Consider the following 144,179-nt stretch of genomic DNA (forward strand, 5'->3'; position numbering starts at 1 on the left):
AGATGCCAATGATATTTCCCAAGTTTCTGGCTTGAGCAGCTGGAGGAGAGGTGGCATCATTCCCTGAGGTACAGAGGGTTGAACAGGGACCAGGTGTGAAGAGGAAAGATCATGGGTTTACCTGTGGACCTGTAGAGTTTGTGGTGGCTTGGAGACAGTCCAGCACACATATCAAGTAGGCAATGGATGGATATTCTGGGTCCCAGAGGAGAAGTCTCGATTGGTGGTATAATGCAGAAAGTACAATAAACTAGCTATGTATAGGGGCCATGGGGCTGGGATTTTGCTAGTAGAGGACATCATGCATACCCAGTATACAGAAGAAGGGATTTTTATCCTTCGTAATAATATTACCTTATAATAATATAATATTTTCCAATTTATCAGCTCTTTCAGGTTAGTTGTATAATTTGAACATCATGACACCTCACCAAGAAGGACTATGTATGTTTTACAGTTAAGAAAACTTAACTTGTGATCTTAAGTCTAAACAAAACTTAAAAACAGTATTGAACTTTTAAGAGAATTTGGGTGAATTGGATTTGGGTGAATTGGTGGTGGGTATTATAGAGGGCACGGATTGCATGGAGCACTGGGTGTGGTAAAAAAATAATACTGTTTTTCTGAAAATAAATAAATTAACTTAAAAAAAAAAGAAAACTGATGCTCAACCTCTCACGTTTGATAGAACAGGCCTGGATATAGTCTATTCTTTAGCTCCCATTTTCTTCTTTCGTCTCATTTCTCTGTCCTGCCCAAATGGCTGTAAAAATTAGAACTTTATCAGAATAAATATATTACAATGCTAATGCTAGCCAAAGAATGCCAGGTTATTAAAGAGTGTGTTTGCCTTTATGTGTGGGACTGATGAGCTCTCTGAATATTGGGATGGCTGCTCTGTGCTCTGAAGACCCCCCCCACCCCCACCCCAGGGACAGCATTATACCCCAAGGAGACAGTACTGGGCAGACATTACTTAGGTTTATTAGTCCCCAATTTTTCTAATAGTTTGCATTATTTTTCCCTACTGTCTGAGTTTCAGAAGCTCTGAAATTGCTTGTTCTCACCCTCTGCTATATTTTCTGGTCCAGCTAAACCCAGGAAATGGAGTATAATCATACCAAAAGCTTTGCATGAGTATAAGAATGTGGGGTGGGGTGTGTGCTTTATTTTGCCAGAAAATCTTTGCCAATCTCTAAGAAGCTGATAGCTCTTAAGTCATACTGACTTTTTTTTTTTTTTAAGATTTTATTTATTTAAGATTTTATTTTTTTATTTGACAGAGGGAGACACAGCAAGAGAGGGAACAGAAGCAGGGGGAGCGAGAAAGGGTGAAGCAGGCTTCCCGCCAAGCAGGGGGCCTGATGTGGGACTTGACCCCAGGACCCTGGGATCATGACCTGAGCAGAAGCCAGATGCTTAACAACTGAGCCAGCCAGGAGCCCTGACTTTTTTTTTTTTTTTTTTTTTTTTTAAAGTAGTTTCTATTTACAAAGTCTCACAGGAAGTATAGGAACCAACAAGAAGTTAGTCTCTTCTCCTTATTCAGAAGCAAAGGGATCAGGACCATGGCTGATGTGCTACATCCTCTTATCGATTATCTTCTCTATAACACCTTTATTGTGAAACTGTTTGTTACTGCTCACGCAGGTAAACTGACTTCCCTGGTTGCAGAAGTTGTTAATACCAGAGTTGAAACCACGTTTCCATGACTCGTGACTCAGCCCCCTTGCCACATGGATAGAACCAGAATGTTATGTGGCAACCTGGAGAGTTGTTTTACCATTTTACTCTTGTCTTCAGAGAAGGTCTCATTGTTATTGTTCCTTATGTGTTAGGTTCTATGTAGTGTTATTATAGTTTCTATTAAGATATTTAGAGGAGATTACGTAACATCCCTTAGAAACCTCTGTTTGTATTTAACCTTTCTTATGTCCAGGAAGTCCTTATATCCCTAAAAACTGGTAAAGTACATTGTTAATGTAAAACATCTAAGTCATATTTTCCCCAGTCAATGATCTATATTACCATTCATAATCTAGTCAGTTTTTTTCAAAACTCACTAGAATACAAGCTGCACACTTTTGTTATATATCTGTGTCTGTGTCTATTTTTAGGTCTGTGTCCATGTCCATATTTGTCTGTACAGTTATATAGACTGATTTTTTGGAGGATTTATCCAACATACTAACAGCTACTGTTGCTGGCTGGTGGAATTATGAATATTTTATTGTTTTCTATTTTTTATAATTTTTCCATAATGCAAAAGTAATAGCTAAAAAAGAAAAAAAATATTTTTAATCTGTTTTTTTTTCAATCTACTGATCTAGGATATTAAAATGAATTTTAGGCTCATCTAAGAGATTGTGGGAGCAATAGTAGTCATATTTGTAATAATCTTGCTTAGCTAGGGAACTGGTTAAAAACTAGCAAGTAAGAGAAAACAAGTACAAAATAATGTAGCAGTGACTTAGTAATCTATCTTCCGAAATAGTAAAACCAAGAGGAAGCTGTTGGGGAAGCTACTTAAAGGGGATCAGTTTTCAGATGTGGTTTGAAGTGTGTGGCTGGTGTGATGGTAAAAGTGGAAGTGACCAAGCAAAAGGTCCATAGTGAGACCCAATGCACTGTGGTTACAGGACCTCAAGCTGATCGGCTTTGTGGAATAGAAGCTGAGCTGAGAATATGCACTAAGCATACATGCATGTTTACTTTTTAGAGAGGGAGCCACATGGACATTCAGTCACAAACGTAAGTTTTATGTATCATATATTAGGGGCTATGATTCTTATGGTTGCAGATGGATGATAGAAGCAGTCCCAGGGGTGTGAATATTGCTTGCCTATAAAAAAGTGTATTTCTCTATATGGAAAACTCAGCAGTGAAAATGGCCCATGAAAATGGACTCTAGGTCTGAAGTTAGACCATACTGCTCTCCTAGGACCTGCAGCAAGGTTCATTTTACCAAGTGGCCAATGTAGGAGATGGAGGAAGCCAGCGATACTGCCAAAGATCTTGTGTTCTTATCACAGTTTCTATGTGCACATCAAAACATAAGATACCAGTGATATTGCCAATGTTCTTATGATGCTTAATTGAGGAGGAACTGAATTCTCCCACCCCTTTGAGACCAAGATTCCGCTGACCTTAACCAAACCAACATACAATGTTCCCACCTGCCTTTGGAAATGTATAAAAAAGTCTATTAATGAGCACTGGTTCCAAGCTTCCCACTGGAACCTACTGTTTCTCAGGACCCTTAAAAAGTACATTTTAGTATAGGAGTTCAATCCTTCCCACCCACCCCCCAAAAAAACAACCAACAAACAATAACAAAACCTAGGTATATACCAACAATGTGGTAAGGTAGTTGTGAGGTAGTTGCAAAATATTTATGGGAAACAGAATAAACCAGTTTATGTAGAGTTTGCTTGCCTTAGAGAAAGAAAACAAGAATTATGAAATCTACATGAGAATATTTATTAAATTGATCTGATGGTGATGAGCCACAAGGGTTAGAGCCCTTTGTACTACAGATGGTAAGCTGTGAGGGATTGGTTTATGTCAATACTTTCAATATTTTTAAAATACAAAAAAATTGCTAAATATATATTCACATATATTAAATATTAATATAAATTATATATATTTAACAGACACATGTTATACTTCAGAGGATATAATCAGGACAAACAGAACAAAAGTTACAAAAGCTGTATATGTTCACTGAAAATGTATATATAGGTGATTGATAGAAATGCTAGTATATTTGCAACTTCTTGTACTTCTGTAGCCATAATTAAAGAAAAAGTTATGAGTGACATAGTGATTCCCCAAATTAAAATGCCTCTGTGCTCACTTGAACAAGCACTGTCTATATTTTTATGAGCCTTCTATCGTACCTAACAATTACATGTTCTGAAAGTTTGCTTCTAGGATGGTAGAGTAAATTTCTAATCTAACAGCCTGATACCCTGAGAGATAACAACTGTAACTTCTGAAAACAACAAAAAAAGTCTCTTTGAGGGGTCTGGAGAGTGTAGAAAAGCCAAAAGGGAGTCAAATCTTGGAAGATGTAACTGCCAGTGACCAGCATCAGTTTTACCCTGAGGGTGATGATGGTGTGGGCAGGAGGGGTTAAAACTTCAGTTAGAAAGCCTGTGTCTCTCTGGCAAGAGGAGTTAGAGAAAGGATCCATGAGCAAGTTGGACTGCTGGAAGTGATAGAGGCAAACTCCAGAAATGAGAGAACCAGGGAAGGGAATGTCAGATTCTGTGTATAAACTGCCCAAGACTCTGACAGATTGTTGACCCACACATGCAGAGCCACCCCCAGAGCAGGAAAGTTTGCATTTTGCACGTTGAGTCTAACCAAGTTAATTGCTTTCTAAAGAGTAAAAAAAAGAGAGAGAGTGAGTGAAAGAGAGAGAGTGTGTGCAAATACTCTTTGGAGGGATGTAAGAGAATTGAGAGTCTTCACAACATAGTATTAACATGTCAAAGACCTAGTCGAAATGACCTGATGTTTGAATAACCAGGAAAATATGACCCATTCCTAAGGGAAATAATAGTCAACAGATGCTATCTCCAAGAAAATGTAAAGTTTTTCAAATTGTCAGAAAAGAACATTAAAGTAGCAATTATAACTATGCTTAATCAGGTAAAAGAAAAGATGCTTATAACAAATGAAAAAATAGACAATCTCAGAAGACAAGTAGAAACTCTTGATATGATTTTTTTAAAAGTGATAGAAAAAAAGGTGAAATTATAACAAATTTGCAAAAAGTTATACGTAAACCTGTATGTGCAATGATGGTACATCAGGCCTCTGACTGCCATCTGTTACGTATGTCCTAAGTGACAAGAAATGAGAACTGCTGTAATAAAGAATAAGGAACTACTGACCTTTGTCATTGTTGGTTGGTTGGTTGGTTTGATTTTAGGAGATTGTCACATTCAGAGCTGTGACTTGAAAAAAATCTTATTAAAAGGTGTTTAGATGATTGAAGAGGAAATAGACTATAGGTGGACTACCACACACACACACACACAAAAGGACGGCAAGAAATGTTTATAGCATAGCAAATATAACAAAATGTTATATAGTTATTGTATCAAGTGCCATTGTATAAAGTACCAAAATTGATAAGAAATATAGTAAGATACCCAAAAAAAAAGCTGAAAAAGACATAGACTTACAATTCCTAAATGAAAGAGCCATAATTTTAGTAAACAAACATAACAAAAAGTCTAGTTTTACTATCAGTCAAGGAATTCCAAACTGAAATAATGATATCACTTTTTGCAAATTAAATTAGCAAAATTTTGATGATAATATTCAGTTTCAATTGAGAGCATAGGAAAACTGTATATTCATATATGCAAAAGTGTATGTAAGACAGTTCAACTGGTTTGGAAAGTAATTGACAATGTGTCAAAACTGTAAGAGTATTCATATCATTAAACCCAGTAATACTAATTTTGCATATACAGGCAATAAACTCAAACATTAAAAAGCTACATAAATGAAGTTTTTCATCCATCACGAAGTAGCTTACAATAGCAAAAAAAGAAAAAAAAAACGGTAGTGCTGAGAACATGATCCAACAATAAAGAAATTGTTAAGTAGATTAGGATACTTTCATAGGATGGAAAGTTGTGCAATCATTAAAATCTTATGGCTATGAAGACTATTGCAAAATTGAAAGATATTATAATATGAGTAAAGGAAACAGTCAATAAGATATATAACATAATCATATTCTCTAAAAAGTGCATTTGAAAAATGAACAAAATTAAGATTGTAATTATGTGAGAGCTCTGGTGTTCTTGGGTTATGACTGATTTTTCCCCTCTAGTTTTAAACCATTTATTGTGCTTAAAATTATAACTTTTAAAACAGTCTAGCCGAAGTTTTCTGAATCTTAGGAATGGAGTGGGAATAATGAGAAAGGCATGGACTGAAAGGTGAAGAGAAGGTCAGATGGAGAACATCTGGACCTTGATTATGTGTGGGTGGTGGGAGAGGGCAGTGTCAAAGGTGTTTAGATTCCTAGATTTTAATCCTGGGTGATTAGGAGGAGCCAATTCCAGAATCAAATATAGGGAAAACAGGAGGTCAGCAAGCACAGAAGGGAAGAATATGGATCCTATCTTGGGCATGTTCAGCCCAAGGGACCAGTTGGACTTCTCAGTCCAGCAGACCATGGGAAATGGAAGAAGTCATGTTTATCCTATGGACGTGAACAGCTGAATTCCTGAAATGGAATGAGGTCACCAAAGAAGAATGGGGGAAAACGGTCTGACAGTAGAACTGAATTTAAGGGTGAGAATAATAACAATGAAGGCAGTGGGAAAAGAACAAGATTCACCAAAACTTAGAGTTAAAGAACTGGGTCCAAGTCCCGTTTCCTCATCCAGGCAAGTGCAGTGGTCGCTCACATTGGTAGTCTTTTTTGAGCCATGCTTCCCTTCCCCTTGAGCAAAGTCTGGGTCTGTGAGTTGCTCTAGCCAATGGAATATGACAGAAGTGATACTCCGCCTGTTCTGGTTTTAAGACTTAAGAAGGCTTTTGTTCTTTGGGGAGCTCTGAGCCTCCCGTGTAAGAAATCCAGTAATCTGCTGAAGAAACCATATATAGAGAGAGATGCCCTAAGACTGGGTGGGGAGGGAGAGAGACAGCCGTCTCAGCATCCCAACTGAGCCCAGCCTTTTAGCTGTCCCCAGCCAGGTGCCAGACGTGTCAGTGAGCCATCTAAGACCTTCGAGCCCCAGTCACCATCTGATACAACTTCATGACAAATCCCAAGTGAGGCCATAAAAGGAATAGTCCAGCTGAGCCTCAGTCTGTCCACACGGTCGTTTGAAATAATAAATTGGTCGTTGTTTTAAACTACTAATCTTAAAGTAATTTGTTAGGCAGCACTAGATAACTGAAACCACAAGTTAATCAAGGAACTTAACCTACGCACAGCTTTTGTTCATGCAGAAGTGATAACTGGTTTACCATCATGGTCAAATGAGATCATGTGCTCAATGATTCTGATTTTTTTTTTCCATAAAAGCACCCTTGGTGGCAGAGGGCAGTGAATGACCCACCTCTGGGTCTGGAGAGTGTGTCTATTTCTTGGGAGGCTGTGGTTTCATAGTAAACATAGCCAGTTTTGCATTCTTCATAAAGTAGCCCCATTATTATTTTTAAATGTATTTTCTCTGGTTCCACATACCCTGGTTTTCCTGTGTCTTCACATCCTTCTACTGTATCATGGTGAATTTGGGGGGGGGGGCATAAATACCAGTTGAAAATATAAGGACATATAATCTATAAGTGTGCAACAAAGGAGAATTACTGGTAAGGGATAGAGGGAGAGTACTCAAGAGAGGCAGGACAAGCAACAAATTCCCAGGTCTTAGAAAACTGAGAGGTTTGTTTAACCATCAAATACTGCAGAAAGGTCACTGGATTTGGTTGGATGGTAAGTCATCAAGATAATGGTTTCTTTGGTGAGAAAGCCCTAGCCAGGGACAGAATGAAAGTGGACAGAATAGGCTTTTTGAGGGCATTGGGAGAGAAAGAAAGGCAAATGATAGGAGAATGTACAGTCAGGAAGAAGTGGGGGTATGAGAGGGATTTTATTCTGGTAAGTTTTGTTTTAGAATAGAAGTCTGCACATGTATTTAATGGTGGGTAAAAAAAAGCAATGAAGAGGGAAAGAATTTGATGGATATAAGACAGAGGGATGATAAAATAAAAGACAAGATTCAACAAGAGTCAGGAGGCTTAGCATGGCTACTACAAATAGAATTGGCCTCAGAAAGAATGAGAGAATCATTTCTGTAATGAGAGGGAAGGACCAGAAAGCAGGAGAAACAGAGACACATAGAAGTGGAAGGGAGAGGGAGGAAGTTCACGTTGTGCATCTTCAGCCCTTTGGACACCAGGTCACCTGCACAGATGGGATGTATGGAGCCTTGAAAAATGGGAGATAAAATTTAATATATTGGAGGGATGGCAGAAGGAATCAGCTAGAGGTAAGTTGATATCCAAGCAGCAGTGAGGGTCTGGCCTAGGGTAGAGAACATGAATTTATGGTAGCATCAATCACTGACCTCATTGAATAACTTTATATCGAGAGAGAGAGAGACAGAGACAGAAAGAGATACACTGAGAGACATAACAAGAAAAATGGGGGTTTCCCAAGAGCAGGGATTGAAAATTCAGTTACATCAGGAGGATATGTCAGAGAAGGGATGCTTGAGCTGTCAGAGCATGTTTCATTAGGTGGAATGTGATGTAGGCTAAAAGTATGTTGGTGGATGAGGGACACATGGCAGGGTCCAGGGCTGGACAAGACAGACATGTTGGACATGTTGGATATGATGGACATGAAAGACACCATCAGCTGGTTTGAGAGAGAAGGAAATGTTAAATGCAGTCAAATGTATTTCATATTCACAGATCTTAGAGTTTGAATAATTGTCCATAATGATGTGATGCCAAGTGTAATTATGATTCTGAATGGCTGAAGTGGTGTAAAGAGTAGAGTGAATGGTTTGAGGAAGTCAAGACTAGTGGGTTTGAAGTATTGTCTTAGGAATGGTGTGAGGGTCAGTTTTATGTGTGAACTTGGCTTGGTTATAGTCCCCAGTTACTCCATCAAACACTAATTTGGTGGTGGTGGGATGGTATTCTGTAGTTGTGATTAAATTCCATAATCGGTTAACTTGAAATGAGTGAAATTATTGTAGATAATCTGAATGGGCTTGATTCAATCAGTTGAAAGGCCTTGAATTCTCGGGTACTGGCTGAAGCTGCTGTCCTCTGCTTCTTTAAAGATTTTAAAGCAGAGGACAGCAGCTTCAGCCAGTACCCGAGAATTCCAACCTGATGGCCTGCCATATGGACTTTTGGACTTCCCTATAGTAAGTCCCTTAATACATTATTTCCTGGTGGTTCCGTTTCTCTGATTGAATAGAGATGATGAGGGATGAGCTAGGGAGAAAGAATGTAAGCCTCTACCTTCTCCTGTTCATGTGGTTTTGGTACTTCTTTGCAATCTACAGGTAAAAAGGTGAATGTAATTCAGGTTTGAGCTGGAAGGAATAAAGTGTGGATGGATGGATGGATGGATGGATGGATGGACGGACAGATGGACGGGCGGACAAGTGAAAGAGTGAGTGCTTGGGTACATAACTAAATGGTCCCTTGTATCTTGCCTCTAAAACAGGAAGAAAAAAATGCTATTTACTAACCTCATGGAGGTGAGATAATGCTAGGGGTACTTTTAAAATCTAGACTTATTGGTAAATATAGAACATTTATTTTCCATCTTAATCATTTTCAGCCATGCTTTTTCAAGTCACCTGAAAAGCTCCTCTGTGCATTCCCCCTCCCAGTATTAAGCAGGATGTGAAGAACAGCTCCACTGGAAATGTTGGTCTTTTGTAGAGGAGATACGAGAATGTTAGATTTGATTTAGGACTTGAAGTGGGACAAAATGAACAAAATTTTTTCTTTCCCTTATCTCTTTTCTTCTTCCACAGTGGGGATGAAATAGAACTTCATTTTGTTAGGGATGACTGGATGGCTCAGCTGGTGAAGTGTCTGCCTTTGGCTCAGGTCAAGATCCCTGGGTCCTGGGATGGAGCCCAGGCATCGGCATCAGCATCGAGCTCTGCGTAGTGGGGAGGCTGCTTCTCCCTCTGCCTGCTGCTCCCTCTGCTTAAGCTTGTTCTCTCTGACAAGTAAATAAATAAAATCTTTTTTTTTTTTTAAAAGAACTTCATTTTGTTTAACAAATATTTCCTGAGTGGTTCCTGGGGACAGGTGAGCCTTAGGGACAACAGAGGACTTGAAATACCTCACAGAAGAGATGGAAATTTCTCTGAAGCATTCCACCAACCAAATCTCAGTTTGATCCTTGCTTTTAGGGAAGTTAAGGAAGCTTTTACATTTCTGATTCAAAGCCACGTACCACCTCCCTGGAATCGGAAATATATCACCTCCATTAGCGCTTCTCTGATGGTGATAGGTGTGGCGGGCCAGAAGAAGCAAATAAACATGAGAATGATGATCCTCCTTTGTGTGTTGGCTCCCTGCCCAGAGGCTTGTGCCCTTGTGGGCCGTCCTCTGTGACCCTGTGAGATAGCTTTCCTATATGGCGATCTGCTAGAGCGCTGCTCCAGCTTGATGTCTGCCCGCTGCTGCTCCTCTGATGTCTCTGGGCGTGACTGGCTACGTGCAGGATGACATGGCGGAAGCTTCTGTGCAGATGAGCTAAGTCGCCCCCGTGGGGGGGACATTATCCAGAGGCAAGAAGAAGCCAGCCATGCTGACCTGACTCAGCACCGAGCCTTAGTCATCAGAGGAGTGTAGTGACGATAAGGGCAGTACGTATGTTCTATGCCATGCTAGATTCTGATACCCCCTGGACCTAAGGAGAGAGAATGGTTGGTAAGGACTGGAAGAGCTGTTCTGCTAAAACTGTAATTACTGGGATAGCGGAAAGTGTGGCTTAAGTGACTGTCACTGAAATGACAGGAGAGAATTCCACCTTACTTTGCCATCCGCCACCAGACAGCCCAGGCATCGTGCCGGGCTGGGGGCTGGGGATGGTGCAGTGAATGGCAGCTGCAGAGCCCGCTGGGGTCCCCCCGGCTCTGAGCAGAGCATGTGCATGCAGTGCCAGCAGGAGGCGGCTTGGGGGGGGGTACCCCATAGCACAGGTTCCTGTGGACTCCCCCTGGGCACTCAGGGGCTCTTGGCAGGGGAGTAGAAAGGAGCCTCTGGGGCTTGAAACATCGCTGTTACCATGACTCTGGCTCTGTCCCTGGGCAGGTTAGGTCCAGGGAGCGTCGGGCCACATGAGGACCCAGGCGAGCCCCCACTTGCATCTGGCGAGGGATCCTCCTGCCAGATACAGTTAGAGGGCCAGCCAGGGCTCTGAAGTGCAGCACGGGCCCTCATAACTCTTTTGTTCAAACCAAAATGTGAAACTATTTTGTTCAGACATTTTGTTAACCATATCCTAGGTATTTGTCGGTATAGCTCCATTAAATGCCATTCTGCCCCGTATTTGGTTCTTAGTGTCAACTTGCCTTTTTGACCAAGGAAATTGAGTCGTGGCCACTTCTATTTTCTTCAGCTGTGGGTTGACTGTATTCTGATGACCTTTAGTGTCCCTGTAGGTATTGTGTTTTCTATTCCAAGCCACAGCCGCATTGCCTGCTGGTGTATGGGTGCCAGGGAACTCGGCTGGGTCAGAGTCAGGAGGTGGTGTGTGGCATTATCAGTTCATAATGGCTGCTGACGAAGTTGTAGAGATTTTTTAGAAGTTCTTGAAATTCTGTGTGCATAGCAGTGGAGTTCTTCCCTCTCGGATGGATCCCAAACTCCTTTATTTTTAACCATGGAAGGGGCTGTGTACCACCTGGGGGCTTCTCCCGATGCACCGTGAAAATGTAATGTTTTGTTCATACCTTCCTCAGAGGAGAGGGCCTGAACAGCTTATGGATACTAGAAAACATGCTTTTGATTTCTGCTTTCAATAATTTTTTAAGCGTTTACGTTCCTGGGTGTGTATCATTAGATAGAAGCAGTGGGGTCAATTACACTTGGAATTGTGTAATGAGGGAGGTCAGTTTCTTATTATATTTATAATAATGGAGCTCATTGGGTATCGCTATGCCCGGTGAAGGCTGGTAAATCAAGAGTGCTGGTAAATCAACCTGGATGATAATAAACTTCACATTAAATGAGCAATGCCAACATGTGAGTGGGGAGGGAGGAAAGAGGAGGTACCACCACCATGCTTGAGAAGGACTCAGGCCTCTCAGGTGACACCTGTGAAGAAGCATCAGTTCCTTTCCCTGTTCCAACATACTCTTCTCTCACTCATAGGAAATTATTCAAAGATGGCAACAAATTTTTCAAATGACCTTTATAGCTACTGGTTTGGAATTAAAAAAAAAAAAAGGTCTCAGAGATGAATTGTCAGGGCAGGACATGAGCTCCTTCTCCCATCAAGATCAGTCACATTCTGTACTTGATGTAGGTTGAGTGTGTACTACTGAAGAAATACAATGTGAACATGTAGTAAACACAAATGTGCTTTGTTGGTGGCCAAGCTCAAGGCTGCTCTCACTGGTCATAATGATTGGTGCCCCAGCTCCCCAACCCCACAGACTCTAAGAGGTCTCCCTGCAAAGAAAGCACCTGGCACAGATTTTTTTTTTCTGAGAATGTCTTTCCACAGTAAAGTATAACATGTTTCCCACGAAGCGCGGGGGTTGAAGAAGCAGTGCTAGCTGGAAGACATCCTGAAGGAGACTAGCAGCTGCCTTGGTTTCTCTCAGCTTGTGGGAGTTGGGGGGCTCTGGTGTGGAACTTGCTTTCCACCCATTTACTCAGGGACTATTGTGCTTTGGCTGTAGGAGAGCGGGGCAGCATGGGAAGAACCCAGACGATGCTCGTCGCAAGACAGGAGCTCTTTTGAGGTAAGAGCTTTCAGGTTATTGCAGGTGGTAGAGGCAGAGGATTAGGGGTGGTGCAGGTGTGGTGACCAGAAGCTGCTGAAATACCAAACTGCTCCATGAAGCCAAAACATTCTCTGGACTCTGACAAGCTTAAAATCTAAATAACATTGTGTTTTCTGCACCTGAAAGACTGTGATGACTTTTCTTTAGCTCACACAGGAAAAGGTCTGTCACTAGTGGATCTTTTATAAAAAAGAGAGAACTGGCCAGGTTTTGGTATTTAAAAAAAAAATCCAAAAACCCCAACCCTGATACTGATCCTGGTTTTCAGAGAAACAAGAAATTCTGGGTTCTTTCAGTGGGAACCAGAAGTTTAACCGCCTCCATGATTTTCTTTTACATGAAAATGTTAAAGTTGAGCAAATAAACCATGATTTCTTGTATTATTATTTATAGAGGAGAATATTGCCGCCAGGATGCATGTCTGCTAATGTGTTTTGGCCAAGTTCTCCTTAGAGACAGTGATTAATAGAAGGAATGGGTGGAAAATTAGTATACACAAATAACTATTCAGAAATGGGGGTGAAATGCTAATACAGTGACCTTTAAATCTTCATTTTTCTTTATTTCTCTGAATGCTAATTAATGGATGCGTTCAGCACCAGGAGGAATTTGTGTCCAAGTTCCATCTCCCGGCTAAGTGGTATTTTAAGAATTTCTGAGGCTGAATCTCAGAGAACTGACCTGAGCTTCCTGAGGCTCCCATCCCTGTTGCTGTCTTGTGGCTTTCCCCCAGAGAACAAAAAGTGCTATGGTCCGGCTGCTCATTAGCTCGGCTGCACAGCCTCTGTGGTTAGCAAGGTAATTAGTTTCAGAATAAGTGAAGGTAGGGGAGGTTTGGAGCCCAGCATGTTTACTGAGTGCTGTCCCCTGGACAACAGAATCTCTGCCTGCTTGTTAAGGAGACCTGAATTATTGCATGCCCAGAGCTCTAGGACCATAAGAAGAAGCAATGTGGTATTTGGGGCCTTCCCTGAAGCAAAGGGCAAAGGTAAATTTGTAATTCAGACAATAACCTTTAGAGATGCCAGGGATGCTTTCTGGAAAACACTGCCTTCGTCTAGGGAGGGCAGTAGACTGAAAGTGCTTGCTGAGTTTGGGGTGGGAATTCCTGTCATCTGGGAGGAAGAAGAAATAGCTCAGACTGAATGAAAATGAGCTGAAGTTGTTTGGGATGAACTCTTATCAGGGGAAATTTTTGCAGGCTTAGCTCTTTTGTAATGGAACTGAGAGACGGTGAAAGTTCAAGCAGAGTTGGATGGTCATTTATGCCTGTCTTCAGTTTTCTTCTGTGAAATGGGTTCACTACCTACCTCATAAGGTTATTATTAGGATGAAATAAATTGGTATTATAGGTCACATAACAAACTCCACGTAAGGGCTTGACATTACTGTTATCACTATTATTATTTATCTATAAAGAATGTGCTAGATTGTTTGGATATGGGTTGGAGTAACTGACCTCAAGATTCTACCCACTTTCCCCCACCAGCCCCACTGCTCTTGGGTACTATTACTCAGTGGAAGTATTTTTCATCCCCACAAACCCTCTTAGGGAAGTTTTTTTTTTTTTTTTTTTTTTTTTTTTAAGATTATTTATTTATTTATTTGACAGAGAGAGATCACAAGTAGGCAGAGAGACAGGCAGAGAGAGAGAGAGAGGAGGAAGCAGGCTCCCTGCTGAGCAGAGAGCCCGATGCAGGACTCGATCCCAGGACCCTGAGATCATGACCTGAGCCGAAGGCAGCGGCTTAACCCACTGAGCCACCCAGGCACCCAGGAAGTTTTTATTTAGGACACACTCATCTACCTATTCTTTTGAATCTCAGTATTTATCTTTAGAACAGTGATGATATTTCTGTCTGATTTTCTTGACCCACTTAGAGCAATATATGCTGTTTATTGATTGATTGATTGATTGATATAGCTCCTAATTTGTTCCTAATTAATTTTAGCTAAGACACTTAAAATTACTTTGAATATACTTTGGAAGATGTACTGACTTAAACTCTCTAGACTTATTTCTTATTGAAGTGTAGCTTTTAAGAAGGTTGTAAAATATTAACTATATTGGTAATTGTGGGATCTAAGTCTGGTATTTCCAAAAGCTATGGATATTGTAGGGGCAGACAGTGGTATATGAGGAGAGGGGACTGGAAAGAGGAAAAGGACACTGAAAATATGAGTTACAATGGCTTAAACTGTAGAAGAAAACAAAGGTCAAAGGCAGTAATTCTCCATTGGAACCATCAGATGCCACTAAATGGATGGCTTTCAAAAGATGGCAGAACTCATGATAGAGAGGTTGACAAAGAAAAGGCTTGCTGTGTGACAGATGCTTTAAAAACATCACCTATTTTAGCCTTCACTAGAATCCTGATGAGAAATTGATATTCATAAAGTAACTTAACCAAAATCTAGTTAGTAAGTGGTGGAGTTGGAACCCTATCCTAGGAGTGCCTAGTTCCAAAGCCCATGTTCTTTCTAACATTCTCTTCCTCTCTGATGTAAACCTATAAATAATCAACATTCAGTAGTACTGAAACTGAGCAAACAGAGGGGTCTTCTGTGTGTAATTTATGAAGTGCTGTGTCATCTAAGCTCTAAGCTCCCTCTCAACTTTCACATAACCTGGGACATTTAAGAAAATCTAATCTGTAACTTTCCATCTCTGGATCCAGAAACTTGTTGCCAAGGGTGATTTACATTTCAGAGGAAATTACTTTAGAAGATACTAACTTGCTACCAAAAATTGGGAAAGGGTCTCCTTTTTCTAAGGATGAGGCAACCCCTACATCTTCAAGTGAAAATTTCATCAGACTTATATCACTAATATAAACCATGTAGAAAAGAGTATTTTCTTCAAAAAGTCTAGGATGGAATCACTTTTTGAAATGAAGTTGCTAGCTAATATTAGTAATACTTTTTTCTACTCTTTGTATTACTAATCTCTAGTGTGACTTATGCCTCTTATTTGGGTTGTCTAACCCACAATTAAGGAAGTGAAAAACCTAAGACGCCAATATACTATTCCACATGCTCCACATTATAATTGTTATAACTGTTATAATTATCCTAGTATCAGGGCATTTTTCCTGAATTCTGCTTGATTCCAGAGGGAGATTTCCTACAACAGTGAGGTGGGGATAGAGAAGGATATAGAAAATTAACAAAAGACATGTTGCATTAGCCAAATAGAAACCAGGATAACATCTGAAAACACATGGTGTTATTGACAAACGCAAGCCTGCATTCCATAGGAATGCATAGGAGCTCCACTTACTAGTACTGAAGACTTAACCCTCTTGATAAGCCAGCTCTCTTCCCTGTGGATTGCCTTCTCCATGCATCCCATTTATTCACTTCCTGTTCATTCATTAGCTGATGCCACCAGCCCTAAAAAAACACTAGGGATGGGCCCAGAAAGGCTTATAGGATGGGAGCATTTTGACAGCTTTTTCCTACTCAGATACAGAAGGCAAAGAAAGGAGCAATACTTAGTACCATCTAGCTTTACCACATGGAGTCATCAGCCACTGTCTCTGCCAGTTCTTCCCAGAGATGAGGTTATAGATTCCATATAGACCCTACTTTGTTTTGTGTTTTACTCTGGTCTTTTCTTAATACCTGGACTTTTTTGTTCCAAAAGAAATGATCACTTTCTCAATCTCAGTTTATGAAAAAACCTACAAACTCATACTTAAGAGTGAAAGACTGAATGCTTTCCCTTCAGATCAGGAACAAGACAAGGATAACTACTTTGATCACTTCCATTCAATTTTGGAGGTTGTATTGGAGGTTTTAGTCAGTACAATAATAAAAAGAAACTAGTGACATATTGGAAGGGAAGAAGTAAAACTGTCTATTCACAAACATATAATCTTGTATATAGGAAATCCAAAAAAAAATTTACAAAACAACTACTAGAATTAATGTGAAAGTTTAGGAAGTTTGCAGGATATGAGATTAACACAAAAATATCACTTGTATTTTCATATACTCTGTATGAAAAATCTGAAAATGAAATTAAAGAAATAATTCTGTTTAAAATGATATCAAAAGTACTAGGAATAAATTTACCCAAAAGAATATAAAACCTCTACAGCAGAACATTTATAAGGCCCAGAATATTATACAAAGTGTGACCCAGTCTTAAGAAGAAAGGCAATCAATGGAAATGTACCCCAATGTACCCCCAAATGATCTAGATGTTGAATTCTTAGACAAGAAGCTATAAGAACTAAGAGGTAATGGAAAATATACTTCTAATAAATTAGAAAAACTGAACAAAGAAATACAAAGAGCAAAGAATTTTTTTTTAACTTAAATGGTTACCAGTTTTTTATAAAAGGCTATAACACAGAGACAGCTGAATGGAAGAGATACCTAGGGCAAGGAATAGAGAAAGGATGTGGAATTTCCATATTCTCTTCAGGTGTGCCACTCTCCCTAAATCCGAGCATGAACTGGGAACCTCTGAAACACATCCTCTGGGGTTTTGATGGAGGCGCTTCATGGCATAGGCACAACTGACTAAATCGTTGGTCTTTGGTCCAAAATATTTTTGAACCTCAAATGAAAATTTTAGAATTTAACAAAGTAGTTAGGAATAAAAAATTTACTCCATGGATTTAATATCAGGATATACATGATGTAGAAGGGTCAATAAACTTGAAGATAAAAGAGAGAGAAAAGAGATTGAAAGAATGAACAGATGCAGAGCAAAAGCAGAGGGTCTAACATATGTGTAATCGGAGTCCCCAGGAAGAGAACAGAGAGGAAAAATGAGGCAGAAAAAAATGTTGATGAACTAATAGCCAAAAACTTCTTAAAATTAGTGAAAAGTATAAATGTACAGATTCAAGAAACTCAGTGATCCCCAAGCAGGATATAGATGAAAAAAAAAAAAAAAAAAACATACTTAGACACATCTTGGTCAAACAGTTGAAATTCAAATATAAATAGAAAATCTTAGAAGCTGCCAGGAAAAGGTAATATATTACATAGAGGAGAACAGTTTCTTCCTTTTTTTTTTTAAGCTTTATTTATTTATTTGAGACAGACACAAAGATAGCAAGAGAGAGAGCATGAGCAAGGAGGGGAGGGAGAAGCAGACTCCCCGCCAAGCAGGGAGCCTAGTATAGGGCTCAATCCCAGGACTCTGAGATCAGGACATGAGTCTAAGAGAGACGCTTAAGGGCCTGGGCCACCCAGGAATCCTTAGGAAGAAAAAAATTCTTTAAATGTCTATACACCACAGAGAACATGGCATAGCATGCTTTTAAAAATTCTGTCAACACTGAATTTTACATGCAGCAAAAATATTCTTCTAGAATGAACATACACTCAAGATATTTTTGGATGGAGGATTAAGAAAATTTATCATCAGCCATCCTACACTACAAGAAATGCTAAAAGGAAGTTCTCCCCAAGATAAGAGGAAAACCCTGGAGGGAAATTTGGATCTTCAGGAAGGAACAGAATCGCTTAAGAGAGTAAATATATAGGTAAATACAAAAGACTAATGTACCTCTTAGTTTTTTAAAAATAAATCTATTTAAAGCAAAACTGACAGTGTTTACTATAGAGTTTACAACAAGTAGTTGGAATTCATATGACAACTCTACAATAAAGGAAAAGAGTTGGGGGTGAGTAGTTGAATAAATAGAACTACACAGTTGCAGGGCCCCTGTGTTTTATGTAAAGTGGTACAATAATAACTCTAACTAGAATGGAAAGTTAAAGATACATATTGTAATCACTACAGCAAACTAACAAATAATGCAGAAGAGTATAGCCCAAGTGCCAAGGAATAAATTAAAATGGAATTCTCAAACATGTTAAAATAATTCCAATGAAGTCAGGAAAGATAGAGCAGAGGAGCAAAAATAAACAGAGAGGGCAAACAGAAAGCAAAGAATTAAAGTGGTAAGCCTAAGTCAAAACATATGAATATCTATGTGAAGTATCAATGCATATTAATATTCAAGTTCAAAGGTAGAAGTTATCCATATAGATTTTGTTTTTTGTGGAGCATATAGATTTTGAAAAACAAGCCCGAATTACATGCTGTCTATAATAGTTGCACTTTAACAAATAAGAAGAGGATAGGTTAAGAGTAATGGCTGGAAAAAGATACACCATGATAGTAGACAATGTAAGTTTGGAGTGGCTATTTCATACCAGAAAAAAATAGGGGACATTCCAGATGACAAAAGGGTCAATTCACTAGGACATACTAACCATATCTGTATATGCCAAATAACAGAGCTTTGAAATATGGCATAGTCTCTATCTGCAATGAGCATACATACACTCCTACTGGGACATGAAATTTGTGTTTCTAATACAGTGGAAGAATAGGAAATTTTAGAAGACTTTGTTTTCCATTCCCTTAATATTCACATGTAGGACAAAGTAACCACCTTTGTGAAGGTGACAGCAATCACCAGCAGAACACAGGAAAGAAGAGTGTGGATAGGACTTGGATCCTAGACCAGAACTAAAAGCAGAGCATAATGGATCTTGTGAGTTGACTTCCTAGTTGCCACTTTCACTTCTAATAGAATTCCACATTTTTTTGTCAGATGGCGCTGACACCATACCTAGATTCCAGATGAGATTTGACCGGTCAGTGAGTTGAATCTCCTCACCATTGCCACAGCAGTGGGCTTGGGGTGATTACTGTTTGGTGGTAGCAGGGAGGAATGCTTCTGTTTCCTGCTGTCTGAGGTCAAGGAATTGTGGGCATCTGATTATTGCCAGTAGCCACTACACTCTAGAATAAAGCCTGGTAAACACAGTGTATGCACTTTAAGTAGTTCCTGGAGCAAAGTAAATGCTCAGTGAATTATTTATTGTTGTTTTTGTTGTTGCCGCTGGTGATGGTGGGGGTGGGATGTGTATGTGTGTGTGTGTTCCTTTCTTTGGAGGGCAGAACAAGTCACCAAGTTTTGGTGATATGGTTAAGCCTTTGGGTCAAACCAATATTGAAATCTTTCCAACTTCTGAAACAGAAGTTTAGGTTTCTTGATGTTTGTTTCACCTGGAGCATTCCTAACTGGTACTCAGAGTCAGTATGATTTAATTCTGTGTTAACATTTTTAAGGGATGATCCCCAGCATCTCCTGAGTGATTGAATGTATGCCTCATATAATTGTATATACAAAATGAAATTATAGACTCCCCCCAACTTCCACCATCTTTTATCTTTTGCTAATTGGTACTGCAGTAGGTACCTACCCAAACTCTGGCTCCAGGCTTGTCCTGCCCCTTCTAATCCATCCTTCATGCAGCTGCCCAAGTTATCTTTAAAACATAAATCTGATCATCTTCTACAGGAAAAGACACACACATCCATGCATTATCTTCTTAAAATTGTTCTGTGGTTCCTGATGGCCTATTGGATTTCATTCAGACTTCTTAGCATAGCTCACATGGTCCTTAGACCGGCCTCTGTGTCCCTTTCCAGTTTCATTTCCTAGGAGCTTCTCCCACAAACTTGATGGTCACTATTCTGAGCATAGCATGTTCTTAAATGTCTTCAAGCCTTTGCATGTGTGATTCTCCATGCCTGAAAGATCTTTCTCTTGCTTTCTGTATTGAGGAATTCTTCGTCTTTGAAGACCCTCAGCTCAAATATCACCTGGTTAAGGGACAGAACCATCAGGATATGACTTATTATTGGGATGTGACTTTACATAATTATGGGAGCTGGTTGGTAGGAGAAACAGACTTTGGGAAGTTGTCATATCTGCCCTCAGGGAAGGCAGTTGGAAAGGCACCATGGGCCACAAGGATGAAATGGAACCTGAATGGGACCTACAAGGATCAAGTGGAACCTAGGTGAGGCCTCCACCTCTAATGCCATAGGTGTATGCTACAGGAGAAGCTGTTCCATGTTGTATGATGCTCAATATGTACCTGGTCCAGGAGTTAAGGAGACTTAAGGAGGGCAGAGTATGAGCTAGAGTTGCTGTGAGTCTAGCTGTTGCCTGTCCCCAGCCTCAAACAGGTAAACCAGCAGATACTCAGCCACATATGTGAGATATCACAGAACCCCTTGCCCTGATCTAACCCTCTGAGTGTAGGAAGAATATGGTTTCTTCCAAATTTCCTGTGAAACAGCTCTTATGCTCCTTGCTAACACAGACCTATAAGGGAAGGGAATTCTGAGAAACTTGGATCCAGTGAAACTGAGCTGACACTACAAATCCATTATACCCCCATACCTTCTTTTGATAAGAATAATAGCTCTTTCAGCTATGTTTCCACCATCATGGTATAAATAATTTTGATCAAAGAACATGTCTCATGTATATTTGTACCTGAAACCTCTAACATGGGGTAGGTACTAACAGTGCTCAAAAGAACAACTAATAAAAAAAATTCTTACAGCAATTTGACTAAAATGCTTGTTTCATTAATATTATTTCTTATATGCCTTTCTTAATGGCTGAAAAACTAGTATTTGGCATTCGTTTGTGCAATCACCTGAATAGTATTCTGGAAGAGAGATTTCTTAACATACACATGAGTATTGAATTTCAGAGGCGAATAAGCCTACTTCAGTGGTGAATTTGGTGAGGTCTGCCTTTAAGGATGACAGAGTAAAGCAAAGGAATGTATTGCAGAGCTTTCCAAAGAGGTGGCAAAGGTTGATTATTTTAAGCATTTGGAACTTGGCAACAAGTAGGATGGAACAAACATACTGACTAGACATATGCTATAGAATATTCCATGAAGCTCTCTCTGTCTATAGTGGTTTACACAGAAAGCTGAACATATGGCTGGCTTTGTTTGGCTTTTTCTCTGGAATCATCTGTCAAGACATGAGCTGCCACCTAATTACTCACCCACATTCTACACTGCATTTTCCATTTTTGGTCTGATTTCTCAAAGCCTTCAAACACTCATTTTTTAAAATTTATTTTTTAAAAAATTTATTTTATCTGACTTCTCCAAGAGTTGTGGGTGTTCCTGGGAGACACTTTTAAAGGGCAAGGAATGTGGATTCTGTATCCGGCTCTTGGACCCTACGTCCTACCAAGATAATATGTGTTTTAGAGAGGTAATAATTTGTCACCCTACTAAAGAGAAAGGGGAATGTTGGGAACTATAGGATCAAAAGTTTATGTTTTCTTGAGTACCTATTTTTTTTTTTTGAGTGTTTGTTCTTAACGGTGAGGTGAGGTTCAAAAGTACAACCCTTTCCATTGGGTCAGATATACAAATGATTCATAATTTTATATTTTCATTTTTACTAACAGCTAGTGGTCACTATCTAGTAATCTAAAACATGAATTACTAAGGCTTCTTAAAATGTGATATTTATAAGTTAGCACATTAGGAGAGCTAACTTAAGCATAATAGTTATTCTACTAAAATGTCTTAATTATTTTGAAATGCTTGTATTGGGCATATGATACTGCAGGTAGTTGGAATTCTTTTTTTTTTTTTTTAATTTAATTTAATTTTTTTTAGTGTTCCAAAATTCATTGTTTATGCACCACACCCAGTGCTCCATTCAATACATGCACTCCATAATACCCACCACCAGGCTCATGCTACCCCCCAAGTCGCCACAAAACCCTCAGTTTGTTTCTCAGAGTCCACAGTCTCTCATGGTTTGTCTCTCCCTCTAACTTCCCCCAACTCCCTTCTCTCCATTTCCCAATGTCCTCCGTGTTATTTTTTATGCTCCACAAGTAAGTGAAGCCCTGTGATAATTGACTATCTCTGCTTGACTTATTTCCCTCAGCATAATCTCTTCCATGTTGATACAACATTTGGGTATTCATCCTTTCTGATGGAGGCATAATACTCCATTATATTTATGGACCATATCTTCTTTATCCATTTGTCCATTGAAGGGCATCTTGGTTCATTCCACAGTTTGGCAACTGTGGCCATTGCTGCTATGAACATTGGGGTAGAGATGGCCCTTCTTTCCACTACATCTGTATCTTTGGGGTAAATACCCAATAATGCCATTGCAGGGTCATAAGGTAGCTCTATTTTTAATTTCCTAAGGAATTTCCACAATGTTTTCCAAAGTGGCTGCACCAATTTGCATTCCTACCAACAGTGTAAGAGGGTTCCCATTTTTCCATATCCTCTCCAACACTTGCTTATTGTCTTGTTAATTTTGGCCATTCTAACTGGTGTAAGGTGGTATCTCAATGTGGTTTTTGTTTGATTCTCCATGATGGCTAATGATGAACATTTTTTCATGTGTCTGTTAGCCATTTGTATGTCTCCTTTGGAGAAGTGTCTGTTCATGTCTTCTGCCCATTTTTTGATATGATCATCTGTTTTATGAGTGTTGAGTTTAGAATTCTTGAAAGAGTACATCATTATCAGCACAGAATGAGTCTTGCTTTGGGGTGATTGTGGTTTTTCATTGCTGTTCTCCTAGTATTAACCACCTTGTATCTGTAGATTTTACTTCTTTTGAAACTTTATTTTTGTGTGTGGAATGCTGTATAGTTAGCTTCTTGGTTTCAGTTTAGCTTTTCTCCAACTCTTGCAGTCACCTGTTCTTTCTCCACCAAAAAGTAGGGAGTAGGTGGTGTCTATAGCTCCCATGATTTTTTACGTGGCTAAAAAGGCTCCATGCATGGTATGTATATACAATGGAATATTATTCAGCCATAAAAAGAACAAAATCTTGCCAGTTGCAATGACGTGGATGGAGCTATCAAGTATGCTAAGCAAAATAAGTCAGACAGAAAAAGACAGATACCAGATGATTGCACAGTTATGTGAAATTTAAGAAACAAAACACATGAGCAACGTTTTTTTAAAAAAAAGAGGGAGAAACCAAGAAACAGCCTATTAACTATAGAGAATAAACTGATGGTTATCAGAGGGAAAGTGAGTGGGGGAATGGGTGGAGGAGGGGGTAGGGATTAAAAAGTATACTGACCATGATTAAAAAAGCAATAAAAATGAAAAAGGGAAGGCCCCGCTCAAACAAGTTAGCTGTCCATTGGTATAGACAGATTACAGCATCACAGAATAATCAGAGGATAGACAGCCAGAAACTTGGCACTGTTGGGTGTCAGTTTATTTTCACGGTAATCATCTGTGTGATGTCTTTCATCTAGTAATTATTTTTAGACTCAACATTGGTAATAAAATCATTTTCCCCGTGACGCAGCATTCAGTGTCCACACTTATGCTCCGGGGGAAGCAGGGAACTGGCCTTCAGCATCTTGTCTCACACCAGAAGACAGAGCTGAATGAATGGTCCAGAGTAATAAATGCTCCGTCACGCCTTGCTGCTTAAATATTTTATAACTTTTAAGCTCTATTAAAGGAAGTGATGTCAAGAGTATTTAGGGGAGATAGCTCCTAGCGGTGGCTTTTTATTAAGAAAGATGACACTAATCATCCATTGATGATAGAGTGAGAGAAGATATTACCCTGCTCAACATGGCTTATTATCTCGGTCCCTGGAAAGGTTGGCTGTTGTTAGAAACAGATGGACAAAAGAGGGCAGGAGAATTGACAGACGTGACTCAACCAAAATGTTCCTGCCTGGGTTTTCTTTTTTTTCTTTTTTTTTTTTTTTTAAAGATTTTATTTATTTATTTATTTGACAGAGAGAAATCACAAGTAGGCAGAGAGGCAGGCAGAGAGAGAGAGGAGGAAGCAGGCTCCCCGCTGAGCAGAGAGCCCGATGCAGGACTCGATCCCAGGACCCTGAGATCATGACCTGAGCCGAAGGCAGTGGCTTAACCACTGAGCCACCCAGGCGCCCCTGCCTAGGTTTTCTTAGGGAGAGACGCTGATGCAGGGAATAAACTGTGACTAGTACAGTTTTTATTTTAGTAAATGCCAATCTTGCTATGTCTGAAGAAGACTGGCTACTCACAGAACAGAGGGTATTCTGTACCCACTTTCACTGTCTTATATGCAGATGGAGGGTGAGAATCCATCTTCCTACTCCTTGAGTCTTCAGGACCGCATTCCATGCCTTGCATCTGGCCAGTGTGGACTAACTTAGCCTCTAGAACATGGGAGGCACAGCACCCAGGGCCAATAAAACTTTCAAAGGTCCATGAAAATATCTCAATTTCTTTTAAAATCAGAAGAAGAATAATGAATTTTGGATCAAAGAGTATATTTTCCTATATGATATGAATATATTCATCTTTGTAACAATGTGGTTGTTAAATACAATTTTTAATAATTTTTTTATGGATGAGTGGACCCACAGAGGTAGAACTGCCGGGGTCCTTACAGAAGTCACACGCAGTCATAAGTGGGCACTCCATATATGCTTACCAAGTAATTGAAAAATAATGATTGAATGCTTCATTGTGTTACTCTGAGAGCTTGATCATGTTCACACTGTCCTTCAAGAAATTTCCTGTAGCAGCCAAGAGTACTGGTGGTGAGCCAGGAGGCCTGAGGGTGAGGTCAACCTCTGTCATGTCTACTTTTGTAACACTGGGAAAGTCACTTAGTCTCATAGACTCTGTTTTCTCACCTCTAGAAAGGAGACATTGAACTCAATTTTTAGGATCTTTCTGGTTTAGAAATTCTGTTATGTTAATCTAGAATAGACAGCAAGAGGTTGAAGTTCCACCTAAAAATGTTTAGGCAGATGATAGAAGTAATGTTTCTTATTTTGTGAGCTCAGAGTAGGTGATCAATAATCACTGGTTGAATAAAGGACTCTGATGATGCTAGATTCCTGCAAAAACATGTGCTCTCTCGGTCTCTCCCCACAGGGTGGATGTTCGGTCATCAAGGAAGAGAGGGGCAAACAGTCAGGCTATGGAGCCTCTGGTACTCCTTTCCTGACCTGTGATTCATTCTTGTTAAGAAAATTTGAACTCCTTCTTTAAAAAAGAAAAAAAAGGAAAAAAGAAAAAAAAGAAAGGGCACCTGGGAGGCTCAGTGGGTTAAGCCTCTGCCTTCGGCTCAGGTCATGATCTCAGGGTCCTGGGATCCAGTCCCGCATCAGGCTCTCTGCTCAACGGGGAGCCTACTTCCCCTCTCTCTCTGCCTGCCTCTCTGCCTACTTGTGATCTCTCTCTGTCAAATAAATAAATAAAATCTTAAAAAAATTTTTTTGAGCTCTTATTTCTTAGACAGGCTTAAAGATGTATGTAAACTGATAACCTATCATTGGGTTCTAAATTAATTTATAAGAGGATTGGCTGTCCAAGAGCCTGTGGATTCAGGTGACCTCCCACGGTGACAATATCCAAGGTAGAAGTGTTCACCTGCTCAGCTCACTCTTCCTTTGCCCACATAGTGCTTGAAGTCTGAGCCCCAGGGAGCTTTCTCCTACTGGAAGTTGTGGCCTAGATAGAACTGATCCTCCAGCTTCTTTTTTCAGAACCCTGGAAGGAAGACAGACCTAGTAAGTGAGAGGAGCTCCCCCCTCCCAAACGGTTCCCTAAACCACTTTCACCACCCACTGAGAATATAGAAGATGATTGCTAATAGAAACTCAGATATATCCTTTTGTCCAGATTCCTGAAAATTAATCATAACCCTAGCGACAGATGTGAGTTTTAAAATTATTACAGTGATAATAACTAGCATTGATAAGTGTGTGGAAGTGAGATGTACACTGACCATGCTAAGACCATAAAAATCCCCCCAAAAACCCACCAACCATGAAAGAGAGCTGATGAGCACCATTTCATTACAACATTGTTCTAAAGTTGCCTTAGAAGAAAGTAACAGGGTTAGACCTTCTTCAGAAAATGTACTGCAAAGAGTGATGACCCATGTGGGCTCAGTCCTAAAGCATGCTGGGAACTGTAAGGGGGGCAGTCAGAGGAGTAAACCTGGAATGGGGTGACCTGGGACCAAGGAAATGCTAGAGGTTCTTGTTTTTTTTTTATGTAGGGTTGCCGGATCATTTCAGCAATGCTGAAGTTATACTCTCTCATGCTATGAAAGCCATCGTTAGTGTGTGAGAGGAATTCTAGGACATGTACGAATTTACGTAATGCACACAATGGAGAAGAAACTGTATTCTGTTTTATACTGTGAGGGCAGAGCTGAGGCTCAGACTTCTGCATAGGACTTCTCTCCACTTACTTGTAAGAATGCCTATGATCTTGCCTTCTAGTTTGCTATTAGATCTGTTTGACAAGAGCAGATAAAGATGGAAGTTGGTCCACAGCATAGTTCCAAATTCTAAATATTCGTTGCTTAGGTAGAGGAGATTCAGAAAATGCTGGAAGTAACTTTCTTCTCAATCTCAAGGGTGTTGTACATGGAAAATGAATTATCTCCCTTTTCCAGAGCACACAGAGGGGCGACTCTTATATGATGTGTCTGTTTTTCTTTCATGGCTCTAATTCTTGTTTTTAGTTTGAGCTTTTTATTTTTTTTTTAACACCTCTTAATGTGGTATAATAGTGTAAAGTGTTTTTCTGCTATCATCTGTTACCAGATAATGTTTCTAATTATGTGATTGATCCTAAAAAGTATAAAGCCAAATTGGATATTAATGACAAGAAGCTAAACCCTTTTATCCTCAAATGTAAAAATTGTCAAAAATTACTCTTCATCTCTGAGTCTTTGCATCTCTAAACTTGTGATTTTAAACATTTTGCTGTTTCTTTTAAGTCCTGATTACATAGGGTGGCATTCTGACTTCTGTGGTTGTGTTCAGTCAGTATTTTTCATGTTTTCTACTTCATTACCTCCTGTTCTTTAAGATTTTTTACACAATGGGAGGTTCAGCTTTTTATCAGTGATATCTGTCTGACTCTGATCAAAGCAAAGACCCTTGTTTACTGTTTGTGAGTATTATACCGATTTGCAGAGGGAGCATAGTAATAGGAAGCTAGTCATACAATGTGATGGGACCTGAAAACAGATTATGGTTTGAAGCATTACAACATCAATAACAGCAGTTGGCATACTGGAAAGTTCTATTATAAATGAGAATACCAAATAGATATGATATCTGGGGGCACCTGGGTGGCTCAGTGGGTTAAATCCTCTGCCTTCGGCTTGGGTCATGATCCCAGGGTCCTGGGATCAAGCCCTGCATTGGGCTCTCTGCTCAGCAGGGAACCTGCTTCCTCTTTCTCTCCACCTGCCTCTCTGCCTACTTGTGATCTCTGTCTGTCAAAAAAAAAAAAAAAAAAAAAGATATGGTATCTGAAAAAAATTGAAATATAAAAATACTACCTTCTTACTATTGTCTGGTCTCCATTGCTCCTTGATCTCTAGTAAATGCCAAGAGTGGGACTGGGGAGGAGCCAGAATTTATTGATCAAGTGCCAGATTCTATACCAGGATTTAGTCTGTGTTCATGATTATGTCCAGTGCCAAGTTTGTTTTTGTTTTTGTTTTTTTTAATTACCATTTCCCATAGTGGGAAACTGAAGTTCAGAGATATTAAGTACTTCCTTAAAGTCACATGATTAAGAAGCTAAAGAACTATTTTTTCTAGTCTAATTTATTCAGAAACCTATGTTCTTTTCCCAGTCTCTTGTTGCTGCCTTCAAGAGAGAAACAGGCTGGCAAAATGAATACATTCATTTAATATTGAATGCATTGGCTCCCTGAATTATTATATTAATACTGCTGTAATTTTGTTACAATATATTATATATCACATACAGTATATTATAAAAATTATATAAATAATTACTTTTTACTGGGTACTAATTTGAGAGTCAGAAGTCAATCAGGCATGCATCCTATCACTAATGAAATGTCTGTAATTGTAGGAACAATGTGATACTTATATATATAACCACAATTCAAGGTAGAATGTGTGTGTGCTCTGAGGTCAGAGCATGGAAAGCCCCTACCTAGGAAGATCAGAAAAGGCTTCAGGAAGAAGGTGACCTTTGAAATAAGCTTTGCAATATGGTTTGGATCTGAACTTGCAGAAATGAAGGAGAGGACATTCCAAACAAAGGGAATGGTCTGAGAAATAAAAAATAAAACTACACTTTAGTGGGTAGCTCCAGTGGGTAGCTCCGGCTAGGGCTGTCCGGCTCGGCTCGGGGTGCTGTAACAATCATTATCTGGGTGGTTTAAGCAACAGACATTTATTGCTTACAATTCTGAGGGCTGGGAAGCTCAGGGTCATGGTAGTAGCAAATTCTGATCTTGGTGAGACTCTTCCTGGCTTGCCGTGTGCTCATGTAGCATTTCCTCAGTGCAAAGACGCCGAGGCAGAGAGAGAGAGAGAGTGAGAGAGAGGAAACTCAGGTATCTCTTCCTCTTCCTTTAAGGGCACTAATCCTGTCCTGAGAACAACACCCTCAGGACCCATTTAAACCTAATCACACCTCCTGAAGGTGTGATCACCTTCCTAAAGGCCCTGCCTCCAAATACCTTCACATTAACATGTGATTAACATAAATGCCATCATATTAGCCTATGATGATAACATACTAACAAATTTTCAGAGGACACAAATTTATAATTTGTAACAGTGGTATCCACTAGATAGAAGGAATGGTGCATATGTCATTTCATTTAATTATTTTAAGAACTCTGTTGGATGGTATTGCTGTTTGTTCCATAAGCACATGAGACACAAAATTTTCAGGCTGAACTCAATACTTTTCTCTCCTCCTATCCTGTTCTTTCTCCTCCTGTGTGTCTATCCAGGCAAGTGGTATCACTCATTATCCATTTCTGTTGCACAGGCTTGACTTTTCCTCATAAATCTTGACTCCTCCCCCTCTACTCTTCAGTCTCGTAGAGCCCTATTGATTCTACCGTGTAAACATCCCTGGAATCCACCCACTTTCCCGGGCCCTGGCTGCCCCTGTTTTGGTCCAGGCCACGACCATCTCTCATACAACCACTTTCTACTAGTAGATCTTGTGGCTTCCAGTCTTGTCCTCCTACCCATCCCCATTCAGTCCGTTCTTCACACAGCAACCAGAGAGACCACTGTAGCATGCAGATTTGGTCACATTCTTCCCCTAATTAAAATTCTGTGAATACTTTTCATTTCCCTTAGAATAAAGGATTCTTGAACAAAGCTTAAAGAGCCTTCATGATCTAGCCTGCTTCCTTCATCAGCCTCAACTTGGGTCATTCTCCTCTCCCACATCCATCCTCCAGTCACGCCAGATTCTTTCAGTTCCCTGCTTTGATAGCCCCTCCCCACTCACTTGACCAGCACCAAGGTTGAGTCTGCATCTCCTCTCCCTCCATTATAACCCAGAGGGTATCAGCTCTGGAACAGCAAAGACCATGTCTGTTTGTTCACCAGTAAATATATTTCAATGAATAAATTGACTTTTTAAAACTGTAGCTCCAAGGGCTTAGATTACTTTATCAATCAAATGGCTGGTTAATGATAGAGCTGGCAATCTGAAAAAAAAAAAAAAATCAGTCTGTCTCCAAATCTAATGCTTTTCTCATAGCATCATGGTGTCTCATAGATGGGTGAGTATGAGGCACAAAATGATTCATTCTTCTGGATCATAGCATGCACATAGAAGTAGGCTAGGAGACAAAATGGGATAAGAAGACTTTAATCATATTGAATATGGCCTGTGCCCTAAGTTAAGGAATTAGGATTTTATTCTGTAAGCAATGAGAAGTTAGAGATGGGCAAGAAGGGTCCAGAGCAGAATAATTAGGTTTCCTCATACCTTCCAAAGGTGAAAGAGCAGAGGAACATAAGAATTTGGGATCTTTTTATCAAGATTTTCATTTATAAAATAATACTGCCTATGTTATAAGACTTTTCTGAAAATGAAAATAGAGACTCTATGTAGAGATGCTGTGTAGCCATACACCTCTTTATAAGTTATTATGTGTCGTCCCCCGCCAGGTTGTTAAAGGGGTTGTTGAGCTTCGTAGCTACTTATAGAAGTCTCTGAGTGAGCCCTCTGAGGAGCCATTCCCTAAAGGTGGTGCTGAGACTACAAATGAGGTTTTCAACTACTAGGAAGTTAAAGACCTATTCCAGGAAGAAAGAGAAATCATGGCCTGGAGCAGCTGGAAATTGCCCACGTTGTCACTGGGGTGGGGGACAGGACAAATAGGAGGTTGACAGAAGATCCCCCACGAGGAGCAGCTGCCCAAAGATAACTGCCAGCACTCCCTGTGAGGAAGAGTCACCAAAAAGCAGCAACGGGAGCAGCGTGGAGCCTTGTGAAGATAGAGCCAGATTGCCTTGGCCTATGCTGTCTCCTCAGCTTTGTGTGAAGAAAGAGGAGAGCTGGATTAATTATCGGTTCCTTACCAAGAGGACAACTGGAAAAAAATGTTTTGAGGCAAATAATGATGACTATTTTAAGTATTATTATATTGACTAAGGAGAGTTAAAGACACAATTCAAGGCCCAGAAACAAGGTCTAAACAGAAAGTCTGTTTAGGAAAGGGTGCCCAGAACAAGAGCTGCCTGTGGGAGCAGCTCCTTGGCCCAGAGAGTTGAGTGTTTTGCAGGTGGTCATCTGAGGAAAGCCCCCTGAAGGGACTGTTTGCCTGTACTTCTCTTTGGACCCACTGTTTGGAAAAAGGAACAGTGGAATGTTCAGGGTGGAAGTTATTCTAGAAGCTCTGGTGGTCGGAGTCGAGCCTTGGACTTGAAAGAAATAGAGTTTCTGTCACCTTTACTTGTTTTTTATCGGCCTGAAGAACTGCGTGCAAACTTAGAGAAAGAAACTTTCAGGAACAGGAGAGCTGTTCTGTTTGCTGCTCTTGTGTTCCCTAGCCCAACAGTGTGTTCTGGCGAACTAGCCGGAACCCCCAAATGGCTTTCCCTGTGACCAGACTCTGGACTCTGGGTCTTCCTTGCCTAGTAGTAAGCAGTGAGATGGGAAGGACTGGAACACGAGTCGAATGTTCCGAGTTCTATTCCCAGCTCTGCTAAGAATAACCTGACGTGAATGATGTCTACAACCGACCGGCTTTCCAGATGGTACTCGGGATTTTTTCTAGCATCTTGGCAGTGAATATGACTCATCATCTAGTCTAACAGGTCCTCTCAAGTAAAAGCTGAACATGTAATTATGACCAAAACGCTTTCACACAGTTTTTCAAAGAATTAAGCTTAAACACATTGTCAAGGAGAAAATGTTGTCTACGGGGGTCACAGGCAAGCTTTCAGTCTGCTACCTATGAAAAAAAGATGCAAATGGAGCTGATTAAAGATTACCCCATTAGAGAGGATCCCAAACCAAGACAGGCCTAAAATGATAAAGTCCTTTAGCCAAATTGAACTTCTTTGCAATATGACAGAGAAAACTGCCCTTTAATTTGGATCTAGTTTAAATTATTTAATGAGTCCCCTCTCTCAGTTAATTGGACATTAGGTTTAAGAATGAATCAAAATGCTTCATGTGGCACATAATAGCTAAACAGCGTCTGTGGCAAGCAGCAAAACCAGCTGGCATTCTTGAAGGGACGGATCAGCGGTCTTGTCTCAACCTCAGGCCTGGGAAAACCATTAACCAAACAACTCGAGTTTTATTTTTAATTCGATACACTGTGTTTAATGCAAAATGTATGGGCATTGCGAGAGGTGGTGTGCTCAATTATGGGGAATGGCTGTAATCCCAGTGGGTTTATCTTGCGGGCTTGGGAGGCTGCTGTTATTTCCTGGTGGGTGTTTAAGGGAGTAGGCAGGAGAATGCAGAGAATCTGGGCAAATGGAGCCTCATGAAGCAGCCCTTTATTAGATTAGAACAGGCCTCTTTATCCCTCAGGCAGGCTGTGAGTGAAGTGCCAAATCAGTCCTTGCCTGCTTTGTGACTATTGGGTCACAGCAGGAATCCAGGAGACAGAATTTAAAAGACCGCCTTTTGGAGCTGGTAAAGTTATGGAAATGCCACCCTGAAGAAGAGGGAGAGCATAGGTGTTCTGCCGAAAATCCACCTTTCAATGTTCACAGAGCCATTCGCCACATTCTCTTGCCTCATCCAATAAAAAGTTCTTGAATGCCTACTATGTGCCAAGCAAATGGCTAAGAAAAAGTCCCTGATCTGGAAAAAAACACTTGTGGTAGGAGTAATTCTCATCCATATAATTAAGGGATAAAATAAAAATTATCATGTTTAAGGTGGGAAGAAATTTCAGTGGGAACATAAAGGACAATGCAACTAAATATTTGGGAACACTGACTTATTGTGGCAAACATACACTTCATGCCCGCAATGTGCCAGGTTCCCTGCTACGAAACTGTGATAGGCAAGACAAGAGAAGTGTGTGCGCTTCTAGAATTTTCAGTCCAGTAGGCCAGGAAGGATTTTGCAACGTGGGTTAAGCCCATCAGGTGAAGAAGGAAGACAGAGAAGGAAAGCGAATGGGCAAAGTCACAGAGACTTGGAAAAGCAAGGAATGCTAAGATAATAACAAGAAGGTGTGTGTGTGTGTGTGTGAGAGAGAGAGAGAGAGAGAGAGAGAGAGAGAAGGGGGAAGACTTGGTGGGAGAAGGAAAAACAGAGTGAACAGATAGAAAGTTACCTGAGAGGAAGTTTCAGGAAACAAGACAAGAAAAGTCAGGATGTTAGAGGCCAACTTTGAAGATATTTGTATGCCTTGCTGTTAGTTTGCTTTTTGTCCTGTAGGAACTAGAAGCCAATGTAAGGTGATTTAAATGGGGGTAACCTTGGAGCATCTTCGCATTCTAGAACAATTACTCCAGCAGTCAGAGAGAAAGGAGGAAGGGTCTTACCTAAGACTGTTGCAACCAGTGGATGGGAGCATCCAAGGAAGCAATGTTTAACCATTTGGATCGCCCCAGAAAGGTCAGGAAGCGCAGTGACTAAAAACAGGTCACTAGATTTGGCAGCAGAATGGTGCCCTGGGTGCAGCGGGGTGGATGGCCCTGGTTTAAAAAATAATTTACTGGCAGGAGAGTAGAGGCTCTAATTATCCAGAGTGCAGTTGATTTTCAAGGTTGTTCTGTCCAGGGAGAGTGGCTTGCTTGGACAGGAAGAAAACCCAAGCCTGACAGGAGTTCTGAGGCCTCCAGGAACTGTGTTGATCTCTGAGAGTTGTATTCGCAGATACAGTTGTTTGGGCATGAGGTGTGTCCTGTGACTGTGAGACCCAGGCAGACTCCGAGGCAGCCTTTGTTCAACTCAGGATTCTTTCCCCCAGTTTTCCAGCTCCCTTGAGCTTGCAGGGAGTGTCCTGGTTTTGGAGTTTCCAGCATGCCATTTACAAATCATTCTTGTGTCCTCAGTTAATTTCTCATCTTCTGAGGACAAGCCTAGGAACACCCTCCCTGAATTCTCAGGGGGGCGGCGAGGTGGGGGGAGGCGTTGTGAAGTGCTGTACTGGATCCCTGATAATCCACTGGAAAGTCTGCGGAGGTGGAGTTGGACCCCAGAACCCTATCCTGTGGTTGCCAGTTCCCTTTCCCCACCCTGCGATAGAGCCAGCCTGTTTTGCTGACATTTGCCACTGGGCCAGCTCTTTGTTATAATCAATGTTTCTATTCTTTTCCAAAATAAACATGTTGATGGTCATTTGCAAACAGGGAAGTGAAAGTTTTCCATCCCTAGGTGCAGCATGTGTGTTTTTGAAAACAAAGAATTTAGCAAAGGAATTTAATCTAATCTCTGGTTACTTTTTAATTTGTCTGGGAGCATTGGACTTTAGAAGGCAATTTTTTTCGCCCCCTCTTTTAGATTCAGTTCAATTTTCCCCCACCCCACCCCCATCCCCCTTCTGGCTCTGTTCAGAATTATCAAGCAGAATGGCTTGAAGAGAATAGGACCTTATTGTATCACATTTCGAGAATGAGCCACGAGAAAACAGAAGCCAAGCCTGGAAATGAAAACGTCCTTGTAAATGACCAACAGAAGATAGCTAAAATACACAACTGTTGTTGTGCCAGAAAATTGTCTGCCCTCCCTGAACGAACTGGGGAGTGCTGGTTTGCATTTATACCAGGTTTTAAGAATAATAAATGCCATGCTCCCTGCGCAAATGAAATGTAATTGCATAACCGCTTTGATGATAACCCCTACTTTCTGTATCCATAGAAATGAACAGCTTAATATCCCGGAAAGTCCTGGGTATCATACCTGTTTAATGTAAACAGCGTTTGTTTAGTCTGGGTGATTAATAATTTTATTTCAGAAAGAAATGACTGATGGAGAGCTGTGCAGATGTCATGATCAAAGCTCAGTTCTCATTCCCTGGGGGTGATAGAAGTGGCCAGGCTGTTTACGTATCCACTGGGCTACATTCGTACCATTAGCACTTGAGTAAAGCTTAGGTATTACTGTGCTCTCTGCTAAAGAAACCAATTATAATATCTGCCGACAGTATATTAAGTGATGCCATTTAATTAAAGCCTAATTTCTCTCTGAATGAACAATATTTTAAATTATTGTACGTTATTTCATTCAATTACTGAAAATCTCCATCCATTTTTAAATGCAGAAAAAAATTCGTTTGGCACCCTAACTGCCAGGAAGAATAATTGCCATTCTGTGTTGTGTTTGGTGCTCGGTGCCCAGTAACAGTCAATCCAGGACACACATCGGTTCGGGAGCTTTTTTAGTTTTCAAATATTTCAGTTTTGTTTCTCAAGCCTCTAGGCAGCAAAGAGCCCTATTCTGCGATTGCCAGTGGGTCCCTCTAAGGACTGCAGGATAATGGAGACCTCTAAAAAGAATATGTTTAGAGGAATAAAGCCATTAAAGAAATACAATTCCCATGCCAGGAGCGGAGCTATGTAACTGACACGATAGCAATTCATTTTGAATGAATATCTCATAGGGGAATGCAGGAATTAAAATGGACTCGACAATGAACTCCAGAGATAACCTCTAATAGAAAAATCCACTTGGTAGAAGGAGAGATGAGTTAAGAAGAGGTAACTATTTAAAAACAGGTAGTGCAGAGCCAAGAGTGAATGGGTTTTCATTCCTTGTTGTTATTTAGCTCTGGAGCAATGTTGGCACGCATTCAGGTGGCGGACAGCAGGAACCACCTGCCAGATATCAGTGATACGCTGCTGCTGCAGCTTTCTAACATCAAGGAATATGATGTGCGGGTATTAGGTGTTCATTGGCTTATTGGGCTATCATTTAAGTCCCAGGGAAGGAAAACAGCAGCAGTGTATCCTAGATATTGTAGGAGTATACTCCGGAACCCACGGGAAGGTTGGAACTCAACCCTAGGACTTAGCACCATGCCCTGATCACAATAAGGTATCTTTGCAGATCCTAGTGTGTTAATATTAAGGGTCGGAAGCCAAGCTGATCTATACACCTTTTGGTCAGTTCTTGGTAGTGTGGCCTATTTGAGTTCAAAGGGTTTTTTTTTTTTAAAGGTTTTATCTATTTCTTTGAAAGAGAGAGTGACAGGGTGAGCATGCATGAGCAGGGGGAGGCGCAGAGGGAGAGGGAGAAGCAGACTCCCTGCTGAGCAGGGAGCTGGACACTGGGCTTGATTCCAGGACCCAGAGATCACGACCTGAGCCAAAGGCAGTCGCTTAACCTACTGAGCCACCCAGGCGCTCCAAGTTCAGATTTTGACTTGAGGAATGGAGTTGGCTAACTGTTTATAATGATGGTTATAAAGATGAACAGAGCACAGTGTAGGTTTTTGCAACACACAAGTCACATAATCTTGGTCTGTTTGTTCAACTTAGTGGGTTTTGTCCCTCAGTGTTACTTTTTTAAAAGACTTTATTTAAAAAATTTTGTAATGGGTGGGGGGTATAAATTTATTTTTAAAAAATCTCGGGGCACCTGGGTGGCTCAGTGGGTTAAAGTCTCTGCCTTCAGCTCGGGTCATGATCCCAGGGTCCTGGGATCGAGCCCCACATCGGGCTCTCTGCTCGCCAGGGAGCCTGTTTCCTCCTCTCTCTCTCTCTCTCTGCCTGCTTCTCTGCCTACTTGTGATCTCTGTCTGTCAAATAAATAAATAAATAAATAATTTAAAAAAATCTGTGTTACAGATGTATGACATAATTTCATTAATGGGAGAGGGGGAAAATTTACCCAAATAATTTAGGAAATGAGTAGAGACTGTGAGAACTAAAGGAACTATACAGCAACACTGTACTATAGTGAATAAAGCTGTTTCCCATGGGAGCACAGGTCAACAATTCTGACATAACTATAAATGTTCACTGGGATTGAGCAAATAAACAAATAGATTGTGGATAGTGATGAAAAATAGAAGAGGTGAAATTTGAAAAAATAGAAGTAATTATAACTTGAGCCCTTCCTTTGTGCTGTGCCAAAGACAAAAGAGGAAACGTCTAGCTCTTTCCATATGGTCACATTCTGTTATACACTTTTTTTGCTTTTGTACTTGATCTTCCCTCCTAATCTACTGAATTAATTTGTACTCCTCCCAAGAGAAAAAAAAAATACAGGAAAGAAAAAGAAACCTACTATCACCCCAAAGCTTGGTTCTTTTAATGGAGATATATATATATATATATATATATATATATATATTTTAGCTGAAAATTTGTCAATTGAATTAGGTAGTAATGTATTTCTTGGTTTTTCAGCTATAATCACCCACCTCATTAAAAAAAAAAAAATTTTTTTTTTTTTAAGAGTAATTCTAAGTTCACAGCAAAATTGAGAGGAAGTATCTCCTATATACCTCCTGGCCCTACATAGTCATAGCCTTCCCCACTACCAGCATCCCTCACCAGACTGGTAGTTTGTTACAACTGATGAACATACATGGACATCATAATCATCCAAAGTATACTGTTTACTTGGGGTTCACTCTTGGTGTACATTCTGTGTGTTTGGACGCATAAATAATGACATGACTTTCTCATTATAGTAGTATACAGCATGTTTTCACTGCCCTAAAAATCTTCTGTGCTCTTCCTGTTTATCCCTTCCTCGTCCTCCACCCTCCCCCCCATCATAACCACTGATCTTTTTACCATTTTCACAGTTTGACCTTTACCAAAATGTCATATAGTTGGAATCATACAGTATATAGATTTTTCAGATTGGCTTCTTCCACTTAGTAATGTGCATTTAAGTGCCCTCCATGTCTTTTCATGGTTTGATAGCTCTTCTTTTAGAACTGAAAATTATTCCATTGTCTGGATAACCACAGTCTATTTATCTATTCTGTGCTGCATTTCTTTGAAGACAACTCTTGATTTTGTATAATTGTCAACTATTTACATGTAGGGAACATACACATTGTCCAAGGTATTGGGCTTATTATTGTGACTATAAAATGGTTCAGTATGACATCAAGTTTAAGGATGTGGGTTTTAAAATCCCTCACACATTCACTCATTTAGCAAACATTACTGATCCCTAATGAAAATCAGGATAGAAAGAGATCCTGCCTAAGAATACTCAAATTCAAATTCCTACCCTGCCTTTGCTAATTGATAGCATTGGGCATATTACTTAACTCTCCTCACCTATAATGTGAAGTTAATAATACATCCTCATAGAATTATTATGAAAATTAAAAGAGTAATTTCATTGCTGCTATGAACATTGGAGGGCAGGTGCCCCTTCTTTTCAATAGTGAACTGTATCTTTAGAGTAAATATCCAGTAATAAAACTGCTGTGTCATAGGGTAGTCATAGCAGCAATGTCCACAATAGCCAAACTGTGGAGGGAGCAGAGATGTCCTTCAACAGATGAATGGATAGAAAAAGATATAGTTTGTATGTGTAATGGAATATTACTCAGCCATCAGAAAGGATGAATACCTACCATTTGCATCAACATGGATGGAACTGGAGGGGATTATGCTAAGTGAAATAAGTCAGTCAGAGAAAGACCATTATCATATGGTTTCACTCATGTGTAGAATATAAGAAACAGTGCAGAGGGTCATAGGGGAAGGAGGGAAAATTGAATGGGAAGAAATCAGAGTTGGAGACATACCACAAGAGACTCTTGACTCTGGGAAACAATCTGAGGGTCATAGGAGGACAGGTGGGTGGGGGATGGGGTAACTGGGTAATGGACATTAAGCAGGGCATGGGATGTGATGAGGACTGGGTGTTCTATGCAACTGATAAAACATTGAACACTATATCTGCAAGTTATGATGTGCTATATGTGGGCTAATTGAATTAAGATTTTAAAAACTCTCAAAAAAAGAGTAATTTCAGCCATGTCCACAATGGCCAAACTGTGGAAGGAGCTGAGATGCCCTTCAAGAGATGAATGGATAAAGGAGATGTGGTGCATATACACAATGGACCATTACTCAGCCATCAGAAAGGATGAATACCCAACTTTTGCATCAACATGGATGGGGCTAGAGGAGATTATGCTGAGTGAAATAAGCCAAGCAGAGAAAGACAGTCATCATATGGCTTCACTTATACATGGAACATAAAGAATAGCACAGAGGACATTGGGAGAAAGAAGGGGAAAATGAAGGGTGGGGGGTCAGAGGGAGAGATGAACCATGAGAGACTATAGACTGCAGGAAACTACCTGAGGGTTTTAGAGGGGAGGGAGTGGGGGGATGGGTTAGCCCAGTGATGGGTATTAAGGAGGACTCAGATTGCATGGAGCCCTGGGTGTTAATGTGCCAATAATGACTCGTGGAACACTATGTTAAAAACTAATAATGTACTGTATGATGACTAACGTGATATATTTTTAAAAAGTAATTTCAATATCTGCTATATAATAATATAATACTCAGTGAATAGTAAGTACATAATGAAGTTACTGTTTTAAATTTTTTTAAAAATTCAGTTAGCCCACGTATAGTACATCAGTCTCAGATGTCGTGTTCAATAATTCATCAGTTGCGCTAACAGCCAGTGCTTGTATAATGATGTTACTTTAGAGAAGTAGGTGTCTCTCATCTTCTAAGAGGTATAGTTTGGCTCAGAGGCTGGACATATATCAATACAGTAATAATGACTTATTAAAAGCAGTACCTACGAACCAGCAAGAATTAATGCCAGCTTGCGTGGGACACTGTAGCACACCTGAACCTCAGCCTACACACATATACACAAGCATCATTTTAAAAATAAGAGTGTTCTTCCTGTCGAGGATACTTCATAATTGGAATGGTGGTAGGAGTGCTCTCTGCTCTGGCAGAGCACAGGACCAGACCTGGCATTAGTAGATGTCATATCAGGTTGAGTTACTTATACAAAGCCCGTTATTTGCCATCAGCCTTTTGGAGACGTGCCCTTAGGCCCTGCTTGGATACTAGCCCATTGCAATTCAGCGGGAAGTGTTTCTGTCTAAAAACTTATCTCTTGGTTTCAAATTCTAATGTGATAAAGGACAGTCAAATAGATACTCTGTCTTAATGATAAAGGGAACTATAGACATTCATTGTCCTTCTTATGGGTGGGAACAATAGATATGGCACGCTTGTTGAGGCTTTTAAGATAGAGAACTGAAGAATAAAATATTCAGAAAACTAAAATGTGGTTCAAAAATAAATTCAGTAGAAATTTGGCCAGGTGGGAGAATAAAGTCTTTTTCAAAGATTTTTACCCCAAGGTGGGGGCAGTAAGTAATGAGGACTGTATGGGGTGGAAAATTATCAAACAATGTTAGGATAATATGAGAAGCATGTTAGGTGTAAGTCATTTTTATTGTGATCTAACTGAATGAAAAATGGAGGTTCAGTACAGGCTGGGCATGCCCATGGAGATACTGAGGCACACTTGGGGACAGGTAGCTAATGGTACAAAATCATTTCCAGGCACTCGTGTAATGGAGAACAATTGATCAGAAAGCCACATCTTGTTATAGGATGTGCGAGAGAAGGGAGCCACCCGTGTGGACTGGATGCCCACCATCAGTGCTGCTTTTATCAGTAGCTCCAGAGTACGAATGAGGGGACTGAGGGCAAGGTCACTCACTAGCTGGGTTTTTTCTCCAAAACTCTATTGTTTTTATCAAAACCATAAATGGCATTGATCTCACCTGCTCCTACCCCTAGGAAGTTGACTCTACTCATTCCCTTCTGTTGAACTTTTCTTCCCTGACACAACGAAGTTTTCAGCTGCTCTTTGAAGATTTCCACCTGCATGTCTCTCCACCAGCACAAACAGGACATCTCAAACAGTTGATTTCCTGCCTCACTTCCCCATCCTGCCCCCAACCCCCCAGGCAGGGGTCCTTCTTCCAACCTTCTTACTTGTAATGGCACCATTCTCCAGTCTTCCAGACTAAATCTTCAGAATGACTGTCGACACTTTCTCCCTTAACTCATCCTTCTCTGCCTTCCCCAGCCAGTTCATTTCCAGGGGGCATTTTCTTTTCATGTCCATGGAGATCTCAAATCTAGACTTTATAAGCTCATACCGTAAAAACTGTTGCAACAGACTCCAGACGGGCCCCCACCTTCCCATCTTCTCCTGCTTTGACTCATCCATGTACGTGCAGAATTACTCTTCCTAAACCACTGCTTTGACCCTATCTCTTCCCTGCTTATAAATATTCCGTTGGTTAAGAACTTTTGGAGCATATTTTAGAAGAGTAAATGAAGGGCGCCTGGGTGGCTCAGTGGGTTAAGCCGCTGCCTTCGGCTCAGGTCATGATCTCAGGGTGCTGGGATCGAGTCCCGCATCAGGCACTCTGCTCAGCAGGGAGCCTGCTTCCTCCAGTCTCTCTCTCTGCCTGCCTCTCTGCATACTTGTGATCTCTCTCTGTCAAATAAATAAATAAAATCTTAAAAAAAAAAAAAAAAGAAGAGTAAATGAAAAGTCGTTGCCTTGTCCCATATCCCCCAGCCAGCTGGAGTCTCCCTGCAGCTGTGGGGGAAGACCAGCAGCTTTCCCCTTCCAGCATCTGTAGCATCTTTGCATGAGGGGTTTCTCCTCCTCACTCCCTACTGTCCACGAGTAGCCTGGAGTAAACTGCAAGTGCAGGGAGCTCATGCTGTGGGAGCAACCCTCCACCAGTGGGGGATGGGAGTTGGTAGACAATGCCCAGTCTCTCCATCCTCCAGGGGTGTGGTTCTGATGTGTGTTCCACATGATTTCTCAGATTTCCCAGGGGAATTATACCTCAGGTGCACAAGTTTTTAGCTTTCTCCCTTCTCCTATTTCACGTCCCCACTCCTTAAATCTACTCCCAAGATCACCACCCACATGAACTACTTGTACAGTACTCAGATCTTTGTCTCAGGACCTCTTTTGGGAGAAATCCAAACGAAGACACTAGTTTAGAGGGGACATACTGAGAACCTCCTCAGCCTTGAATGTTCCATTTAGAAAGGGAGCACCATTGGAATTCTGCCTTGACTCTCCTAGAGAGAAGAGGATAAAAACAGGAAAAAAAGATAATTAAAAAGATGACTTTCTTGCTGGCAAAAACTGTAAGTAAAAAAGAAGTCTTTACAATGCCCTTTGAAATACCTTGAGAGCAGCCCCTTTTGGCACTTAGACCTGTCTCCAGAGGTTTAAACCAGATGGGCACACCCTACAGCCCATGGAGAGAAGCCCATCCCTCTGGATGAAGGAAGGGGGAAGGGAAGTGCAAGAGGAGGGTTTCTTCTTTGTTCTGTGGTGTGATGGTGTGATTCAGCCTTTCCTTCATTTTGCGCATTTACCTTATCCAAAGATAAGCTGATGCTCCTTGTTTCACTCAATATTTCAAAAGGCTCTGCTTACAGAGGTAACACGAGCACCTTTTTGTATCCTCAGGGAGCTGACCGTTTGAAGCCTAATCCTTGAGTGTTGATTCTAGTAAGTTTTCTCCAGGGAATGAATTTAATCAGTTTTTATATTCACTGGCCAGATACACGATTTTGGTGATTTCCTAGATGTTTAAAGGCATTCCCTGACCATTTGAGGATGTAGGCATCCCATTTTATTTAGTTGGATTTTATCTAATACCTCTTGTAACTAAAAGTGATGGATGGCATACATTTGTTTCTTTAAAAACATTTTTTTAAAAATTGAGGCTTCTTTGCTTGGACATTTTTCAAGAGAATGTTTTCTGTCTCTTGGGATACCTTGAGATAATAGTGGACATACTTTTGTGTGTCCCAGTTAAGGTTGAGTGTAGATACTATCGAATCCAGAGAAAGACCCTTGTCTAATTATTTAGAGTTCCAGAGAAGGGACTGCTCTTAGAAGGGTCTTGATTAGCCTTCAACTAATCAGACTATGGGCTCTCCTCTGCCCAATTTCAATGTTAGTGGCATCGGATTCAGAAAACTATTGAGTGGATTGCCCAGTAGACTGCATGTAGATGACCCCCGACAAATACTTAGTAAAACTGGAAATAGATCATAAGATATATCATAAACATTTTACAACTAACATTAGGAACAATTTAAAAAGTTATGAGTGAAATAGAAGAAGGAGGACTGTCCCTCCAACTTGAATTTGCTCCTTGAGGGTATATGTGTGTGTGTGTGTGTGTGAGTGTGTGGTGGTGTGGTACTTGTGAACACAGGATCCAGGCCTGAGGGAATATATGTGAATCCCCTATCACCTTACTAGACTCTTATCTGCTTTGAACAGTACAACTACCTAGTCTCCAGTCAGGTTAACTCCTTCAACACTAGGCTTTCGAGTTTGCTGGAGCTGGGTTTAAATGCTGGTTCTCCCATAGAGTTTGCCTTATCTAGGGCAAGCCACTTCCCTGAAACCCAGTTTTTTTAGATGTGAAATAAGGACAACACTGTGTCTCAGCCCTAGACTTCCAGAAGGTAGAACCCAAGGCAGAGATGAAAGTGCCGAAGCTTTATTTAAGCACAAACCTAGAGCCACGCCGGTAAAAGGAAGAAGGCAAGTGAGGCAAGCAAGGCAAAGGCGAGAAAATGTGTTGCAGTGTGGAGCTCTGCTGGTCACGACCTGACAAGCTGTTCAACAGGGGTATTCGCCACAGAGTTTATGATCAGAAACCACATCTCAGAGCCGTTCGCGGGGAGGAGAGAGGAGGGGATCCTATTTGCTCAGTGCTTTCCTTTTTCATGTCTCCTGTTGGTCAAGGTTTACCTCATTGGCCACAGCTTCTCCCCAGCTTCAGGGCTGGATCATGCAGCCTCTTGGTGAGTACTCAGGAATCCAAATGCAGTGCTCTGCAGTGTTGCAGAAGTATAAGGGAATGACAGAAGACAAGGTTCAGCATACATGGTGTGGACTCTGGGCTACTGGGAGTGCTGAGCCGGGTACCAGGGGCACCAGCAAAGTAGCAGCAGAGGTACAGTCTGAGAGAGAGGCCTTTGGCAAGAAGCAGATGGTCGAGAGAATTGGGAAACTGCACAGTGTTTGTGCCCCATCCCTGCTGCTACTTACCTCAGCGGACTTTCATCAGAACTGAGTTGAAGGAAAGTACGGAGTGTCACGTCTGCCGTCACAGTAAGCACACGGACTCGGGAACAGATGACTTAGGTTGATTATCAGCTTTGCCACTTGTTAACCCATAAACATAGGCAGGTTACTTGCTTGAAGCCTCAGGAGCCTCCCTGTAGAGTGAAAGATAACAGTTGTGCTTATTTTATAGTTTTGGTAGGACTACATGCGACACATGGTACTTAAACACGGTTGCCTCGCGTGAGGTCAGTGGTCAGTAAGTGTCAGCTGGGATGATGAGGATAAGGGATGAAGAATCAACAGTGCTTTCATGTAGAGCAAAAATGTTCTTCCCTGGATTCCTGTGTTTGAAAGAAATTATTCTATCCTGCCAATTATCTCAATGGTCTAGGAGGAAATCATTGGTATCTGGGAGTCTTCTATTTTAATTCCTGTTACATTCTTGTTGTGGTTGAATTATACTAAACTTGATTTCAGTTTCTCTCAAAACTTTTGGTTGCTGGAAATGGACCCCGTGCCCAAATAGGACAGCAGCACCTGTCAGTAGAATAGCCCTACGCACCTGAGTGGCTCAGCTGGTTAAGCATCTGACTCTTGATTTCAGCTCAGGTCATGATCTCAGGGTCTTGAGAGCAGGTCCTGTGCTGGGCTCCATGCTCCGTGCTCCATGCTCCGTGCTCCGTGCTCTGTGGGGAGTTTGCTTCTCCCTCTCCTTATGCCCCTCCCCCCACACCCTCTCTCTCAAATAAGTAAATAATTTTAAGAAAAAAAAAAAAAAAGAATAGCCCTATAAAGACTATCAGGCAGCAAGATCTCTTAATAAATCTTAAGCCTGGTCTGAAGTTTAATGATTTTGAAGGCAGCCGGAGTTGGCCAGTCAACCAAAGACACATCAACTTTATTAATAAGATTTTCTGTAGTCCTTATCTATTTATGCATCATCAGACACCCTAGCAACAGAACCCATCTCAGTGCTGCCGTGCGCATTTTCGGTTTCTGGTTTCTGCAGTACTTTTCCAGCACAGATGTATTTGTGTCCTCAACTGTAGATGAAATAAGTGATTTTCATCACTCAGGTGAAATGTCTTTCCTTACCAAAAGATCACGTTAAATATAATTGACTTTAGACACCTTATGTGTTTTCTTGGGAGAAACTATGCAACAAGTCATTGAAAAACTTGAACATGTGTCCTAAGATCCCTGGAGCGATAGGACATATTCTAGCAACATAGATGGCAGTATGTGCTGCATATTGCCTGCATAGTGCGTACGTATATATCTGCATAGTGTGTAGTCTGCATAGTGAAAGCTACCTCGACTGAGAACAGGAGGCTTGGAGAAGATGCAGGAATCAGGTCTGTCTGAGAGGTTGTACACGAAGCCATCCCTTAGCCTGACACAGCCTGCCCCTCCCCCATGCACCTGTCAGCCTGGGAGCTATCTTCAGTCAGCTCAGGTATCCTAACCAGAGATGCAGCAATAGATAAATATAGACCTCTGAGTTGTTTCCAAGATCTTAGTAGTTTATCTGGACCAAGGAGAGTAATTCTGTATTGAGGAAAGTAAGTGCTGGAGACTGGTTAAAACTCCGGGTTTAGAGCCATTCAGATATAAGTTAAGATCCTATTATGACACTTAACTACTTTATGAGCCTGAGCAAGCTGCGGAGTCTCTGTGATCTTCAATTTCATTATTTCAAAAACAGGGTTGATGGAGAAAAAGATGCTAGTGGTAATTAACCTTTATTAAGCGCTTATGGTACCCTGAGAGCTGTACCAAGTGCTTATGTACATTCTTTCAAGCATCTTCTTAACTCCGAGGCATATGTCACGACAGATAGTGCTCTCTAAGTGGTATTACTGGGATGTCCACTCCAAATGCCACGTTGCTGTTTTTCCAGGAACAAAACTCATCCCCAGTCCTAGACACAGTTGCTAGGAAGTGATAGATGTTCTCACTTGCTTTCCTGAGGCACCAAAGCCTTTCCCTCTTTGTTCTAATGCTAGATGTATCTGAGATACAGTGATCTAAGGAAATTTGGTTCTATCTCCGTCCTTCTGAGAAGTGTGTAGTGCATGTAATTTTGTCTCACATTATTTAGGAATGTTGATCTGCTCTGTACGCTCCAGGTTTACTTAATGAAAAAAAATCTAGAGCAAGGCTTTTTGTATAGAATCAGACTGCCTTAAATCTGAACTAAAATTTTGAAGACATTAACAAAAATAACAGCAATAATACCAAAACCATCCTGGGAAAGTCCTTGACTATTAAGTATTGAATTTTCTTTGACATTGTCGGGCGATTCAAGCTGTTCAAGCTGTTCAAGCTGTTCTTTATGCAGCAATCGCTCTGTGACACAGGCTCTATTTTATCTAGTGATTTGTTATATTAATGCAGGTTCCTGAGGAGCAGCAATTGTGATCAAGACAAAGCAGTCAGCTTCCAGGAAGGTAAAATTTCTACCCCTGAAGACAGTATAATATCCATTACTGCCCTTAGCCATAATTTATTAGTAGTATTTGGGTATTAGTTTAATTTAACCCATAATGCATTGCTCTCCAAATTACAGCATGCTACCCATGTCCTAAGTTGTCTTACACAATTAGGCAGGTGGCAGCAACCCTGGGGTGCTAGTTACTGACATGGAGAGGTGTTTTATCACAGGTAGTGTCATGGATTGCATTACACCTAAACTCCCAAACCCATCCTGAGAAACCTCAGAGACACAGAATTACTCATCCTTTCCCAAAGTGGCATATGTATTTTAGGTAAAAATTGTAACTTTCTACAATCTAACTGTCCGGCTCTTACAATCTAAACTTTAAACTGTTGAGACTTTTTAAAAATCAACCATGGTTGCATGTAAGCATGTCTAATGCCTAACTATCTCAATTTGCATGGATGAGTAGATGAGTAAGTAACTTCGGAAACTCCGCGCTGCTTCCAGAATACAGACTGAATGGCACTATTACTTGTCTGCAGTAGGAGCTTTGGGGGAGGAGGAGCTCCTTTGCTCCCTGTGGGTAGATTTGACCTTGGGTTGCTGTTTGGAGGTATTCCCGATTGAGGACTCTGAGTGTGAAGCCTGTTCCAGAGCCCATTTCAAGGAGATTCTGGAATCTTCTCCTGCATGCAGTTAAGCTAGATAGAAACCAAGGAGCAGATTTGTAGCTAGAATTGCCCAGATGCAGGTGACTGGCTTGTGTGAACTTAAAAGATTTCCTCTAGTTTAGTGAAGTCTCTTTGGAGTGTGATATCACAACTCTCCAAAAGCCAAGGTTGATAGCTAGAGAGAGCTATGGCTGTGGTGTTTTCAGCCAGCCCAGTAAAATGGCAACCCAACAATTCACAAACTTAGAGCATATTGGAATCACCTGCTGGGCCTGTTGAACACACTGATTCCCTGCGCCCAGTTTGCAGAGAGTTTAAGTCAGGAGTTTTCACAGGACCTGAATCATTTATTTGTTGTCACTTTTATTGAAGTATAATTTATAGGCAATAAAATAGACTTATTTGAAGTACAAAGGCAATCAGTTTTGATGAAAGCATACATTTCTGTAGTCACCTGCACAATCAAGGTACAGAACATTTCCATCACCAAAACACATTTTCTCGTGTCCTTTGAACTCAGTACCCCTTCCCACAAACTCCTGGCTCTAGGCGTTCATTGATCTGCTATCTGTTACCATTATTAGTGCCTTTTCTAGAATTTTGTAAAAAATAGAATCATAAGTTACCATGAATAATACATTATTTTGTATCTGGCTTATGTTTTGAGATTCTCCCATTTTGTTGCATATATCGTTTATTCATTCCTTTTAATTGGGAATTAGTGTTCTTTTGTGTGGTATACCATGATTATTTATCCACTAGTTAGTGGTCATTGTGTTGTTATAGAGTTTTGGCTTATTAAGAATGAGCAGCTATAATCATCATGTAATAGTTTTTGTGCAGAATTTCTGAGTCATATGATAAATATATGTTTAAATTTATAAGAAACTGGTAGATTGTTCTCCAAAATGGTTGCACCATTTTAAGATTTCCACGAGCACTGTTTGAGAGCTCCCCAGCTCTTCCACATCCTCACCGATAATTGGGGTTTTGTCAGTATTTTTCATTTTAGCCACTCTGGTTGGTTACCTGGGACTTTTTAATGAGCTCCTAGATAATTCTGATGCACGCCCAAGTTTAAGAAGCCCACCTCTCATAAAATCAATAACCTCTGACAACCTAAAAACTGCCTGATCCCTGAGTCCCAACCTCACCTCTGAGCCCGCCACTGCTGTCTTAACCCTGTGGTCATCCCTAATAAGTAGGATCTCTGTGATTCAGCAGGCAGGTTTCCTGCCTCTCTGCCACTCTTGTCCACTACACACTGTTGCCATGCGCTGTCCTCACACCTGCCAGCTCCATGCCTAGTGACTCTGGAGCTGGACTGTAAGGAACGCGAAAACACTGTGGGGAGGGGGGTTCACATGGCAGGCAGTGGGACCAGCAGGATAAAGGTTTGGAGACCCAAAATAGCTTGGCCCATTTAGGAAACTAGGTAGTTAGGTGTCCTTGGAGGGTGGCCCTGAGAGGAGAACTTGGTGAGCAATGGCTATGGAAGGACCAGACCTCAGAGGGTCTTCAGGGCGCGGTCAAGGGCTTGGACTTTTTTTTATAGGAGAGGCTGAAATATAGGGCCTGAAGTGCTGTCTTCCATGTTTCAGAAAAATTACCCTCAGTTTGTCTGCAAAATGAATTGGAGGGGCGGGAACAGATACAGGAACACTCGTTAGGTGACCAGTGCTGTGCTTCAGACGTGTCCCCAGCACCTGTCCAGTTCTTACTCCTTGTAGGTGCCTTAGGATTATTTTTAAATAAAGGATTGAAAATAATGAGTCTTTCTGTGTCACTCACATCTTGCTTTCAGGGAGTCTTTCCCTCTTCTCCTGCCCCACCGAAGGTAGTAGAATATCTTGAGGGATATGGGGTTCTGGGACCTTCCCAGATACAAAGATCGTCCTGCCAAGATAAACACCAACTTAGCCACTCAGTGGGGCATAATAATGGCATCATTATAGTTTTATGACTGTTGCCTTCTGGTCCTCACTCATTTCTCCATCAGCAAGCTGAGGATTTAGTATGAGATAGACATGAGCTGGGCATTCAGAGATGAGATAACGCTATCCCTGCCCTCAAGGACCCTGTACTCTCTCCTCTCATCTTCAAGCCTTAGACTAGGGGTTCACAAAAGATTTCTATAAAAAGGCCAGATAGTAAATATTTTTGGCTTTGGAAGCCATTCGTTATGTTGCAACCATTAAATAGCCATAAACAATATTAAACAAATGAGCATGGCTGTGTTTTAATAAAATTTTAATTATGGACACAGAAATTAGAATTTCATGAAATTTTTATGTACCATGAAACAGTATTCTTCTTTTGATTTTTTTTCAATCATTTAAAGATATAAAAGTTATTCTTAGCTTAGGGCTACACAAAAAAAAAACCCAGGTAAGGGGCAGGATTTGGCCCACTGGCCACGGCTTGCCCACCCACACTTTAGGCTATCTTCTCATAATGAATGACCAAAAACCTCTTTATTTTAAAACCAGTGATAGTCACCACTATTTTGTCCTGCATACCTCCCCAATTTCCTGTCCTTGCTCTCACACACTTGCCTCAGTCCTCCATGCTTGCTATCAGAATAATCTTCCTACAAGGTAAACATGATGGACTGTGTTGTTCCCTGTTCAGAACTGCTCTCCAGCTGCTTCCCGAGCTGTGCTGTGGGTTAGACCTCAGCCTCCAGGGTCTGGATGCGTCTCTCCCCAAGGCACCTCTCCTTCCTCCTCACCAGCTCCTCCTTGCCTCTTTCCACCTCCAACAACACACACTCCGATCGCTACAGAGTCCCTGCTGCTCTCACCAGCTGTGTTCCTTGGTCTATTGTATCGGTCCAAGTTTGGATTCTTTTTTTTTTTTTTTTTTAAGATCTTATTTATTTGACAGAGAGAGATCAGAAGTAGGAAGAGCAGCAGGCAGAGAGAGAGGAAGGGAAGGGAAGCAGGCTCCCCACTGAGCACAGAGCCCAAGGTGGGGCTCCATCCCAGGACCTTGAGATGATGACCTGAGCCGAAGGCAGAAGCTTAACCCACTGAGCCACCCAGGTGCCCCCAAGTTTGGATTCTTAATCTCCTGTTTGGTTAACTCCTGCTTGCTTGTAAGGTTCAGTCTGATCACCTTCTTTGACCACACGCCCCTAGGCAGCGTTCGTCATGTTTTCTGGCACTCGGTGACCTCTGGCAAACTGGCAAACTTGGAGCCCCTGAGGGTCATTTTATGTCTTGTCCTTTCTCAAGCACGCACTACAGTGTGGAGGGTGTGGCAGACGCTGTGGAGACGTTTTAACGAATTCTCCAACATCAAGACCCGTTTTACATACTTCATACAACCACTGCGTGTTGTATGTACGCTCCTTTATGTGTGCTTCCTTTTCTTAACCTCAGGAGTGGTTGCAGCTAGAAAGGTTCAAGTCTATAAGCGCAGACACAGAGTCTGTGCTCTAAGTACAGATGTTCCCCATCCTTCTACATCAAATCGCACTCGGCGGCTCATGGATTCTCCCCCGGGCCTGTGGCTGATTGTGGTGGGCTTTCATTAGAGTGCCTCAAACCAGCTTGTCTCATAGGAACACAGGATGCCACTGAGGTCCTGGTAGGGTGCCTTTTCACAGGTGAGGAGACTTCTGAGACAGGAGGCTGCTTGCCCAAGGGTTCAACTGGTAAATGCCAAAACCCAAACAAGGGCTGAGAAATGGGCCTCGATATTACTAGCATTTGAATTTGATGCAGTGTGCAAGGGTAGCGTTCGGTTCTGAATGCGGATTTGCAATTTATGAGCCTGTAGGTGTGGGGCGGGTTGGGGTGTGGGGCGCACCCGGGAGGCTGGGCAGGGGTGACCTTTAGTGCCTCCCATCTTCTGAATAGGATTCCTTATTTGCTGGTCCTCCCGGCCCCTTTCTTGCTTTTTTAGCGTATCAGTCATTCCCTTAAAACAGTGACACTCATTATAGCTGGCAAACAAATGGTCGGGAACTAGGCAACTCCAATTATTGAGCTCAGCATGTGGGATCATTTAATCAGAGCTCACAGGACTGAGGGGCAGTATTAAAAAAGAAATAGGCACCCTGTCTGGTCCCCAGAATGAACTCTTTTCAGGAAAGAAGAGAGCTTATATTATTTATTGTGGCAGGAGGAAGATAGAGGGTAGTATTTCGATGCAGAGAGGGTGTAGATGCAAGAGCTTGGAAACGAGGATTCTACTTGAACACTTGTTCCTGATTTCTTTTTTTTTCAGTTTCATTTTGGAACAATTAAGTAATTACCGTGTAACTCGATTTCCCCACCATAAAACAGAAGCACTGTTTTTTTGTGTGTGTTTTTTTTTGTTTTTGTTTTTTTTATAGCGTTAAGATCTCTTATGATACTGCCCTGGAACCCCGGGGCAGTGCCGTCCGCATCATCTTTCATTCGTCCGAATTGTTGTAGTTCCCAAAAGACACAAAGGACCTCGTTTTAAGGTACTTTTCTGGGCAGTGTGTTTGCCATTGTGGCGGTTCCACGGGGTACACAGATACGTTTTTTAATGCTTAGAAGCCATAAGCACACATTTAAAAAGTAATTCTGTGTTCACCACTATTTGCCTTTTTTTTTTTTTTTTTTTAAATGGTGTAGGTGGCCTTTTGTTAAATGTGAGATTATGGAGGATGGAGCATTGTGCTGAGTAATAGTTGAAAAAGGCATCAAACACTAAGCTAGACAGATGCTGGTGGTGGCAGCAGCCCTTCCTTCATATCATTTCTGACTTCTTTTGGTCACCTGTGGAGGAGGAGTCTTGCAGAGCTAAGCGTGCCTGGGGCAGGAGGCGGCAAGGGGACAGCCAGCCTCCTCCAGCCACCAGCACCGGGGCCTGAGCTCACACGTGGGTGCCACACATTCCCTTTTAGTCTCTCCGGAGGTGTTGTTATTTGGAAAACACCCTATTTGTCTTTGCAACTCTTTCATATTCTTTCCTGAGGAAAGCCAAATGGACGTTCTTCTCCTGACTGACAGATTTAAAGAAAGAAAAGCATTGTCATGGCAAATAGGATGCCCCTTCCAAGTGACCACATAGAATATGCTTTCTTCAAAACATACAGAGGCATGGGCTGAAACCCAGTACCTCCATTTAATAAAGTTAATTTCCCTTAGCTGCTACCCAGAAAGCTATATTTCTATATTTCGTTTATTTGTTTGCAGTTTTCTCTTTCAGTGCTTATTGGCCTAACGAGTTGTGTTCTTGTGTCAGACAGCTTTGAGAGCCTAGGCACTAGAAGCCACACGTGACCCAGCCCGCCAAGGCAGGTGGTGTGCCGTGGGAAGAGTACAGGAATTATTGGGGATTCCACACACTTCTGTGGTTTATGCAGCCTTCGTGAAGCCTAGCCCCTGTATCAGGCCTTTTAGGTGGTGAGGATTTTAATATGCACCGTCTCTCCCATTTCATTTGAATTGAGCTCTCTGGGGTCCAATGTCAGTGGAAGAAACTGGAGTTTGCCCTGGGCAAAACCTTATATCCTGACTGCTGGGCTAGCGGGGCCTAGAGGGAGAAGAGGGGTAACAGGAGGCCAAGGGTAAGTGGTGAGCAGGCCCATGTTAATCAGGGTATGTTAGTCAAACAGAATCACAGAACCATTATGTCATTTTTTTAAAATTCCCATACAGCCTCATTTTTTTTCCTGATTTTTTTCTGTCATTCTGTCTCTTTAGTTTCTTAATCTCTCTTTCTTTTTTTTCCCTTTTTCTCTTTCTTTTGTTTCCCCCCCCCAGAAGCAAACAAACAAACAAACAAACGAATAAACATATTCAGAAGACGGGTTTAAGAACTCTAACCAAGAATAGAGAAACCATACTGAACCACAGCTTGGCTTTGGGCCTCACGGAGTCAAGAAACGATCTTTTTGAATATTCTGATCAGGGGCTTTGAAAACAAGATTTAAAACTTGGGCTCAGAAGAGTATGATTAACTTGGAGCGGATGTAGTTCTAGCCACGTAATTTTAGACCTTCTAATTGGCAGTTTAAAAATAGCAGAGTTGCTGCCTCCTCTCCTGCTTTTTCCCTTTGTTTGCCTCTCGCTTGTGTATTGCATTTAAGGAGTCTCGTGTTGCTGGCAGCCTGGGAGCCCTGAGTCCCTGAGGGGTCTGCCTGCCTCTGCCTTGAAATACCACAAGGGTCATAAAAACTTGTGTTTTCTTAGGAATGCTCTCAGCCTTGGACTCACAGACATAGTCCCCTTCCTTCTCTAATAACCAGGTGCATGAGGGGTATACTTCGAAGATTAAATCCATTTCTGGGCACCTGAAGCTTCCAGCTGAACTGCAACCTTTGCCTGTCTGGTAATAAGTACCTTTAGGATGTCACTGAGTAAAGGAAAACACTGGTTTCAAATAACCCAATTATTTACCAAATTCTTTCCGTATCCGTGTGAGACGGTGTCCAGAAGCTGAAACCCAGGTCTGAGCCACTTAGCTACTGTTTCAGTTGACAGCAAGATAACATATCAGCCTAAGGCAACCCATGATGCCGCGACCCCTTTCCCTGCGCATTTCCAGGGAGCCCTGAGTCCTGTCCCGTCAGGCACGAAGTTGCTCCTCTTTACCTCATTTCGGTGTCTGAGTTTCCCTTCCCGGAGACACTTGCTGTATCACTGAGGAGGGGGTGAGGGGGGGCGAGGGTGAAAAAGTGCCCAGACAACCCGAGGCTCTTTGTCCCCTCTGGATGGTTTGGTGGGCCCCGTGCTGGGGGATTCCCAGTGGCAACCACATTCCCTATGGGATGTGGTTTATCAGCCCTGCTTTGAATTTTATTAACACGGAATCTTGCAGTTTCCTAACCAACGAGGCCACAAAAGCATAAACTATATTAAGTCTATAAATCCCAGAGCGCCAAATCCCTGGAACATCCGGGGTCTGTTCTCTAACCCTTGGTAAGGAATCATCTCCCTGTCTGTCTGCGTGGCAGGCCTTCAGGGTCCAGACAGCACTACTCTTCTCAGGGCACCCTTTTCTGCCTGCTCCTTTCCCCAAGGGGTCTTGCAGCCACCTCTCTCTTTCATCTTAAACCCTCTTAGATTGTACCATTAAAAAAAAAAAAAAAAAAAAAAAAAAAAAAAAAAAAAACAGAAACACAGGGGGGAAAAACCCCACAAAGTTGTCGTTTCCTGCCTGGCTGCTTGCAGCAGGGGACACTTGCCGACATGAGGTTTGTCTTCCGTCCTAAGCTCTCAGAAGCCATTAGGAATAGTGACTGAGGTGCGTGTCCCTCTCCCCACCAGTCTTCTCCAGGCTTCCTCCCCTGGTGCCAGGGAGGGGAGTAACTAACTGTTTACCCGAAACTGGAGGTCAGTCCCTCATTCCCTTTTCCCAGAAGTCATGGTAAGTATGAGAACCTCAGTGCCCCAGGGAGGGGTGAAGAACAAGGCCACCCCCTCCTTCCACAGCCCAGCCCTTACGAATGTCAGCACCGAATGTCATCCAAGGGCCTTGACAAACACCTCTGGAGGAATGAGGTGACCTGTGCTATGGGAAGTGGGGATGCCTTTTCTGAACATGAAGGATGGTGAAAAACGCACTTAGATGTTTAATTCTGGTGGAGAAGAAGGAACCCTCATGCACCGTTGGTGGGAATGTAAATTAGTAATTCTAAAGTAGTAGTGCATTCTAACGACATTAGTAGTTCTAAAAATAGAACTACCATATGATCCAGTAATTCCACTACTGGGTATTTTCCCAAAGAAAATGAAAACGTTAATTCAAAAGGATAATATGCACCCCTATGTTTATTGCAGCGTTATTTATAGTGGCCAACATATGCAAGCAGCCCAAGGGTCCATTCACAGATGAATGGATAAAGAAGATGTGGTATAGCTGCACAATGAAATATTACTTGGCCATAAAAAAGGTTGAGATCTTGCCACTTGCACAATATGGATGGATCTCAAGGGTATAATGCTAAGTAAGAAAAACAAATACCACATGATTTCCCTCTTAAGTAGAACTTAGGAAACAAAACAAAATTAAAAAAAAAAAAAGAGAAACAAAATACCAGACTCTTAAATACAGAGACTAGAGAAGGAAATGAAATAAAGGGGACTGAGAGGACACGTATCGGGAAGAGCACTCAATAACGCGTAGAACTGTTGAATCACTACAGTGATACCTGAAACTGACAGGACACTACATGTTAACTATGCTTCAGTTTTTTTAAAAAAGAAAAAAATAAAGAACACATTCAAATGGCTCCTACCGGGGAGAGGCTAGGTGTCACATAGGTGTCACTCTGGGTCTAATAATAGTACTACCTCACAGCTGTTCACATTGGGATTACTAGTTATCTTATGTATTCATACATATTTGCATGTATGTGTACACACATATTACACACATATATATAATGCATATTATATATGCACAACATGTATGCATGTCTGAAGGTCTATAGGACTGGTGAAAAGGCTTAGGATAGGAGCAGTGTGTCCTGAGAATTATAAAAGTATTTGCTAAATAAATTAACAATGCTTTGAGGTAGGTGCTGCTTTTCTGTCCATCTAAAAGATGCCAAGAGTGGCACAGAGAGGTTGAACAACTCGCCCCCACTCATGCAGCTTGTCAGAGATGGGATTGGAGCCCAGACCCCCATACCCTGTAGATACTGTGCTGTGCTGTGCTGGTAAATACTGGAATGAATGAGTAAAAAGACAGGTGAATTGATGACAGCTCCACAAAGGGGCTTATACCGCTGGTTGGAAGAAGAGTTGGTCTAAAACTCTTAACTCCTAAAACTGAAGGTTTATGGGGATGGCGAGGAGCCCATAGATTATACGCCCCTTAATGAGAATCAGTCTGAGGAGCCTGTTATGTCCCTGACACTTCCTGACATGAGCTGTGCTGAGGGAGAGAACAAGAATACCAGAAAGGAGAGAAAAGGAGAATGTGGGTGTGCGAGGCTGTGTGTGATGAAGGCAGGCGGGGACTGAGAAGCAGAAGTAGGGAGGGTTTGGCCTGCCGGGACAGCTGGGGATAGGTTTGACTTCAGGGAAAACTTCAAAGTTGGAATTTTCTTTTGCTTCAAGTCAGACCTACTCGGAGAAGAGACAGCAGCAGTTGGCCATGACTGAGGGTGGTGATGTCCCGCCTAGCATGTTCTGAGCCTCCTGGAAGAGCACAGACTGCGGGAGAAGGGGAGAAGGGCCGTAGGAATCCCAGCCACTTAGAAGCACCCCACACTCCCTTTGCTGTCTTCACATGATAATTGGTTCTAAAGAAGCAGGGGTAGACAGAGGGACCCACAGACCCACCCAGGGTCTCCTGCACACAACCCACCAAGGGCCTGTACAAAGCTTTGGTGATGAGGATAGTCGCTCTTATCAGTGCTCACTGAACACTGGCTTTACGCTTCAAGTATTTGGGCCCTGTTGCTCTGATATAGTTAATCAAAGCAACACGTATTATGTTAAAAATCATGAATTAGAAAGGGAAAACAATCTGAGGGGTTTGAAGTGGCGGGGGGGTGGGAGGTTGGGCTACCAGGTGGTGGGTATTATAGAGGGCACGGATTACATGGAGCACTGGGTGTGATGAAAAAATAATGAATACCGTTATGCTGAAAAGAAATTAATTTAATTAAAAAAAAAAAAAAAAAGAAAGGGAAAACTCATTTGAGACCATGACTCCAAATGCAGTAGTCAATACAGTCATCTACAAAAAGAGTTTATCAGAGCCGTCTGTAAACAGTTCGCTTCAAGCATATGGTATTTGGGTCTCTTCTAGACACAGCTGAATCTGTCCCAGAGACCTACAGCCCCCAGCATATCCTCCCTCGCAGTCTCTCTGGTTCCAGCTCAGACGATTAAGAAGTCGAGGTCACTCTGCAAGGCATGGCCTGTCCGTTTCGAACTCCCAGCCCAACTACGAGCAAGGCGGTATGTGCATGTCTCCAGCCAGATTTCACTGCCACAGGAGGTGAGGGAATCAAAGGCAGGGGGATGGTTTTTAAAAAGCCTGGAGAAATTTATGACTCAATTTAAAACCACTTGTAGTTTATCAAAGCAAAGGAAATGGAATCGCAAGCTCCGGGGCAGGAACAGATTTTCTGTAAGCGAGAAAGAGGAGCCTGTCCTTCTACCCAGTCTTCCATGACAGCAAAATCTTTCCCAAATCCCACACATCTGCCAACAACAAAGCAGTCTCTTCTTGACATGACCAATGATTGTACAGAATTTATAAATGTCAAGTCTACCTTTAGAAACCTTGGCTAATTGGAGCGGCCGCAAGCTTCTTGCGATGGCTCTGTCTATTCTCAGACTTATTTCACTTAGCGTTATGTCTTCAAGTTCTATCGATGTGGTCACAAATGGCAAGATTTCCTTTTTAAAAAAAAAATTTTTTTATTTACTTATTTGAGGAGAGAGAAAGAGAGAGAGCATGAGAGGGGAGAGGTCAAAGGGAGAAGCAGACTCCCCGCTGAGTTGGGAGCCCAAGGCAGAACTCCATCCCAGGACTCTGGGATCAGTGGCTTAACCAGCTGAACACCTAGGCACATGCTTTCCTTCTTTTTTATGGCTAAATTATATTCCACTGATATGTATACCGCATCTACTCTGTCTACTCATCTACCAAAGGACACAGGACATTCAGGTTGTTTCTACATCTTGGCCTCTGTGAATAATACTGCAGTGAACATGGGTGCTCAGATGACACTTGCAGATGCTGATTTCGTTTCCTTCAGTGGGATTTCCTTCATTTCCTTCAGAGTGGGATTGCTGGATCATATCATCATTCGAATTTTAATTTTTTGAAGGTCTTCAATACTGTTTCCCATAATGGCTGTACCAGATAGGCCTTCTTTAACACTTCTGCAAGATATGTTATCCGTAGGATGATACATGAATAAAGGAATAAAACCTGAGATTCATAAGCATCCTTCCACACCCATCTTAAGTGTCTCTTACTCCATAAAATTTCTCCCTTACTCTTTTATCTAAAGAGAGATTACCCTGTCAGTTAGCAATAGCTAGTTCCAGGTACCATACAAAACCTGGTGATTCCTTATCCTGGCTCCAAATCACAGTCACCTGGGCAACTATATAAAAAACACAGATTCCCAAGGCTCTGTCTCAGAGCTTCTTCTTTTTTTTTTTTTTCCCCAAAGATTTTATTTATTCATTTGTCATAGAGAGAGAAGCAAGAGCAAGCATAGGCAGACAGAGTGGCAGGCAGAGGCAGAGGGAGAAGCAGGCTCCCTGCCAAGCAAGGAGCCTGATGTGGGACTCGACCCTAGGATGCTGGAATCATGACCTGAGCTGAAGGCAGCTTCTTAACCAACTGAGCCACCCAGGCGTCCCTGTCCCAGAGCTTCTAATTCAGTAAGTCTGGGATGGTGTTACTAAGCCCTCCAGATAAATCTCACATGCCACGAGAGGCAGAGTCCTCTTTTCTTTGTGCCTCTACGTGGCTCCTTGAAGAGCAGTTAAGGAAGCTCCTGGAGCTTGCTCACACACCTCGCCCTGCCAAACCCTGGAGGGTGGGAACTGCCTTTTCTCTTGGCATTTTGTCTGAGGGCCCAGAGCATAGTAGGTGTCGTTATTTATTTTCGACATTGTTGAAGTAAATAAAATGTCTAATGGACCTCTATGGAGTGCTTCTGAGAACTCTAGTACAAAGAAGTTTGTCTTCTCTATTAGGCAACCTGTCTTAAGTTCGAACTCAGGGACTGTGTGCTGTGAAGTGACCAATAAAGGATCTCTAATGAACTTGGTGGTGAGTCACCTTGATAGCCCTGAGATTCTTGAACAGGACCTTCTTTGTTTTTTTCTTTTTTAACAAAATAACATATATACATATAATTGTGATGCCAGTTATCAATGGTGATAATAGAGTTTATTTGGAATAATGCATGTTAAATGCTTAGTGCAGTGCCAGAACAAAATGACGTAACAAGAAATGTTAGGTGGTGCTGCTAATGATATGACAGTATAATTATAAGAGAAAATCCTCCTTATTAAAAGCAACTTAGAACATATAGAAAAATACACCCTTAGTCTTACCAGTAGAATCAATAACCTTACAGTATAATTTCTTCTGGTTTTTTTCCTAGCATCTATATAACATGTGCTTTTAAAATGTGTAAAGTATATATTGATTAAAGTATGTATTATATGTCTTTGAATGGCCAGTAAATACATGAATAGACGCTCAAAGTCACTAATCATTAAGGAAATGCAAATCAAAATCCCAATGAGATACCATTTCATACCCATTAGGATGGCTAGTCTCAAAAAACCAGGAAATCGCAAGTGTCGGTGAGGATGTGGAGAAATTGGGACCCAAGTACTGCTGGTGGGAATATAAAATGGTATAGCTCTATGGAAAAAAGTAGCCTAGTTTCTCAAAAACTTAAAATGCTCCGGCAATTCCATTTCTGGGTATATACCCAAAAGAATTGAAAGCGGGGTCTTGAAGAGATGTTTGTATACTGGTAAGGGCTGAATCGTGTCCCATCAAAGTTCGTATGTTGACACTCGAATCCCCAGTATTATGAGTGTTTGGAAATGGGCCCTTTGGGAGGTAATAAGATCTAGATGAGGTCAGGAAGGAAGTCTCATAGTGAGATTAGTGCCCTTATAAGGGACATTAGAGAGTTTGCCCTCTTCCACTCTCTTCCTCTCTTCTTCTCCCTCTCATTCTCCCTTTCTCTCTCTCCTGTCTCCTGTATGAGGACACAGTGAGAAGATGGCCATATGCAAGCCAGAAGGGCACTTTTATTAGAACCTGTGGGGCATCTGGGTAGCACAATTGGTTAAACGTCCAACTCTTGCTTTGGGCTCAGGTCATGATCTCAGGGTCATGAGATTGAGCCCTGCGTTGGGCTCCAGGTTCAGTGAGGGGTCTGCTTGAGATTCTCTCTCCCTCTGTCCTTATCCCTATCACACACTCTCACTCTCCCTCTCTCTCTCTCTCTAAATATATAAATAAAATCTTTAAGAACCTGACCAGGTTGGTACCCTGATCTGGGGCTTCCAACATCCAGAACTGTAAGAAAATAAATTTCTCTTGTGTAATCCACCTACTCTATCATGTTTTGTTAAGGCAACCCAAGCTAATTAAGACATAAATCCATGTTCTTAGCAGCATAAGCAACCCAAGTGCCCACAGATGAAAGTGATACATACATACAATGGAATATTATTAAGTCTTTAAAAGGAAAGAAATTCTGACATATGCTATGACATGGCTGAACTTTGAGAACCTTATGCTAAATGAAATAAGCCAGGCACAAAAAGACAAATACTATGTGATTTCATGTATGTGAGGTAATTAGAGTAGTCAAAATCATAGGACATAAAATAAAATGATAGCTGTCAGAGGCTGAGGGAGTAGGGAATGGACAGTTATTGTTTAATGGATACAAAACTGCTTTGGCTATTCAGCGTCTTTTGTGGTTCCATGTGAATTTTAGGATTGTTTGTTCCAGCTCTGTGAAAAATGCTGATGTTATTTTGATAGGAATTGCATTAAATGTGGAGAATGCCTTGGGTAGTATAGACATTTTAACGGTATTTGTTCTTCCAATCCATGAGCATGGAATGTTATTCCATTTCTTTGTGTGATCTTCAGTTTCTTTCATAAGTGTTCTGTAGTTTTCAGAATATAGATCTTTTAGTTCTTCGTTTATTCCTAAGTATCTTCTTTTTGGTGCAATTGCAAACGGGATCAATTCCTTGATTTCTTTTTTGAAGCTTCAACCCAAATAGCCAAAGCAATTCTGAAAAATAAAAACAAACTGAAGGCATAATGATGCCAAATTTCAAATTACATGAAAAAGCTATAGTCATTAAGATAGTATGATATTGGCACAAAAACAGACACATAGATCAACAGCACAGAATAGGGAGTCCAGAAATGGACTTGCAACTATACGGTCAACTAATCTTTGACAAAACAGGAGAGAATATCCAAGAGAAAAAAGACAGTCTCTTCAACAAATGTGTTGGGAAATTGGACAGCTACATGCAGAAGAATGAAACTGAACCACTTGTTTCACTATACTAAAACATAAATTTTAAGTGGATAAAAACCTTAATGTGAGTGAGACAGGAAACCTTCAAAATCATAGAGAACACAGGTAGCAATCTCTTTGACCTTGGCCATAGCAACTTCTTATTAGACACATCACCAAATGCAATGGAAACAAAAGCAAAAATGAACTATTGGGACATCATCAAGATAAAAATCTTCTACATAGCAAAGGAAACAATCAACAAAACTAAAAGGAAACCTATGGAATGGGAGAAAGTATATGCAAATGACATCTCAGATAAAGGTTTAGTATCCCAAAATCTACAAAGAAGTTATCACACTCAATACCTGCAAAACAAATAACCTAGTTAAGAAATAAGCAGATGATATGAATAGACACTTTTCCAAAAAAGACATTCAGATAGCTAACAGACACATGAAAAGATGTTCAACATCACTTATCATCAGGGAAAGACAAATCAAAACCATGATGAGATACCACCTCACACCTGTCAGGATGGTTAAAATTAATGACACAAGAAACAATAGGCGTTGGTGAGGAAGCAGAGAAAGGGGAACCCTCTTGCACTGTTGGTGGGAATGCAAGCTGGTGTAGTCACTCTGGAAAACAGTATGGAGGTTCCTGAAAAAGTTAAAGACAGAACTACCTTATGGTCAAGCAATTGCATTTCTAGGTATTTATGGAAAGTATACAAAAATGTAGATTCAAAGGGATACATGCACCCCGAGGTTGATAACAGCATTATCAATCATTACCATAGACTGACGAATGGACAAAGTAGATGTGGTGTATGTGCACGTGCATACACACACACACACAGGAATATTACTCGGCCATCAAAAGAATGAAATCTTGCCATTTGCAATGATGTGGATGGAGCTAGAGTGTATTATGCTAAGTGAAAAAGAGAAAGACAAATACCATATATGTGGAATTAAGAAAGAAAACAGATGAACATGTGGAAGGGGGAAAAGAAAAAAAAAAGGAGAAAAGGAAACAAGTCATAAGAGACCCTTAAGCACAGAGAACAAACTGAGAACTGATGGAGGGATGTGTGTTGGGGATGAGCTAGATGGTTGACAGGAAGTAAATAGGACACTTGTGATGAGCCCTGAGTGTTGTATATAGGGGATGAATCACCAAATTCTATTCCAGGTACCAATATTGCTCTGTATGTTAACTACCTAAAATTTAAATTAATAATAATAATAATAAAATGAAAAATATGAATACAGAAGCTTAGTTTTACAAGGTGAAAAGAGTTCTGGGACATGAGTGGTGGTGATGGCTATGAAGCAATTTAGATGCAGTTAATACCACTAAAAATACTCACTTAAAAATGCTTGGGACCACATGGTTGGCTCAATCATTTAAGCATCTACCTTCAGTTTAGTTCATGATCCTGGGGTCCTGCGATTGAGCCCTGGGTCGGGCTCCCTATCCAGTGCAAAGTCTGCTTCTCTTTCTCCCTCTTCCCCTGCTCATGCTCTCTGTCTCTTTCTCAAATAAATAAATAAAATCTTAAAAAGCTTGAGATGGTAAATATTATTTGTATTTTATCACCATCAAAAAATTTAAAAGGTATATATGTTTTTAAACATTTTAAGCTTCTAGTTTCAACACATTAAATATTTTAAACATATATAAATAATATCACATATTATTATATACAATCTTATGCATAATATAAATAAAAATATATATTTAGAAATAAGTGTATCTAGCTTTGTATCAAGCAGCCCTGTTCCCTGAGATGGTTCCTTATGCCTCATGCCATTTTACTAGCTTCACTGGTTTGGGGTCCATTGGCCACAGCTCCCCTCCCTCAGTGTAGAGAATCTACCCCCCACGCTGCAAGGCCAGCCTGAAATGGCAAGTCTGAACTGTTTTCACAGTGATGATAATTGATATGACCAGGAGCTCGAACGGTCTGGTCCTGTCGTGGGGCTCTGCTGAGCTGTGGGTCACTATATGGCCAACGAGAGGGACTTTTTTCCCCTCACGCTGTGACCGTGTTCATTACTGGGCCCTCCCTTCTGCTGCCATTTGGAAAAATGACATGTGGCCTTGGCTTTGTTGCCACACGTTAAGTCTCATCTCACAATGGGCACTTGGTCTGGCGCTATCCTGGGCATTTGAAAGTCACATTGCCATTTTGTATAAGCTGAGACCCATGAATCATGTTCAGCCAAAGGTAAAAATTTACATTTCAATGATCAGCAAGTTTTAGTACATATAAGAAAGCAGCTAGAGATGTTCAGCCCGCATACACAGGTTTTGTTAATGAATCTGGCAGAAGGGGCTGCATTCCTAAGCTAAGTATTAGAACAAAAGGGACCTGTTTTCCTATGTAATGAATTGCTGAGAAATTATTCAAAATGTGACTTAAAAAGCCACTTGCCAGAAAGCTCAATTCTCTGAGTCATGAATTAGATAATGGGCTTTTATAAACCCACAGAGGGAAACCCTCTGAGGATTTATGTGGGTGAGGAGAGAATGTCTGTCGAGAGCTGCCACCTTCTCCCAAATGCCCCTGCCCAAGACAGAAGCTCAGAGATCTTGCCCGCAAATGTCAAGGCCAACTGTACCAGCAGCAAGAGTGGGTGGGATCAGCCATGCTTGCCCTGAGCCCTTGCCTCGGCTTGCAGCCACAGCAGATCTCAGCAGACTGTAGCAGGCCCCCGGTGCTGGCCCCACCAGCAGGGCAGAACGAATGGTCCGGAGCACCGGGAAGGCTTCCTCCCCGGCACCATCCCCTTCCCACGTATGCGGTCCCTGCCCCCAACCCCAGCCCTAATTCAGATGATAAGACCTGAGCCTCCCATGAGACTAAGGCTCTAGCTCTTAAGTACATATGGAGGGGTGTTTGAAGATGAGCCCACAGAGCCACAGTCTGGTCACACAACAGGGACACAGTCCCCTTCAAAAGAAGAGCTCTGAGAGCGAAGGAGGCAGTGACCAGTGAAGAGGATCTCAGACCAACAGTAGAGCTCCACGATGTCTTCTCATCAAGTCTTCCCTAAAGTCGAGGACACTTGGGAGGACACAGCGCTATACAAAGCATTCTCTTCTTTTTTTTTCCCTTCACCTAAATGTTCTCTGATACAAGGGATACAAACTCTGTTTCTACCCACCCAGGAAACCTTGCCTTGCTTAACTTTGATTATGTCTTAGGAGAGCCTCCTGTTTTGACCTGAGTAGAGCAGATTTGACTCTGCCTTGTGCCCGCTACCCGCTCTGACTGTGTGTGCCCTTGGACCACCAGCTTGGAGGTCTGGCCTGGCTCCTGATAATCACTTGGGCATGAGAACAACCTGGGTGTGACATCTGTCAGCCCAATGATGGCCAAGATAATCTGGCAACACCTACCCTTTCTGATTCCCAGGAGGTTCCAAAACTGATTTTGCCGTCTCATATAAGATGAGTGGTCACAGAAACCACAAAGGGTTTCCTCTATAACCTAAGTTTACATGCCTTTTGAGAGGGAAATAAACACATAAGGGGCAAGAGGGTTTTCCTTAGATCAGAGCCAGAAAGATACAGTGGGTGAGAATGCCCTCAATTAGTACATCAGACCACCCACCACACAAATTTAAAAAAGAACAAAACCCCTTCTAGATAGTACTGGGCCTGGAAATGTCATTATTCTGGGGGTGAAAAGCCCCATGTTTCTAATTCCAAAAGCTCTCTTATCTCTCCAAGAACTCCAAAGTTCAATAAAATGTAGACCTCACATCACTCCTGGGAGCTAGAAAGGCAGATGACTATTAATAAGAGTTTTTGTGGCTCCTGGAGGTGTAGGCAGGAGCTGGCTGGCTGGTTTGGTTAGAACACTGCAGTGAGCCGACCAAGCTCACACAATCAGATGGCCCCAGCCTGCATTCTTCCCATTTGTAGCCGCACCTGTGGTATGGTACTTGTTTGGTGGATGGTCTCACTGAGAGATGAGTGTCTGTTTGTCATTCCTCTTTTTTTTTTTTTTTTAAGATTTATTTATTTACTTTAGAGAGAGAGAGCATAGTAGGGAGGAGCAGACGGAAGGGGAGTGAGAGTCTTAAGCAGAGTTCATGCTGAGTAAAGAGCCCGACTAAAGGCTTGATCCCAGGATCCTGAGATCACCACTTGAGCCAAAACCAAGAGTCAGACGCTTAATCCAATTGCACCAGCCAGGCGCCCCATGTTATTCCTCCTTTAATTCAGTAAGTCTGTACTGAATCCAATGCCTAGCACTATAGTAGGTGGTTCAAGATACAAAAGATTAAGAGCAAGTTTATAAACTAGTTGAGAATTGCCTCAAATTTATCTTTATCCTCCTCATTGGAAGGTTCTGGCAGCTAACTTTAACCAGTAAACTCAGCGCCAGGTTTCTCAACTATTGTAATTCAAGTCTCAAGGTAGATGCACTTCCACACCCTCCAGTCATTGTAATCTGAGGAGCAGCTGACAGTTGCATGTCCCAGATCAAAGCCATGTCCACCCCCCCACCCCCACAACCAGCTCTGTCTCCATAATTGTGCTATTATTGCATTTGTTTCTTGATGTATACCTGAGGTTCCCTGCTGGGGGTAAAAGGTTTTGTTATTGTTGTTGCTGCTGTTGTTGTTGTTGTAATGTTAAACCACTTGTCCAAGTCCGAGTCCACCTAGCTTTTGCCAGTACCTATTCTTGTGGGAAGAACACCCATCTCTCAGTAACCACTATTGCTCTGTGGAGCCCTGTCCCACACCTGAGACTTGGACATGGTCATCTGTTGACCTGCATACTGTTGGTTGTCTTATGCAGCTTACCACATCCGGAGCACATAGCTATTGATGCCATTTGGTCAAGGCTAAGGGCACCATTTCCATTTAGATGACTGGCCAATGATCCTTCTTGATCCATCCTTGCTTCTGCCATGTTCTGGCCTCTTTTGTCTGCCTGGCTCCCATTGAAGTCCCTGTTTGAACTGGAGCTGAAACTCCAGAGATAGGAAAACCTGCGATACACAAACTATTGGGTGGTAGAGTTTCTATGCTAGTTGTCAGTACCATTCCTTTCACATCGCGGTAGCATCCAGGCTCATGATCTCTCAAAGCACTTCCTAAATCCACGCAGTTTTACTCTCTACCTTGTTATCCCCAAATCATTTAAACCCAGCTCTTCTGTATTGGGTTTAAGCAAAGAATTATGAAGTCCCCATTGCTGCACAGCCTCAGTCCTCTCAATCATCCCTCTGTAGGTTGAAAAGCACAAAGTCTGGAAAAGACATTAGAAGGCGAGAAAAACCGTATAAAAAATAAGTATTAGGGGCAGCTGGGTGGCTCAGATGTTTAAGCGTCTGCCTTCAGCTCAGGTCATGATGCCAGGGTCCTGGGATCAAATCCCACATTGGGTTCCCTGCTCAACGGGGAGGCTGCTTCTGCCTCTCTCCCTGACCCTTCCCCCAATTGTGCTCTCTCTCTCAAATTAATAAATAAAACCTTTTAAAAAAAAGTAAGTATTTAGCTTTACCACAGGTTAGTGGTAGAATAGAATCAGCTGTAAAATATAGTACAATGAGAAGTCTGAGACCTGGACAGCATCCAAAGATGTTGAAAGTAACACATTATTTGTCCTTATTTTCAGGGTTGTTGTATTGCCATGTAGTAATATCTGATACATTTCCTTTCGAAGTATGCTCTTTTTTGGTGATAAAATCCATCCTTTTTCTTTCTCATTCTTCTCTTGTGCTCTGCTCATGCAGTACCCCTGGCTAAAAGACATTGCTAATCAGAACACTTTGTCCTCTAGCTATGGATTTATGCACAGGGGAGCACATGTCTTAAGCCAAAAAAATTAGAGGCAGCCCATTTTGGGATCATAATGCTAACATGAAAGACTGTGGGAACCTTTAACTGCCGGGAGCTGTTTTGTCCACCATACAGAGAAATCTTGCCACCGCAGAGGAGAGCAGGCCTTAAAATGTCAAGAAAGAGATTTCTGATGACCGCTTGACCCAAGCCATGTCGGAAGCCAGCAGACCTATGTCCCATGGACTATTTGGTGGCATGAACAAAGAAAGGATTCTTTTGTTAAGTTAGCTTGAATGAAATTTCTCTCATTTTAAATCAAAACATTCCTGACAAGTATCCACCTTATTTGTAGGATGATGAGGCTGGAATCTGGACACAGAGGACATTATGGGGACACAAGTGGTGGGTTCCATATATCCAGCAACCAGAGAACACATTTGCAGTAAGTAACACAGAAGGCGTTTCACAGCAACTAATGGGGTCTAGTTTTAAAAGTATTTCTTCTTTTTCACCGGGAATTTGATATTTGAAAATAAAAGATCTGTTATACTGTAGAGGTCCAGATAGTTATGACATATAAACCAGAGTTTTCAAACAGGCTGGCCAAAGTCATTGGAAACTGCTGCATGATCAAGCAAACTTGAGGGAAACCCAACAGCTTTTCAAGCATGGAACTAGAGTGGAATGAATCAAATGACAAATCTCTCTGCCCTTCCACTTTGTCATGAAAATACTAAGTGCTAAACCTTAATCATGAAAATGGGTGTGTCATGATGCGTAATTTATATTAGGGATGGACTACTTTTCAGGCACCATGAATTGATTCCCTAGAACAGAAAAAGCTAAAGTAACAATGGTTTGAACAGGACAGGAGCTCATGTCTATCTCAAGTGAAAGACGTCTGAAAGCAAAGAGGCCAGACCTTCTCTGGGGCTCTCCTAAGTCATCAGAGACCCAGGCACCTCCCAGCTCTCTGCTTGCCCTTCCTCAAGTTCTGAGATGGCCTCTCAATCTCCAGCCATCATATCCTTGCCACAGGCAGCTACATGGATATATGGACAAAGAACATACCCGTCCTTTAAAGAGACTGCTCAGAAGTCCCATGGACCTCCCAGGCCAAAACTCAGTCACATGGTCTCTCTTCTTTCAATTGGGTGGCAATATGCCTAGCTAAAGATCAGGGATTCTATTACTTAGGAAAGGGGGAGAGTGGATCTGGGGAGGGGGGTGGGCAACAGAGTGGGGTGGGAATTCAGGGAGCTTACATCTTTCAAGACTCACAGATGACCTGTGTTGCTTAAACTTGGTATGTCTGAAAGGAAGCTATTGAATTGTTCGTGATGAAGGATATTTGGGCTCTTAACTTTTTGGAAAACCATTGTGTCCCAGCTTTCTCCGCTTTTCCTTTTATAAAAATCAGGTCCCCAAAATGCACACAAAAACTAAATGTTTCCATTACTCATGGATTTTTACTTATTGCATGAGCTAGGTTACTCATATGTCTGCAGACGATAGGTTTAAGTCAAGATTTTAATGATAAACATTAAATAGGAGTATATTATTTCTTCTCTTACTATGCATATTTTCTAGTTCTTCCCTCTCTGCCCCACCCCGCAAAAGACTTCAAAGATTCTTCATTTGGTTTAAACATTTGGATGATGGCAGGAAAAGGACTAATACCATTTGGAAGAGGTAGACATAAAATTTTTTCTCAGCTGTTCATTGTTTATCAACCACGGCCATCACCTCTTTACCCCTCTCCAGCCTTCGAAAATCTACAAGGCACTCTGCAGGAAAAAAAGTCCCTTCATGGAACTGTGTGTGAATTCTGGTAGGGGACTGTTTGCCTGGCTGCTGATTGGTGAGAGAAGGATCAAAGCGATTATGTAGAGACCTCCAGTCAAGACGTCATGGTAGGTTTTTGTATGTTAATCATACCTTAGTAATGTGGCTTTAAAAAAATCCAAAGGAATCTAAACAACATGGTAGTCTGATACTCAACATTATCCACTTAAACAAATACATGGATGTGTTATGTATAAAAAAAAATCCTAATATCTCAAATGTATAACAAAGATAAATACAAGAATGAGAAAAATACATAAGCCCAGTTTCAAAAATTGGTAATTTTTTCAGTGTCCCCCCCCCCCCCAAATTTACCTTAATGTGGTGTTTTTGTTTAAAAGCCTTATACTTAGGGATGCCTGGGTGGCTCAGTGAGTTAAGCGGCTGCTTTCAGCTCGGATCATGAGTTCAGGGTCCTGAGATCAAGTTCCTCCTGGGGCGGGGGAGGAACCTGCTTCTCCCTCTGCCTCCTGCTCCCCCTGCTTGTGCGTTCTTTCTACCTCTGACAGATAAATAAAATTAAAATAAATAAATAAAATAAAAATCTTATATTTATTACTCCATTATACTTTGTAACCAAAAGTTGCATATACATAGAAATTTAACTTTTTAAATTCCCTGTGACCCAGGCCATAAATGACAAAACAGCTTCTGGATTGGTTATAAATTTTAGCAATATCAAGTTAGTATGAAATAACAAGCATCTGTTACAAAGTTTGGTAATCAAATTAAAAAGTAAAATTTTATTGGAAATTTATCTCAATATGGATAAGGATTTTAAAATTTTTCATTTCATTCATGTATCAGTGGATAGATATATTTATTGCTAAAATAGGTGAGTTTTCCGCATCACTTCCATTGCCATTACTGCTCTTGCCACTGGGAGCTGAGGAATAATATTAGCATGATACAGCCATTATCCACACAGCCTGTGGGGTGAGTCTACTCGAGTTTGCATCTAACTCTGTGACTTACTGCTCTGTGAATTTGGATGAATAGTCAACCTCTCTGGGATTCCTTTTTCATCAATAAATTAGCTGTCATAGTAAAGCCTACCTTACAGGGTTGTTGTGAGTATGGATTGAGTGTGTGTAAAGCGCATAAACCCATCCCCGACATTTAACAAATATCTGAAAATATTTAAGCAAAATGCTAAGTAAAAAGATGAAATAGAAAGTTTTGCTATAGCGTAGTTCCAAATTGCGTTCGTTCCTCTGAGCTATTTGAAAAAAAAAAAAAATGACGTGATCTGTTTTCCAAAATTATTTCTGATAGTATATCCAGTGACAATTCCTCCTTCATTTCTGTAAATGGAAAGAATTAGAAATTACCTGACTTGAGGAAGGAGTTGTTAGTCAGTCATCTGACTCATTTACCTTTTCAGTGTCTGCACTAATGTCTCTAAAGTTCATTTGCTTGGTGACCCCAAGGTTTTTATTCCCCTGGGCATCAAAGTAGAGCTCTACATGGAAAATTAATAGGGCCTCTTTTTCTTTCAGCAGCAAAGGCAGACTATGAAATGAATTATCTGTCTGAAGGCAAGATCCTGAGATCGGTCTCAGATAGGAGCACCCGAAAACTCAGTGGTCTTCTCGTTGGTAGTGTGTTGGGGATGTCCTGGGACTTCTAGCAGCTACGGCCCTGTTGGAGATCTCTGATAAGTTGCAGGCCCAGGAGTGATGGCAGCAGCCTGGGGTCCAGTTTCTTCTACTCCCAGGGAAGCAATAGGACTCACCTAGTTTCTCAATGGCCTGGAGAGTTTAGGTGCTAACATTTAGCCTACAGTTTGGAGTAGGAGGAGCCAAAATGAGAAGCCAGTTTTTGCAGAACCGGTAAGATAAGTGTACAAAGGGATCCAGAAGCAGGAATTGCTGAGACTTACCCCCTCAGCAGATCTAGTCAAAGGCCCTCAATGCTTTCTCATGAGGGGATTTTTTTTCTCATGCTCTTCCTCTTAGCTGTAGGAAACTGGCTTTTGCTTGCTAGCAGAAATGCTGCTTGCTTTAGGCTTGGGGGCTCTGCAAACATCTTGACTCACAGGCTGGAGCAGCCTGGCAGTAGGTAAATGTGGGAACTTGGGGAGAAGGGTCAGGTGGGCCCGACATTGGACTGTGCCCTCTCAGTGAGGCACCTTGTGAGGCACTTGGGTTTCCACTGTTAGCGCCCACAAAGGCACCAAGACCAGAAGAAAAATCCTGACTGTGGCTGAGGATTCTTTAGCCTAAACTGAGGGTTGGGTTCACATCAGAGACATGACTTTCCCTCCTTTACCTATAATATAAATTATGAATCTCCCCTATGTATTGCTTGGAAATGGGATTTGTACTGTTTTCCTTCATGTGATTTTTACCCCTACAAGTGAATGCAGTGCAATAGCCAGTGATTTTTTATATTACCAGTTACTAAAAAATATTCCAGATCACAGCTGGCTAGGAAATGCTCCTGTGCTTTCTCGAGGTATGGGTGGGTGTGGTGGCGTGCATGCACACTCAGCCTGGGCAGCGAGGGCCCAGCAACACACCACCAGCCACACCACACGTTGGCAGTATATCTCGTGATCCGAGCTTCTCGTGGGTTATTATTCCATTTTGCTGTCCTCTTTTTTGGGAAGCGGGGGGGCTCTGGGAGGGAAGAAGTACGTGGAGAACCAAGACATTTGTTGAAATTCCATGTGGTTGTGAGAAGCTTTGCGAAGTCTTAGATGCTTTATACAATTTAATAAAGGCATTCTGTATGCAACAACCAGTAGACCCCTCCCATAGAAAGAAAACATGGGAAATGATAAAAGGAAAAAAAAAGTTGGGCTTCAAAAGACCCTTGGAGATTATTTATAGAAACAGCCTCAGACAATGAGAACTGACAAAATTATTTTCCAGTGTTAGATAGTCTGGTATCACTGACGGAACTTTCCATCTGATTAAAAATAATTATTGCTGGCATTAAATCCAGTTGGAATCACCCCGCACGATTTATCTTCTATGTCATGCTGCTACCATATGCCCGACATTGTGGAGCAGAAACATTCTCTTTCATTCTGATAAATAGTACTTTGTAAATATTTAGAGACGGAAGCACTGGATCGCTGAGCCGTTCTGACAGGGAACATGTGCAAACGAGCCAGTTACTCATGTTCCTGACAGAGACTCTGTTTGAGGGGTAGGGCCCCGAAGCATTGCTGGAGCCAGGTATGCCTTTCCCGGGAGTCTTGTTCACAAATGACGGCTATTGGAGCCGCGTGGCGGGGCTCTTCGGCGTGAGCTATGCTTTCCAACAGTGCACACAACACTTCGGAGTAAGACATCTTGCTGTCTGGCTGGTGCCGTATCCGTTGATAAACAGCCCTAGTTATTAAACGGGCTTTTTCTGGATCACTTGATTCAAGGAAGAAATCATACTTAGTGTGACCTTATTTGGAGAAAGGGACCTTACAGAGGTGATCAGGTGAAAATGAGGTCGGTAGGGTGGGTCCCTAATCCACCCCAGTCTTTACAAAAGGGGGAAATTTGGACACAGAGACAAACATAGAGGTAAGACAATGTGAAGATACATAGAAGACTGTCACCTGTGAGCCCAGAAGAAAGGCCTAGAACAGCTTTTCCCCTCACAGCCCTTGCCCAACCCAGCCAATGTCTTGATGTGGGATTTCTGGTCTCCGAAACTGTGAGGTAATAAATTTCTGTTGCTGGAGCCACACAGTCTGTGATTCTTTGTTACAGCAGCCTTAGCAAATGCATACAGAAAGAAACCACGCCCAGTGCTCTTTGGGGTGGGGGGAGGATTCTGTTTGGGGAATTTGAGTTTCTTAAAAGAGAGGGACTTCTACTTTACTCTTCAGGTAGGAGCTGTTTGGAGGAATCCCTGTTCCTCTCTCCCCTCCTGTGAGAAGGAGTAGCTCATGGAATCACCGACATTGGGATGCAGGTCCCTAACTGTGGGCCCAGCATATGGCACCTTGCTCTCTCGGGGACTGTCATGCCTCCAAACTCCACCTCCTCTCCATCTACTCTGCTTCCTTGCAGCAAACTGTCCAAGCCTAGCTGCGCACTCCCGGTGGTTGGGAGCCCTTCCTCCTGGGCTTTACTTGGGCTCCATTTGAATGGAAAGCATCAGAAGTACATCAGTCTCAGGCCCAAGCTGTCTCTCTGTCTTGCATCTGCAGTGACAATGCTGGTGGTCTGACATCTGTTGTCTTCGTCCCTTGTGAGGATACTCTGTTGTCCAGGACTGTAGCACCTGGGATAGACTCCTTAGAGTTTACTTGATATAATCTTAGTTTGTGGGGGGTCCTTGACTCTTGTAAGGAGTAGAATTGGACCACGATACTCAACCTCATAGTTTGTGTATGGGTGTGCCTTCCTCAGAATTGGAACTGTTAGAAAAACATAATAGTAGTGATTTCAGCATTTAGTTACCATTGGATTTGAGTTGGAAATTTCTGTTCATGCCATTTATGAACATCTGACACGTGCCCCAAAGTGAGGAAACTTGCCAGATCAGCATTTCTCTGTAATTGTTGATGCTTCAATTAGCCTATAGAAAATCATTCTCTAACTATGTCTAGACCATTTCCAATGCACTTTTAAAAAAAGGAATATCTCGGGGAGCCTGGGTGGCTCAGTGGGTTAAGCCTCTGCCTTCGGCTCAGGTCATAATCTCAGGTCATAATCTCAGAGTCCTGGGATCGAGCCCCTCATCGGGCTCTCTGCTCAGTGGGGAGCCTGCTTTCCCTCTCTCTCTGCCTGCTTCTCTGCCTACTTGTGATCTCTCTCTGTGTGTCAAATAAGTAAATAAAATCTTAAAAAAAAAAAAAAAGGAATATCTCAGCTGCCCCATTCTTCCCCCATTCTGAAATCTGTAGCTTTAAATATAGCATCTATCAGGAGCAAGGATGAATATCTTAGGACATATGTCTTACCTTACATTGTTAAAAATCATTTATCCATCTTGAATACATCTCTACATCTCCCCAGATATTAACCATGTGTTATTTATCTGGGTGAAAGAAGTTTTTCTACTCAGCAAAGTCAGGATCTAGTAGCTCTCTGATATAGAAAATGAATTGTGCATAAAATAATGTCAGTTGTCATTAGAAACAAAGAGCAAGAGGAAGAAAAAGAAGGAAAATGTAGGACAAAGGAGCAAATTCACTGTTGTTCAAGTGCCCAGAAAAGATGCTATAAGGAGTTAGAGAGCCTCCTTTTCTTGTCCTGGAATGGATGGACCAGAGCCCAGCCATGCAGTCAGACGGGGGTGGGGTGCGGTGGGAAGAAGGAGTGTGGGGAGAGGAAGAAGGAGATAAGGAGTGGTTGCTAGCAAAGTGTGGAGACACAGAGATAAAGAAGTAGAGGAAAGTATGTGTCTGCATATATCTTCTCCTGATTGAATGTACACGGTTAAATTAAACACCAGGGCTTTTCTAAAGACTCACCAATTCCTATAGTTAAATACTAGACAATGGTATTTTAAAATAGCATTTATGTAGAATATAGGTCCATAGTTCTTTATCCTTCTTTAAATAAGAACCACTTTACATAGAAGAATTCAGGTTTTGCAAGTGATGCACACAGATGGTCCAGGTTGACATGTCTCTAATGGAAACAGATGATTTGGAAAAGAGCAGATTCAGCATTTTTCATTAACTGGTAAGGAGGAAAAGGTGTTTAACTCTGAGTAGCAAAAACAGTACGTGCCCAAGGACTACAGTCCACCATTGTTACTAAAGGATGAATGTGTAATTTATTTCCTATCCATGGGCTGCATTTTCTGGTTTTGACTATGTGGACTATGACAGGGGCAGAGAAATACTGGAGGAACCCATGTTCACCCTGACTTCCAAGGAATATGGGATGGCAAGAAGTGGAAATGGATTGTCACATCAATGACACTCCAGAGTACAGCTCAAGGGGGGGAGGGGTTGATGTGTAATGATAATGATAAATTAAACGTGCAGCTCCAGCTTAAATGAGTCTAATGACAAGTGTTGGAGACTCTTCAGAAATATATATGGACAGTTCTTGCTTAGAGCTTGGGTGCCATCCCAAATATATGGTTAATAACCTGTGGCTTTCGTGCTTTTTGGAGAAGTGCCAAAGTATTCTATCTCCAAGGAATGGTGTGTCTCATCTTCATGTTTTTGTACACACCATCAGAATGTTGCCCACTGCCTGCTTTGACTTTCTCAATTTTATGTGATCTTCAAGGATTTTATAAAATCTCATCTTTTCCCATGAAATTTCTTGGCTTTCCCAGGCAGTGATGATTTTAATGTAATCCCATAAAGCTTAGTATATATATTGTCTATAGCTGGTATGAATTTTGCTTCACTACCATGCTGGGTTGATTTAAAATATCCGAGTAATGAATTCATCCCAAACATTAAATTAGATGACTTGGAAGTCCACTGGCCAGGATGACAAAAAAATCAGTCTCGGTTCTTACTGGGATTTGCCACCCCACCCCATTACTCAAAGGCCGCGTGGGTCTTACAGAATCTAGCATAGTCTGCCTTTTGTCCTTATTTGGGACTTCTGAGATGTTCCTTGTCCCACTCAGTTCTGCCTTCCACGCCACTTGGGGCATGGAGGCCTCTGAAAAGGCTGGGAGATCTAGAATACAGGGCAGAACCTTCCCTTAAAAACAGAACTCTACCATTCTCCTCTTAGTTTTATCCACCTCCACATGATGCTAAAAAGGTTAAGCCTTGAAAACCCTGGGATTTACAAACTTCAATCCATTCTACTCTCAAGGAATCCTGTACCCTGGCTCCCTGTCTCATTTCTACCTCTACCCCTCCAAATATTTCCTAGTAATCTCTGCCCCACCCCCTGGCAAAGCCCATGTACCTGTGTTTCAGTGAGCCTTTAGAAATACATCTTGAGGAGGGGGTTTGGGGGGCAGGGTTGCTGATACCTGTCATTTCTCTTTTACTTACTCACCCAATTATGCTCTCATTTGGCATTCACCATATAGGGCTTTGTAGTTACTACTTGTTGACCTTTTTCAAGTCAGTGTCTCACCTACGCAACTAGATTATAAATTTCTGCCTACACTGACCATACACCAGAAGTCTCTATAATCCGTACAGTGCCAGGGATATAATGGTTTATTTTTATTAATAGATGAAGAAACACAGTTGGTGCGGTGTTTTTTGTTTTTGTTTTTGTTTTTGTTTTCCTATCTATTTTCTCTTTGCTGAATCTGGTAGGTTTTCTTGTAGGACCTTTTGAAAGGTGAAAGAAATTCACTATAACCACTAAACGTGATTTATATTTTAGGACCTTGTTCAAACACCATCCCTTCAATGTAGCCTTCCCTGAATTCTCTAAATAAGAGTAATTATTTTTTCTCTAAGTTTATAAAATATTTTAACCCATTCTCTCCTTTTCTTGGTCTAGATTTCTGGATATTGAGAAAATTGTGAATTGGGGTGGCTCAGGGCTCCGATTCTGGAACCAAATCACTTGGGTCCAAAATCTAGGTATGTTGCTTCCTAGGTTTGTGACTTTGGACAGGTTTTCTCATTTGGAAAACAATGATAATAACTGTAGCAATCTCCTGTTAAGTATTAGGTGAGTTTATACACAGAAACCACTTGGGACAGAGTGAGTATTCGGTATGCCTTGGCCATTAATATATGCTGATTTGGCTCACAGTGGTTCAGCATTAATTTAGAAATCTCTAATCATAGTAGTAATGTGATAATAACATGGAGTGAATGGAAGGAAAAGAGATATATACTAATAAAAATGGATTTTTAAAAGAAATCACTGATTGAACATACACAGTAATCAAAACTAACTGATAAAATGTTTCCTCAATGAGCACCTTTGATGATCTGCTTCAAAGAGGGAAATTATCTGTATTTAGCATATCTGTTTTTGCAAAGAGTGCTTCTAAAGTGTCTGAGTGTTGAAAACAATTTGCTCTGCCCAGCACTCAAAAGACTTAACAGCTTTATGTAATCATGGATGCTAGATACATGTACATTTCACAAACCAAATAAAGGTGTGGTTCTACATCGAAAAAAAGAAGTTACCATATTATTTTAAATGAGCCAAGTTAGGTAATGTCTGATGGATGACAAACACTAATTTGTCTTAACTCAATGAGGCTTTCCCGCTTGGTGATCATTTATCTAAGGATACCAAATACAAATGACCTGGAATGCTTTTAGGAACTGAATCAGACCCAGTTTTTCTAAAGATGATAGAGATGTAGTTTAGATTGAGGCTCTTTGGGGAAAAAAATAAAATAAAATAAAATAAAAGGCTGAGATGGAGATTTGTTTGAAGGAGGTTTATTGGGGGGTGCTCTGAGAAACTTCCTGGAAGGAAGTGAGGGGAGTTGAACTGGGGTGTGTGGGGGGGTGCATTTTGATGAAGTTGCCACAGAGATCTGTTTTGATCCCATAGGAGTAGCTTTGCGCAGTGGCAGTATCATAGCCAATGAGGTTTATCCGAGGCGCGATTATTGCTAATTGATCCCATAGGAGCTTATCCAAAATTGAGGCAAGGGTCTAGGCTTCTGTATGACCAACAAAAGCACACACACACACACACACACACACACTGACCAGCTTGGGAAAGCAAGGGACAGTTAACACTGTGCAGTGTAGCTCTTGTTAACTATTGGCAAATTGCAGAGGGTAACTTAACTGTGACGCTTCATCAGCCACTCCAGAGAACTGAGGGAAGGAATGTCTAGATGCTAAAATCAGGATCTGGGTGTAACACCATAGCATCTAATACACCACACCAGTGAGACAACAAATCATATGAAGTGGTTTTAAAGTTTATGAAGGAGATGATGTACTGGCAGACCCTAATTTTAGTGCTGAACAAGTTACCCATGTCTTCCTTGCCCAGGGTTCTCATGTGGAAATTGGAGGTGCTCTATGAGAAGTGGCCCAGATGGATCTTAGAAGAAAAGAGTCAACTAAATCTGCCTTAGAACATTCATTGACAGCCCATTATCAAGGTTTATACTATTTTAATTAAACATGCTCCCAACACCTGGTGATTTTAGCCCTAGGACCAAAAGAACAGCTCATCCCTCCCTCGCCTATCGAATTTACTTTGATTCTTTGTGGCACAAAAGTAGGAGTGGGGGGTGGGGAGGTCAGTCTGGCCATTATGTGGATGATGAAATTCATAGAATATTCTTCGTCACCATCAGATCTATACTGAAAATGAGGAAAACGGAAGGATTCTGCCTCTGTGCTGGGAACTTGTACACATCTTACTCTCTCATGGTGTCATAATACAGTGCATTTATTTTAAATTTGATTAAAACCCAGGAATGAACAATGCATATTAGTTGATCCATGCATTTCAGCGAACAATAAATTTGAGTCCCTGGATTGATTTCTCTTTGCAAGCCAATAAAGTAAGTAGACCTTGCATTATTTATCACTGGTCATCCAATGTAATGTTTAAGTCAACAGAACCACTCTGCTTTCTATGTTTCCTCAGGGAGGGTAGCAGGCTTATTTAGGGGAGATCAGGATATAGCATCAGAGCTTTACTCTGAATCTTTCAAAACTCAGCAAAAGGGCCTCCAGAACTTTCTTTTTTCTTTCTTGAGCACACATGTGGATAAGGACAGACAGTTCATCTGTAGCCTTAGAAAGATGATAATAGACCAAAATGAAACCCAAGTATATTTTTACCCATCAGATGAGTCATTTTTCCTGTAAGGTTAATGATCATTAATGACTTTAATTAGGGAGTCAGCCAAAGTATTTATCTTGGAAAACGTGTATCCATGTGGTTTGCACTATTGGATTTTAGCTCTCTGCTGTGATGGCGCCCTTTCAAAACACCCTATTAATGTGAAATCTCATTGGTGCTGTCTGCTTAGGTTGTAGTACTGGGGGCATATTTTACAGCGACAGTGGCGAGGTTTAGCCTGGCATTTAACTAACTGTGGGGCTAGAATTATTGTTGTTCATCTGAGTTTCCAACTTGGAATTTGTAAGATAAATGAGCCAGTTGCATCTATTCTCTAGCAATTAACTGGTAATTGGGGCATTTAATCAGAATACTGACTTGAAGGACTTGAGCCTGATTAGATGCTGTTGGCATGAACAAAAGATCCAAATCCTAGTTTATCTCATTCATGTGCTATATTCACACCTTACGTCCAGATCAAACCCAGATCCAAATAAATGAATACTGATGAAAATGCTTTATGGAGGTGAAATAGATTTAGAAGCCAAGCTTCTTCAAAATACCTAGGTTAATAATATTCTTTCTAGGGCTGCCTAGGTGGCTCAGTGGGTTAAGCTTCAGCTCAGGTTATGATCTCAGAGTCCTGGGATCGAATCCCCACATTGGGCTCTCTGCTCAGTGGGGAACTTGCTTCCCCCACCCTCTCTCTACCTGCCCCTCTGTCTACTAGTGATCTCTCTCTCTCTCTGTCAAATAAATAAATAAAGTCTTTTATAAAAAAAATAATAAGGTCCTCGAAACCAGGGTGGCTGCCTCACTTTCCACGTGGCTGGCCCTTCAGCCGGGGACCAGGACCCTGCGTGTTTTCTGTACCTCTGTGTCTCTGGCCACCTGCTCCACGATACCAAGCCCACGTACAGCAGACAGAACACCCAGATATAAAAGACTGCTGAGAAGAAAGGCATTACCTTCCAGGGTGGAGAAAATGACTGTTGACCAAGATTGGCCAAGTGTTTATCCTGTTGCAACACCATTTAAACCCTCTGCTGTACCTCTTCCCATTCGAATGGGCTATCCAGTAAAAAGGGCAGTGCGCATGGCAAAGGAGGGAAATCTAGAACTATTAAAGATCCCCAATTTTCTGCATTTAACTCCTGAAGCAATTAAAAAGCACCGTAAAACTCTTAAAGATTTCTACACTGATTGGCCAGCTGCACTGGACAGTGATGAGAAATGTGAGAAGCATTTTCCCATTGAAATGGACACAACTGATTAAGTTTCAGTAGGACCATCTATTTGAAACCCCAAAGCATGAGTAGAAACCTTAAGGGTTAAACTTTCCAGTTTAAATTTAGATGATCATGCAAAGAAGAAACCCATTAAACTTGTGGGAGAGCGATACTGCAAGACTACAGATGTACTTACCATCAAAACAAACAGGTGCCCTTTAAAGAGACAGAATTATGAGTATGCACTATATCTGCTAACAGTTTTATACCATGAGTCTTGGAAAACTGAAGAATGGGAGAAAGATAAGATTGAAGCAGACATGGAAGAGTACGTATGGAACAGTAGCTCCTCTGAAAAAAATATCCTGGAAACACTTCTCCAAATGAAAGCTACTGAGAAAAATCTGCAAGTAAATAAAGAAGAGCTCCTTGCTACAAAAGAAGTTGAAGAGTACAAAAAGTCTGTTGTTAATCTTAAGAATGAAGGGGACAATGAAAATACCCTTTCTCAGTACAAAGAATCCGTGAAGAAACTATTAAATCTAATGTGATTTATTTAGAAAAAAATAATAATAAATATTCTTTCTATAATTATTTATTATTCATCTACTTGGTGCAAGAAATTCCTCCCAGGTATATAAACATGAATAATATGGCTGTTGAATTCAAGAAGACTTGCTTAGCCTAAGTTTCACTTGACTAAATCAAGATAAATAACTATCCCTCTGTGTCTTCTGTGAAAACCAGATAACCATCATACTTCATGGTCCACACAGTGAAGACCAACAGACAAGCTTTTGTGGTATGTGCCAAAATTACCAAGATTAACATACGTATCGTTAAAGTCAATAGTTCAAGTCTCACTGTATATTAGAATCACCGGAATATTGGTTCAGTCGGTTAAGTGTCTGACTCTTTGTTTCAGCTCAGGTCATGAACCATGTCTGGCTCCATGCTCAGTAGGGAGTCTGCTTGGGACTCTCTCTCTCCTTCTACCCCTCCCAACCTAAAATTTAAAAAATAAAAAAGAATCACCTGGAATGTTTTCAAAAACAAAGATTCTAGGGGCACCTGGGTGGCTCAGTGGGTTAAAGCCTCTGCCTTCGGCTCAGGTCATGATCCCAGGATGCTGGGATTGAGCCCCGCATTGGGCTCTCTACTCAGCAGGGAGCCTGCTTCTCCCTCTCTCTCTGCCTGCCTCTCTGCCTACTTGTAATCTGTGTCTGTCAAATAAATAAATAAAATCTTAAAAACAAACAAACAAACAAGCAAAACAAAGATTCCACACCCTGAACCTGTTAAATCAGAATATTGGGGTTTGGGACCTTTGCATCAATTTCTCAAGTAGCTTAGGTGATTTTTAATGTGCTAATTAATAACTGTTGACATAACAAAAAAATTTAATTTAACTTTCAGATTATGGACACATAGAGCAAGAAGATAGATGATCCTAAGAGTGTGGGGGGCCATAGGAGAAACAGGCGTGGATATGAAGGGGTGGAATGGATCCAGGCAACTATCCTCTGGCCCATCTGAGTCTAGCCTTGCAATTGCCTCTCCACTCATGAACGCATGACCTTACTTGTCAGCAGAGAACTGCAAGAGGATGGGCTCTGCTTTCTATCTGCCTTCCAAAGCTCAGGCAAGTGTCATTTGAGGACTCTTCACCTTTGGAGAATAGGAAGAAACCATAAAAGGAGGGTGGAATGGGGTTGAGCTGAACAATGAAGTATCGTCCATAGGCATCCCTCAGAGATGGAACTCATCCATTCTTTTGGTTTCAGCTGCTGTCTAAACGATGATGCCACTAAAATCAATATCTGTGGCTAATACTGCTTCTCTGCCATTCAAATTTATGTACCCAGATGCCTTGCAGACAGTCCCACCTGGGTATTCTATGTAACACAGGGTCAACATATCCCCAGATGAACTCATCTTGCTTGCTACTCTTATTCTTCTTCTCGTGCACCAATTCCCAGATGCTGGGAATGTCACCGTCATCCACCCAGGCACCTAGACTGGATTCTTTTTTTTTCTTAAATTAACATATAATGTATTATTTGTTTCAGGGGTACAGGTCTGTGAATTGCCAGGTTTACACACTTCACAGAACTCCCCATAGCACATACCCTCCCCAGTGTCCATAACCCAGCCACCCCATCCTTCCCAACCCCCTCTCTTCCAGCAATCCTCAGTTTGTTTCCTGAAATTAAGAGTCTCTTCATGGTTTATCTCCCTCTCTGGTTACATCTTGTTTCATTTTTCCCTTCCTTCCCCTATGATCCTCTATCTTGTTTCTTAAATTCCTCATATCAGTAAGATCATATGATAATTATCTTTCTCCGATTGACTTATTTCTCTTTGCATAATACCCGCTAGTTCCAACCATGTTGTTGCAAATGGCAAGGTTTGGGGGTTTTTTAATGACTGCATAGTATACCTATACATATCACATCTTCTTTATGCATTCATCTGTTGATGGACATCTGGGTTCTTTCATAGTTTGGCTATTATGAACATTGCTGCTATAAACACTGGGGTGCATGTGCCCCTTTGGATCACTACATTTATATCTTTAGGGTAAATACCCAGTAGTGCATTTGCTGGGTCGTAGGGTAGCTGTATTTTCAACTTTTTGAGGAACTTCCATACTGTTCTCCAGAGTGGCTGTACCGGCTTGCATTCCCACCAACAGTGTAGGAGGGTTCCCCTTTCTCCACATCCTCACCAACATCTGTCATTTCCTGACTGGTTAATTTTAGCCATTCTGACTGGTGTGAGGTGGTACCTCACTGTGGTTTTGATTTGGATTTCCCTGATGCCGAGTAATGTGGAGCACTTTTTCATGTGTGTGTTATGTTGGCCATTTGGATGTCTTCTTTGCAGAAATGTCTGTTCATGTCCTCTGCCCATTTCTTGATTGGATTATTTGTTCTTTGGATGTTGAGTTTGATAACTGCTTTATAGATTTTAGATACTGGCCCTTTATCTGATACGTCATTTTCAAATATCTTCTCCCATTCTCTCAGTTGTCTTTTGATTTTATTGACTGTTTCCTTTGCTGTGCAAAAGCTTTTTATCTTGATGAAGTCCTAATAGTTCATTTTTGACCTTGCTTCCTTTGCCTTTGGTGATGTTTCTAGGAAGAAGTTGCTGAGGCTGAGGTCAAAGAGGTTGCTGACCCAGGCTGTATTCTTAAACTCTGTGCTGAGCTCCCGCCTTTGCCTCCTCTCCCATATCTAGTCTCCTAGAACTGTCTGTCTTCTGAGCCTTTCTCATTCATCCTGTCCTCCCAGGCCTGCTACCACTGTTTTAGCTTAAACTGCCATAATTTCTGACCTGGATTTCTGCAACAACCTCCTAATGGGTTTCCCTAGTGCCGGTCTTCAACCCCTCAAATCTATATCCTCCATAATGTTGGCATGATTATGTCAAACACAGATATGCCACATCGGCTCCCTGATTGATGGTTCTTCATCATCTGTTGAAATAGCCTTAAAATGTGCCTGCCCATTAAAATTTATATAGAATATATTATAAGAGATATCTTGGGGCTCTTAAAGCTTTTAACGCCTGAACCCCACTTAAGATCAACTGGATCAGAATCTCTGGGGCTAGAGCTCAGGAATCAATATTTTTTTTAAAAGCCTCCTAAATTGGTTCTAATATGCACCTAGAACATGTTAGACCAAATTCTCTTCTGGCTATCTGTTGCTGCACAACAAAACTTTGTTGGCTTGAACAACCACCATTTTGTTACATCTCACAATTTCATGGATTGCAAATCCAGAGAGAATTTACCTGGGAAGTCTCCTGCTTTACATCAACTGGGATCATTTGTTGGTATTTAAATGACAGATGGGCTGGTCTGGAGTTGCCCAAGGTGGTGTCCCTGAAATCAGAAAGGGTGAGCTCCATGGGCACATCAACCAGAGTGCCGACATATGGCTTTTCAGTCTGACAATCTTAGATGAGTTGGTCTTGTTACATGGGGGACTGCTTTCATGACCTGCTACCCAGAATATGGTCCACAGGCCAAGCAGTCCCAGCATCATCACCTGGAAGCTTGTTAGAGAACGAAGAATCTCTGCCCTGCCCCCCGACCCCAGTCCTTCTGAGTCAGAATCCCCTTCTTACCCATACTCACAGCGATTTGTGCACACTCTCATGTTTGAGAAGCACTGACCTGTAGGGCAAACTCTGATATCCTTAATGTATTTGAGGTCTTCTTTCATCTGACACTTGTCGTACTTGCAGTGTTAAAATTCTCCATTCTTTCCCGCACTTTCAGATGCAGGATCACCGAGTGACTTTCATCTCTCTGCACTTTATTTTCCATGTTTCTGCGTATTGCTCTCCCTGCCTGTAATATCTTTCCTCCTTCTTCCTTCCACCAGACGCTCAACACTCCTCCTTTCTATTAAGCGCCGGTATCGCTTCCAGCAGGATGCCTTGCCTGACCCCCTCCTGCGTGTGACTTAAGGTGCGGTGCTTTCCACTGTGCAGGCGTAGCTCCTGGGTAGATCACTGTCACTGCACTTGTGATATTGGTGTTTAGATTTATACCAAATTTTTTGTTTCAGGTCAGCATTCTCCATGAGACTGTGAGCTCCTCTTGGGCCAGACTTATGCCGTAGTAACATCTCTTTCCCACCACTTAATAAATAAGAATAATAGTTGCTCAGTTAATGGTTACTAAATGAAAAGTAGTATTTATGAGTATATAATTATGACTAAAACTGTTCTCAGCAAGTTGTTTGGGCGGAAGCACCCATGGAGCCTTTGAAACCTATCTTCCTGAGCAAGCTTCATTGCTAGAGATTCTGACTGAAGAGACTTGAGTGGAAGCCAGACATTAGTATGTGGAAGAAAGGTCATGGGTGATTCTGAGCCACAGTCAGGGTATCAAACTATGGTTCTGGATATTATGATGAACAAAAATATGTTTTCCTTGCTATTTTGTATTAATTAATCTCACTATTTAGTACTTTTGTCCAAATGAGTGAGCAAAAAAATTTCAAGACAGTTACAATGCCAAATTATAGGAGACTGTGATAATACTATGAATATATTTATAATTCAAGTAGCTCTAGATTAGCAATCAGTGAGTACAGATGTCATCTCATTAGAGCTGACCCCTAATATTTATCCCAGACATTGAATGTAAGGCAGAGTAATCCCTGAGACAAAGGAGTTAGCCCTATGATCCACCTGTTCCTTCTTTGAGGGTCTGTAGGGTTCTGGAGGGAGAATCCATGTCTCCCTGAGTTGAGGAGATAGAATTCAGAGTCTGGGGGGTGCCAAGGAAGTTAATGTCCGCAGGGAGAATCCCAGGGAGGAGAAAGTTCCAGAGAAAGAGAGCTCTGAAGATCTGAAGAGGGACCTCTCAAGCCTTCACCTGATTGCTGATTAACATGCAAGGAAAGGACCCAAGGCTGGAGAAAGAATCTCCAAAAAGGATGAGAACAAAACAGTTTTCAGGGCTCATGTGGTACTGGAGATAGTTTGGGGTTTTGCCAGCCAGAGTGGAAAAGCGTCATCATTCACATAACTCATCAAACCTTGGGTAGAGTCCTCTTAACAGTGTTGCCTCAATAGTCAGGAAAATTATCCCTAGACAAAAGACTGCTCGGAGCCTGCCCTAACAAAGCTTAAAAGCCAAGTCTTGAGAGGATCAGGCTGTTTCTGGTTAACTTAACTGTGTCCCAGAACAAGCTTAGAACTTGTTACAGGAATACCAAAATATTGGCACTCAATAAAGTAAAACTCACAATGTTTTAGGACCCAGTAAAAAATTACCAGGCATACAAAGGGCCACAAAAATATGACCCATAATGAGAAGAAAAATCAGTCAACCAAAACCAACCCAGAAATGACACAGATAATAGAAGCAGTAGGTAAGGACCTTAAAATAGTTATTTTAATTACATACAAATGTTAAGAATATAAAGATAGAGCCTGTTAAGTAGAGACATGGCAGATATTAAATAAAAAAGAAAGAAAAGAAAAACACCCAAATAGAACTCCCAAAGATGAAAATATGATGTCTGGGATGAAAGCTACACAGAATGAGATTAACTGCAGGTATCTGGGGTAGCCTCATAATACGTGTTGAGTGCATGAAGGAGGAGTAACTGAAACATATATATATGTGTAGACAGTGACCAGAGTTTTTCCAAGTTTGGTGCAAATTAAATCCTATAGTTTCAAGAAGCTCAATAAGCCTGAACACAAATATTTTTTTTAAAAAATGAAGAAAATGACACAGAGGACAACATAATCAAATTGCTTAAAATCAGTGATCATGCAAAAATCTTAAAAGCAGGTAGAGCAGGGGCACCTGGATGGAAGAGTCAGTTAAGTGTCAGCTCTTGATTTCAGCTCAGGTTTTGATCTTAGAGGTGCTGAGATCAGCCCGTGTGGGGTGCAGAGCCTGCTTAAGTTTCTTCCCCTCCCTTTGCCCCTTCCCCCACTTGCTCTTTCTCTCTCTCTCAAAAAAATAAATTAAATATTTTAATAAAAAGCAATTAGAACATAAAAGATACATTATTTTCAGAAAAGCAAAGACTAAATGTTACAGTAGATTAAATCACCAGAAGCAGTACACCCCAGGGGATGGTGGAGAAACGTCACTGAAGTACTAACATAAAAACACAGAGTCTAGAATTCTTGGTCAGCAAAAAATATGTATTGAAAACAAAGGTAAAAGTGAGACTTTCAAGCATTCAAAATCTGAGAATTCCCCCTCACCCCCAGCAAGCCAGCATTTCTGGATATGTTAAAGGAAGTCCTTCAGGCAGAAGGAAACGAATACCAGATGGGAATCTGGGTTTACACGGGTATGAGGCACACCTATAAATACAGCCTTTTTTTTTCTTATTTCTCATTATTTTAAAAGATAACTGGCAGTCTAAAAATCATAACAACGTGTTGTGAGGCTTAGAACATACGTAGAGGTCAAATGTCTGAGCACAAACAACACACAAAGGCCAGAAAGAGGGAAATGGAAGAATGTTGGTATCAGGTTCTTGGGCTCTATGTGATGTGTGAATAATGTCAGTTGAAGTTAGACTGGGTGGGGAGAGAAGCAGGAGGAAGAGATTATGGAAAAACACGAGAAAATGGGGGTGTGACATACACATTTATTATCTTGACTATAGCGATAGTTTCATACAAGTATATATATATCAAAACATTGGATTTTATATTTTTTGTGCAACTTGATGTATATCGATTATACCTCAACAAAGCTGTAAAAAGAAGAAAAAAACCAACCGAGACAATTTCACACTCATTAGACTTGCATAATTCAAAAAAGTCATCCACCAATGTCAGGTGTTGTCAAGGATAGGACTGTATACTGGAGAAGGAAGTAGAAATTTTGCATGACCTCTTTGGGAAGCAGATTGGCAATACCAAGCTGAAGATGGACAGATGAATGTCCTTTCCATGTTGCACTTCTACTTCCAGGCCATGATGATAAGAAAAATTACATATGTGCACCCCAAGTCATGTCTAAGTATATTCAATGAAGCATTATTTCTAATAGCAAAAAATTGGAAACAACTCGCACATCCATCAGTAGGGGAGCAATAAATATAAGCATATTTGCACATATATTAAAACATATTTGTATATCGTAAAGCATAAGTAAACTGTGGTGTTGGCATTTGATGAGATGGGATACAGAAATTTTTTTTCTGACTTTTATGTGCAAAGAAACCACCTAGGGATCTTTAGGTCTGGGGTGGGGCTTGGGGATCTACCTCTTTGAAGAAGCCTCCTGGTGGTGCTGCTGCTTCCAGTCTGTGGTATTCTGTGTAGTAAGACAAGACTGCATGCATGAACTCAATGTCTTTGTATCGACATGGATCAGTCAAAAGAAAGGAAGAAGGAAGGAAGGGCAAGTTACCAAAAGATTTGTGCAGTATGATGGCTTTGATATAAAAGTTTAAGAATACAAAGCAGTACTATACATTCTCCATGGATATGAATAAATGTAAAATTTTTTAAAGAGATTGAAAACACAGACAAGGAAGATAAGTAGCAGGAGAAGTTGATTGTAGGAAGGGAGAAAAAGAAACACATAGTGCTGAAGAGGGAAACATGACCATCCACCTTAATCCTGGTAGACTGTTGTGTTTATATTTTTAAAAAGCCCTGGGGTAAGCCCTAAAACAGAACCATTTGTTCCTTGTTGGATGTGTACCTAATGTTTTATAGGGTTCTGAGAACTATAACATATTTTAAGCTTATAGAAAACAAACACAAAATGAAATTAATACCCAAATACAACCTATTGCACAGTTCAATTTTCATGAAAACAGTGCTAGAAATCAACATACTCAAGGCCAAAATGGTGATGTTGTCACTGGGTCTTGAAGCCAGAGAGCCTCACTAATGCTTCACAAAATGAAGTAGAATTTCCTTTTGGTTGCACACCACATCTTGGTAGATAGAGACCCTAGTGCCCTCTCCTTCGTGTGACCTTAGTCTCCCTAGGCAGAGGCTACCTTGTAATGAGATTTTCTTTCTTTGGGCATCAGGTTGTATCCCAGTATAGTTGAAGTTTATGGGATAGATATGTTTATGTCTGATGCAACTTGGTTATAATACAATATTTTGAATGTGGTGACCATGCTACATTAGAAAGCTAAGTGTAGGAATTGATGTAGGCATGATTTTAAAGGGTGAGTTAGTTTTCTCTGATTTCCTTTGACGTGACAAGACACTCAACCTTCATGTCTGGCTACCCTCTTGCAGAAACAGGGCCACATGAGCTAGGCCCCCATAGCAAAGATCCCAGAGCCATCAGTCTGAGGAATTGGGACCGTCACCTGGTCTGCACTACTGCCTATGCAACTTCTGAGACCTAACATGCAGTCTGTTTCTTCCCCCAAGAGAATGAAGAATGGACCCAAATTCCCAAGAACTCATAAGCCATCAGAACAACTCGCTCTTCATCAGAACAACAAAGATTACACTGAGCCCATATGAATGGTTGAGAAACTTTAGCCCCCTTTTTTTTATATATAGAATACTCACTTTTCCCCCCAATCCAGTCATAGAACAGCAGGTTGCATTTAAGTGTGCTTGGTTTGGGTGTGGAATCGAGTCTTTCCTTCTGTGCAGTAGAAAAAGATTGCACTTCATTTCCAGGCCTAGAACATGATGTCAGCCATCCTGCTAGATTGCACTGGGTGCAGGGGGTCCCCGCCACAGTAACCAGTAAGGTTGAAAGCATGATGGCCACTGTGATCAATGTCAAGCCAAGCCAGGATTCTGAAGCCTGGAGCCCTGGCAGGTCCACAGAGGTGCCCCTCGAGGGGTGGAACTTGGCTCTTGTCCCTCTCACCACCTGTGGAGATGGGAATCCACTGCACCCATTGTTTGAGAAATTGGAATAATTCCACTGTACCTTGGGGCCAGAGATGTTGTCACTATCTTGGCAAAGAGAGAAAAATGCTCTTCTGTATTCAGCCCAGGCAGGGGGGTGGGGAAAGAGAAGGAAGGGTTGTCAGTAAAGTTTATTGAGCCCCAGAGGGCTACGGTGCTTAATATACAGCTCATTCCATTTCATACAACTAAGCCCTTTTTCTACAATGACAAGTGCTGGCACTAGGACTAGGTCAGGAAGTTTCTGGTATCAACTCTTGGGCCATTCTTAAAATCACCTCTCCATTCTGGCTCACCGATCCACACTCCCCCTTCTCTGTGATAACTTCTCTCTAAAGACTGTTGTCCTTCTGGCTCCCACTGGGGCCAGCCCAGTCCATCAGACGTGGCTGTGTGTGATTCCCAATAGTGGATAGCATTCAAGTCTTTTGTTTTCTCCAAGAGGCTTTAGTCCTGTATAAATTAGTGGCTATAAAAGGAAATGTCAGAGGGAGGCTTAGAGTCCAAATCTCCTTCCCCGGGGCCTCAGGGGCTCAGTTCCTGTCTAATGGAGGCTCTGCATTATAAGCATATTGACTTCTTTTCTTTCTTTTTTTTTTTTTTTCCATGTATTTCCATTTGATTATCACATGAACTCTGTGAGCCAGACGATGTTTTCCAGGTATTTCAGACGAGGCTAGGTGAATTATAAGTGAAGCAATAGTTTAGGGAAGAGAGAAAGTAGTGGGAGAAGGTGAGATGAACCAAGGTTTGAAAGAGAAGGATTTAGAAAGTGACTCTGAGGAGTAGCCTTTTATGTTGTGAGTCTCTGGGGGAGTTTCGGTAGCCCAAAGTGAAGAACTCAAACAGCATAAGCTTGGTATACAGGGGGAGAGAGTGAGGAGACTGGCCTCCTAAGAACAGAGCTCATGTTGGGAGGTAACTCGGAGAGGTGAGGTGAGGCCTCCAGGAGCCGTCAGGCTCAGGCAGGTGTGGTAGGCCAGAAGGATGCCATGTATGCTATTGGACAAACACAGAAAGAACTACCTAGTTTAAAAACGATATGGGGTGATGATAGGGTCAGAGAGTGAGAGCAGAGAAAGAATTGAGGGAAAATAAATTAGAAGTTACTGTAGTAACTTAAGAAAAATCCGTTCTAAGGTGGGAATGGGAAAGAAAAGGACAAGTTTTACGCATTTCAAAAGAGTAACCCATAACAAACACAGGACAATGAGGATGTAAGAATCCAAAATGCCTAGGAGTTGAGCCCTGCTTTGGGTGGGTGGTGTAGAAAACGAACACCATTTTGGAGGAAAAGACAAATTCTCTTTGGGACATGATGGACTTGAGGTGGTAGAACAGTCTGAAATCCAACAAAAGATAATATTTTTTAAAATCTATTAATTTCAAAGTTGGAGTTCAACTCTTCAGAAGAACAATTTAAGATTGAGTCCCTATATTATAAAGTAACCTTGCATTGCCTAGGATTTTCCACATGTCGACATGAGTGACATAGTCTCAGAAATTCAAAGCAAGAGGAAAGGATGAGATAACATGCTGGACTGTGGTATGATTCTATTGAATGTCATTAAGACAAGAAGAGGAAGATGTAACCACAGAGAAAAATAGCTTATTCATTTCTTTTTTAGCTATATCACATCATAGTCAGAAATATGGACACAACAGATAAAAAGGGAACAAGTGTCTGAGTTCTCTGGATGTTGAAGGCTCTATGTATATTTCAGTAAAAAAGAATTTAGCTAGAATCCCAAAATTTTGATAGGAAACTTGCGCCAGAAGTTTGAGTTGATTCAATAATGTGAAGAAGAGGAAAAATTCTATTACAACTACTGTTTTCTTGAAAGTTTGTTTTGATTTGCAAGATAGCTTGTAGGTATTACTAATACAAAGTGAGCCCTGGAACTTTTTTTTTTTTTTTTTAAGATTTTATTTATTTGAGAGAGAGAGAGAGTGAGAGTGCAGGAGCAGGAGTGGGGGCCGAGACAGAGAGAGAAGCAGACTCGTCACTGAGCAAGGAGTCCAATGGAGATTTGATCCCAGGACCCCAGAATCATGACCTGAGCTGAAGGCAGACGCTTAACTGATTTAGCCACCCAGGTGCCCCATGAAGCTTAGAACTTGAGAAGTTCAAATGGCTCTGTACTGGAGGGAGAACTTGGAGTTTAGGGCTTGGCCTAGGGGATCATCCAGAGTATATGGAAGTGAGGGACCGGGGGATGGTGTTAGCCTTTAAGCATCTCTGCATAGAGTGGCTAGCCTAAAATCTTAGTGAAGGGGAAAACACCAGAGATGTCTAATTTCAATTTAAAACCGCTTGAAATCCCGTGTTAAAAATACTTTCTCTTTGGAATAAACAATGATTTATAAGCTAGGACTTAAAATATATGAACCACCAAAGAAAAACTGGTATGTTTGACTTCATCAAAACTAACTTTTGTTCATCAAAAGGCCACAGTAAGAAAATGAAGAGACAAGCCACAGAGGGGTGTAGAGATTTGGACCTCTGTGAGACCCAGAACAAGAGTTCAAGCCAAACTTGTCTGGATCTCAAGTGGGTAGGGAGACCCCTATTACAATGTGGGTTGTATTAAGAGGAGCCCCCACAGGCCATATGGCTTGCTGGGTTTGGATAAGTATTTGAAAACTTTGTATCAGAACTTGAAGGATCTTTTGACTAAACTCTCAGTGTCTGTTACGTTATATTCACCAGTCATATCCAGGGTAACACAAATCCAGTCATTAAATTCTTTTTTTCTTGCTCTTTGGAAAGGCTCACACAAGAATATCTTCTCTCTCCCCACCACCTCTTCTTATCCCCATTCTTGCTTTCTATTCTGTCTCCTCTCTACTTCCTTCCTCTTATGTCCTATTTGTTTATAACTTTTCTATTTTTATTGACTTAAGTATTATTTTGTGTAAAGCATTTCACTGTTGATGAAAGAGTCACTCATTAGGCAAGAATAAAAAACTAAGATTGATTTTATACTATTTAGCTTTCTAATTTTTTATCCCCCCCCAAAAAAAAAGTAAAATTCAGTGTTCAAACCATTTGTTTCTAGGGCAGCACTAATTGGAGTGGATTGGATCCAGATTTTACATGAGTTATCACCTGAGAGGGGAAAAAAAACCCCAACCTAACTAATCCAAAAGTCTAGCTAATTTATGAATGAGAGCCTTGAATCAATTCACACAAAGAACACAAGCTGTCCTCATAGTGTTCTCCTGTTGCTGCTTTTAAGCTTGTAGAGTTTTATAGTAAATACCAACATATAATGTGACCCCAGGCATGCACACGTGCAGAGCAAACTCACTGCCCTGTGTAGAAAAGAATGGTAAGTGTTATTTTTGTGTTTCTTTTGTTGGTTTTTTTTTTTTTAAGTTTGAACTTGGTAAAAACTAAAAACCCATAATCAATTTTGAGACAGACCTCAAAATCTTCTGTAATTCTCTCTCTAGGGAGAGCAAAAATAGGCAGCTTCCAATGCAAGAAATAGCTGTGGTTACATGGAAACCTTTGACTCTCAGTTTCTCTTTCCATCCCTTCCAAGGCTCCCAAGAGCAGCTTACAATCATGGAGAGAAGGTCTTTGAGAACTTGTTTTAAAGGGCGTTATTTTGGGGAAAGGGTAATTAAAAAAAAGTCATGCTGGTTGGTTTAGAATTTGCTCATGCAAAATACATGTGCATTTGCTTTCCACAATGCACAAAGGATTCCTGTTACAAACCTCCTTCATACTAGTGAAAAGAATTGGTCTACTGGCAAATTTATCAAGGGATTTCTCAGCTTAAGTACTATTTGTCGGTGAAATCTTTTGCAGACGGGGAAATTATTTTAGTCCACACTGATGTCCTCCAGATTTGTTTAAAAAAAAACAAAAAAACAAAAAAAACAAAAAGGAGGGGTAGGGGGAGAAGAATAAAGAGTGGGGAGGAAGAGGAGGTGAGGGGGAAGAGGCAGAGGAAGAAGAGGAAGGAGAAGAGGAAGAAGATGACGGAGAAGAACAAGAAGGAGGAGAAGAAATCGGACCTAAGAGTTGCTAACATGGCAGGATCTAATTAGACACACTCTCTAGATATTTTGCAAGAAGCTGTGATATCCTTTTGATGTCAACGACCCTTATATTAAAATAAAAATAAAGGTGTTCCAAATAACCTAATGATTTGGGGCAGCAAGCAGGCAAAAGAAAGAAAAAGAAGAAAGGAAGGGAGGGAGAGAGGAAGGAGAAAAGGAAGGAAGAAAGGAGGGAAAGAAGGAAAAAAGAAAGAAGAAAGAGAAAGACGTGAAGACTGGAGGAAGAGAAGGCGCTCTCTCACACTTAGGAAGCAGAAATTGGGCTAGAGAATGGAATCCATGCATCTGCCACCAGAAACATCAGCTTTCAGCACATGGGTCACTGCTTCTGAATAGCGTGGCAGCTGTGGGCCATACATGTTGTTGACAAGGAAAGATTCTGCTTTGAAACCTCAGGTTGGCATCCTATCACTAGGAAATCAACAAACCTGGAAGGCCCAGGGTGTCATTTATCTCAAAAGACTGGGGGTGCCTGGGTGACTCAATGGGTTAAGGCCTCTGTCTTGGGCTCAAGTCATGGTTCCAGGGTCCTGGGATTGAGCCCCACATCTGGTTCTCTGCTCCTCGGAGAGCCTGCTTTCTCCTCTCTCTCTGCCTGCTCGTGATCTCTATCTGTCAAATAAATAAATAAGACTTCAAAAAAAGAAAAAAAAAAAAAGACTAGATGCACCATGGAAGGAAAGGTGAGATCCCTGTCCTGCAGCACTGTTAAGAAAAGCACTTGACCCACATTCCCACATTCTCACCAGGCAGGATCTAATTAGATGGCCGTGGCAGGTTCCACAGTTAGTGAGACATAGGAATGGCAGTAATGGAGAACATGTGGCTTGAGTCCTCTTTCTGTTTCAGTGCAGGCTCCTAGAGGGTGTGCCCTCCTAGAAAGCATAATAATAACCAAAAGTGTCAAGAAGGAAATCAAGGCCTTGGGGTTAAGTAAGGTGTCAAGGGCAGATAAGGAGATAAAGAGAGGAAAATCAGAATTTAAATCCAAATCATCTGACTACAGGTTCTTAACTTTTATTCTGCATTACCTCCCACTCTGGAGGAGGAGGGGGAAAGTAGTAGGAGCATTAGGAATACTTGTTATTGATTGTTTCCAATTTCAAGAGTTCCTTCCCATGATCCATTAGTCGCCTTCTCTTATTTTACTGCCACCCTCAAGTGGTATTGCAGAGAAAGGCAAAGATGTCCCTGTGGATCAGACAAAAAAAGAATAAATAAATGCTGGTCTCCCTAATACCAGCAGCTTCTCACTGTAACACATGCCTGAAGTCCTGAAAAGGAATACGAGGATGGACTGGGAGGGGTGGGTAGAAGGAGCAGAAATGGGACCCTAAGGATACAGGACACAGGATGCATTTTTCTGTTTACCAAGGAATTTCTTGTTTAGTTTTACCTTGGCAGCTCTCCTGCTTATTTTTTAATGTAGAGAAAAGAAGATGGGAAGCAGAGCTGCCGAAAACTCCAGTGCCTGGAAATAGCCAGGGGTCTAAGAGATTGCAGCCAATAGGACGAAGGGAGAAAGGGTCATTATTTATATGCTCCCAAGCTCTTGGGGGGAGAGTCTGCTCGCATCTCTGGTTCCAGATGGCTAGCTTTCCAGCCCACAAAGATGGATAGATACAATGATGTGTTGGAATATGAACCATTGTGGAATTAACCAAAAGAAACATTTTTTCTTTCTTACTTCAGTATGTATTCTGATCTCAAGGGAGTACATCGACTACCTATTAGGTATTCACAGAGGTGAACAGATTGTTATGATGGGTTGCAAAACACAAAGGTTACAGGCCACCAAACATAAGGCTTAGATACACTGACATCAGAAACCTCGTGGAAGGGAGTGCTAAGCTGTGAAAGGACAGCAGCTGGGAGAGTGTCCCCAGGGCAGCAATCACATGTGCCTCTGGCAGCCCTGAGTTGTCATCTTTTCAGTCTGCACCTGTCTCTTCTTCTGGACTCCAACCCCCACCACCCATTCTCAGTTCCATTTTCATCTCCCAGATCAACCTTTGGATTTCAATAAAGAGCTATGGGCAGTTTTAATAGCTCATTGAAACTTGTCATGCCCAGCCTTAGAGACTTGAATTTTTCTCATCATTTTCAAGAAATCTTTTACTAATCTATTTCTACCACATTCATTTGAAAAATGTCAGCAATGATTTGTTACTCACGTGTTTGGTTAGAGTTTCTGTAGAGAAACATTCTGGGTCAAACAGTAGCCAGTGCCCAAACCCTTGAGCCAAAACAGGACTTCCTCCAAGAGACTAACTGGCTCCCCCTGCAAAAAAAAAAAAGTCTTTGTGTGTGTGGAATCAAATTGTTCTTCCAAAGTAATATTTAAAATCAAATTGAAGTTTAGAAAGCAATTTTTTGGTGATTGATTTAATTATGTATTCAAGCATGATTCAGTAGTCCTAAGAATGATGTTTTTCATAGGCCTTCTTTGTCATGATGCCAATTTTGTATTGTTTTCTGCAACATTTGTGTAAATATAAGAAACCCTAATAGGAAAAGTGAGATTAACTGAAGGTTTTGAGTTAATTCCTTTATGTACTTCCTGTCCGTGTCAAAAACTCGTAAGAGTATGGGTGGTCTGAAAACCACGAGTATAAGCTGAACCTGTGTTTAACAAATCAGTCTGATGAGTGTCTACAAGCATTTTTTTAAAAAAGATTTTATTTATTTGACAGAGATCACAAGTAGGCAGAGAGGCAGGCAGAGAGAGGGGGGAAGCAGGCTTTCCGCTGAGCAGAGAGCGGGATACGGGGCTTGATCCGGGGACCCTGGGACATAACCTGAGCCAAAGGCACAGGCTTTAACCCACTGAGCCACACAGGCACCCCAACAAGCATTTTTAAAAAGGTGGGGGAAAAAAAGAATGGAAGAGAAAATATCAGAGTTTATTACCTATAATTGAAATATTTTTCAGGAAGTGTTTGCTTGAGTTGAGTGTGTGTGTGTTGGCTTTTAATTTGTTTATTGCTTTGGGTCTCATAAAAACTTTTTTGGGAGGGGAGAAACTACTGTCCAGAAAGACAGCAGAGAAAATAAAAGCTCCTCGAGAGAGGCTGGATTATTCAGAAGCCTGAAAAGCAAATTAAGGAACTTGACTTTATGTAGAATCCATTCCACCTCCTTAAGCATATAATAAAAAATGGTATGGTAAAAGGGAAGTTTCTGTAAGAGTTGGGCAGGGGTATGAGCAATTGCTTAGGATCAGGGACAGATGCGGTGAACTATCACTGACATTTCTCAGAACAGACCCCAATCCTTGCTGTCTTAAGCATGAAAGGAATTTTTCAAACGGATATTGGCTAGCTCGCAGAAAGGCTGGGAAGTTGAGAGAACCAGGCTGAGGAAATGAGCAGAACTGAAGGGGATGACAGAGCCAGAGCCACAGGTGAAATCTGCCCCATAGAGCTGGGTCTGCTGAGGACCCTGTCTGCCAGCAGCTGGGGACCGGGCATGGAAGCTGGAGCTGACTCGGTCGGTGAAGTTCTCCTAGGTAGCCCTGAAGACATCCAGCAGTGGTACAGCTGCCCCTGTGACCACAGCAAAACATTCTCAACTGTTCCATCCCCCATGCATCCTTGTTTCAGATGTAGTGTCTGGAATGGCTACTTCTGGTTGGCCAAACTTGGGGACAGACACATGAGCTCTGGCTTCAGGAGGGGTTGGGAGACATGATCTGCCCTTTCTGGTTTCTGCAGATGGAAGCTGGGTGTGCCTCTAATGATCCTGCCCCCAGTTCCAGTGTGTGGAGGCAGCTCCCACGCACTACCAGGCAGTTCTTAAACACCAGATGAGCGTCCTACAGTTGAACTCAAGGCCGACACTGGCTATTTGGAGACAGCAGTGGATTCCACAGGCTAAGGGCTCAGTCCTGCCAAGACTGGCCCTCTGCCTCAGGTGCCAGGTTCTCACTGACTGGTTATAAATCACAAATTCTCACAACGGCCTCCTTGGGTTCAATTAATTTGCCAGAGGGGCTCACAGAACTCAAAGAAAGATTTTATGTATTAGGTTATTGGTTTATTTAAAGAGGATGTAACTCAGAAATAGCCAGATAGAACCGATATATAGAACAAGATAACGAGAAAATACGCAGAACTCTCCCTGAATCTACCTTCCCAACCAGGAAGCTCCCATGCTTGTGGAATTTTTAAGGAGGCTCCATGACACAGGGATGATTGGATAATCATTAGCCTTTGGTGATTGATTCAACCTGTAGCCCTTCTCCCTTTCCTGGAACTTAGGGTGGGACTGAAAGTTCCAACTCCCTAATCGTGTGGTTGAGTTCCCTGGCAACCATCCCCCATCCTTTCATTACCTAAGGGCTTTCCAAAAATTGCCTCATTAACATAACAAAAGATACCTTTATATTCTCGCCACTTAGGAAATCCTGAGGGTTTTAGAAACTCCGCCAGAGAATGAGAAAAAGACCTATATATCTTACGATAAGTCACAATATCACAGCCTCCCATCAAGATTCAGACAATGGAGGACTCTCTAAACATAGAAGAGGAGTTGGTTCATCATAGACCAGCTAGATGATTGCAGTACTCCAGCTGAGGTGATGAGGGCTTTGGAGTAGGGTGTGACAAAGAAAAAGAAGCCCAAAGAACTAACTAAGCCAAGAGATCAGTGAAAGAAGAAACAGACTTGGTGACATTATGTACAGATGATTAACAATGGGGAATGGAGAAACCTAATACCAGGCTTATGTCTTGGAAGTGAAGAGAGGTTGGTACAGCTGGCAGATACAAGAACTGAGAAAAGACGAAACTGAGGAATGGTTGTGTAGCCATATTAATGACCAGAGGACTTAATCCTTCTTCGAGACAGTGGCCATGATGAAGGTAACTCCTTCAGCTAGTCCTGTTCTTTAAGATCATTTCTAAGACGACTTACATTATACCATTGTCTTTTGTGGCTCTCCTATATATTGTCACTGGTCATCTGATACTCTCATGGGCTTAGAATTTCCTAAACCAGTGTTCTCATTTAGCCTTGTAGCCTGCATCCTACACTCTTTCAATATTCACTTTTACATGCATTTTGAAAACTTATACCAGAAAGAACCTTAAAGAATGCTTTATTTTTTTAAAATTGTAACATGTAGCATTTACAGGAATCACAATTTCCCATTCAGATTCGGCGTGTTAAAAGACTCAAGAGCATATTTATAATGCAAACACAGAAGCACAGATAAACCCTGGATAATAAATCTATATGGCAATGACTGCCCATGCTTTCCCCTCCCAAGATGAGAAAGGGTCGACCATCAGTCACAGCTCCAGTGCCCTTCATTCTGCCCATTTAGGACGGGACCTGAATTCCATGCATATCCATCCATCCAACATCAGGTTGATGAGTGTACTTGCTCATATGCATCTTGTGTCTCCTACAACTTCTAACTACGCTAGACCTTGCAGTTTAGAAAGTGCAGTAGGCTAGGTTATTAAGAGAATATGAAAAAACCAAATGAGAGAAGTGCTCAAATCAGTTTGTAGCAGTTCGCAGCTAGAAGACTGGACTGAAAACCACTGTAAGTCCTCCAGCATTACTTCCCTAGTGTCTCCTTTCCTAATTACTCTTTTCCACCTCCTTTTATGCACAGAGCTTACTTACGCGTTTCAAATTTCCTTGCTTTTAAGATGAAAGCCAGATATTGAAGTTTCCCTAGTAATTCTGAAGCTCTTATATCCTGTCTGGCATCATGGTGTCTAGATGCTTCCAAATTTACACTCTTTTCCTTGTATTTCAGACAAAGAAACTAGGAAAGTATAAATGAATTGCGTTTAATGAGTTGTGAAAATCAAGAGACGTGGGGTGAGGCAAATCTTTTCCAGTTCTGGAATCCTATGAAAGAAGACCGAAAAATCAATGCTTTGAATGAGTTTAGAATGAGGGTCAACTTGTTCTTCATCATCATGATTTTTAAAGTCATACCAAACAAGTCACTCCAGACTCCTCCTGAACTAGTGCTTGCCGATTCTTGTCATCAACAGCGATTGGTGCCTGGAGATTATATTCTTAAATTATACCTACCTAAATCAAAGGAAAGATACAATAGGGTGCCTGAAAAACAAAACAAAACACAACCACAGCTGCATTCTGTGTGATGCAGTGGTCGGTGCCTGAAAAACAAAACAAAACACAACCACAGCTGCATTCTGTGTGATGCAGTGGTCAAGAAATTGTGATATATACTGGAAGAGACTTAGGAACTTTTCCTAGAATCTTCTCTTCCTCCTCACCCAGGCCATGTCCCTTCATTGAGTTCATTCCTCTTCACCTGGATCTTAGATTTTCGCTCAAAGGCCATTTCATCAGGGAAACTATGCCTGGCACCCTAGATGAGGTGAAATCCCCTGTTACCTTCTTTTTATGACTCAAGTTTGTACCCAGAGATCTGCTTTCCCACTCCACATGAAGGCAGGAGTATATCTTTTTGGTTTGTTTATTTGTTCTAGTATCTTGCACAGTTTGGGCACATAGTAATCATTCAGTACCTGATCAACAAATCAGGAGTCCTGAATTCTAATCCTAACCTTGCTTCTAACCTTGGAGGAATTTTCTTGTGATCTTGGAAAAATTGTCTTCCTCTTGTTGATCTTGATTTCTTCACTCTATAAAATGAAGATTTGGGGCTGGCTAATATCTTAGGAACTTCTCCGTATTTCATGATCCAGAAACGTTCTTTAAGAAAAATTCGATGGTAAATTCTTAATGAGAGGCAGGGTAAGATGCCATTTCACCAGTGCAAGCATCTTAGCAGGATAGGCAAGCTGGTTATTCTGAGCTGCAAACGAACGCTTATTTTGAGATACTGGTAGATTTCCTGAATTCCTTAGATTTTCAGTTTTGGGGAGATTCAAACTTGGGTAAATTGCTGAGAACAGGGCTGGAAAGGGTTTGGGGGTCAGAATATCTATTAAGGAAAACTGAAAAGACAGTTATAGGGAAAAGTGGTGGGAATCATAAGAAAATATTTCTACATACTTATATACGTATGTGTTCTGCCCTACTAGAACAGATGGTGGTGAATCCTTTTGAAAAGTGACAATTATGGGCACCTGTGTGGCTCAGTGAGTTAAAGCCTCTGCCTTCTGATCAGGTCATGATCCCAGGGTCCTGGAATCGAGCCCCGCATCGGGCTCTCTCTCTGCCTGCCTCTCTGCCTACTTGTGATCTCTGACAAATAAATAAAATCTTAAAAAAAAAAAAAAAGAAACCCCTTTTACGAAGATGGCGCCGAAAGCTAAGAAGGAAGCCCCTGCCCCTCCCAAAGCCGAAGCCAAAGCAAAGGCTTTGAAAGCCAAGAAAGCGGTGCTGAAAGGCGTCCACAGTCACACACAAAAAAAGAAGATCCGCACATCACCTACGTTCCGATGACCCAAGACTCTGCGTCTCCGAAGGCAACCCAAATACCCTCGAAAGAGCGCCCCCAGGAGAAACAAGCTTGACCACTATGCCATCCTCAAGTTCCCCCTGACTACTGAGTCAGCCATGAAGAAAATAGAAGACAACAACACACTTGTGTTCATTGTGGATGTCAAGGCCAACAAGCACCAGATCAAACAGGCTGTGAAGAAGCTCTAGGACATTGATGTAGCCAAGGTCAACACCTTAATCAGGCCTGATGGAGAGAAGAAGGCATACGTTCGGCTGGCCCCTGACTATGATGCTTTGGATGTTGCCAACAAAATTGGGATCATCTAAACTGAGTCCAGCTGGCTAAATCTAAATACAGTTTTTTCATGATAAAAAAAAAAAAAAAGAAAGAAAGAAAGAAGAGAAAAGTGACTATTAGTATGCTAAAGTATTTTGTAAATTCAGTTTTTCATCTAATGAGATTCTGAAAGCCCTGCCCAACCACATTTTGACCCATCTGCATGCTTCTTTGCCTCAGACTCCTCCTTCTACAACCTTAGAGCCAGTTTTTTAGAACGATACCCTGGTTGAGGGGGGAGGCTGAGTTCCCCACAATGCCCTACCTGGGAACAAATTTCTGCATCTAATAATAACCAGAAGGAAATATCCTGTGCAAATATTTGAAACTGAGACAGGCGGCTTTTGACACTTCTGCCAATGTCTTTCATTAAATGTTTGTCTAAAAAAGCAACTGCAACCCAACCGTCTCTGAACTGTATCTCATTTTGCTTGAGGACATTTATCATTCTGTTCCTTCCTCTGCTCTGCTTTAATCTCATGGGAGTTTTCATTAAAAAAAAAAAAAAAAAAACTGATCTGAAGATCAGAAGCCATGTCAGTGATATGAATGGGGGCAGGGTCCTGATATACCATTTCCTATCGGTCTGGGAGGAGACGTCTGCTGAATTTGGATGCTGGGTGAGGAGCAGGTTGGAGCTGTGAAATGACCATCGGAGGAGCAGGAGGTGGTAAGTGGCCACTGACCGGCCATTGCACCAGCACTCAGGTCTGGCAGCTCAGGCCTGGAGGCCAGTGCGCAGCTGGAGGGACAAGAGAGAACAGGAGGACCACTAGGGCTGCTGGCTTTGAGAATCAATGCTTAATGTACAGCACAATGACTAGAGTTCATAATACTGGATTGTATATTTGAGGATGCTGAGAGAATAGAAGTTCTCATTACAAGGGAAATATTGGTGACTATGCATGGTGACAGATGTTAACTAGATTTATTGTGGTGATCATGTTGCAATATATACAGATACTGAATCATTACATTGTACACCTGAAACTAATATATCAATTATATCTCAATAAAAAATTTCGTAGCAGTAATACAGGTACTACTATTGTCCCTGAAAAGTTTTCTATAGGTCACATTTTCATAAGCTAATAGATGTATTTAATGATTACATGAGAATTGTGTACTTTAAAAAAAAGTAATTCAGTGCTAATAAAATCGCCTTCTACAATAAGAATTTAAAAAGGAATCAGTGCCATTCACTGAGAGATGAAGGAGAGGGAACAGCCCAGAATCTACCATTCCAGGTTTCCTCTTGTGTCTTGCCTTTTGTGGTACAATGTAGCTTCATCCTGGCTACCAGCAACCCTCAAGGCCAAGGCAGATTTTCAGTGCAAGATGCTCGAAAGCTGCTGTTTCTGGCCTCTCCTCATTACTATTATATTTCTCTTCTCCTCTCCCAGCAGCGAGGTAGAGATAGGATGATACAACCAAACAGTAATAAGCAGTGTTTATCAAAGTTCTCAACCAGGCACTCTGCTGAGTGCTGTCCATACACTGCCTTTTTAATCTTTAATTCTTTTAAACTGAAGCACAGGGACAGTGGCTCAGTCAGTTAAGCATCTGCCTTTGATTCAGGTCATGTTCCTATGGTCCTGGAATCAAACCCACATAGGGCTCCCTGCCCAGGAGGGAACTTGTTTCTCCTTCTGCCTGCTGCTCCCCCTGCTTGTGCATGCTCTCTCTATCTCTGACAAATAAATAAACAAAATCTTTAAAAATTTTTTTTAAATAAAAAAACAAAATAAAATAAACTGAAGTACCAAGTGGTTAAATAACTTAGTCAAAGTCTCTGGTTGGCCAATAGTAGACCAGGATTCGAACCCAGGATATAGGACTTCAAAGTCTACACCTTAAAACCACATTATCAAATGACCCCAAACATCTAGCTAAGGCCCTTAACAAATCAAGTACAAATGACCCTTGAACAACAAAGGGGTGAAGGGCACCAACCCCCAAATAATCGAAAATCCTTGTATAACTTTGAACTCCAAAACTTGACTACTATAGCCTACTGTTGACCTGAAGGCTTACTGATAACACAAACAGTCTATTAACACCTATTTTGCATGTTATAAATATTAATATACTGTATTCTTAAAGTAAGCTAAAGAAAAGAAAATGTTATTAAGAAAATCATAAGGAAGAGAAAATACATTTAAAGTGTTGTAATTACTGAAAAAAATCTGTGTGTAAGTGGACCCTCACAGTTCCAACCTGTGGTGTTCAAGTGACATTTACTTTACAGATAGATTAACAGGCATGTGGCCCTTGATCAGACCTTATGTTTGACATAGTAAAGATTAGACTCAGTAGTCCCTGTCTTTATGGAATTTACATAATTTATATTACCATAACTTAGTACCAAGAGTCTCCACTTAATTTTAGAAATACTGAAAAAAAAATTGGGAAAATGGGAAAATATTCACTCAAGATCAAGGATCAATTAGACTTATGAATGAAATCAGGTCTTAATGAGATTCCTGCCAAACAAAAACCCTTGTTGTTTCTTGACTCATGTTCAGGGACTTAGGAAGCAGGGATGAGGAAGTCCTCAGGTTTGGAGCATGACTGTGGAAGATCTGTGGTCTGGGAGTCAAGTGATTGGAGTCAAGGGCCAGCTCTGCATTTGCTCAGCCACTCTGGGGCTTTGAGCAAGGTTCTTGGAACTGGTGCTCAGGGTTCTCATCTGGAAATTGAGGTGTGATTAGATCAGTAGTTCTCTTTGGTGACACCTTCAAATCACCTGGGAAGTTATGGAAACTAGGAATGCCCCATCCCAACTTAGGAGATACTGATTGAATTTGTCTAGAGTGAGGCCCAGACCGTCATAATTTTTTCTAAGTTGTTCGGGTGATGTGGCCATGCAGCCAGGTTGAGGGAACTACCCTGGATCAGAGAGTATCCTATTTTTCTGGCAGACCAAAATTTCTATAAGTCAGTGCTTCTGTCACTAAGCTATGACATAGGTCATTTCCCATGGCCTCAGAAGCCAGCCATGCAGAAGGTTGAAACTAGCTAGATCAAGAAGCACCACCAAGTCTGATCCAGTTTGAGGAAGATGTCTGCCTGAGGTAGTCATTGCATTCCTTCTAAACTTTATAAAGAAGCTACATAGAAATCCCTAAAATACTGGAGTTTTTAGCCTGTTTTGACAAGCCAGTGCATTGTCAAGAGCAGAGCTAAGGGTTGGATGTACTCAAGCGTGGAAGCTATGAAAGAGCCCGAGCAGGAGAGTGGGGAAAAGTATTTGCTTTATACATATACGGCCTCAAAGCCTTTCTTAATGAGTCATTCTTTGAATTAAGCCTGGTCAAGAATTTTCTTAGAAAAAGGAGGTGGAGGAACATGTAGGGAATAATGTGAATGCCTGAAGTCAGTGGTATACTGGTATGTGTTTAACAACTGGCTCATAATAATAATAATAACAATAATACTAGTAATAGTAATAATAATAATACTGCTTTGATTTGAGCATTTGCCAATATCTCTGGTGTAACGATTCCTACCACTGCTGATTTCAAGCTACCAGCCTGATGTCACTGAATATAGAGCTGGAAAGAGATACACACAGTCGGCTCTTGTAAACAATTATAAGGAGCTCTGACACGCCACTGCTTATGTCCATGAAACAGCAGACTGTGAATGGATTGATCAGATCGACTTTCTCTGTGATTGAAACCTCTGAGCAGCCTAAAAGCTCAGGATTGACAAGAGCCAAGGGGGTGGGGAAGTCAGGAAGAAAGCAGGAAGGATATTGCCTAATCAGTTGTCTCTCATTCAGTAAGTGTTCGTAAGTGCTACTTGTGAGCTTCTCGGGCATGTGAGTGGCTAGGGGTAGGACAGCGGAGCAGAAGAGAGTATGTACTTCCCTTCCATTGGCTTATAGTCTGGTTTTTCCCAGAGCCAACTACAGAATCTTGGACAGTGGTGATGGTGCTGGAAAGGGGATCCTTTTTTATGCTTTTTATACTGAGAAAACACTAAATGGATCATTTATAGCAGTGGGGAGACTTGGTGGATGGGGCTACTGTCTTTGTCTAATGATTAGACAAGCATTAGCAGCAGTGATTGTCTTGCTGTTAATGTTTACGGGCAAGGAGCAGCAGTCAATAGTCTTCAGAGGAAGAGGGAAAGGAGAATGGTGTGGCACCATTCATACGGAAGCTTTTTGCCACCCGACTGCAGGAGATCATTCTGTTCAAACTTCTCTGAAAAGTTTTTGGGGGCAAGGGGGAGGGCATGGAAAACACTTCAGGCCAGCTGTTAAAATGATATGAAGAGAAGCTTGATCCAAAACTTCTGCTTGAATCAGTAGAATAGCTAGGTGGTTTAAATGACAGTGCACAATTGGAGCAAAATCCACTGCTCAAATAGGCAAGAAGTCTTACTTCCAGGCCATGCTGACCACCAATCTGTGTGTTCATTCATTCGCTTGTTCATTCATTTATTCATCAAATGTTTATTGAGGATCTTCATGGTGCCAGGCTCTGCAGTAAGGAACAAGAGCTTCAACAGAGAACAAGTGGGCTTTATTCACTCCCCTTGTTATGCTTAAAACCAACTGGAGAGAATAAGTTAATAAACCAATGATTACTAGTGAGAGGTGCTAAGAAGAAAACCAAGAGCGAAACAGGGAAATAAAGGAAAACATTGGGAATCTAGTCTTTCATGGGGCATTCAGGAAAGCTGTGGGTAGATTACATTTCAATATACGATTGGGAGAGAGAAACCAGCCATGCGAGATGTGGGGTGAAGGTCACGTGAAACCCTGAAGAGGAGGTTGAGAGGGATATCTAGGCAGAGGATACCACACGAGCAAGGACTTAATGCAGGGAAAAGCTTGGTGTGTTCAAAAGCTAAAAATAAGGCCATACAAATCTGGAAAGACAGAGTAGATTCGTGGTTGCCTTAGGGTGGAGGAATTGGGGGGAAATGGGGAGTGATTGCTAATGGGTGTCAGACTTTGGGAGAATGTTCCAAACTTGATTATGGTGATGATTACACAATTCTTTAATTACATTTAAAAAACCATTAAACTGTATACTTTAAATTGATGGGCAGCATGATCTATGAATTATAACTCAAGCTGGTTTTTGTGTTTGTTTTTTTTTTAACTTGAATACTTGCTGTCTTATGAGCAAGTGCGGTGGAGTGAGTGAGATCAAGTAAAAAATTCTCAGGCAGGCTCACCTTGGTAGGGACCTGAGGATCCTGGTAACGAAGTTGGATTTTATTCCAGGCACAAGAGAAGTCATCACGTTGGTTGCCGTGCGAGTGAAAAGAGAAGCCAAGGGTGGAAGGAGAGAACTTCAAAAAATATTGCAACAAACTAGATGGAAAGTGATGGTTAAGACGTGTAAGTGGGTGTGCAGAGAAGTGGGGATTCCGAATACATTTCGGAGGCTGCTGCTGACAGGAATTGGTGAAGCATTGAGTGTGGGGCATGAGGGGAAGCAGTATAGCAAGGAGAACACCTTCTAGTTTGTATTCTTTCTCATCTGCTGCTTCTTGATGCTAAGGTAGAAGATACAAGGAAGAGAACATATGGCCATGCAGCCCAGGCCTTCCTTTAAATATCTTCTCTGGTAGGACACCTGGGTGGCTCAGTTGGTTAAGCATCAGCCTTCGGCTAAAGTCATGATCCCAGGGTCTTGGGATCGAATCCCACTTCCGGCTCCTTGCTCAGGCGGGAGCCTGCTTCTCTTCTTGCTTGTGTGTGCCATCTCTGTCTTTCTCTCTCTCTCTCTCTCCCTCTCCCACTCTCTGAAAAATAAACAAAATCTTAAAAAGAAAAAAATCTTCTCTGGGGCAGAGACAAATGGTGACTACTGCAGCTGTCTCTACTGAATGCTCCTCCCATAGCTCACATGAACCCCTTCTGTCACAGTGGTGTAGGAAGGAACGCTACTGGGGGGCAAGAGTCCACTCTCAGAACTGGCAGTCACATGGCCTTGGTGCTGCAAGGGACCCCAAAATCCCAACAGCCCTTGCTGAGTCTTGCAAACCATAGAGGATCTCTTTATTTTACTTAAGTTGTGTTAGAAAAAGAAACTGGGCAAAGGGAGGAGGAAAGAGAGCCCAGTAAACAGATAACCTGAATTCTTCTCAGTCGCTCAGAACCTGTCTGCTTTTTCATCATCAGGACTACAATCCTATTCGGCACAAAGTGAAGTGTGGGCTAGGCTGGCCTCTACTAGAATGATCAGTGTGTTTCACTTCCAGTGCTACGGTAGTAAGCTCGGGGCCCAGCAAAGATTCCTCCACTGTGTGTTTACAGTGCTCGCAGACCTTAGGATCAGAGAACTTTCACAGGACAGACTGAGTCCGATAGCAGCCCCTTGGAATCTGGAAACTCACCCTTTCCTTTCCTTCTTGCCTTCTCTATTATCCATATAGCTCTTAGACCAAGAACATGGTCTTCCGCTTCCCTGGTCATCCCTCCATTCCCATAGCTGTCACCTGTCTCTTCATGAAGCAGAGCGTGAAGCAGTAGGACAGTGGTTTAAGAGCCCAGGCCTGGGAAGCTTCCTAGCTGGCTTATTTTGGGCAAGGTACTTAATAACTCTGAGCCTCGGTACTCCTATACCCCTCCTTCACATAACTCCACCAAGAGATACAAACAGAACACAGACAGAAATCCATATGGTTACAGAGGATGCAAGTCCACACATCATGCCTCTACTCGTTCAGTGAGTATCTACTGAGAACCTACTCTAGATCAGGTCTGACCTGAAACCCTGCCTAATGGAGCATATGTTCTTTCTCCTAATTTTTAGAAAATTGTATTAAAGCACGTGTCCCAAAGGCTGCAGGCATATCCAGGGTACAGCATGAACTGTTGCGTGTGTGCTCACCAGGGTAACAAACCCCCACACAAATAGAACATTCCCCAAATCCCAAAAGATTTTTTGTGCCTCTACCCAATCAGAAACCACTCCCACACAGAGGTAACCACTGTTCTGACTTCAATTACCGTGGACCGTTTTGTCTCTTGAATTCATATAGATGAACTTATACAGCATATACTCTTCTGTGTTGTTCTCTTGTAGTTGGCTTCTTTTACTGAAAACTGTCTGCGAGAATCACCCATGCTGTCACATGCATCACTGCTTTGTCCTTTTTGCTGCTATTTGATATTTCACTGAAGGAATATGCCAGTATTTATTTTATCCATTCTGCTGTTGACAGATATTTGGTTTGTTTCCATCTTCATCTTTTATAAATAGAGCTGATTAGAAAATTCTTAAATCTGTCTTTTGTTTGACTTATGCACTCACTTCTCATGCATATGTATTTAGGAGTGGAATTATTAGTTAAACGTGAGCTGTAGTAACCATGGCAGGTACTGCCTAACTGTTTTTCAAAGTGGCTGTTACAATTTACACACCCACCAGCAATGTATGAGGCTCTAGTTTCCAGTGGGAAGGTGGACAGACTCAAAATATACTGAGTTAAATTACACAATATGTTAGAGGGTGGCAGGTGCTCAGGAAAAGTAAAACAGGAAAGGAAGACTTCACTTCAAAGTTCATTTATGTGTCTCTATTTATCTTTTTCTAACCAATTTATGTTTAATGCATCAAGAGATGATTTATCGATTATTTTTTAAAATTTTATTTTTTCAGTGTTTCAAGATTCATTGTTTATGTATCACACCCAGTGCTTTATGCAATACATGCCCTCCTTAGTACCCACCACTAGGCTTACCTAAGCCCCCACTCTCCTCCCCTCCAAAACCCTCAGTTTGTTTCTCAGAGTCCACAGTCTCTCATGGTTTGTCTCCCCCTCCAATTTCCCCCAACTCACTTCTCTCCATCTCCCAATGTCCTCCATGTTATTTCTTATGCTCCACAAACAAGTGAAGCCCTGTGATAATTGACTCTCTGCTTGACTTATTTCCCTCAGCATAATCTCCTCCATGTTGATACAAAAGTTGGGTATCCATCCTTTCTGATGGAGGTGTAATACTCCATTGTATCTATGGACCATACCTTCTTTATCCATTCGTCTGTTGAAGGGCATCTTGGTTCTTTCCACAGTTTGGCAATTGTGGCCACTGCTGCTATGAACACTGGGGTACAGATGGCCCTTCTTTTCACTATATCTGTATCTTTGGGGTAAATACCCAATAGTGCAATTGCAGGGTCATAGGGTAGCTCTATTTTTAATTTCTTAAGGAATCTCCACACTGTTTTCCAAAGTGGCTGCACCAATTTGCATTCCCACCAACAGTGTAAGAGGGTTCCCCTTTCTCCACATCCTCTCCAACACTTGTTGTTCACTGTCTTGTTAATTTGGCCATTCTAACTGGTGTATGGTGGTATCTCAATGTGATTTTGATTTTAATCTCCCTGATGGCTAATGATGATGAACATTTTTTCATGTGTCTGATAGCCATTGTATGTCTCCTTTAGAGAAGTGTCTGTTTATGTCTTCTGTCCATTTTTTGACATGATTATCTTTTCATTGAGTGTTGAGTTTGAGGAGTTCTTTATAGATCTTGGATATCAGTCCTTTGTCTGTAGTGTCATTTGCAAATATCTTCTCCCATTCTGTGGGTTGCCTCTGTGTTTTGTCTGCTTCCTTTGCTGCACAGAAGCTTTTGATCTTGATGAAGTCCCAAAGGTTCCTTTTTGCTTTCATTTCCTTTGCCTTTGCAGGCATGTATTAAAAAAAGTTGTGGTGGCCGATGTTGAAGAGGTTACTGCCTATGTTCTCCTCTAGGATTTTGATAGATTCCTGCCTCATGTTTAGGTCTTTTATCCATTTTGAGTTTATCTTTGTGTATGGTATAAGAGATTGGTCAAGTTTCATTCTTCTATACACAGCTGACCAATTTTCCCAGCACCGTTTATTGAAGAGACCATCTTGTTTCCACTGGATAGTTTTCCCTGCTTTGTCAAAGATTATTTTGATTATCAATTAAAGGAAAATTTATCTATTGAGCATCTACTATGTACCCAGTACTATGGAAGGAGATACAGAAGTATAAGGCAGGGTCCACAACTCAAAAGAATTTGCAAGATGGTTGGAAGTCTGTGTAAACCTGGTGATTCACAGACCTGTACCCCTGGAGCTAATAATACATTATATGTTAATTAAAAATTTAAAAAAAAAATTTTAAAGATGGTTGGAAGTCACACTGATCCAATCAGAAAATCTGTACTGCCGTCCTGGGACAGACCATCAGTGTAATAGGAGCTTAAGAAAGGAAGAGAAAGATCTCAATTCTAGTAATGAAGGGAGCCTCCAGGGGACAACTGGAAGCATGTGCCAGGATATGACCTTGTTTCCTCCTGTTAAAACTCTCTTCCTTTTTTTTTTTTTTTTTTTTATTCAAAAAGGCATCACAATATCTCTGTGCAGCCATTACCTGCCTTTTGAAGAGAGGTTAGCCACCCATGCATTACTTTAGATTCCATAAAGCTTGATGCACTGATTCTCTCAGCTCTGCCCTTGTGTCAGGCTCTTTCCTAGAGGCCGAAGGTACACAAATGCATAAAAATAGTCTCCGCCTTCAAGAAGTTTATAGTCCACAAGGAGAATTGAAATAGGTGTACAAAGAACTATGACAAAAGAGAAAGTAAAATCTAGTAACTCCACTTCTGAGTAGATAGCCAAGGAGGGAAAATTACCCTCTCAAAGAGGTATCTGCACCCCCATGTTCCCTGCGGCATTATTCCTAATAGCCAAGACATGGAAACAATCTAAGTGTCCACTTATGGATGAATGGATAAAGAAAATGTGTGCGTGTGCGTGTGTGTTTGATAGAATATTATTCAACCATAAAAAAGAAGGAAATCCGTCATTGGCAACATTATGAGCAAACGAGGAGGGCATTATGCTAAGTGAAATTAAGGCAGACAGAGAAAGATATATACTGTATGATCTCACCTATATGTGGAATATAAAATCAGCTGAATTCATAAATACAGACAATAAACTGATGATGGCCAGTGGCAGTAGGTGGAGGACCCGGGGCAGGGGAGGGGATGTAATGTCCAGCGTGGTGACTCCAGTTAATGTTTATTATTGATTTATAAATATGAGTATGATTATTTATCTTGTAAGTTCTCATCGCAAGAAAAAATCGCGACTGTGCAAAGTGATAGACGTTAATTAAACTCATTGTGGTAATCATCTTGCAGCACATCCGTATATCAAATAGTCACGTGGTAAACCTGAAACTAACACAATATCACATATCTGTTCTATCTCAATTAAAAAAAGAGCAAAGAGAGAAAGTAAAATGTCCTTAGGGAGGTGTTGGTAACAAAACATTTCAGGGGTTTGGCTGAGCTAGAGATGTCGAGAGATGAAGTAGCTAATACTTCACCTAAACAACGTGGGCAAGCGCACGCGCACACCCCAGATCAGCTATTTCTGTCTTCAGGAGCAGAACCCGTACACGACCAAATGGCTGCAAATTTCCCGCTTTGTATCTTTCTGTCTTGCTCTCTGAGATTCTCCCAAGACTCTCAGACAAGACGCCTTCATTTGTGACCCCTGCCCTTGGATTAGGAATCTAGCAGCACCCAAAGCAACCTCAGCACTGGCAAACTCTTGGGTTGTGAGAGTGGGGCCTGTTGGCTAACCAAAGTGAGGCGAGCAGGCGGGGAGACGAAGGGGGTGCAGAAGGACGGGGGAGAGAGAGTGAAGGAAGGAGAGGAGGGAGCCCCTGAGAAGAAGGCTTCAAGGACTCCTGCCTGTCTGGAGTCAGCAGCAGGGGCATCTCAAAGTGTCCTGTGTGTGTCACAGTCTCCTAATAGAGGATACGCTCTCTAAGAATATAGAGGCAAATGATTTAGGAAAACACAGCAGAGAGTGGATCTGAGTCTGCCCTCCCAGGACCCCTTTCTTTATCCTTTCCTGCACTCTCTTTCTGGGAACAGGGGTGAGTTTGTTCTCCCCCTACGTCCTATCTGAGACCATGAGGATAAGACCACGTACTCAAGAGGGAGGAGTTGTTGAGCAGAGCGGCCAAATTAGCACCGGGTCATCCACCTCCGAAGAACTAGATTCCTTGCTTGTCTAGGACACTGTTATTCACAGTTAAACTGAATCCTGAGATCAATTTTTTTTTTTTTTTCTGGTACAGCATGGTTTTCTTAACAAATTAAAATTTGCAATCCGATTACCAGATGATTACCATTACACATGATGAGAGATGATGCAGTCTTTCTTTCAGTTATATTTTAAATCTCACAAGCAATCTGGAGATAACTATATTGAAGAGTAAAAATTTCTCTCTGAAACTCTCATCTTCCTCCTTCCTTTACCACCAAATTCTACTCTCAGCCTTCAAAATAAGCACTAAGTTCAGGGATCCTCTTTCAGGTCCTTATCTGGACACTGACAAACATAGGTGAGGATTTCACAAATGCTTTAAAAAGAAGTGTGGTCCCACTCTGTGCATTACCCCGCAATTCTTCTTTCCCTGCAAAGAAATGTGGTGTGAATCTCTGTCTGTACTGGTGCATTCTTTTCAATCACTTGGACCTGCTCCTTAAGTGTGGATGAATCATAATTAATTAACCAACTGCCTCTTGATAGACTTTTAGGTTGTTTCCATTTCCGTTATCATAAACAATGTTCAATGGAAAGTCTTGTGCACAGGGGTGACATTTTGGTAGGATAGATTTCTAGAAGTGGATTTGCAAAACATTGACATTCTGAAGTAGACTCTTAATTTTTTAAGGATGGTCAGTCACAGAGTAGTTTTCGTTCTTTGCTTCCCAAGAGCGGCTACAAGATGTGGAACTAAAGACTGAGAGAGGATGGGCATGAAGGCTGAACGTCCTTTTCAGCCCCAGGAGGCTGAAGAAAGAGATGCTCCATGAACAGAGGGAGGCCGTGTGACCCCAGAGAAAGGACAAACCTGTGGTCACATCTGGATCCAGAATCTGGATTTGGGAAAGGACAAGACCTTCCCAGAGACCATTCTGCAGTTCATCCATTTACTTTACCTTCCCCTCATTAGAACTGATTTTCACCAGCAGCTTAAACTCTCCACTGAGTGATGGCCATTGGAAGAGTGTCCTACTCTGGGATCCATCTACACTGTCTTCACCGTGGTTCCCGCTTCTCATCTGCACAGTTTCCCCAAGAGCAATACACCAGACTGGTCCAGAGCACGTTTTGAGTGAGAGAGTGGATCTATAAAAGGCCAACTATTTTGGGAAGGAGGCCAGAGGCTTCCTAACCAAAGAAGCAGAAACTAGGCATTTTTGCAGTCGACCATTTCCTTTTGGTCCCAGCCTATTTATGGAGTCCCTGGAATAGGTCACATCCTTCTCAGCATATCTAGCTCAGCAGAAGTCCATGAATTATTGACCAGTCCCGAAGCCTTCAAATCCTGGACCAGAGATTCTTGACCTTTCTTTGGTACACAGATATATTTGGCAGCCTGCTGAAACCCATAAACTCCTTCCTTAGTGTTTTTAAATACTTAACATAAAGTGAAATAAGTCATATTGCAATGCAGGCATTAAAATGTCAAAAACAAATCTGTTATATAATGTGTATGCTTATTTTTCTGGTATTAAGTAGTAATATTCAGCAGTAGATCTAAGAACTACTATTATTTTGAAGAAGCGGTAAGTATAAACAATATTTTGTGACATCAGCAGTAACTAAAGAATGTTAGGAATTTACTTGTGATTTCTATTGGTGACAAAGTCTGAGGTACCTTTAATACCATTGCGGCTTACTGCCTCGATGCTTAAAGAAAATATAAAATTTAGTTAGAGTTACTGAGAACAAAAATACATTTCTGTCAGGGCTGGTATCACGTTTTTGTTTTATTTGTTTTGTTTTTGATTTTTTAGCATCTAGCACAGTATTTAGCATGTAGGATGTACTTAATAAATTTATGGGGTCATGGGATGATGGAGGCCCATATGCTGTTTTGTTCCTGAAGTCTGGTGGGAGACTCCAGGGCTCCATCTTTGATATAGCTACTGAAATGTGTTCTGAGAAATATAGGCTTTGCTGCTCCCGGAAATGTGTTTTCTTGCCAGCGAGTGGTAATTCCAATTCCTATTTGATACAAATTCCAGGTTTGGAGGTCATTGACTTTAAAGTCTCATGATGTTTAATAGAACAAAACCATCATTTTGACTTTCGACTTTATTAGGTCTGGGTTTTCTATCTTCTTGGGACTCAATGCCTGACATTCTTCCTTAGTAACAATGTTCCTTACCCGCAAAATCTATATTTCTTTTCTTTTTAAAAATGTGCTGCCAAACTACCTTAATTTGTAAATAGCCACTAGGTAGTACTAACCTACCCCTACAACTATCTATCTACTGGTGCTGCAGAACTTTTCCCCCAAATGGTGTTTAGTTGGGGTGGTATGCTAATGACTCCAGTTTTCCAGAATTCTTCCAGACAAGGAGGCAGATTTGACCTTTCTGCTTTGTTCAGCTCTGTACTCAGTAGAGTGTTATTCTATGGGTTAATAAAGAAAAGAAGATATTTGTGAGTTTTTAATGGTCGTTATTCAGGATTTGCTATCTTCAGAAACACTATTGCATCAAATCCTGTAACTGTGTGCTTCTGGCCAGCAGGATTCTCCTCTGGCTGCAAACTCTATGTGAATGAGGCAGGCAGAGGCCAGGGCCTTCAACAATTCACTAGAGCGTTTGACTTCCTGGTTAGGAAGACCCTCATTATCACTAACTTGAGAATTGCTGCCAGCTAGAAGACAAATGTGGTGGGGCCACGGTCATTGATCAGACGGAGGGAGAGAGCAACCTTTGCCATCCATTAGGATGAGATGAACAGCTTCGGTGTTAGCTCAGTTAAAAATGGCATAGACACCCATGCCTACCCTATTAAATTCAGAGTCGAGGCATTGCCGGGAGTCATTTGACTGAGCCTCTGTCTCTGCACAGAGGACTATTTTATACAATCCAGCCTCTGGTTCTAAAAGTCCGGAGCCTTTCTTTGTCACCTGCTCTGGGAGAGAGACTTCTCTTTCCGTGCACCCCATCTCTGGAGGACAGGAGACAGCTTTTGCAAAATGTCGTTGGGATACACGCACATTTAGTTGCAGCTTCTCGCCAGAGCTAGCTATTTTTAAAGAGGTCTCCCCCTCTTCTTTTTTTGGAAACACAAAGCACATGTTTCTCTGGCTAATTAGTATTTCCAAACCAAACTCAGAGACAAGGCAAGGAATCCAGAACGTATTTAATTTGTAGAAATGTTTTATTTTTGATGTAGCCAAAGCAGATTAAACACACTTGTTATGAGAGGCAGGAGGGGCGCCTGGGTGGCTCAGTCAGGCTGAGTATCTGACTCTTGATTTTGTTTCAGGTCATCATCTCGGGGTAGCAAGATTTCGAGGCCTGCACCAGGCTCCATGCTCAGTGGGGAGTCTGCTTGAGATTCTCTCCCTCAAGTAGCGCATGCTCTCATTCTAAAATAAATAAGTAAATCTTAAAAAAAAAAAAAAAAAGGAATAAAGAAAAAGAAGCAGGAAAGAGGTTGGGAAATGGATCTGAGGTCTCGAGAATTCTCGGGCAAGCAGCCTAGGAAACTCATGGTGGACCTGATCTCCTGGGCTGAGGATCCAGATTCAGCAAGTCTGTCCCAGGATGGGATGTCATGAACCTGACTTCCTGGACCTCCACCTTCCCATTCACTGACTTTGCTCTACTCTTGCCAAACCTTCCACCAAACCACACCTCAGGGTCATGTTGGAGACAGAACTAGAAGAACAGAAAGTACGAATGCCAACTGGGCCTGGCTGTTATATGCTCCCAAGGAAGCAGAAGGGGGTGAGAGGCCACAGGCTGAGGCTCTGTGAGCAAAGCCACTGGCAGAGACCTGTGCCAGAGAGAACGCCAAGGAGTGCCAGGTTCCAGGAGCCAGAGCCAAGCACAGAGAGCTGGGGCCAGAGACGCCAAGGCAAAGGAGAAAGGGAGAGGAGATCCAGGCCACTAATTCCAAAGCTCAGGGCTGCAAACCCTTATCTGAGAGCGGCTTATATCCCAGCATATGGGCCCGCTGACTCTGGTTTTTCCCTTTCTCCTTTCCTCTTCTCATTCGGCGTCTTTTCTCTGTGTGCTCGCACGCATCCCCATGCTCTCAGTGTTGATGAAATATGATTTCCAAAATCTGCACCTTCAACCCTGACTTGGGCTTCTGAGCTCACACCTCATCTTTCCTCTGTCACCTGTCTGTCTCTGTCCGGATGGCCCCTGCAGCCACCAACTGCATACTTATGACTCCATGTCTGCCCTCTCCCCACTAGCATATCTTTCTGGTTCCCTAAATAGAAGCTGCAAAACCCTCTCAGACCCCTTGCGTCTCCCTCACTACCCCCGTGCCTTCACACGCGCAACTGGCCAGGGCGCCCAGTTCTATACTGACTCGTGTCTCTCCGGCACAGGTCAGATACATTTCTTCTCTCTCCTTTCCAGGGCTGGCTCCCTAATTCAGACCCAACCCTGTCTCTTACCCTGACCTTTACAATGACCTCCTCTCTGGTTCCAAGCCTCCTCCCATTCATTCCGATTTTAATCAGTGTCACCTTCCCAAAACACAAATGTGATTATGTCCTTTCCCTGCGCCACTCTTTTAAAGACTCACCATTGTCTCTAGGACTGAGTCCAGGCTCCTTAGCAGGGCACACGGAACTTTCTGACCACCTGGCCCAATCTCCATCCTCTGACCACTTCAGGCTGTTCTCCCGCTCCTGGGCCTTCACGGCGCTCTTCCTTCTGCTGAGAATTCCTTTCTCGCCCATGTGTCTAACCCGTAAACTCTTGCTCATCTCCCAGTGCCTAATATGGGTGTGAGTCTCCCATTATTACTGAACCCCAGCACTAGAACTAACTGCTCCATGTGTCCAAACCTTAATAATGCAACCGACACCATATTTTAGTTAAATGTCTGTTAACAGATGTTTTTGAATGAGTGAACTCTAGATGTATGGTGCAGGGGGAAAGCATATGGATCATATCTACCAAGTTCTGCCGTCCTGATCTTTATTTGTGATCCAAACCCCCGTTCTGCCTTAGAAATTGTAAAAGTTTTGTTTCAGTGTTAAAAATAATCATAATAAATCATCTGGGCAGAGTCTTGACAAGGCCATAAGCTCATCAAACAATTGGCTGAAAGACACTGACAGTTCAAGAACACTTTCCCTTTAAAAAAAAATCTGTATTTACATCTCATCTCCAGAAGGAAATACATTTCCTTTTACTTCATTTACAATCAAATATATTTTAATATTAATTACTTTTAACTCTACCTCCTGCTGCTGTTAGAAGGCACAATGCCACATGATATGTAACAATGAAATCTTTTTGTAGTAAATCTGGGATCAATGTGAGCCCAGAGGCATCACCAGCTCTCTGTGTGACTTGGTCTGTTAAAGTGTAGAGGTGTTAACTCTCATTATCTTTCACTTTGCCAGCAGATAAACTTAGGCACATCAAAAAAGTCAAGTTTGACTTTAAGGAAAAGAATTTGATCAGAGTGCTCCTATTCCTTGCTCTAGTTTCTAGGACACACTTGCCTTCTTAAGGAGGATTAAATAACTTCAAGTGAGAAATTAAGAGAACTAAAGAAATTGGGAGCTTGTTATATAAATGGGAAGACTTATGGAGAAGAACTAAAACAGAGAACCAAGGATAGACCATAGAACAAAAAAGGTGACTCAAACTGGATTTTTTAAAAAATCCCATCTGCTGGTTGTTATTAGTTCTACAGGACAATATAGTTTTAAAGTTTAAAATATCGCCCTGGTTATAATAATTCCCTTTCTTGACATCAGCATTAACATTTGAGTAACAAATGAAAATGAAAATGAAGACCGTCAATAAGCCTTGACTAAATTATGTGATCAAAGACTTGACTCTAGGATGAAGTTACTTCTGGTCCCATCACGGTCCACTGTGATAAAGACCTAAAGATAGGAAATAGGTGGAATTTTTGCTGGCTTATCTCTTCCTGTCACACCCAAGGTCAACAATAACAAAGAATGACAGCATTCTTGTGATCCGCATGCAAATCTTGAAAGCATCCATACAGCACTCCTGGGAGTATCCACCAATAATTTATCACTGTTGGCCCAGCTTTCAGTAAGGGACCCAGCAGTTGGGACACTCAAACTGGACACTTCAGGGGTATTGGATACAGGGACCCTTGCTCATCTTTGCCACTCCTAGATCTGAAGGTCCAAGTGGCTTGGAGAACCCAGCAGTGGCTGGATGGAGAGCTATGGCCCTTAGCTGGGAAGCAGCCAAGCATTGCATTCTGTCAGGGAGGGCGCTGGGACAATCCATACCCAGGTCTCACTCTTCTCTCACTGTCCAGTGCCCTGCCAGTATGTTCCAGTGATCAGGCCTAGCTGGTGCAGACTGTCTGGTTAGCCCCTGTGGCGCAGAGCAGAGCCGAGCAGAGTAGATCTGAATGGGACATTGAAACAGATGGAAAACACGTTGTCCTTCATAAGGATGCGATTGTACTGCTTTCTGCATGCGGGTGCAAAACCCAAACAAAACAGAATGGGCTGCTGCTGCTAGGATGTCTTCATTTTCCCACTAACTAGGCAGGAGGGAGCCGTGGACCTCTGAGATGGATGAGGCCTTTCTCCAAGTTTAACATTCTAAACCAATTGAATTGTTGGCAAGAGAGTCCCAGTCGATGTTGGTAGAAAGATGTGACAGACTATTTTGTTTCTAACACTTCCCAGGCAAAGCATCCAAGGAAAATTTCCTCCTTCTTTTCATCTGTCTACCGATGGGAGCCCTTGTATCGCTGGAGTCATCTGCAAATGTTACTGATCTCCCTTCTGAATCCCCAGCCAGTGGAGGGGCGTGCACTTTCAGTGGAGTTTATTCATATCCAGTCTATATATTTTTTGATTGAAACCTGATATCTTGACTCTGGAGCCAAGTGTCTTGTGATCTGCCGTCACCCAATGTGTTACTGAGGCGTCATCCCGAGGGTGTTTTCTCCTGCTGCAAATAAGATGTTGTTGGTTTCTTTTCTGTTGTGGAAAGTGTCTTGTATGCCAGTTTTCAAAAATAAAAATTCTATAACTGTCCACGGAACATTCTAGGAGGGCTCTTGAGGGTGGAGAAGGTCTTGTCCAATTAGGCTTTGTGTTAGCATCTGGCCTGTGTTTAAATGATCACATTAGGGAAGCAGCCTGGGGGGTTTCAGCTAAATTACCTATAACATACTGTGAATGCAAAGAGAAAGGGGGGAGAGAGAGGAAAACTGGTATAAAAAGCAAATTTAAAGTATTGTTACCCCTCCCCCTTTTGGTAACAAGGTAAGTAAAGCAAAGAGGTGCAAATGTGAATTTATATATAACTTATCACTGTGTCCCACATGGTCATTTACAACTTTTTTCAATAATCTTTAGAGCAAGTATGGTTCAGTGTATCTTACTTACACTGCTTCATCAGGAAAACAGAAGGAGCCTCTTATGGTACATTTTCTAATTGTATTTAAAGACATTTGTCTCACTTTACTATATAAAGACCACATGCAAAACAAGAAACCCCCTCTGTCTCCTTGTCTCCATTCTCTCCCAGATGCTGTAGTCATCGGGTATTCCCCATGCTCCCTCTACTTAGCACATCTCGATGCCTTGCTCCTTTGAATTCTCTTTAACACTGATGTTTCCTACCTTTCCTGAGCCTTCTCGTAACTTGGAGTCAAGTTTGGGAGGTGCTTGGGTATCTGAATACTCACCAGACCCCACTGGCCCTGCCTGTCTGTTCTGATGAGTTCAGCCTACTGTGGGGAACACAGCCCACTCAGCAAGCAGGGGTAAAAGGGCGATTCAGATATGGTTCCCGCCCAACAGAGCTTGCAGTCTGTTGAGAGAGTCAGAAGCACGCACACTCAAAGTAGTAAAACATAGACTAAGAGCAGAAGTGGGAGTCGTTATAAAGAGAGGGCTCCCAAGGAAGAGCTGAATGCAGGCCAGATATGGGTGAGAATGGAAGGCTTCAAGAAGGAAATGTCACTGAGGACGAGCCTCCATCAGAAGAGAGAAAGCCAGGAGACCTCCAGCCAATCAGAACAATCACTCTTGGGGTCTGGCCATGTCTCACCCCAGGGAGAGGCCGGGCTATGGGAGTGAGTCAGATTCCTATGGGAAAGAACAGTGGGGAAAGGAAAGAGGAAGGGCAGAAGCTTGGCCACAGCCTACACTGAAGGAAGAGAAGCCAATGAGGGAGTGAGGGGGGCTTTGAGAAAACCTTCAGAGTTTGACAAACAACCAACCGGTCAGTGGCAGGGAAGCTAGGGGATGAAGACATCTCCAAAGGAAAGACAGCTAATAATAGTCAGGAGGAGAATACAACTCACATTTGTGGACTATTTGCTGCATGCCAGGCATTATACTGAAGCTCCTAACAGCTAAACAGTGACAGAGTTAAAACTTGTACCAGGCTTGATGGATGCCAACACTCTTAGCTTTACAGATGTTCATGAGAATGAAGACCTAGCACATGCCCTTTGCCTTGTCAGAGCTCACTAGCGACAGCCCAAACAAGAGCCTTTGGCAAAATGGTCAGGAGGGGTTGTAATAAAAGGAAGTAAAGGTATTGAGTTTGGCATCTCTTCCAAAAAGTTTGGTGGTAAAACTTCAGAAATGGGGTGGTAGCTTAAGAGACTAGGAAGGCTTTTTTTGAAAGGGGAGCTACTTGGACATTAGGTTGCCCATGAACTTGACGATACGAGAGGTGATTCCCAAAGAGGTGGGAGGAAGTGGGATCAAGGACGCCCATAAAACGATCATGGTGGAAAGGGTGAGGGACCCTACTTCCTGCCTCTGAGATTAGAGAAAAGAGAACAGAACGAGCATGAGGCACATCTGCCGCAGAGGGTAGAGGAGTTGAGGAAGTCTGCCCAGGAGGGCCTGGCCCTCCATCTCCTCACTAAAGATTGCTAATGAAAGGGGAGGGGAACTCAGAAAATAGAATGTAAAGTGGCCCCTGTGGATCACGTGTTGGGCCGAGCTGATCTGCAGCGAGTAGTGTGTGCGTGGAATGCGGACGAAGTCTATTTGGGACAGAGAATGCGGAGCAGGAAAAGAACACCACTGTGGGGTAGGATGGAAGTTGTTTTTGAAAGTGAGGAATCCCTAAGACCAAAACGGATTCACATTCCGATTGAGGGCCTAGACTCCTTCCCTCCTCAATTTTTTGGCTAAGAAAGCAGTAACTGAAGAGTCTGGGCATCTACATACCAGAAAGACTTCCAATAAATTAAAAGTCATCTTGGCAGCAAGTAGAGTTCTGAATGCCCTTGGTAAAACAAAAGGTTCTTTGTGGGATAAGCCCTAGAGAAGAGGGCTTGCAGTAAGGGTTTCTGCATTACCTGGAGAGCCAGTTTAGGGGCAAGGTGAGAAGAACTTTCATCACTTACTGATACAGCATTTGCCTTGCCCGGCTCATCATGGAACAAAATATGGTGAAAAGAAGGGCACCTGGGTGGCTCAGTTGGTTAAGCATCTGCCTTCGGCTTAGGTCATGATCTCAGTGTCCTGGGATCAAGTCTTGTATCAGGCTCCCTGCTCCATGGGGAGTCTGCTTCTCCCTCTCCCTCTGCCGTTAACCCTGCTTGTGCTTTCTCTCTCCCTCTCTCTCTCTCTGTCATATAAATAAATAAATAAAAATCTTAAAAAAGAAAGTATAGTGAAAAGAACACAGCCCTGAGCTCTGAGAGCCCAGAGTTCAAGTGTGGATCCCCTACTCATTAGCACATGGCTTGGGCAAGTTACGTACTCCCTGTGAACCTCATCTACAGAATGAAGGCCATGATACCTACCACGTAGAGCTTCCAAATTGGACAAGATAACAGATCTTCTTCTCTTTCCCTACCTGCCCTGGACACTGAAAATCTCAAATTCGAAGTTGAGGAGACAGTGGCGTATATATAATGTCTGTCATGGCACTATGGAGTTTTCTCTCGGAGACTTAAGCAGGTCTTTAAAAACAACAACAACAAAATGACAGGAATTATTTTACTTTTGTCGAGCAGAGAAAGAAATGGTCAAGAGCAAGTCTAGTACAAACTGGGAAAACCACTAAGATGTAGGCACCTGCCTGGAATTCCCTAGGATCTCGGTTTGGTCTGCCAGCCGCTACTACTGCCCCCCAGCTGTGCTCTCCAGCATGTCTGAAAAGATGTGTGACAGAGCTGGGGAGCCTTGCAGAAGAGAGAAAAAAAGGCAGGCACTTGTACAAATCAAGATAATGGAAGGTTTGGTATCTCTTGCACCAGGAGTGACAGAATCAGGTATGAGAGATTTCCTCAGAACCACTTTATCTGTATGTCAGAAAGTTGTTTCTAGAAAGACAGGCCTAGTGTTAGTGTAAGAAAGCCCTCCACTCTTCAGAGTATGATAAGTGAGGCACCAAACTAATGATAGCAGCACAGCTCCTATTACATTCTCAGTCACAGAATTCTTGACATTGACATTCCTTAGCTTTGCAAAAATGTGGAATACTAACCTCTTTTCATGAAGCGCACATGACTTCAGTACGAAAACAGGGGTGATCAGAGAACTATGGCAAGGTTCTACCTTATATCTACCAATACACCTGCCTCTGACTGGGTTTCTGCCTTCTCTCCAGTCACTGTGATGACCTGGCCTTGCTCCTGCCTGTGACCAATGTCTCCACCAGGGCACTCTGCTATCCCTCAGTCCTGCCCAAGGATGTTTGCTTTAACAATTCTCCCTTTTTTCTCCTCAACTTCAAGTTTTCCCACTCTGTAGGATCGTTCCCATCAATATGTAAACATACTGTAATGTCCATCCTCTTTCTTGGGGGGTATCTGGGTGGCTCAGTTGGTTAGGCACCTGCCTTCAGCTTCGGTCATGATCCCAGGGTCCTGGGATTGAGACCAACATCAGTCTCCCTGCTGAGAAGGGAGACTGCCTCTCCCTTTGCCCTTTCCCACATACTATCTCCCTCAAATAAATAAAATCATTTTTTTTTAAAATTTCCTCTCTGACCCCTCTTCCTCTTTACCCCGTTTTTCTCTTTTCCTTCATAGCAAAGCCTCTTGAAAGAAGCATCTGTTCTTGTAATTTCCAGTTGCTTCTCTCTCCCTCTCCAGGCAGATTTGAGACCCTGGTCCTTTAACGACATTGCTCAGGGTCACCAGTGAGTTACAGTCTTGCTAAATCTAATGTAACTTTTCAGACCTCATCCTAATTGACCTCTGAGCACCCTTCAATCAAGTCAATGCCCTTTCTTCCTTGCAAAGCTTTCTTCTCTCAGTCTCCAGGTTCTCTTGCTGGCCCTCATTGATCAGGGTTTTCTTCTTCCTTCCAAACTCTAAATCATGGACCCTGTCAGGGCTCAGCCATAGCAAGTTTTGCTTTTCTAATTACGTTTGCTTTCTTGGAGATGGTTTCCAGTCTTACAGCTTTAAGTGTATCTCTGTGCTGATGACTCCCCATATTGTATCTGCACTCTAGATCTTTCCCTTAAATTCATCAGAGCCCACTCCACATCTCCAGTTGGATGTTGAATTGGCCCCTTCAACTTAATCATGTCATTGTCCCTGAAATCAGCTTCTCCTGTAGTCAATTTAGGGCCGTTTTTTTCAGCCAAAGGATCTTGAGGGCATTCTTGACTCTTTCCTCTCTCACACCCTCTGTACGTGACCTTGCAGTAACTGCTGTTGGCTCTACCTTCAAAATACATACAGCAGTCACTCCTACATACAATCGTTCTTAACATACATACAGCAGCCTACTACTGTCCTGGTCCAACTCCGCACCATCTCTCCTTCTTGCACTCCTTCTACCCGTGCCCCTCTGCGGATTCTTCTTGCTCCATTAGCCAGAGATATCCTGTTAGAACATGAAGTTTAATCATGACACTCCTTGCTTAAAACCTTCTAAGGGCTTCCCAACTCATCCAGAATAAAAGCCAAGTCTGTACAATGAACACCCTGTTAACCTCTTGACCCCATTTGCTACCGATCTTGCTCTCCATGACCCCAGGGAAGCCACACTGGCCACCTTGACGTTGCTTGCACGCACCTGAGACATACTTCTTCCCCAGGGCCTTTGCATTTGCTGTTCCTTCCACTGGATTGCTCCTCTCCCAGAGAGTCTTACGGTCAGATCCCTTACTTTCTTATTTATTCAAATGTAACAAATGTAACAATTTCAGGTTGTCCTTTTCTGCCTCATTTCCCCCTTCTCAGCAGAATAACTATATAGTTTATTTACTTTGTTTATTATCTCCCCCACTAGGAGGAATGTCTCACTGGATCAGAGATTTTTCTGTTTGGTTCACAACTGTATTCCGGCACCTAGAACAGCGCTCAACCCTGTTGAAAGATTGAATGAAAGGATTTTAATCATTACATATGTTTGAAAAGCCAAAGAGATTATCATCAAGTTTTTAAGAAGGTATTTTGGGGGGGAAAGTGGCAGAGATCTAGTAACCCAGAGTATTTAAATTCATGTCAGAGATGTCACCTAATAGTAATTTTACCCATGGTCATCAAGAATGAGACTAGCAGGGGTAGTATTTGTCTTAGTTGCGTGCTGATGGTAAGCCTCAGCTGGAGAGTTTCCTGATGCCAGTAAAGAACCAATCTTGTAGTTCTAACATTAGGAATAAAACTGTGGTCACACTTACCAAGCAAGAAATCTTGGGCAGAGTGGCATTACTCCTTAATGATTTATAATATCAAAGTGATAGGATAACGTCTCGGGGCAGTGAGGAAAGGCACCGCATTATGATCTTGGTTATGGTTATGGATATGGATGGGAAAATCTGTTCTGTCAAGTTTGTGACCTGGTTCCATTTCCAGGGCTCAGAAACATGAACTGAATCAGATTTAATGTTTCTTTGTGTGAGTGAGACATGGTTTCTCTTTTAGAGCAAAAAAGTGATACTTTAAGCACTGTGTATAAGAGATTTATGGGTAATAAATATGATGTGGCAGCTGAACTTACAAAGAAATCTGAAAGTTTTTTCCCCAAAATCTGAATTAAATCACTGGCTGTGTGATGTTAGGGAAGGCTTTTAGAGCTACAGTGTCTATATGTGTAATATGGGAGGGCATGCCATATGATCGCTAAGGTCAGTTTCTATTCTTGTGTTCTTTGGACATGACATCATCTAAACCTTTTTTTCTGTAAAACAATGCAATAAAATTTGTCCTATCTAGCTCATATTTTGCTTAGGATCAAGTGATACAATGGCGCTGAAAGCTTTTAGTAAAGTAAAACACTTTGCCAGTGCAAAGCATTTATTACTATTCTCTAATGTGTTTAGAGTGTTATGGTCCCCACAATATTTTTTTAAATTTAAATTCCAGGTAGTCAACATACAATGTAATATCAGTTTCAGGTGTACTACATAGTTGTGCTCTTGATGATAGGTGGACTCTTTATTCCCCTTAACCTGTTTCACCCACCCACCCCCAACTTCCCTCTGGTCACCATCAGTTTGTTCTCTATAGCTAAGAGTCTGTTTCTCAGTTTGCCTCTCTTCTTTTCCCCTATGATCATTTGTTTTGTTTCTTAAATTCCACGTATGGATGAAATCCTATGGCATTTGTCTTTCTCTGACTGGTTTAGTTCACTTAGTATTATATTCCCTAGCTCCATCCATGTTAGTGCAAATGGCAAGATTACATTTTTTTTTAAAGATTTTATTTATTTATTTGACAGAGGGAAATCACAAGTAGATGGAGAGGCAGGCAGAGAGAGAGAGAGAGGGAAGCAGGCTCCCTGCTAAGCAGAGAGCCCGACGTCGGACTCGATCCCAGGACCCTGAGATCATGACCTGAGCCGAAGGCAGCGGCTTAACCCACTGAGCCACCCAGGAGCCCCAAGATTACATTCTTTTTATGGCTGAGTAATATTCCTGTGTGTGTGTGTGTGTGTGTGTGTGTACCACACCTTCTTTGGGACCCCAAAATATTTTTAGGAAAAGATAAAAATCTAACGAAGAGCAAATTTAACCATGTTTATACATAAAATACTTGGATAAATATTCTTTGAATTTTGTTGAAGTAAATTAGTTTCTAAGGCTCTATTAGTTATGATTGTTTTATGACAGATAACAAAACCCAAATTAGCCCATGTAAAAACTTGCGTAAGAACTGGAGAGTCCAGAGGAAATCAGCTTTAGGTGGAACATGTTCACCTTACGTGATGTCACCACGAGCTGATTACTCTCTTCACATCAGCCTCTTCTATATCAGCTCTAACCACAGGCCTTCTCTGGTCATCAGATGTCTTCCAGAAGTCCTCAGGGTGACAGCCTTCCATGTTTGAGTACAACAGAGGATAGCAAAGCTTTTGAACATAGAGTATTAGCAAACATCCAGTGAATCACATACAATTTCCTGAACCAATTTCTGTGACCAGGAAAATTACAGTATGTTGATTGGATTGGGCCTCTCTATAAGCTCTGTCAAAGGCAGCTGAGGCCTGTCCACCCTTTCTGGAGTAGGAATGAGTAGAAGTGGATCCCCTCCCCAGATTGATCCACTGACCCAAGTAGAAAGAGTCATTATTGAGGATGCGGGCCACATGTGTACATCTCATAAGAAAAATGTAGGCGTCCAGTCTTGCCATTGCTAGTGTACGCTCTCCACTTGCCAAGAAAGTAGCACATCTTTTCACTGCACCAACGAGCAGGCTGTTGGGAGACCATATTATCTTTTGTTAATAGAAAACTCTGAGTTTGCAGGGTAAAGCCAAATCTCCCCCAAGAGCCCATACAGTCACCTGTGTTTATCTAGTCCTTGCTGTCAGGTAAAACTCTGGGAGCAGATCAGCCATACCATTAACCAGCCATGAAAAGGACTTATGGCTCACAAGATTTGCTGCAGACCTGTCCTGGGCCCCCACGGTTAGGCATTGCTCTCACACAGTCTATCCTCCAAGAGCAAATTAAACACAACTTTGTGGGTTTCGTGGTTAGCTGCCAACAAGAAGACGAATCTCTGAATTAATAGTTCATGACAGGATGACTCGGGAGTTCTTGGCAGAAAGCAATGTTTCTAGTACTAACGCTCCGTATGGCAAGAAACGGCATCTAAGCTAAGTAGCCCGTATTGGTATCCTGGTAGCATTTGCATAAAGGATCAGCTCTATTATTATATTCAATGCCAAGACTTCTCAAGGTGAGGGAGATGGTAGAGACTCGGCATGAATATGGTAATGTAGCTGGGCCATTACAAACCCTGTGAACAGTGTAACTGCGGGGGCTGCCCTGTCCAGGTGACACGTTTTCATAGGAGATTCCTCTCTCCTCTGAATAAGAATTTCCCTCCGTGGCCTATGAGAACGAAATCTTATAGTGGAAGCCCTGCTACAAGGAGGGTTGGTTAAGCTGTCAGATGGTTAAACAAATGGCCTCTTACAATTTGTTTAGACCTTTATGGAGCCCATTTCAATAAAGAAGGACAATTTTAACAGCCTGAGGGGAGAAGAGGCCTCGGGGGATGACAGGTCTAGGTTGGAGGCTGACCTTATCTCATTTCAGGGACTTTATTTTTCTGACCATTGAGGAGAAAACGGTAGGAAATTTGCTTCTGAAGAGTCTTGGGGAAATGCCACATCTGTTACAAGAACTAGCCAAATCAGGGTCTTTCTCACAAATAATTTGTATCAGAAATAGAAATCAAAGTCTGGAGTGTCAAAACAGTCTTGTCTTTTTCCCACCTGCATGGCGATGCCTCTTGATTGAGTATGACACTAAACCATCCCTTGTGTGAAGACAAGAGTAAAGAACAGGGAAGAATAAAAAACCGAAGGTTCACATAATTTTCATGGCAAACTATTTGCCTGCCTCCATTTTTTTTTTTCAGTGTGTGTGATTCCTAAATTTTCTCCCAGGGTTTTTGTCGCCAAAACTATTACAGGAAAGGTTGGCTAACTGTGAAGCCTCAGAAGCACCTGCTCTGGCTGATTTTAGCATTTCCAACAGCCAGAACCAACTGCTCTCCATGAGAGACTCACCTCTGGCCATGGCTATATTCCCACATAAAAAAATACGTAGAAAGGGATTGGCTGAAGGATGCCAGGACAGCCCTTTCTTTATTTAGAATGGGCTTGGCAAATACATCCAAAGTAAGCTTTTTCTCGAAAAGTTCTAGGAAGACAGTCATTTGCCATTTACTAAAGGCAGGCAAGGCAAGAGCCATGCTAAGTGTTCAGATGCTGGGATCAGATGGCCCTACACTGTGTGACTTTGTGCAAGTCACGAAATCTCTCTGATGTCAGTTTTATCATCTCTAACATGAGGACAAAGCTAGTATTTAAAGCAGTATTGTCTTGAGAAATACATAAGGTAATGGACATAAAGTTCTTAGCATAGTTTCAGGAAAAAAAATTTCTAAAAATGCTGGACACTGCTATGAAGATAAAGTGTAAGTGTAAAATTTCCCAGTTGTCACACACATGAGCGTGTGCGCAGGCACACATATACATACACACACACTCTCAAGGAGAATTGAACTTTCTGATCAGAACAGCTACCTACCTCAATGTGCAGCTTCAAAATTTGCTGAAATGTGTCTCTTAAGGACAATGCATCTGATAAAGGGATTTTAAAAATGCAAGTTTTGTCTTCATGGACTAGACAAAGCCAGCCATATCCGTGGGATACAGGGAGAGGCTGGAGGCTCTGTGGCTGAGAGAAAACCCCCACGGTGCCCGATCTCCATGGACCCCTAGGTCAGCACCAGCAGCCGGTGCAAAAGGCCTAGACAGAGGCACTGCCAGGCAGCTGCTGCAGGCCCTGCATGTTCATTTTGCCTGGCAGAAGGATTGACCAGATAGCCTCTCCCTCAGATGGTGCAAAAACCAATTACATGCATGCACTCTTAGAAGGGATCCTGTGGGCATGGAGAAATAAATAAAAGCCTCCCCTTGTCCTTATTAAGAGAAAAAAATATCCTTCCCATTGCCTTCCTGTGAGAAAGAGCCGTACGAAAGATAAAGTAGGGAAAATATGTGGTGAGACAAGACCTATCTTTATTTCCTCGGACAATGATCTCGGAGAAATCAGAATTTCCTTTGGTGGAGTTAAGATGGAAAAGTAAGGGAAAGCCAGAGCCTCCGCGGGCTTCCTTTGTGGCCCGGGCTTTGGCAGGGGCTGGAGGCTGGGGGCCGGCATCCGGGGAGGTGGGGGATGGCTGGCCCGTGGTCTCAGGTGGCGCGGGGCAGGTCACCATGGCTTTGGCTGCAAATGGAAGGCCGGGGCCATTTAGCAGTGTGGTGCGTTGCTAATTAGTGGCAGATCTGGCTGGTGTCTGACAGCGAGGAACCTCGGGCCAGCTCTGGCCCCATCTGCTGTGAAAATAACGACGATCAAATTTTACAAAAAGACTTTCCTTTCACAGGGCGCCCCTATCTGCTCTTTCACAGGTAAACTAATGGGGAAGATTTTTATTCTCATCACAGCAGTGTTGTTTGTTTGGTTTGTCTTGGTTTGGTTTAAGGGACTGGGGAGTTTCCTCCCTGATGTTTTTTGTCTTGGGGCTGGTGAAAGAGCCCCCCACATCTGAGGAGTTCTCTGCTTCCTTTGTTACTCTGATTCTCCCTCAAACCCTGAGCTCTGCAGAAAATCTCTGAGAAAACAAGAACTACCCTTAGCTCTTCAGGGTTAAGTAGCTTCTCTTTATTCCACCTGCCCTGTTTCTCTTCTGCTGCTGTCGGGGACCCAGGCCCCCCCACCCCCTCCGGCAGCTCATTTACTGGAACCTGACTTGCCTCAGAGAAAATGTCAGGAGACCCTCCCTGTTCCTTTTTTTTTTTTTAATAGCTTTGGAATTTTAATAGGGATTGCATTACATTTCTAAATTGTTTTGAGTAGTATTAACATCTTAACACAATTCTTCCAATCTTGAACCAGGAATGGTTTTCCATTTATTTAGGACTCCCTTAGTTTCTCTCAGTAATGTTTATATTTTTCATTGAACAAATATTTTACCTCCTTGGATAAATTCCTAGGTATCTTATTTATTTGCATACTATCATACCAGGAATTGATTTTTAAATTTCCTTTTATTATTGTAGATCTGTGTGTTTCTCTCTTCAAGTCTATTTTTCTTTCTTTCTTTTTTTTTTTTTTAAAGATTTTATTTATTTATTTGACAGAGAGAGAGGGATCACAAGAAGTAGGCAGAGCAGACAGAGAGAGAGGGGGAAGCAGGCTCCCCTCTGAGCAGAGAGCCTGATGCAGGGCTCAATCCCAGGACCCTGAGATCATGACCTTAGCTGAAGGCAGAGGCTTAAACCACTGAGCCACCCAGGTGCCCCAAGTCTATGTTTCTTCACATATTTTGAACTCTATGGTTTGATGCATTCAGACTTAAAATTGTTTTTGTCTTCTTGATGAGTTGACACTTCTATCAAAATATAATTTCCTCCTTTTCCCTTATAACAATTTTTAACTTACGTTTAGCTTAATTTTTATTAGTATGGTCCCCTCAGCCCTCTTTTGGTTAAAATTTGCATGGGATATCTTTTTCCAGGCTTTCACTTTCTTTTTCATTTGTTTTTCTTTTTAATTTTTATTTAAATTCTAGTTAGCTATTATAGTGTAGTATTAGTTTTAGAAGTATAATTTAGTGATTAACCATTTACATATAACATATATATATATATATATATATGTATATATATATAACCATTTACATATAACACCCAGTGTTCCTCACATCACTCATTTAGCCCTGCCTTGGCCTACCTCCCCTCTAGCATCCCTCGGTTTGTCCTCTGTAGTTAAGAGTCTTTTGTGGTTTGCTTCCCTCCCTTTTTTCCCCTTCTCCTATGTTCATCTGTTTTGTTTCTTCCATTCCGCATATGAATGATATCATATTGTATTTGTCTTTCTCTGACCGGCTTCTTTTGCTTAGCATAACACACTCTAGCCCCATCTCCCCTGTTGCATGTACCACATCTTTTTTATCCATTCATCAGTTGATGGACATTTGGGCTTTTTCCATAATTTGGCTATTGCTGACAATGCTGCTATAAATACCAGGGTGCGTTTGTCCCTTCAAATCAGATTTTTGTATGCTTTGGGTAAACACCTGGTAGTGCAGTTGCTGGGCTGTAGGGTAGCTCTATTTTTAACTTTCTGAGGAACCTCCGTACTGTTTTCCAGAATGGCTGCACCAGTTTGCACTCCCACCAATAGGGTGAGAGTGTTCCTCTTTCTCGGCATCCTTGACATGTTGTTTCCTGAATTGTTAATTTTAGTCATTCTGATAGGTGTGAGGTGATATCTCATGTAATTTTGATTTGTATTTCCTGGATGATGAGTGATGTTGAGCATTCTTTCATGTGTCTGTTAGTCATTTATATGTCTTCTTTGGAGAAATGTCTCTTTGTCTTCTGTCCATTTCTTAGCTGGATTGTTGATGTTTTAGGTATAAGGTTTTTATGTTCTTTTTATGTTTGGGATACTAACCCTTTATCAAATATGTCACTTTCAAACATCTGCCATTCTATAGGTTGCCTTTTTTATTGTTTCCTTTGCTGTGCAGAAGCTTTTTATCTTGATGAAGTCCAATAGATCATTTTTGCTTTTCTTTTTTTTTTTTTTTAAGATTTTGAACAGCAAAGTTCGTTTCTTCTATGTTTCTCTGTGTGTTTGCTTGTTATTTTTGTGTTTGTTTGTTTTTAGGCAGTAATTGCTCACATTTTCTTGTTGAATCATATTTACTTGGAATTAGAAACCAGGACAAAGTAAATAAACAGAAAAACAAACACAAGAAAACAAAAACAGTGTGTGGTTTTCCTCCTCTCCCATGTATGGATTCCAAAAAGAAGTAAGTAAGCAAAAGTACGGCATTTTTATTTTTCCTCCCTTTTCCTAAAGGACTGGGCAAAGATGTCTCCACTCCCCACTCACCTGCCCCCTTTTTTATTGTTCTGTGTCACCTAATCTCTTCCTGGCTTTTCTTGGAGCTTTTCTGCATAGCTTTCATTAGCTGGATGCCTCTAATAACTCCCAGCAACTCATTTTCAGCATCTTAAAAAAAAATCTGGTAAGAATGCAAGAGTTGTATACCATTTGCAGCAGATAACTATTTCTCTGTTAATTAAGCCATTATGATCTTAGTGCTCTGAGAGGGATTTTACCCGTGTATCCATCCACTCTGTGGCCCAGAATAATGACAACTCTGCAAGAACCTTTGCTGATGGGTGCACCTTTGAGTTTACAAAGATTAATGATTTTAAAATTGACTCTACAGACCACTAGTAATGAAATTGACCATATCCAATTTTGAAAGCCCTAAGACCGGAGAGAAATTGCAAATTAGCAATGAAAAGGTAGTGTGTTCCTGGTGATGTGAAGCCCAAGCCGATGTTGGCTCACTGAGGTGTCGTGGAATGCAGCAGCGTAGCTTAATATTGTAGCGCTGGGTTAAAGGTCAGCCTGGACAGGAAACATTGGACATGTGTGGGCAGCTTCAGGAGACATTCATTTGCAATTCCTGGAGTACTTGAAGTACTGGCAAGAAGGATAGTGACCATATGATTGTACTACTTATAGTTATTAGTTGTTATATCCCACTGGCACAGTATATAAATGAAAAGAAGGAAGTAGTTTGGGCTGTTATCTTGCTTCTGTTGAAGACATAATAATAGTAGCAACAATACTAGCTACTGTTGCTTAAATATCTACTATGTTCCAGACACAAGGCTCAGTACTGATTCCACATTGCTTCATTAGTTCTCACCAGAATCCTATGTAGTATACACTTGTATTATTTCCAGCCTTTTACAAGTGAAGAAACTAAAAATAACAAGGCTAAATAACTTGCTTAGCTTAATTGGCTGTCAGGTAGTAGATAGGGGAGTTGAACCTTCGTCTATGTGATTCCAAAGTGTAAGCGTATAGTCACTATCTTTCCCTACCTCTGTATAGAGCACTGCTGCTCTGCTTTATAGAATCATGTGACTGGGAAGGGAAACCAAGGTGGCTGCCATGGGCAAGGCTTCAGTCAGTCGTTTGAAGGTCTTTTAAATAACATCCCTAGATTCTTATAAGAAATTTTCTCTTTGACAACCAATTTAAATTCCTCATACTGTTCTTTCAGACTTTTGGCTGTCATGTCCTTTCCCTTGCCCAATTAGAAGCTCAATGTGACCCTCTTGCTTCTTCAAAGAAAATAGAAGTAAAGGTACATGTTACTGTCTTTGAACCTCCTTAGTTAACATCCCCAAGCTCCCATCCAGCTGTCAATGAACACCTTCACATTGTAACGCTGGACCATCTTCCTGTGGTGGTATATAACCTAAAGTACTCAAAGGCCTGGGCCCAACAACCTGGTGGCTTTAAATGCTATGGTGAAAATCATTGAGAAGAAGTATGTATAAGTCCTCTTTCAGTGTCCTCACGTAAATCAATTTTCTTTTCAAATATTGCAGCATGGGATTTATAATTCAAGTGCTTTGTCAAGTACAGATTTTCCTAATCCTGATGGGTTAAAGGAAAAATGCTATCTTTTTTAAATGCTATTTTTTTTACATATTTATTTATTTGGGTGGGGGGAGTGGGGAGGGACAGAGGGAGAAAGGGAGAGAGAAACTTTAGCAGACTGCTCTCAGCACAGAGCCTGACATGAGGCTCAGTCTTAGGACCCTGAGATCCCGACCTGAACCAAAACCAAGAGTCAGATACTTAACTGATTGTGCCACCCAGGTGCCCCAAAAATGCTATTTTAAAGACTTACTTTAATGAGATCTATAATTTTCTACACTCTTCTTTTTCTCTTCTCATCTCTCCTGACTCCACATCCCATTTAGAGATTCTTTTTTTTTTTTTTTTTTTTTTTAAGATCTTATTTATTTATTTGAGAAAGAGAGATAGCAACTGAGCTAGTGAGAGAGAGAAGGAGCTGGAAGGAGACGGGGAAGCAGGGTCCCCACTGAGCAGGGAGCCCGACAGGGCCTTGATCCCCAGACCCTGATATCATGACCTGAACTCAAGAGATGCTCCACTGCTCAACCAGCTGAACCCCCCAGGTGCCCCCCCCCCAATTTAGCATTTCTTAATGGCTTTATTCTCAGCAATACTACTTTTACATTGAATGAACACTTTGTAGTAACAAGAGGTGAAGAGTGGTGTGTATACTGGATTGATTTTCAATTTCTTTTCAAGAAAAACTAAGAAAGGTTGGCTCAAAAGAAGGGCAATCAGAAATAGAGCATTTTAACTATTTCTCTCTCAACACCCAGTGCTTGGTTTTTGTTCCTTATGTTTTTCATCTTTGACTCTTAGTACAAATGTTGGATGTGTCCTAAACCTCACCTGTACTACGCCTCCTTGAGCTTGGCTGGTCAGTCTTGGCCAATGTCCAGTGAATTCTATTTCTGTGACATACTATTAGAAAAATAAAAGTAGTTTGTCATCTCAAACACTAGCAAAGTGTACCGTTTCCCTCTTGGGTAGCCCTCTCTTTTTCTCCTTTCTTTCCTAGTCCATTAAGTTTCAGAGCAGCTAGAATATCCAAAACTAAGTTTTTACTATAAATGAATTTCCCTCAAGTCCAGAGAAAATAAAATAGACCAAATAATTTCTGTCTCTCCCTGCTGGCTTTATCAGTTTAAAGAGGCACATGAAACTGCAGATTTGCATTTCCATCTCAAAGAAGATGGCATAATTATTTTTTGTAGCCACGTTCATCTAAGTTTGAATATGTGAGACATGGAGAATCCAGAGTTTGATTTTCCGGCTTATTTCTACAGCAACTGGAACACAATGCTAGATGCAGGGGAACCACTCAATAAATACGTGTCAATTTCAGCACCTCTCAACCTTACAAAGATGTGGGAACATTTAAGCATTTCTGGAGGTAGATGAAAACAACGAGTAAAAGAAGGCAAAAGTGATAGGTTGTTGCTGATACCGCAGGTGCCTGGAGCCTCCGTGAGTTATGAGTGTGCAAGCTCATGTCACCTCCAGATTGCCGTGAAAAATTCAAAGGAGATCTAGTGAATCCCCCTGGCAGAAAATGTTTCTGAAACCTATTGAAAGGTATAACTGGAAACATAATTACTATTGAAAATTTGAGGATGGGGAACTATGACCACAATTTGATATCATTTAATTAAAAAATATGTGTACAAAGCACAGCCGATGATGTTGAAATTAACAGCACTGCTAAAGTCTTCCTTCATAAATTAGAGATGGGCCAACGTCTGGTATTGGTTGAGCTGGGACAAAGGAGCATGCATGCAAAGGGAAGTCCATAAAAGTTGTGTTTCTACGTCTTATGGTACTTGGGGCAGCCTTGCTTCCTTCCCTGTTCTCTCTGAGTCAGCCACCGTGTGAAAGCCAGGACTCGGGTCCTGTGCTCTGTAGACACAGTGGCAGAGTGAGGAAAGGAGAAGGAACCAGCAAAACATTTTTGTCCATCAAAAGTGCATTGGAACCCTAGGCTTCTCTTTTAAAATGAAACCAGCAGCAATCTGGAAACTGAAGGCATAGAAAAGCACAGAAGCAGCTGTCCGTGTCCTCTCTCTATGGTAAGGGCAAGTTACTGACCCTTTCTTCACTTCAGGTTCTTCTCCCGTCAAGGCAAGATCAGATATCTACTTTTGCTCTCCTGGGGAAGGTTCATTAAAATAATGCACAGGGAAGCATTCTAGGCTCAGTGGGCCTCAGGATGATGGTAGTGGGGTGGGGTGACCAGGTATACAAAGACCACAAATCGGGGTGACTTTGAATAACAGCAGTGTACTGTCACACTGTTCTAGAGGACCGAAGTGAAAAATCAAGGGGTCAGCAGGCCACGCTCCCTCTGAAGGCTCTAGGGAGAGCCCTAACTTACTTATTCCAACTTCTGGTAGATCCCGGTGTGTTTTAGCTGTGACTGCCTGACTCCAATCTGTCTTCCCTATCTTCTTCTCTTCTTATAAGGATACTTATCATTTGATTTGTAGCCCATTCAGCTGATCCAGGGGGATCTCATCTCAAGATCCCTCACTTACTGTTGCTACAAAGACCCTTCCTCCACATAAGGTCACACATACAGGCATTGGGGGTTAGGACTTGGATATATTTCGAGGGGGCAGACCACAATCCAACCTACTGCACTAAATTTCTAAATCCCAGGGCTGGCTGGTCATTCATAGCTTACTGTGAATTCATCTAACCAGTGAACAAATCTATGTAAAGAATAATGAGTGTTGCTCTGCTGACGACCAAGGGAGAGTCTCCTGGAGCTTGGAACGTTTCGGCGGCGGGGGCGGGTGGGGGGGCGGGGATGAGAGCATGCTGGGGGCTGCTGAGGATCCTGGCACTGAGGGAAGGGGCGCAGGGGAAGAAAAGCGTACTGAGACGTGAAAGACGACAGTCCCCTTCCTCATGTTCATTCCCAGGGTCCTGGTGGTTACTGCTGTGTGTGATAACAAAATCACTCGGGTGCCACTTTGGCACACTTGTGTCACCCACATTTTCCATCTGGCCTGTTATGTGAATATGAGATGAAATACATTGCTCTCCCTAAAGAACATACCTTGGAATTGGGGGCCTAACCCCTGGGGCAGGTGGCGATGTATGTGCACCCAATTCATAGACTGTTAGGAGAGTTTCTTACAATGGAGAACAGAGGTACGAGGGCATCTGCTCTCCTGAGCCTGTAGGAGGATACTTTCTGTTGGTCCATCCACTCTCACTGCCTAATTCTGCTGCACCTAACACATAGCACCTCTTAAACTAGTAATGCATTACTCAGGTAGGGGCCTGACCTTGGCAAAACCCATCAACCGGAACAAGTTTCGACAGCTTTGCCTATTCCTAGCACTCCTGGAAATAACTGAAATCCAGAGGACGTCTTAAAATGCGGGGTCTGGAGTCTGAAGTTCTTCTTTGTTCTAATATCTCTGATGTGCATTCCTTTATTCTAAATAACAGCTAATATGGTGTTAACATTCAGTTATACTCTAAGCACTGTTCTGTATGCTTATGATGCATTATTTCTTTAACTCTCATAAGATTCTTGCATGGTGGGTATATTAGGGTCTCCACTTTTAAGGTTCCAAGATGGATGACCAGAGACTTTAAGTAACTTGCCCAAAGTCACACAGCTAGTAGGTGGAGGAGCCAGAAATTAAATACCAATGTCTCTAAGAGCGAAGCTCTTGCCATAAACCACAGCCCCAGGGGGTGACAGGGGCAAGCCACTTACACAGGAGGAAGTAGGGAGGGGTCCATGCAAAAAGAAGCTTCTTGAGAGGAAGAAAGGCTCAGAGACCTCAGAAATGAAACTAGAGAATTTTCAGGGCAAGTGGCAGGTACATATCTGTCACTTCTCAGCGCCCCAGCCTCCTGTGTCCTTCGCTGTCAGCCCACAGCCTCTCTCAAACACCAAAGGGACAGAAGGCAGTCACCCTCAAGAAGGTGGCAGAAGCTGACAGTATGGAAATATTTCAGGTCAGCTCTTCCTAGCTGTCTGGTTTGAAATTGGGATAGCTCAGGAAAAAAAAAAAAAAAATCACACGCACACACAACAGGACAGATGGCTGTTCCTCGGAAAGCTTCCTTTAAGAAATGGGATTCTGTGTCCTTATTTCACACAGCGCAAACCCTATCTTGGAGTGTCCGTGTCGCTCTCCAGCTGCAAGTGACACACCTTGTAAAATAGGGGCTTGGGCTCTGCACGGCTGCGGGAGCTGGTGGGCAGGGATGCGGACGCGTGTGCGAAGGCAGGTCGGTGGAGACCCTTTTGCCGCATTCACACAGTGCCGTGGGTCATTTTCAGAATGATTCCGGGACCGCTGGCTTTTTGAAATGCTCAGCAATAATTGAATACAGCTGTTTGAGCATTTCTAAGTGATTTCTATTTCAGAGTGAGGAAACACCAGAAAGATTTTGTTGCTCCAGTTGCAAAAAAAAAAAGGAATTTCTTATCGGGAACTTTCGTTCTAGAAAAATAATTGCACACGTGTTGTTGCGGGGGGGCACACAAAGCTTTTTGACATGTGATGTATAAACATCAGTTCCAGGCCTTGCCCGTCAACTCATACAAATATATAGGATTTGAAACGTCTATTTTTCAAGTTACTCTCGTGAATTATTCTGAAGGCCCTATTTTGTGTTCATCAACAAAGAATTTTTCACACATGTTAACCCCAGAAAAGTTTTTAAATAATGGAACTTTCTGCTCGAAAGAAAATGTTCCAGTTAACTGCGTAAGAAACTATCTGGAAGTACAGCAACTTAAAACAACAACATTTTTAATATGGTCACGGATTGTGCAGATCGGGAATTTGGATAGGGCACACAAGGGTTGTGTTGATTCTGCTCCGGGTGTCTGAGATCTCAGCACAGAAGGCTTAAAACTTGAGGGTGCAAGGAAGGCTGGAGGCTGGACTCCTCTGGGGCTCCCGTGTCAGGCACCTGGGCTAAGCTGATGAGCGCCACCGGAAGCCCCTCTGTGGGGTTTGGCTTCCTCACAGTGTGGTCGCCTCAGGGATCCAAATGCAAGCAACCCAGTGAACGAAGCAGAAGCTGGATCCCCTATTGTGACCCATACCGTCAACCCCCACCACACTGCTTGGCTAAAGGGGCAAGAAGCCCGCCCAGATTCATGGGGAGGGAGACACCACCTGCTGATGGAGAAGTGACAGGTCACATCACAGAAGAGCCTGCGAAATGGGACTTATTACTGCAGTTGTCTTTGGAAAAATACAATCTGCCATGAGAATGAAAAAATGCCACAGTGTTTCAAAACACACATTATCCCTGAGTTGACAGCCGGAGAGATAAACTTCACCGGAATGAGCGCCTTGAAGGAATATGTATTTTATCCAGGACGCGGTTAACGAGGCTAATAACGACAGTAACTGAATCTTCTCTGTGTACCGGACATTTTCCCAAGCGTCTATATGAATTCAGTTCATCCTCAGTGGAAACTGGGTTACAAAAAGGTTAAGTAAGTAGCCCAAAGTTACACATTTAGAGATCAATAAACCCAGGACTTGTGCCCCGACAGTTCAGACCCACTCCGCTGAGCTGCCTCCTCAACCCTATGGGGAAAGAAGTAAAATGAAAAATGAACTGTACATTGATTAACGTTTGTTTCTAGGCCATGCTAGGGAGTGGGGACCCAGATTTATCGATTGCCCACCCCATGCCAGCGATTATGCACCCCATGTCCCCTCTCTCGATTCTCACGGTGGCCCTGTGGGGCCGGCATTACTACTGCCATCTTACAGAAGAGCGAATGGTGGTTCGGAGATGTGAAGTCACATGCCTAAAGTCACAGAGCTGGCAAATGGTGGCCCTGGAATTCAGATTTAATACTTAATTTACTCAGTTTATCTGCTCTTCTCATCTTTGTGTAGCTCCAATCTACCTACTCCCGAAGTCCCGGGTCCATTTGAATCCTAGCTAAAATATTCACCTTGGAGTGTTTTGCTTCTCAGTAGAATGGCACTTGGAGGACATAGCTGAATGATTCGGAGCAGCTGAAAATCTCTTAGTTTGATTATAGAGCTTTGGGGACCAATACTGCCACATTTGTGTTTATCTTTATAAATTCCTGCTGGACATGAACCATGACTTTAACCTTAGATAATAAGCCTGAATTCTGAAAGGATTTTTTTTTTCCCCTCTAAGAATATGCCTTATCGAATACCTGACATTTTCAAGAATTTATCCTTTGCCCTATCAGACCATTAAGTGAACAGTAACTGCTCTGAAAAAGGCCTGCGTTTGACTTGGTCTGCAGCTATAATTTGATAGGCACTCAACCATAACATCATGATTAGGAAGCGCTTAGGTAGGGCAGTGCATCTGCAAGATGCTTCCTAAATATTTTCTCGTCTTGTGCTTGTCCCCTCTTTGTCTCCAGCCCCAATAGGGCTGGGGTTCTAGGAGAGCTTCCTGAGCGGCTGTGGAAGAAAGAGGCAGTTTGATGTTGGAATCCGTAGATATTTGTGTATCTCCTTTATTCTATTAATGGGCCTGACAGTTCCAGCTCTTGTGCCAGATTGCTCTCTTTTGACTTGCTTCCTGGGCTGACAACTGATGTTTTAACTTGCTCACGATCTGTGGATTCAGAGGGCTATGCCATTTGCCCTTTTCTTCAACAACAAAAATGGCATGAAATAGATCATGACTTGAAGACTGACACTATGTTTTCCAGGGCCGGGACTTAGCAGACTTTCCTAGGCTTTATCCTCAAGGCAAGTTGAGGGGTTTCAGTTATAATGCTCTTATCAAGTTATAATGATATGATTTGGAACCACATCTGCTCCTAATGGGATAGAATTTAAACTAATGAGAAGAGATCAAGGAGAAGTCACAAAGTTCTTAAACGATTACAGAATTCACCAACATAACACTCAGGCATCCACACAAACAGGAAGCTAATGAGTGAAGGATTTCTCTCATGTCATATAAAAGGATTTAAAAGTCACTGGGATGTATTTATTTTAATTCACTTTCTAGTACAAAAGCTCTTTGACAAAGAGCCAAGCCTTTTTCATCTTAGCATTTGGTCAGTGCCTAGCACATAGTACCTTTTTAATTGATGTCTTTTGACTTGTTCAGAATTATCTCAACAACTTGCTCACAAGACTTTGTTTAAACTTGGAAGGCCTTGTCAAAGAAATTCAAGCAAGAACGAGCTGGGTTTTTCACATGTGGCTCAACCCCATCCCCCAAATCTGCAGCAGAGTGCTCTCCATTTGAAATCCTCCTTAGCATTCAATGGACTAAGGTATGTTATATAATAACTGCGACTTACTCATAGTCCTACTGGAAACCTTATTTATAACTCACCTAATCTCTTTGAGGGCTTCAGAACCATTCACAGTACTTTGCACATATAGTGGCCACTCAATATAATTTGCTGAATGACTGCAATGACTGAATCATCCATCTTATTAGGAAAAGCTTTTCTATTAAGTTCCATCTCAGTCACAGAAGTTACTCATCAAATCCCATTTTGGATGAAACTGCTGTTCTGTGCAGATACTTAAGATATGCATGCTTTGGTGTTTGCTTTCAGTTTTTTTCCAGGGAGCACCGGAAGAGGCAGAGGCCCTTTTGTCTTTTGAGGCATATTAAATGTGGTCTCCATCCAGATCAAAAGGATACACACAAGAAACAAGTATCTTTACCTCATTACAAGAAAAAGAAATGCACTTGAGCTAGTAGAAGTAAAGAGGAATTTATTGTAAGGGTCTGAAGAAATTCTATGAATCTAATGATACAGCCGGGGGACTTATGGGAGCTCAAATATCTGCAGGCAGATTGGTTTTCTTGGTCTTTCTCAGAATCTTGTCTTTACTTCTCTTTCCAGGTCAGCTCCATCTTCCCTGTAGAAATCAGCCTCTCCTCTAGGCCTTTTAGAATTTGCTTTCCCATAACTTCAGCTGCATTTAACTTTGACATTAGCTATGCTTTTAATTTGGCCAAGAAGCCAATTCTGTTATGAAGTCTGTATGACCTTATGGCTCTAGAGCCTAAAATGTAGATAATTCGGTCTGTTTCAGTTTCCAGAATTTCTAGGAGAGATCATTTGAACAGCCTAGCTTGAGTCACATGACCACTCTTGGTACAATTGCCAAGGGGACAAGTCATACCCCTGTAGGGCTGTTAGCAGGGAAATTCTCCAGAAAGGGGTGTGGGCAGGATAAAATGATGGATATATCTAGATCAAGAACCTTCCAAATTTTCCCTGAAAATCTGTCTTTGGAAGAAGGAGATGCTTTTGTTTGGATTAATTGTCATGACAACATTTAAACGAAAAATGATGAAAATTCATTCTCATTCTTTGTACCTAATACTACTTCACTTTTTATTGCTAAAATACATCTTCATCTTTGAATCTGCTATTTTTCTCCCACAAATTATCTTTAGAGGATAATTTTGTGAACCCTGGCCTTGTAGGTCCTAAGTTAGAAGCCAAATAACAAAGATAAATCCTTCGAACATTTCTTGTTGCTTCTGGCAGTTTCATTTGTAATGATCATTTGGCCTAAATTAAAGTGAGGTTGGAGATAGTGGAAATCAAACTCCAGGGAAAGGACTGAAAAAAACGGGACACTTTTGAAGCTTAAGCAGATAAAAGAGATTGTAAGTAGTCTTGAACTTTTCTCTGATAATTTACTCATTTAAAAATCTACTTTCTTCAAAACTAATACATGAACTTACTGAAGAACTAACTTCATAAAATATGGATGCTCTTATGGCTCAAAAATGAAAATAAAGACTGACTAGAAATGACTATAAATTTGAACATTAAAAAATTGTTTCAATGATGCCATTTTAATTGTGTAAAATTTACAGTGTTAATGCCCTGTTACCACGAGCTTGCTTCAGTTTAACCCCAAATATCCCACCTACATTAGACATGTATATATATGGTACATGCCAACCCATAGCAGCTTCTAGTGAGGCAAACTCTACTTGAAAGAGACCAAGAGCCATTGGCAAGTCAAGCTTTCTATCATTTGACTCTTCCTCATCACCACAGCTGACTGGACCAGGAGAGACCACCCCCCTGACCTGTAATTGTATTCTCTCTCTCAGGAATGTGAACTAAGGAATGCCAAGGAAAGGAATTCAGGAAGTATTATTAGGAGCAGAAGCTGAATCATTATAACATGGAGAGACTTGATTTCCAATGTGGTCTGCAAAAGTCCAAGTGGGAAGGAATAGGAGCAGGGAGAGGAAACCCGCCCAGAGAGAGAATGAGAAAAGTAGAAACACGTTAGAAAGCAGGCATCTTCCAAAGGATCTATCCTACAGCTGTCCCGGTTCTGCTTTTAATCCATGAGGAGATTTGTAGCAAAACCTTTTTTTTTTTTTCCCTTAGAGTATCATGAGTGGCTCTCTGTTTCTTGTAACTCAAAAGGCCACACTTCAACCCCATCTTATCCTGGGTTTATGTAACAAGGCCAAGGGCTGCCAACTTACATTAGCTCATGAAACTTAATAATTTGGTATTTATTACACTGACATTGATCCCCTCAATAATGAAATTTGAGAAAATTGGGGGGTTAGCAGCCATGCAAAGCATTTTAATGTTGACTTGCTTTCCCAGAGCAACAAGCTTGGACTTCTCTGCCACCCATGCTGATGTGGGCAGACTTACCGGCTGGCTGCAGTTGTTCCTCTGGCAGTGAGGGTAGAAGTGATCTGGGAGAAAGTTGGATATTCCAATCCCTCTGTAACAATGAGGAGAGCAAATGGCTTGTTCACCCTGAGTGGAGTGTGTGTGTCTGTATGTGTGTGCGAGCATTACACACACACACACGAACGTTCACACACATGCATGAGGTGTCTGGCCAGTACAGCAGTAAGCAAAGATGGACAGGTTATGATGCCCCCGCCCCCGTGGTACATTGTGACTAGGCATCTTTGGCCCTGTGCTGTTGGTCGCTTGAGGACAGGGAAGCATATCCAGTTAGTTAAATGGTCCTGTATGCTGGAAGTGGATGTACGACACAGACTGCTGACAACTGTAGACATATGAAAGGACAGTCAGCCAATAATTCCAAGAGGTATGAATGAAAACATGTTAAATTTAAAAAGTAACTACAGGGCACCATAGCATATTACATGGTTTCTAGAGCCAGATATTTTGGGTTTAAAACACGGTTCTGCTGCTTATGACTTGGATAACCCTGGTCAAGACACTTAAATTCTCTATATCTTAATTTCTCCATCTATATGATGGGGAAAATGACCTATCTCATCTGGTTATTGCAAAGATTGAGTATGTTAATTTGTATGAAGCTTGTACAGCAGCGCCTGGCACATAATACTCAGTCCATGTTATTGATTATGAGCCCCTACTGCACTCCAGACTAAGACTTAGAGAGATAGAGACTCACTGAAGCCCATAAGATGATCAGCTACAAAGTTCCTGTTTGACACTGTTGGTTTTTTTTAACACTCTAAAATAAAACCAAACTTTGCATTTCTCATGATTCTGTGAAAGAAGGATGACATTGCCCATATTTATCTTTAATTACAGGTGGGGAAAACTAAAGAATAAAAAGTGAAATTTTATGCTAACGGTGATGTCCCTCCTGATTTGCCTCCCCTTTTTTGTCTTTGAGCTGTTCAGACTTCACTGTCATTCTCTCTGCAGTAACACACAAGAGTAGCATCCCTTGGCAACCCTCCAGGCAACGTGTGCCCTTCAGATGCTCTAGAACCACACCACTCAAACAGTCCCGGGACCCAGCACGAGGTCCGGCACACGGTACATACTCACCGTCTACTCACTTATTTTCAGTGATTGAATGTCAGTATCTCTCCTGCCACGTTGACCCTATCCCCTCTTGTCTCAGAATCTTCAATGAGACTTTCCTCAAGTTTGAATTATTCATCCTGCATTTCGTGTCTTTCAGAGATGTCACCTGGGATGAACTTCCGTCTCTCCTTCTATGTAGTTGGCCCCTTTCACTATTCCTTGCCTACTTGAGTTAATGTGTCTTTGGCTATGTTCTTCTTACTCATTTTTATCCCACACGTAGTACTAAATATAACTCCTTCATACTTTAGCATTTTGTTTATACTCCAATGTTTCTGCTCTCTTTCCATCGGAATTATAGTTGTAGGAGACAATGGGAGGTGTTTTCCCAGCTCACACCCCACCTTCTCACTTGTTCCCAT

The 144,179-nt window shown here is 41.8% G+C and overlaps 3 pseudogenes; all 3 read left to right on the forward strand.

The window, feature by feature from the left end:
- Positions 1–35,406: 35,406 nt before the first annotated feature.
- Positions 35,407–79,915, forward strand: LOC131837241 (small ribosomal subunit protein mS35-like; annotated as a pseudogene).
- Positions 76,874–76,939, forward strand: LOC131837355 (U4 spliceosomal RNA; annotated as a pseudogene).
- A 20,143-nt stretch (positions 79,916–100,058) lies between the features above and the next one.
- Positions 100,059–100,584, forward strand: LOC131835359 (large ribosomal subunit protein uL23-like; annotated as a pseudogene).
- The last annotated feature ends 43,595 nt before the right edge of the window (positions 100,585–144,179 follow it).

The sequence above is a fragment of the Mustela lutreola genome, chromosome 7 (assembly GCF_030435805.1).
Source record: "Mustela lutreola isolate mMusLut2 chromosome 7, mMusLut2.pri, whole genome shotgun sequence".
NCBI classification, from domain to species: Eukaryota; Metazoa; Chordata; class Mammalia; order Carnivora; family Mustelidae; genus Mustela; species Mustela lutreola.